Here is a 112,574-nt window from a genome sequence, read left to right as displayed (position 1 = left end):
AGGCAATAAGTAGTGTAAAAAAACTTTATTAGGAGTAATTGAACAATTCAATAGTAGTTGGACACATAATATGGTTTCACATCAGGTGTGTGAAACGAAGAACATGCGTAAAATGACGCATGTTCTTCGTACGACGTCGAAAGCTTGAATGGGGAAGCCCCAATTGCTCACTTGGAGCACTAGCGAACAGCGTCACCTATCACTTTCGGGTGGCGTTTCCGGTCATGCTTTCCTATTTCCTATGTGAATATGGTTGATTTCGATGCTCTCTACCTCCCCTCAAAGTTTGTACGTGGAATTTTGAACCACCCAGTATATTTAGTTTTAGTAGCTGCATATAGTGAGAACGTCTGTTCACAGATATGTCGGAAAAAGTATCAAAACCGTCAATGCTTAAGCAGTAATAATTTCTGTGTATTTTTCATAAAAGTCAATCCAAAATGTTTCGCGGAGCCCTAGAATTTCAGTTGTGGAGCCTTTGGGCTCCACAGACCCCGCTTTGGGAAACGCTGCCAAAGACGTCGCATACATATATATAACCCTCCAAAAATCCATTCAGAATAAATTTATTGGTGAAGTTTTTCTAAGCTTTAGCATGAAAATAATTTTTTTTTTTTTTTTTTTTTTTTTTTTGGCATAGTTGATACGAGTTGGTATTATAGCTGAATATGCGGACGTTTATCTCCCAACTAATTCCACTGTTGTCGATTTTGTATTTTATTAATGGAAGTCAATAGCTCAGTGCTAATATTTTCGGTAGTTCATTTCTTCAAACCTGATGATGCAACACTAATTTTCCAAAGTATTATTTAAATCATATGTGACGCACAAGTTCTCATAAACATAACTTATCCATCAGTGTTTTTATTCCTGTTTGCTAGCGCCAATAAAGCCACCTTTCATGATGTTTGGTCTCTAGAGTGGGTTTCCTGACTAAGAATAAATAAATTATTAAACAAAAAAAAAAAATCCTTTGCCCAACCCACGGTATAAATCTAAAGGTTTACTAATAACCACAAAAAAAAAAAAAAAAAAGACATTTGGTTTAACTGGTGCTTGCTTCTTTCGTGTTGATATTCTCTAGAGACTTCAGCACTACTAGTCTTCAGAGGGACAAGTTTAAGGAAGATGAATCGTTTTTGATAAGTCTTAATCTTATTTAAAATTTGGTTATCGCCATGCGAAAAATGCAAAGGAAATAAACGAACGCGCTCCGTAAGTTACCAAACAGCGTAACGAAAACAATCCCGTGCGCTGTGACTCAGTGATTAGAGCCCAAAGTGAAATGCGATAGCAAGCAATAGAAATTTCGCTCTTATTTTATTTTGTTTACTTTCTTTTGCCATCTTTTTTGTTACATATTTTCGTTCGTTTTCAGCGAAAACAAAATTCCTCTAACCTTCGAAAATAAAATAACCTTTATAGACAATGAAATGTTTGTATACCTTATTAGTTATATCCAGTGGACGCCTAAAAATGAATAAGCAAAGATATTCTTGAATCCACAATTATATTCTTTTTTTTTCCTCTGGAACTTTCTCGCATTAATTTTTTTCTTCAAACACTTGTTCTTGCTAACCTTTCCTCTCCAGTTCTGTTTTAAGTGAATACCATCTAAGATTAGTTCTGTTTACCTATTCCTGAATATTAATAATTTACTTCCTATTATTTTAATCTTAATGTTTTAACACGATTTTATCATTGATGCTATCTGCTCACTCCCCTAATTTTCCTCGGAAACACATCTGTGGCGTATAAGCTTTGATGAGCTGCTTTATTTTGAACCCAACTCTTGGATAAGTTCCATAAGTTTTTTTTTTTTTGTTTGTTTGTTTTTGTTTTTTTGGCTAATTTGAGCCTGCGTAGTTCGATTACTTCCAGTAGTCCTTTGATCAAGTCTCGTCTATGGTGAAAAGAACTTTTATCAGGTTTTTTCAGTTAGAGATGAGTTAGCTGGTCTCATATGGAGGTAGAGTTTTTCTTCTGAAAACTCGGTTTTTTTTTTTCACTCAAAACAGGCAAACTGGCGCTTTGCACACATATCTACAAACAAAATACTCTCCTTTAGGCGGGTGCAGCAAAAAAGTGGCATGCCAGCTTCACTAACTGCCTAAAATCCTTAATTAGGGGACCAAACCCCGTCTAAGACAAACGACAGATGAATGTTGGATGAGGTTAATTCATCAAGAGAAAAAAAAGCTTACTATTTCCTCTTTTCAGATTAGATGGAATGCAACTCTTTTTCAGAATACGTTAAATAAAATATAAATGAGACTGCATATGATACATCCTTGTCTTGCACGTGATTTAAATTACACACCTACCTTTTTGGAAAGCCTTCACTCCTAATTAATTGTCAATTTACAATTCAATTACAACTTTATTCATATATTAATGTGCATACATTCTATTTAGGCTTCATTGATTTGTTATATGCCTCAAGATCAACGAAATGCATATATTATGCATTTCTCTACCACTTGTTCATCCATTTCTCCCTTCAACTGTTTTCTTAGCATATTTGCATAAATATTTCCTGAAACACTTAAGTTGGTAGCTCAGTGGAAGTGGCGTTTACTTCTTCAGGGCTTGACCCCCAAAGAGTGACCTAGGTTCAATTCCAATCACTGACTAGAATCGAGCATTTTCTAAGGCTTCCTTCAATCAGTTCCCGACTTAGTCGATCTTTTCCACAGGCAAATAGTTTTTTTTTTCTATCGCAAAATCAGGTTTTTGCGATAGAAAAAAAAAATTATTACAAACAATAACATTGTGTTATTGTCTGGTTAGAGACCACAAGATAGTGATCATGTGGTAGCTATCATGTGATGTGATGTGATGCTGCTTACAATCAGTGATAGTCTTGGGTTAGCTATCTCTGTTTGGCTGCCAGTGGAGATTCAGCTGCCCAAGCAATCTATAAAAGCTAGGACTAAAATGGCCTCACTTACTCCCTATAAGGGAGTTAAAGTGTTAGCTGATATTTTTTAATTTCCATTTTCATAAATGAAATACAATGAGATGAGACCATTGCATGGCGTACGATGAGAACACCTGGCCGAATATCTGAAATTCGATCTTCTGATCAAGCTCTTTGGATTATGCATGGAAGTCACTGAAAGCCATATTAATGTGCTTCAGCATTTTAGATTGAATATCTTTACTCTACATTAGTCCGTGCGGTTAGCCTAGTGGCTTCGTACTTCGCAACCATATGCCTGCGGAAGGAGTGTCCCAGATTCGATTCTACTCGGAGACATGAGGAACTTGAGGATCTTCCTCAGATCAGCCCTACTGCCTGCACCCAAGACCGGCCAAGTTAGCCAGTCTTGGGCGCGGGCAGTAGGGATTTTTCTGCCAGTTTATATCCACCCCCCCAGCAGAAACTAGGCGAAAGGTAGGTTGGGAGTGGTACTAGCAAAGTCTCATCTAAGTAATACGCAGACCCTGCAAATGAAGCGGGAATAACACGTAGTGAAAGAAGAATCTTTACCCTAGATAAATTATTTTGAATACTTAGTTCAAAGTATTGAAATTAATTAAACCAGACTTTCAGAAATCATCGCTAATGGCTGTGCCGGATAATGGCTGCTCACTTATTTTCAAAAGTTAGTTAATCCTTTGAGTAGGAAAGCTGTATATACATTATCATCACAACTGTTAATTTTAAGGAAAGAACAACGTCTGTTATATTAACTAAATAACTTTAATTAATACTTCCAATATTTCATATTGTTACATTACCATCTTCAGGGAACATAAAAATTAATGAAATGTGCCCGCAGGCATTAATACTGAGCAAAAATCGCTGAAGAAAACAACTGAAGTCAGTCCTGGAGTCCTAAAGGGTGTCACCTAGTGGGCCAAATTGGGTATTAATCTTGACTGTTTGGGCTGATGTTCTAAGAATGCAAGCCTCCCATGTTTGGGGGTAGTCTCATGCATTCAAATTTATTGAGGTTTGGGAAATTTTTTAAATCTGAGACTGATTCTAAGAATAATCTCTCATATTTAAACTTGCTGTGGTGTAGTAAGGAAGCTTTCTTCCAACGTGTTTTATGGCAGGTGTCCAAGGCATGGTCAGTAAGTCCTGAGTGGCTATAACGGTGGAAACGGATATAATTCTTATGTTCAGATATCCTGATATTAGCAGTCCTGCCTGTTTGGCCATTGTAAGACATTACAACTACAAGGGACCTGGTAAACTCCAGGTAGGTCTAAAGGAAGTGGCTGGTCCTTGGGAGAGCGGATAAGAGATGCCAATTTTTGATATGGTTTGTAACAAGTTGTCAAGTCATAATTCATTGGTGAATAAGGAATAGTGATAGATTTAGAATCGTCCCTGTTGTGGAGGGGGGTTAGGGATAACTGGTTTTAATATTTTTGGGAGGTTGTATCCATTGGCTACAAAGGTGTTAAGAATATGAATAAGTTCAGTAATAAGGGCATTGTTATCTGAACTGATTATATTTGCCCTGTTATATAGGGTTTTTATAATCCCATATTGTTGGGAGGGGAGATGATGTGAACATCAGAGTATCTAGGAAAGGGAAACTGTTATTGTTTTCTTTTTCTAAGGTAAACAGGATCCTGGAGTGTTGATTGTTTAGGTGTGAAAGGAAGGTTTCGAGTGTGTCTAGGCCATGCGGCCAAATAGCGAACACATCATCTACATAGCATAGCCAAACAATAGGTTTAAGTGGCACCGAGTTTAAGGCTTTTTCTTCGAAGGTCTCCATAAAGAAGTTGGCCAGAGGTGGGGAGAGTGAGAACCCATGGCAGTCCCTTCTATTTGTTTGTAGAATTTTCTTTGCCAAACGAAATAGCCTGAGTTCATGGTGAACTGAAATAGGGCTGAGATAGCGGGAGGAAATTTGCATTGGATGAGGTCCAAAGTATCTTTGAGTGGGACATTGGTGAATAAGGAGGTGACGTCAAAGCTGACCATTAAGTCAGTGTGTTGGAGTGAGAGGTTTTCTATACTGGCTTTAAAGTGGGCTGAAGTTTTGATGTGTGAAGGTGTGTTGCCATTATATTGTGTGAGCACTTTGGCTAGTTTGGTTTCAGGCATCAAGGGAATCAATGCCATCCACAATGGGACGTAATGGCACATTCTGTTTATGGATTTTTGGAAGTCCATATATTCTGGGGGGGGGTCTAGAGTTAAAGGTTTTAGTTTATTAATAATTTCCACAGGCCAAAAAGTAACGTTCTTAAGGAGCCTATGGAGTGTTCTGATTTGGGAGCTGGTAGGATCATATTCTACAGGGAGGTAAGTAGACCTATCTAATAGCAAGGAGGAAAGCTTACCTGTGTAGTCGGTTTTGTTTAGAACTACAGTGGCATTTCCCTTATCTGCTTTAGTAATTATTATTTTACTGTTATTTTTTAATTCCTGTAGAGCTTTGAATTCTTCTTTAGAAAGATTGCATTTTGGAGGTTTAGCTTTAGTGAGAAAACACTGGCTGCATCTAGTCTGATATTGTTGGCCATATGGTTATGAAGGTTCCGGATATTACTTTCTAAATGAATCATTATTTCTTCAGAAGGGATTTTTTTCGGTGATATAGCGAAGCTGTGGCCTAGGGAGAGCGCGCTGATAGCTTCAGGCATCAAGGTTAGGACTGAAGCTATCAGCGCGCTCTCCCTAGGCCACAGCTTCGCTATATCACCGAAAAAAAATCTCTTCTGAAGAAATAATGATTAAATTAGATAGTAATCTCCGGAACCTTCATAACCATATGGCCAACAATATCAGACTAGATGCAGCCAGTGTTTTCTCACTAAAGCTAAACCTCCAAAATGCAAATCTTTCTAAAGAAGAATTCAAAGCTCTACAGGAATTAAAAAATAACAGTAAAATAATAATTACTAAAGCCGATAAGGGAAATGCCACTGTAGTTCTAAACAAAACCGACTACACAGGTAAGCTTTCCTCCTTGCTATTAGATAGGTCTACTTACCTCCCTGTAGAATATGATCCTACCAGCTCCCAAATCAGAACACTCCATAGGCTCCTTAAGAACGTTACTTTTTGGCCTGTGGAAATTATTAATAAACTAAAACCTTTAACTCTAGACCCCCCCCCCCAGAATATATGGACTTCCAAAAATCCATAAACAGAATGTGCCATTACGTCCCATTGTGGATGGCATTGATTCCCCCCCACACAAACTAGCCAAAGTGCTCACACAATATAATGGCAACACACCTTCACACATCAAAACTTCAGCCCACTTTATTTAAAGCCAGTATAGAAAACCTCTCACTCCAACACACTGACTTAATGGTCAATTTTGATGTCAACTCCTTATTCACCAATGTCCCATTCAAAGATACTTTGGACCTCATCCAATGCAAATTTCCTCCCGCTATCTCAGCCCTATTTCAGTTCACCATGAACTCAGGCTATTTCGTTTGGCAAAGAAAATTCTACAAACAAATAGAAGGGACTGCCATGGGTTCTCACTCTCCCCACCTCTGGCCAACTTCTTTATGGAGACCTTCGAAGAAAAAGCCTTAAACTCGGACCCATTTAAACCTATTGTTTGGCTACGCTATGTAGATGATGTGTTCGCTATTTGGCCGCATGGCCTAGACACACTCGAAACTTTCTTTTCACACCTAAACAATCAACACCCCAGCATCCTGTTTAACTTAGAAAAAGAAAACAATAACAGTCTCCCTTTCCTAGATACTCTGATAACACTCCAGCCTAATGGATAGCTGGCTTTCTCAGTTTACAGAAAACCTACGCATACAGGTAGATATATTCACTAGCGTTCACATGATCCCTCCCAACAATATGGGATTATGAAAATCTTATATAACAGGGCAAATTTAATCAGTTCAGATAACAGTCCCCTTACTACTGAATTTATTCATATTCTTAACACCTTTGTAGCCAATGGTTGCAACCCCAAAAAAATATTAAAGCCAGTTAACCCCAATCCCCCTTCCACAAGAAGGACTACTCTAAATCTGTCACTATTCCTTATATTTGTGGTACTTCTTATATTCTGAAAAGTTAACAAAAATCTTTAAAAAATATTACTTGACAACTTGTTACAAACCATATCAAAAATTGGCATCTCTTATCTGCTCTCCCAAGGACCAGCCACTTCCTTTAGACCTACCTGGAGTTTACCAGGTCCCTTGTAGTTGTAATCTGTCTTACAATGGCCAAACAGGCAGGACTGCTAATATCAGGATATCTGAACATAAGAATTATATCTGTTTCCACCGTAATAGCCACTCAGGACTTGCTGACCATGCCTTTGACACCTGCCATAGAATACGTTTGGAAGAAAGCTTCCTTACTACACTGCAGCAAGTTTAAATATGAGAGATTACTCTTAGAATCAGTCTCGGCCTTAAAAACTCCCCAAATCTCAATAAATTTGGATACATGAGACTACCCCGAATATAAAAGGCTTGCATTCTTAAATCAGCCAAGGTTAATACCCAATTTGGCCCACTAGGTGGCACCCTTTAGGACTGACTTCAGTTGTTTTCTTCAGCGATTTTTGCTCAGTATTAATGCCTGCGTGCACATTTCATTAATTTTTATGTTCCCTGAAGATGGTCATGTAACAATAACGAAATATTGGGAGTATTAATTAAAGTTATTTAGTTAATATAATAATATATATCGTTCTTTCCTTAAAATTAACAGTTATGTATCACCAACGTATAAAGCTTATCTACAAGAACATTATCATCCTTCTGTCCTAAAATAGTATATACATCTAAATATGTTCATTTATTAGCTATAAAATAGCTAAATTTATATCGGTTTTTGAAGGGAAGCATTACAGTCTCTTAGTAGCACTCCCATTTTTTCCCCATGGATTTACATCATAGAAAGTGAAATATGCATTTTTAAGTCAACACTAAAATTATTGAGGCTAAAACAGTTCTGCATATTCCCTTTAGGGTATTAAAGTTTTAGAGAATTTATTATTTTTAAATGTTATCCTTTTATTAATGTCCTTGCTTCCATGCTACTAGATCAAGAATGCTGTTATGGGTTCAATTCTAGGAAAGTTGACTAGAACGTTTTCATCCGATTCCCAAGTTAGCCGAAATTTCAGATTAGACTCCAGTTTTTAATCTCACTAGCAGCATAGATAAACTGATTATATAGATTTCACATACACACAATAATACCAGTTATTGTTTAGGAGCACAAAATGCTGGAAGTTATTTATTATACTCTCCCAAAGTATTTAAATAGCTGGTAGCCTTGAACTCAAACTACTAGTAACGAGTAAGGATCGGGTGGCTGCTAAATTTCAAAAGTTATCTATAGAATTCAACCAACTCCATTTGATGAATAAAGAAAATTCAAAATTTATCAATTAATATGAATGGTCAATATCAAATAAATTTATTTTGAATGTTTGGACAAATTCAAAAATATTCCACAGAGATATTCAAAAATATGTTTTACGTATTTTAAAATTTAACTCTACAATCTAAATTTTAAGTTTCTTTTAATTATTCCAAGCCCCATGCAACAATGCTTACACAGTCACACCCGAACAAGAGTAGTCTGGCACTATAACATTGTCAAATGGGACTGCCTCCGAGACTACTATGCTTCATTCCCATGGTTGGACTATTGTTTGCAGTCTTCCAATCCAACATATGCACCCAACATATCACCAAAGTAATCCTTACTGGCATGATAACATACATTCCCCACACCACTCTGAACTATCGTCCGCTATCCGAGCCTCGATTCTCCAAAAGATGTGCCAAGGCTGTACTAATGAAAAACCAGGCATACCACAACTGGCTCAAATTAAGAAGTCTATCCTCCTTCAGTGCCTATACTGAAGCCCGAAACATATGCAAAAAATCATCAATGAGTCCTAAACATAATTTGAACGGGCAAAAAGCAGGAAACTTGCAGCCTTTCTTAGCGGCAGCCATGCCTTTTGGTCTCTTACCAAAGCAATTGTTCGCAACTTTTGCCCTAACTACTCCCACCTACTGTCGGTGCCAGGTTATTTTTCTCCCTAGGCAAAGTTTACAAGTGCGCCTTTTATTTCACAAGTGCGCCCATTATTTCATAAACTAAAATGTTTCTAATTGGCATTAAACAAAATAAAATTGTCTTTCAGGTTAAATTAATACGTAAATTAATAGGGCTTTTTTATTTTATTTTTTATTTAATTTGAAAATTCTCTGTTATAATTAATTTACAAACAAAAAGTTATAAAATAGCAAAATTTAATATTTTAAAATGTTAGCGTTTTAAAATATTTATCTTAACTGAATTTTAAATAGCGGTGAGTTCAAATCATTTAGGTAAGGAACAAAAAAGAACCAAGAGTTGAATAGTAAAATAGTGTGATGTGTGAGGGATAAGGAAAAAGAATCGATACCTAAATCATATATCGCTATTTAATTTTGATATTTTAGTAAAGCATAGCTTGAAGTTTTGCACCCCTTCATGGCTTGCACCCTAGGCGGTTTCCTGGTTTGCCTAAATGGTAGCGCTGGCCCTGCTCCCACCCCTATCATACCCAGATGGCTCAATTGCAACATCACCCACAGAAAAAGCTAATCTCCTGGCTTCACACTTTGCCTGCAATGCACGCATAACCGACAATGGCAAATGCTCCCAGTCATTCCAACTGCCCAACATGCAATGCCCCTTGTATCCTTTTGCCAGAAAGAGATCACAAACCTGTTGTCAAAATTACACACAAAAAAAGCCCCTGGCCCTGATGGCATTCCTCCAATTGTCCTGAAGGTCTGTGCAGCAGAACTGACTCCTATCCTATGCCGTCTGTATACACTTTCTTACTCCACTGGTGTATATATATATATATATATATATATATACATATCCCAAAGCCTTGAAATTGGCCTATATTCAACCCATTCCCAAAAAGGGAGACAAATCGCAGCCATCTAACTACCGCCCTATCTCACTCACCTCAATCCTATCTAAACTGATGGAGAAAACCATCATTTCACAACTACTACTCTACCTTGAAGTACCAGCTATTAAGTGACCACCAGTACGGATTCCGCCGATGCTGATCAACAGGTGACATGTTCTCATATATCACCCATCTCTGGACATATACCATGGAAAAATCTGGCGAATCCCAAGTAGTTGCACTCGATACCTCTAAAGCCTTTGACCGAGTCTGGCGCAAACTTCCATCATTTGGACTATCTCGGGACTTCTGCAGATGGATTACCAGCTTCCTGTCTGGACGCACACTATGTGTAATGATAGATGGCTCCCTATCCCCCCACTATCCAACTAATGCTGAGTCCCACAAGGTTCAGTTCTGTCACCGACCCTCTTCCTCCTATACATCAATGACCTACTTCAGTTGACCTCCAACCCAATACACAGTTTTGCAGATAACAGCACATTGCACTCCTCTTTTATTTGAAAAACTTTACCCTACACAACTCACTTCAACCCACAGAACATCAACCACAACTTTCCTTAACGCAGACCTCCAAAACATCCTCCCATGGAGCTCAGATAACCTCGTCGATTTCAATGCCAGTAAAACCCATTTCTGTCTTATTTTCCACAAAAAAGAACCATTTTCCCCCAGTATTATTTTTGATAACACTCAAATCCCCAGACAGGATGAAATTTCTCTTCTCGGAATTACCTTGACATCAGGCCTCTCCTGGCATAAACGCATCACAACCATTGCATCCTCAGCTTCCAAAAAACTAGTCTTTCTCTTTCGCTCAAGACGTCACTTCACTTCAAAACAGCTGTTAATCTTATACAAATTGCAAATCCGCCCAGCTATTGAATACTGTTCTCACATGTTCTCACTTTAGGAGTGGGACTCGTAAAAGCTCCCTCAAAATGCTTGACTCAATACAGAGGAGAGCAATTACACTGATAAATGATCCATCTCTTACCGACTCACTCCCCCCACTTTCACATAGACGTTTAGTCTCTGAAATTTGTATATTCTACAAATATTTTCATGGAAAATGCTCATCTGAAACAACATCAATAATTCCCCCACTCTGTGTTAAATCCATTGGAACACGTACAGCCACCTCCCAACATCCCTTCACAGTACACCTTGAAACCCACAGAACAGTTTCTTTTCCTCCTCCTTCATCCCTGCCTGCTGTACTGTGGAACAGTCTTCCCCTGAGGTATTTCCCAAGGAATACAATATACAGGCTTTCAAATCGAATGTTAACAAGTTCCTTCTTCCCCAACCCACTACCCAAATACGGTACTAAAGTACTATAAGTTGACCAGCCAACAAAAAAAAAAGCGACCTCCAGTGTGTAAGGGATATCATTAAGAATATCATGCTTAATAAGAATGCACATCCATTTCAATTCCATCCTATTTATTCTTCGAACTCTAGGGATACATTCCGATATTGTACCATAGATGAATTTTTAAATACTTCCCATGCACTGCCGATATCTTTTCCATCTAACAAGCAATACCAGAACCTAGTATACTCCTCAGGTGGTCATAATTTTCTGCTTTGTAGTTCAGTATGGAAACTTTTCTACATGGAATATCCATTCATTTAGACACTTTCCACGTCAATACAGCATGATTGTGACCAACCGAAACAAAGATTGAGAACAAAGATCTTCTGTTGATATATTTGTTCTGAAAAATGGAATAAATAATTAAAATAAAATAAATAAAACATGCTTTCGTAATTAAAATGAAAAGCCAAACGGCTAGTTTTCTGGCAACTTAATAGAAATTAAGCGGATAAAAATCCTATGTTGTTATATAGCCAGTAAATGAAACTCAAGATCGAGAACTACGATCTATATGAGTTTCAATGCCGAAAAACTATCGGCGAAGGCAATTCGAAGCAAAGGTGGAGCAAGCTCCCTCACTATTCTTGATATTCTCTCATAATGTAAAACACAGCTCCTAGGAGATGTAATACTGTCATTACATTATAAGGAGAGGTCACTACCCAGACCGGTTTCAACCTTTTTTGAGGTCTCATCAGTGAGTAGGTAGACCTGGAAGATATCAAAGCTTAGTGAAAAGAACTTACATACCTTCACTATACAAATGCCATAAAGGTGTGTTTATATTTTGTAATTACAATGAAAAGCCAAACGGCTTTTTATTTTAATTACAAAATATAAACACACCTTTATGGCATTTGTATAGTGAAGGTATGTAAGTTCTTTTCACTAAGCTTTGATATCTTAGACAAGCCTAAAACAGTAAACCTGGAGGTGACTGGTGTGGAGGTACATACCTTCAATGCTGGGAGTCTCAAGATCTATGCTGCATATAACCCTCCAAGCATTCCTCTGCTGACAACAGATCTAGACTCCGTACTTGGTCCAAATGACTCCATAATAATAGCAGGAGACTTCAACTCAAAACACACATCTTGGTACAGCTCATCTACTAACACCAAAGGCCACACACTTTTCAACTATGCAATGCTCAACTCTGTTGTAGTCGCCGGCCCTGCTGAGCCCACCCATTTCAGCCCTTCGGGTGGCTCGGATGTGCTGGACATTGTCATTTTTAAAAATTTAAGATACCAATTCAAATTGGAATCAGTCAACGAATTATCTTCTGACCACAGTCCCATAGTGCTCAATCTAGGTTCATCAGATCAATTCTCTTCTCTGCACACATTCATACCATGGGACAAGTTAGCCAAGGTTCTTCCCGATCATATTGGTCCGGTACCCAATATCAGTAAAAAAGGAAGAGATTGACACAGCAATAAATAACTTAACCATACAGAATAATTCCCCATATTATAATAATAATAACCATAATAACAGAATAATAACCATACAGAATAATAAATAACTTAACCATACAGAATAACCATAATTCAGAAAGCAATTGAATCAGTCAGACAATCAACTGTCTTCAACCCAACTAACCGTATCCCTGAAGAAATCATGGACCTAATCAGAGCCATAAATAGAGCCAGGAAGAGATACCACAATACCAGAGCCCCACAAGATAAAAAAGTATTGAACAATCTAAACAGGCAGGTCCGAGAAGCTCTTCAAAAACACAGAAACCATCAATGGGAAACCAAATTGGCTAACATCAATACTGAAGATCATTCTGTATGGAAATTCTTAAGAGCAATCCGCACCAAAAAGCAACTCATACCCCCTATCCAAACCAAGAAAGGGACAGTTCACAAAGATGAAGAGAAAGCCGAAGCACTAGTAGATAACCTAGAATCTAAGTGCAACCCATCGTATACTAATTTAAATATCAACTTTATGTACAAGATTCATCGTCATATTAGGTCAACCTTAAGACAGAACATTGTCAACTCAGAACATATCACTCCTACAAATCCAACAGAAATGATAAATATCATCTCCCATCTAAACAATAGAAAAGCTCCAGGACCGGATGGCATAACTAACAGAATAGTAAAACTACTTCCAAGAAAGGCCATAGTCCATCTCGTCAACATTACAAATGCTATCTTTAGATTCTAGCATTTCCCTTCTACATGGAAAACAGCCACAATCATACCACTGAAGAAGCCAGGAAAAAATGCTCACCTTCCTGAAAGCTACAGACCCATAAGCATATTATCCAGCCTCGGAAAGGTAACAGAGAAAGTGATCCTCTCAAGATTCCAAGCAGAAACAGATACGTTAGGAATTTTGCCTAATGAACAGTTCGGCTTCCGTAGGGCCCATAGTACAGCCCAACAAGTGCACTGGCTGGTAGAAATCATTACTAAAGGTTTCAGCTGGAAACTCAATACAGCTGCCATCTTCATCGACGCAGAGAAGGCGTTTGATAAAGTATGGCATGAAGGTCTTCTCTACAAACTGATAAAATTTAATTTCCCAGTCAGACTAATAAAGGTAATACATTCTTATCTGAAAGACAGATACATGCAGGTCAGGGTAGGCGAAACGGTTTCGACCAGACGCAGGATCTCGGCAGGCGTACCTCAAGGATCTCTTCTGGCACCTCTACTGTTTTCAATCTATGTAGCAGACATCCCTCTGAACCCAAGAACAACATTCACTGCATTATATGCTGATGATACTGCACTGATGTCAAGATCACTGAGCCCAAAACTGGCAACTAAAAGACTACAAAATAGCATACACACTTTAGAAAAGTGGATGGCAGACTGGAGGATCCAAGTTAACTCCCAGAAAAGCTCAGCCATACTGTTTACTAGAAAGAAAATCCATACCATGGATTATATTTATTTATTGGGAGTAAAGATTCCATGGCAGACTGAAGTTAAATATCTTGGAGTGATTCTTGATAGTAAACTCCTATTCAGCAAACATATTAGTTACATTTCCTCAAAGACATCCAACGTCTTAGCACAGCTCTACCCTATGATCAACAGACAAAGTAAACTGGACATGCAAACAAAATTAACAATTTACAAGATGGTAATTAGACCGGTTATCACTTACGCATCCCCAGCTTGAAGCCACACCGCAAATTCTAATATTCTAAAACTTCAAAGATTACAGAATAAGTGCCTGAGGATGATTCTGGATGTCCCCTGGTTCATAAGAAACACCCAGATCCATAGAGAAGTTAATATCCCTTATATCTCTTCCTTTCTCATAAATCTAGCTGAGAAGTTCTTTACCAAGACAAGTAACCATCCAAACCCGTTAATCAAGGAAGCCTCGGAATATAATGAAGAAGAAATCTACAAATTTAAAAGACCAAAATCTATTTTAAGTTCAGTTGAACGCAACTAACTTCACTGCCCTCAATGGGCGAGTATATAGCTCACAAACACTCCATTCAAAGTTCTTCCATTACAAGACAAAGGGGAATATGAAAAGCAATTTTGCTTAACCCATCTAGCCAAAAATGTTAATGTTAAATGTCTTTGATATCTTCCAGGTCTACCTACTCACTGATGAGACCTCAAAAAATGTTGAAACCGATCTGGGTAGTGACCTCTCCTTATAATGTAATGACAGTATTACATCTCCTAGGAGCTGTGTTTTACATTGAGAGAATATCAAGAATAGTGAGGGAGCTTGCTCCACCTTTGCTTCGAATTGCCTTCGCCGATAGTTTTTCGGCATTGAAACTCATATAGATCGTAGTTCTCGATCTTGAGTTTCATTTACTGGCTATATAACAACATAGGATTTTTATCCGCTTAATAAATATGCTTTCATTGTATACAATATGACATGTTTGGGAGGAAAATAGTTGATGGGGTTTTACCTTAAAGAAAAAAAACAACAACATGAACACTAAATTAGATTAATACAAGATTGTAAAACTAGAAAATGGAAAATTTGTTGGCAATATTTTTGTAATAATTGAATACAGATATTTATGTAGTTAATTATCGTCTGCTTCACGCTGTCCATTGATAGTGTAGGAAAATGACATCATATAGCCACATAAATCCTATGACTTTCCATTTGGAAACAGGAAACGGAAATTCGTTGTCTCTTTATTTTATTTATTTTTATCATTTCTAGAGTCATATCACAAGTGTTTATCCAGTTTTTCACAATGGTTCTAAAGATTAATATTTATAACTCTGTCTGGTTGCCGGTCGTTTTATATATGACCGATTGCCGTAGTGCATTTACCGACTTTGAGGATTATGCACATCAGCAGATTTTAAAGTTCATGTGCGCTTGTTACGGCTGCGGGTTTTGGAAAACATGACCAAGGATAAGCAGGAACAAATTCAAGAGGAGAAAACTGTATTTATGGGTAATATTTTAGATTTATTATTTTCATACTGGCGTATTTTATATTAAAAATGTTAAAATTACAAATAATAATAATGCATTTATAAATTTTGCTCTATTTGTTTGCTCTTAATGTTTTAAGTGTATTTCTACTACCATTTGCATTATTTAAAATAACTAATTTACAGTCTTTAGCTATTAGTATTAAACACTGATTTATAGAATTTTAAATTCTAAAATATAGTGGTAATGATGTTTACAATTTTCAAAACTTGTTGCGGATTTCATAGGGAAAATGCTTAAATGTTATAAATTCTACCGATTTCTGAAGGGAAAAACAGAAATCTGAAGAAAATTTTTCGTGCTGTACTGTATACAGGACAAAGTTTTAAATTAATAACGAAACTTTATCTATCTTCTACATAAATTATCTTACATTTATGAAAAGAAATTTACAATGAACACTGGCATATCTTTTTAATGCCCAGTTGTATAGAAAGTCGTTTTCAGTCCACCTTTTCAGAATCAGTAAAAGTCCTATCGCAACTATGATTCGTATTAGTGAGAAGTCTGCGTTGGTTATTATTTGGGAATACATATAGTTCTGAACAGCTATTTATCTTTATTTCTGAGCAATTGGATACTAAGCTTTCTATCGATGAACTTTGAGAAATAGTTTTATTAACTCTTTCTAAATCGTTTGATCAGAGCTGTAAAGCCATCGTCAATATGTTCCATTTATGTACTAATATGCTATCCTTAATAAATAGAATTTCGTATGTAGTATACTATTTGATTTATTGTATTAATATTATATATTATACACTCAATAGACAAAATATTAGGGATAGGGGTGATAGGAAGTTGACACTGGCATCGCTCGTGCAGCGTGAAACGTACCCAAAGCGAACTCAAATGGTAAAATAGACAGACATCGGGGCTTCTCAACAGTCTATCGCAATCGACGAACATGGGTAAATGTGGTGATCTTAGAGACTTTGATCGTGGACGTGTCAAGGGTCTACCGCGAGTATATAATCAATGGATGTACCAGCACCCAGCAAGCAAGTGATGGCCGACCACATGGCATTAATAGCCGGGGTCGACGAAGACTGTCCAGGCTTGTATACATATTAACCGCAGGGCAACGTTGGCACAAATCACATCCAGTTTCACTGCTGGAGGTCCAAGCAACGTCAGCGAGCAAAAGGTACAGCATATAGTTCGCCCACCATTTGTAGGTCTCTGCTTCGCGTCTTGCCAAAAATAGTCGATTCATGCTGAAGGGGAGAAAGAAATGAAGGACGTCCGAATTGGTCGCCAACACGCGAAATCACGTGCTTTATAGGTAAAATTTTCCAACTGTTATACAAGCAACATAGTTAACTACAATAATCATAGAAGAGAAGTTAATTTTCCGACCAGTAATAATAAACAACTCATCCCACAATACGGACAGATTACCCTATTATCGGAATGGATTCTCCTTTTTCTGACATGCGCAGAAGTGTCGAAGGATCTCTAATCGGTGGGCGAACTATACCCTACATAACATGGGCTACTGGAGCTGAATTGTGTACCACTGTTGACAACTCGTCATCGGTGTCGCGGCCATCAAAACTGGACTTCTTGGGTTGGACCAGACTCGTGTGGTCTGATCAATCCCGTTATCAGCTGTATCAAGCTGACGGCAGGGTATGTGTGGTATCGACAGTATGAAGCCATGGCCCCGTCGTGGCAGGTTGGCTCTATTCAAGGAGGTGGTGGCTCCATGATGGTTTGGGGAGCCTTCTCATTTGACAAATTCGGTCCCTTAATGTGGCTGGAGAGGTCCTTAAATGCTGTAAGCTACCAGAATGCGCTGACTGATCATCTACATATTTTCATGGCCTTCGCACATCCTGCAGCTGATGGTCTGTTTCAGCAGGAATCTACCGCATCGCTAGGCCGCAACCACCCAGGCATGACCCTACTTGGTTATTTCGTGGAAAACAGTAAACTTGGCTACGCCATGATACTTTCTGTTATATTATAATAATAATATAGGAATACATGGAGAACACACTCTAAACAGAAATGGTAAAAAATTGATTGACTTTGTAGTTTATAATAACCTAAAAATAATGAATTCCTTCTATAAACATAAAGACATACATAAATATACTTGGGCAGCAAGAGGATAGAAATCAATATTAGATTACTTCATATGAAAAGACATCAAAATTTTCACTAGATGTTAGAGTTCACAGAGGATATGAAATAAGCAGTGACCACTTCCTTGTTAAAATAAAATTAAGATTACCACCTAAATGGCTACAAGTAACAAGAACAGAAAGAAAAATTGAAACATTCAATAGTCTTGTTTATAAAACTAGACTATTGAATAACACAAATGTACAATGGCTATATGAACAAAGAATTAACAGTATCTAGATAAAATAAAACAAAATGAAGAAATAGAAATAGAATGGCTTAATATAAAAATGATACTAAATGCAGCAGCAAATGAAAACTTAGGAAAGACGAAAAAATTCAATAAAAGAAAAAAACTGAAGATCTGGGATGATACAATCAAAGAAATAATCAAAAAGAAAAAAAAAGCCTATCACAAATGGTTAAGCAATAAAAGATTAGAAGATGAAATAGAATATAAAAGAATAAGAGCCATAGCTAAAGAAGAATTCAGAAAAAGACATAGAGAATCATGGAATAAATTTGTTTCTAATTTAGAACATGATTTATATAAAATAAGACCCAATGTATATAAGATTTTGAAACACCTAAATGCAGATACCAAAGAAAACATAAAATTAAACACTGAATTAAAATTAGAAGAATTTCTAAATTACTACACAGAACTGTGGACAGACAAATATTTTAAAAAAGACAACTGGCAAACAATTAACGAAAATGAAAAGGAAATAACTGAAGAAGAATTAGAAATCAGCCTGAAAGAAACAAGAAACGGAAAATCACCTGGAGAAGATAAGCTAGGTTCAGAACTATATAAATACGCAGGAACAAGATTCAAAGGAAGACTCTTATTATTTTTAAATAAAATTTACTCAACTGGTATCCCCCCAATAGAATGGAAAAAAAGCAATTGTGATTCCTATCTTTAAGAAAGATAATAGAGATGACCCTAAAAACTATAGAGGTATCAGTATACTAAATTCATGTTACAAAATATATAGCAGAATCTTAAATAACAAACTAATGAAATATTCTGAAAACTTTATTCTAGAGGTACAAAATGGATTTAGAAAAGGACGATCATGTATAGACCCAGCCATCTGCCTAAAATTAATAATAGAGAAAAGAAGAGAATATAATTTAGAAACACATATTGCATTTATTGACTTTGAAAAAGCATTTGACAACGTTAAAAGAAACATATTATTTAACATATTAAAAGAAAGACAAATACCAAATAATATCCTAAAAGCTGTCACAAGCATATATGAAAATAATCAAATACAAATAAGATTACATCACGAGCTATATATATCACGAGCTTCATATACAAGAGAGATAAACCAAGGGGTCCGAGAGGGATGTCCCCTCTCAGCAACTCTTTTTAATATCTACTTAAATGAAATAATAATAAAACGGAGTAAAAATTTACATCAAGGAATTAAACTTTCACCTACAGTTAACTTAAACACTTTCCTCTTTGCAGACGACCAAATAATAATTACAAATTCTGAAGATAACTTACAGAAAGCTATTTTAAATCTAAATGAGATATCCAAAGATTATGGTATGATAATATCAACGGAAAAATCAAAAACTATGGCCTTTAAAGGACAAGACCCATCAAGAACTAAAATAGTAATAGATAACAAGATCTTAGAACAGGTGAATTCATTTAACTACCTAGGATGTATGATCACTTATGAAAATGAAAAAGATATAAACATAAAAATTGCAAAATATTTAAAAATAACAGGTGTAATAAACTCTATATTTAAACCAAACCTAGTTCAAAAACAAACCAGGCTAAAAGTATACAATACATTAGCCCTACCGGTCTTAATGTATGGAAGCGAAATCTGGACAATAAAACAAAAAGACAAACAAAGATTAACAACAGCAGAAATGAAGTTTATGAGAAAAACTGCAAAGTATACCCTATTTGATCACAAAAGAAACGAAGATATTATGAAAGAATTAAACCAAGAACCAGTAATTGAAAAAATTAAAAAATATAAACATAAATGGATGGAACACGTTCAAAGAATGAAAACAGAAAGATTACCAAAACAAGCCTTAAAGTACAAGCCATTAGGGAAAAGAAAACCAGGACGTCCTCTTAAACGATTCAACGATGACTTCTAAGGCTGGAACAGGCCATAGTAGGCCTAAATCATTGATACGTATGATGATGATGATGATATTTTCTGTTCATGTTCGAAACCTTTTTTTTTTTTTTTTCCTTCTGATTTTTCATAGGTGAATTCTAAGCTGAATACTAGAGCGATCACAATTGCTAATAAACCGAAATTCTAAACTTAATAAATAACATCAACTCTGATTTTATTTTTTGAACTTTTTCGGAGAAGTAACTTAGCTGCTAATAAACATCTTATTCTACTACATTTAATTATACAGTATAATAAATACAACTTTGAACTGTGTTAACATATCCAAAGAAGAATCAAGTTACTGTTTCTCAAGCTTTCATATACTAAAGGAACAATCACTTCTAAATGGATCGCAATGCATTAAATGTCCATCCGAGTTATATTTGTTACATTATAAAATATTATATGTTTTATCTCTGTGTAGCTCAGTGGATGTGGCGTTTGCACACCGCCGCACGAAGGAAGTCTTGGTTTCGAGTCTAGTCGGCAACTAGAGGAAATTTTTCTAAGCCTTTTTTCGACCGGTTCCCGAGTTAGTCGATCTTTGGCACGGGCAAGCAGGTTTTTCTCCCCGGAAACTCGGTTTTTCGTCCTGTAAACTCAAGAAAATCGACCGTAGAACCCACATTATTTCAGACATTAAATATATTTGTGTTAGGGTTAGGGACCACGAAATGGCGGCACATTTGAGCCGTCTCTCTTCACTGCGTATCGCTTAATTAGTGATAGCCTTGGGCCATCTGTCTCCGATTGGGTACCAGTGGAGATTGAACTGCCCACTCAGTCTCCAAAAGTTAGATAGGGCTAAATGGCCTCGCCTACTCCCGTATACGGGAATAAAAAGGCGTTAGCTGATTTTTTTTATCTCAAATTAATAATTAATTAAAAAATTTTTAATTTTTAATTAATTATTAATTTTTAATTAATTATTAATAATTAATTAAAAATTTTTAATTAATTATTAATTTTTAAGAAAGGAAAATTAAGCATTTTCCTTTCTTAAAAAATTTAGGAAATAAATCATTTAATATATAAAATATGTGTTAATTAATATTATTTTAGATAATAACAGATAAAGAAAGAAGATATTACAAGACGATTTGAAAGAATATTTTTGTCAATTTTGTTAAGACGGACTCAGAGATACTTATTTCCTGATGATTTTTGTATATATAAAATAGAAATGTCTTTATTATCATTATACATTGTCATCATTATCATAAAGAGAGTGGGAGTGGGGAAATTGGTTCTATTGGAATATAAGTGGTTCCAAGACGGAGATGTGCTAGATTTTGCAAAGATCTTTTGACAGGATACCGCATGGAATTCTGATACGTAAATTACAGTAAATGGATATAAATATGAGGTCGTTGATGTAGATAAGAGAGTGGTAGATTGAAAGATACTAGACCCTACTTTATTCAGGAGTAAAGTCCCAGAGAAGTCCTAGTGGCGTGCCAAAGGATTCTTTACCTGGGTCACTACAGTTTAATTTGTACATATGCAGTTGGTTGCAGATGATGCAAGATTAGATAGAGCAATAATCAATAACAATGTTTAAATTTTGTCCGATGATTTAAATAAGCTGTGTCTGGCCAAAGGAGAACGGATGTCAGTTCAATGTAGCAAAGTGCAAGGTTATGCATTTTCGGGTGAAAACATCACCTGATATGCTTCACATTGATGGAGTTGTACTAAAGGAAATTGATGAAGCCAGGGATCTGGAAGGTGTTGGTAGATAGGGACTTGAAGTTTAGAGGACATATGCAAAAGTGTCCAAAACACACATAGGATTGCCTGGTTATTGAAGAACACCATGACATGCCGAGATAAGCAGGTTCTCTATAAAGCTTTGATGAGGCATCAAACATATTTCTGCATAGATCTGATCACATGGGTTTCTTGGGGATGTGGATGAGGTGGAACAGATTCAGAGGGGGGGGGACCAAAATTGTGATAGGTCTGTTGAATGCTCCATATTAACAGACAGAGAGAGAGAGAGAGAGAGAGATGCAGGGTTTGAAGATCTGTGGAATTCAGAGGCTGGTTGATAAGCGGATAAGGGCGAGTATGACAGAGACATAAATTTCATAGAGGTTGATTGATACGGAGGAAATTCTTCGGTACATGACTAGGGGTGATCTTAGAAATTAAATAAGGTGTAGTTAGCAATGGCGTGAAAATTAGATTGTTTACTTTGAGAACGGTGAATGAGTGGAATACTGTGCGACCACAGATGCGAGATCCCTTGACATTTATGCGCGTGGAAGAAAAAGACGAATCTATTCCGATATTAGGGTAATCAATGCGTTTCGTAGGATGAGTGTTTATTATTACACGTCGAAAAATTAGCTTTTCTTTTATGAAAATTCTAAAGTGATAACCATTTTGGTTGAACAACAGTTGGAAAAGTTTATGTATAAAGCACGTGATTTTGCATGTTGGTGACGAATTCGTACATCGCCTTTTCCCTTTCTCCCCTTCAACATGAACTGACCCTTCTTGGCACATTGCCAGCCAAGGATCTCGGATCTGTGGTCAAACAGTAGACTGCCAGAATCAGTTGTGATCGCTTTGTCGGAGAAAGTAAAATATGGGAGATATTGTGCAGGTGTTGATAGTTAATGTTGATGATGCTGACTTCCTTCGATCAGGCTAAGGACTCTATGGACAATATAATAGTAATAGTAATAATAATATGCTAAATAGAATTGTTTTAAGCAATTCAACACTCTGAATATCATTTTTAATAAGTTTTTTCTAATATTAAAAGTTAGTCAGTCGCGCTGTAATATTATCTATTTCAGGTTTTTATTTTATTATTGTTATTATTATAAGTTCAGGCCGAATGCTTGAGAGTAGCGACAAACTGTGCTACTAATGAAAAGTTTGTTTCGTTCATACGTAAGAGGAACCTATTTATTATTGCCATGGAGACGTATGGACATATCATATGTCACAAAGCAACAAATGCAACTACTTTATTATTTAAAGGCTTCTTTCAATTTTCTCCAATCTTACATCTCCTCCGTCCTCACCCACTTGTTTCCTGCTGTTTCTGTAATGTCATTCTCCACCTTATCTTCTGTCTTCCTCCGTCTCTCTTTCTCACAATCCAAACTGTAGTAAGGACTGCTTATCTGCCGTTTTTCAATCTTCAATTCTAGCCACGTAACTAGTCCACTTCCGTTTTCGATGTTTGGCTTTGTGAATAACATGAACAATTTTTGGGTTCAGGCTGCCTGCATTTTTTTATCTCCTGTGATTTTTAATTCCCAAAATACTTCTTTACAATACTGTTTAGAATGTTCTAAGTTTTTTATTTTATTTTTTTAATTATTTTATTTTTTTTATAAGGACCAAGTTTGGGCACAGCATGCTAATTTAGGGCAATAGAGTGGAATCTAAAAGCTTCATTTTAAGAGGAATGAGTGCTTTGGTTACCATGGCCCGTGTTTTTAGGTTTCTTGTCGAAGGATATTATTTTTTCCCAGATAGGCATAATCAGGTACGTATTCAATGTTGATACCATTTAGCAAGATGGGAATTTTTGAGTTTTTAGTTCTGAATTCTGTTCTTCTAGCATTATCAGAGGCAATTTAAAAGTACACACTCAGTGAAGAATACAAACTAAAATGATCTGGATAACAAAGAAGTCACGTGTATGGAGAACGACAGTAGCGCTCTTCGTGGTGATTCCTGTTGTTAATGCTGATGGGTAGATAGGGCAGTGCGCCGAGATCTATTTAAAATCGTTTGGTTGTACAGTATTATTCGATTCATTTATCATTGCTTAGTTTCTTTCCTAAGATATTGATACCTCTTCAGAATACAGGCTATCAAAGATGGACGGACTGTACCACGAAGAATGAACTTATAAAGGCGTTATGTATACAGTTGACCTTTGAAGAACGCGAGTTTGAACTGCGCGAGTCCACTTATACGTGATTTTTTTTTTTTTTTTGAATAAATATATTGGAAAATGTTTTTGGAGATTTGCGACAACGGAAAAAAAAATCGCAGTCAAAGCCTAGAAATATCGAAAAAATTAAGAAAAAGTAGGTATGTCATGAAAGCATGAAATATATATAGCTACTAGTCTATTTTATCATTGAGTACCATAAATTATACACAAATCTATTATAAAAAGTTAAAATTTATCAAAACGTGCGCACACAAGCACCGTACATGGACATTTGCAGTTGAGAGAAATGTAAACAACGCAAAGATGCAGTATTAAATCAAAACTGCATAAAATTAACTGTTATTAATTAGTTATTGGTTAAGTTAATTAATTAGCATGAAATACAAATTTTATAACGATTCGTTCATTAGTGTATAGGCTAGGCTAGCGCGAAACAATTGTATCGATTGCACTAGACTACCATAAAGCAATCATATGCTGCTGCTTCGTTATCAATGCATGAATCGTTGTACCTGTAAATATGAATTTCTTTTTCACATTATCTTTTCATGTTTGATGTCTAATGTTAGTAATACGTATAACATGTACAGTGTTTTGTATCATGTAAGACAATATAGATGTAGGTACTGACAGACATACGATTCATATTGTAAACAGACGACGTAAACTTACGGTATCGATAAATACAGTACAGCATTGGCGCACCCAGGAAGGGGGCCAAAGGGCCCTGGCTGCCCCCAAAAGAAAAAGGGGGGAAAAGACTAGAAAAATTTCCAAAATCTTTTCCTAATTAAATTTTTTAAATTTATTTATGTTGTGTCGTGTCTTCTATTTCTATACTACTTATGAATTAGCGGTGACACAGGGTGGGAGTACCCTATAGCTCTCGGGAATCGCGGTCGTTGTGAATGCAAGGCGAACGAAGTAGTGCTCGGGCGATACTTCGTTTGCCCGAGCCGGGCCAGACATCACGGGTATCATGTATTGGCGATCACTGAAGATGATCAGTCATAGGTCGTATGCAATACGTAGTGTGTGTATTCTCAAATCATCTACTCAACTCCCCCCCCCCACAAGATTCAATTTTGAGTATTCGGCCCCCCTCGAAGATTAAATCCTGGGTGCGCCACTAATTACAGTACTATAAATGTATTTTCTCTTCCTTATGATTTTCTTTAAGAACGTTTTATTTTCTCTAGCTTACTTTATTGTAAGAATGGAGTATATAATACTGTACATAGCAACATATACTTCCGGTCAACAGTAGGCTATTAGTAGTTAAGTTTTTGGGGAGTCGAACGTAATAAGCGGGTTTTCGAACAACACGGGAAAGGGCAACGTCCCTAAACCCCGCGTTGTTCAAGGGTCAACTGTGGTTAGAAGTAATTTGCTTGTCGATTTTTTGTGTTATTATGATTAGCATTGTAACATGTTCAGAAAATTTTGATACAGAACTAAAACCGGTTTGAAAACAACAGGGTTTATTTTCATAATACAAAAAAAAAAAAAAAAAGAAAGAAATATAGACAATACTTTTCACCACATAAATCTGCTAGCAGAGTCATTAAAAATGAAGATATTCGGAAGGAACTTGACATTGTTAGCGTTCTTGAATTCTATATTTTGCCACCTTCCTGATATTATCTTTTCTTGTTTCTGGTATTTTTTTTTTCTCTCTCTCTTTTTGGTAACCACGATAATTGGCAATAAAGAGTAGCAATCACATGCATTCCTAAGCACAATGATGTCACCGCGGTAGATACGTAATAAAATGAATAATCACTTTACTAACTATGGTGGTTATTATTTTTATTCTATAGTCAGGAGGAAGTTTACGTGGTATTACGTAATATTCACCTCCTGTGGACAAAGAATTCAGTATATAGTAAATGATAATATAAATATCCTAAATCTACTAATTATAATTAAATAAGTAAAAAGTTATTTTCACATATTATTAATAAAATAAGTTATTTATATATATTAATAAAATTTCATTATTCATAATAAACTTAAAAATATTAAAATATCTGAATTTTCTTATTGAAATCGGATCATAGCTACATCTACAACAGATGTACAGCAGTATATCTGTTGTCTTATACTGCGTTATATAGTAGTAGTATTTTTTCTGTATTCTATTATTACTTGTATTACTATTATACTTATGTTGCCTCACTATTGTATTCTTTCTTTCAGGCGTTATTCCCGCTTCCTATGCAGGGTCCACGTGTTATACAGTATTTATATTATCACTTGTACTATTTTTTAACTACCTTTAAAAAAATATGGCAACGATGACATTGAGGTGATAATGCATGTTTGACTACAAAGGGATTCTGGTGGTATTGCTGTTATCTGCAATTTTCCCCGATAGCTTTTTTTTTTTTTTTTTAATTTATTTTTTTCCCGCTGACCTCCTGAAACCTGTCAAGGTTTGCAGTTGAAGGCTGGCTGGGATCATTGTCGTTTTGAGGAGCGGTGCAGTTGATTATATTGTACATCAGTTCAGTAGGTTTGTATTCCGCGTCTAACAGACTGAATAAATGTCAAGTAAGAAAACAACGTAATGTTCGGTTGGTCTCTTGACTCATCTGGGTCCAGACGCAATGATGTTTGTCATTGTCTTTTGTCTACATTCATAGAACTACATAAACACTCTTCCAGGAACTTCCCGCAAGGAAAAAAAATAATAATAATAGCTTTTTAGTCCTTATAAGGACTGACTTAAAGGGGCGAAGCAAGAATGCTTTTCATATTCCCCGTTATCTGTAGAGGACAGTGTATGGATAAGGTGTTATTGAGCTATAAAAGCTCTGATCATGGCAGGAGGGTAACAGCAATAGCCGAGCCTCAGTTAGAACTTCATTGGCTACAGCATTGTCATCCATTACCCTCCAAGGGTATTAATCCATTCAACCTTCGCCTAACTGATAACTGATAACTGATGTGGCATGATGGATATCAGTCCCATGGACTCCGATCCCTTCGTCGCTATGAAATAGTCTTGTATTAAAGATTAGCGAGCACCTGGCTCACCCTATTTAGGCTGTACGGAGGCACCTGAACCGATAAGCAGAGCTGCTTTCGGGCGCCTTATGTTTCCACCTATCGTGTTCGTCATAGTTAGATGACTCTTGAATGAGTTGATTTGGATGAACAGCTGCTTTGGCAAAATAAGCAGCAGCACTGTTATGGAGGAATGTTGGAATATCTGGAATATCGGCATCACGGTGTAAGAGAGCATTTCTGACAAACCACGGAGCGTTGAAAATCATACGGAGGCATTTGTTTTGAATAACTTGTAGCTTTTTGATTTTGGTGGGGTAAGTGTGACCCCATGCCGGTGATCCATAAGTTAACGATGGTCTGATAATTGTTTTGTAGATCCGTAGTTTGTTTTCAGTGCTGACTTGACTTCTTCGATTGAGGAGAGAATAGAGTTGCACAATTGCAGAGTTTGCTTTTTTGCATGCATAAACTATGTGAGAGTTAAAGTTTAAATGGTTATCAAGTTGAATGCCTAGATATTTGGTGCTAAGTTCTCCATGAGACAAGCATCTCAAAATGAGATGCTTGTCTTCTTGTGAAGAGAATGGCAGTGCTTTTATCGGCATTTACAGATATTCTCCATTTTCTGAACCTGTCCTCCAAATTTGTTGCTGCAGTTTGCAAGCGCTGCGTAGCTATATATGGCCTGAGAGATCTGCTAAGAATTGCCATATCATCCGCATAACTAGCTATAGTGGTTAGTGATGTGCTAGGAACATCAGAAACAAAGATGTTAAAAAGCAACGGTGAGAGCAGTGAGCCTTGAGGGACACCAGCAGTGATTTTATTCAATAAGGATCGAATTCCACGCAACTTGACCTGGATTTTACGGTCTTGTAGAAAGGAGTCAATAATTTTAGTAAGGTAAAGAGGGATGTTGGCTGAAATTAATTTATAGATGAGACCTTTGTGCCACACCTTATCAAATGCTTTTGCAACATCTAAAAAGATAGCTCCTGTGTGCTGTTTCACTTTAAAGCCTGTAGTGATGAATTCAGTCAGTCTGTGAATTTGCTGTGTAGTGCTATGTCCGGTACGGAAACCAAATTGTTCTTTCGGAATTATGTTATTTTTATTCACTTCCTCAATAAGTAGGTTGAGAATGACTCTTTCTGCGATTTTTCCTAGGCATGTTAAAAGACTGATAGGTCTATAGTTCTGTGGCATTTGAGGTGCCTTACCAGGCTTGAATATAAGGAATATATCAGCTTGTTTCCATCTTGAGGGGAAATAATTTAATCTCAGCATTGCATTAATAAGGGCTACTAAATGCATGACAGCTTTGTGTGGGAGGGCCTTAATTGTTTTGTTGGTAATTTCATCCGGACCAAGGGCTTTTTTGTTTTTAAGCTTCCTAATGATTGAATAGACCTCTTTAGGCGAGGTGGGACAGATATTTTCATGGCTACAAGGTTGCCGAAGCGCAGAGCGTACTCGACGGTGTATTTTCTCTATGAAGACCAGATTCGCATGCGCGTAATTAGGACGGCACTGAAGTTGGAGAGCGTCAGCGAAAGCTTCTGCTTTTTCATTATCTCTGTAAACAAGACCTCTTTCTCCGTGAATGGGCTGGATGTTAGAGCGATCCGTATGGAATGAGAGCTTTAGTCAACTTCCACAGAGAATTATCTTCAGTTTTGAGAGAACAGAGTTTTCTTTCTCATTGCTGGTTCCGGTGATCTTTTAATGCATAACGGACTAGGTTGGACGCTCTATTTAGTTCCCGACGGTCTTGCGGAGATAGCGTGTTGTGATAGCGGCATCTGAGTCTATTTTTGTTCCTGATCAGAACAAGGATTTCTTCAGGAAGTAAGTTTACTTGAGCTGGGGTGGAAATAGAACAAGCTGCGGATAAGTCAGAGTGTATTTTACATTCAAGATTGCTGACCGCCACGTCAATTTCTTCACGGGAAGAGATAGTAGGTACTGAGTCTATGATAGTGTTCATTTTAGCCTTGAATTTTGCAAAATTAGTGTGGGATTGGCTAGGAATGAGCTCAGGCTCCCCTCCTAAACTTAAAAGTACTGGATTGTGATCTGAGCTAAGTTCGTCAACCACTTGAAGTTGGAATTGATGAGAAATGTTGTTAAATATAGCAATATCCAAAACATCAGGTCTGCTGATCGCTCCATAATGTGTTGGCTCGATCGGGCCTGCAATAACAATATTTCTCTTCAAGGCACAATTGTAGAGGATCATTCCATTGTTGTTAAAGCTTTTGCTGTTCCATAAAGGATGCTTGGAATTGAGATCTCCTGCTACAATTATTGCTTCAGTAGTGTTTAGTAGCTGAGAGAGATCGGAGGGGAGATGTGGTTTGCCAGGGGGTTGTATACAGAATAAATCTTTAAGCTGCCTGCATTGGCGGTATGAATTTCTATGCCTGTCTCCTCGAGGTTAGATGTATTAGTCTTCTTAATCTCATTGTAGCGGATGTTTCTTCTGACAAAGATGGCAGTGCCTCCACCTCTAGCATTGCGTCTGTCATTTCTAAGTAACGAGTAGTTTCTGAGTTTGGGATTATCGCAGGGACATAGGTGAGTCTCGTTAATCAGGAGAATATCAATTTGTAAATGATCTGTAAGTTCCTGTAGTTCCAAAAGTTTGTTGTTGAGACCATTTGCATTCCAGAATACTATCTGCATAGAATTTTATGTTGAGGCCAGATTAGTCATTAATCATAGAGAAAATGACCTGAGTATTCCTAAGGAATTTGTTGGTGTCGGCCTGCCTTGGATTTGTTTTGCTAAAGGCCATTAACATCTCCCCTAGTGAGGCAGCGAGAATTGCTGAGGAGTTTTGACTGCTAGTTGCAGGGAGTACCTGGGTGTTACGCGAGGAAACCACCGAAGCATAAGATTTATCTGGCATAACTACCCGCGCTTTGATTTCAGGCGTAGATCTCATGATACTTTCCTGAATGGATGGGACTGACTCCTGTCTAGACTTTTGGAGGTTGGATGGATGTAGAGAACAACCCTTGTAATTCGCAGGATGTGGGCCGCTGCAGTTTGCACATTTAGCAGGTATGGTCTTTGGCTTGATGCAAGCATGCGAGAGATGGTTGCCACCGCACTTTACACACTTGTAATCTGCTCTGCATAGCATTTGCGCATGCCCATATTTTTGGCAGAGATGGCATTGACCAGCCAATGCCTCTCTTCTCAGTGGCTCAGACCTGATCACCAAGTTGCAGACTATTCTGCGATCGTAGATTTCTCTCTGATCTTTACTGATCTCCACTAAGACCAGAGGCATGGGACGCTTGTCTGCTCGATACATGCGAGAGATCTTGATCGGCTCCAAGCTTTGTGATCTGAGGTCAGTAGCTATCTCTTCTGATGTTATGTTTTCTACCAATCCTCTGATAACTACCTTAAGGTTTTTTTCACTTTTCAGTTGGTATGTGTGATATGGTAATTTCTGTTCATCCATAAGTCTGGTGGCTGGCAGTAGTCCGTTGTTCCTTCGGGCTGTATGCGGACTCCATCATTTGTGTTTTTGGCTGATGAGAACTTGATGTTATTGTTCTTCATCGTTTGTGCAAGTGACGACCATTTTTCTTTAGATCTCAGGATTACTGGTGGAATCCTCTCTTTGGGCTGTGTCAGTATATCTGTCTCTGTTTCTTCCACCAGATAGCGCTGATGTGTCCATTTGATATACTATTTCAGGCTCTGCTGCTGCTGGTGAACTCTTCTTACGCTTTTTTCTGCTGACAACCTGATAATCTGCAGAGGTATCTGAGTCCATTAGGGGCTGGTCATTAACCGGCGACATAATCTCTCTGGTGTTATCTTGAGAAGTGCTGGGGAGAGGGTCAGGGGATTGACAGTCCTCTGTATCCACCTCTTCTACTTGTTGGATTGCCACCTTACCTGGCCATTTCCTTTGTAGAAGGCCTCCAATATGCTTAAAGACAGCCAAAAGCTGTTTGAAATCAAGCTCGTCGTATGGAGAGCCCATAGTTTGGCTTGAGAGAAACTAGCAGTTTCCTGGGTAATCCTGTAGACTGAGAGTCTACTAGCTAATCCCGTAGACAGCTTAGAATAAGTGTCTAAGTAGTAGGGGAGCCTCTTCTGACCAAATGCTTCCGGTGGGCGTGGCTTTTCCCAGAGGGTATATGTGTCAATGGCTTCAGCTCCTAGTAGGGGTGGAGGTTCTGACCAAATGCATCCGGTGGGTGTGGCTTCCTGACGTCATTGTGAGTGACATCATGAGTTTGGAATGTTTGGAATTTCCCTGGGAGGATATGTGGTCATTGGCTTCAGTTCTTGTGTTTTGATTTGTTTGTAAATAAATGTCGTCAGTTGTAAATAAGTGACGTTGTTGTTTTGAATGGAAAAGGGAGATATATTAGAGATAAGGATTCGTGTTGTGATTGGTGGGACAGTTTAAACCAAATGCTTCCAGTGTTCGTGGGTTCATGGGTGTGGAATGTTTGTAGTAGGGGTGACGGTTCTGACCAAATGCTTCCGGTGGGCGTGGCTTCCTGACGTCATTGTGAGTGACGTCATGAGTTTGGAATGTTAGGAATTTCCCTGTGGGCAACTGTGTGAATGGCTTCAGTTCTTGTGTTTTGGTTCGCATATGGAATTGTGGGGGATTTTTTTTGGTTCACCTATGGAATTATGGGTGATGATAGAGATAAGGATTCGTGTTGTGATTGGTGGGACACTTTAAACCAAATGCTTCCGGTGTGCGTGGCTTCCTGAGTCAGGAATTTCCCTGTGGGCATATGTGTCACTGGCTTCAGTTCTTGTGTTTTGGTTCGCGTATGGAATTATGGGTGATGGTAGAGATAAGGAATCGTGTCGTGGATGTGTGTTGTTTTCAGATGTAGATAAGTGATGTCATTTGTTATTTGTAAATAATTGTCGTCATTTGTTAGTTGTAAATAAGTGACGTTATTGTTTTGAATGGAAAGGGAAATATATGTGTGTATAGTAATCGTGTTGTCATTGGTGGACACTTCTGACCAGATGAAGATCAAGATAAGATAAGGAATCGTGACGTGAAAGTTTGTTGTTATTGAGTTTGGAATTTCGCTGGGGCCCTAGTCTGTCGGGGACATCACGTGGTGTGATGGGTGATATTTAGAGATAAGAATCGTGACGTATTATGTCTCTGTGTGGTATTTTGGTTTGGCTATGGAATTGTGGGCTATGTTTTGAGATAAGATATCTTTGAATTTTCCCAGGGTGGCACACATCCGTCATTGTCATCTATGGGAATTCTTAGAGTATGTCGTGATGGCGGGTGTGATTAGATTTTTCTGAATAATTAATTATATACTGGTGTCACTCAAACATACGTTTTTTTTTATTATTTTATTTTATATAGATATTTGTACTAATTTTCCAATACATTTGGGGTATTTGTTTCCTGTTAAAGGGTGGGAATTCTTAGAGTAAGTCGTGATGGCGGCAGTTAGTGGTTAAGTAATCGTGTCGTGATTGGTGGGACACTTCTGACAAGATCAAGATCAAGATAACATTAGGATTTGTGACGTGAATGTTTGTTGTTATTGAGTTTGGAATGATAATTTAATTTAACTATATTCTATGTCACACAAACATACAGTTTTTTTTTCTTCTGTAGATGGTTGTACTAATTTTCCAATACATTTTGGGTATTTCTTTCCTGTTAAAGTGTGGGAATTCTTAGAGAAAGTCGTGATGGCTCTCGTGTTTCGAGTTTTTCTGAATAATTAATTATATACTTAAAGTACCTGTCCTTAAACACACACACACACACACACACACATTAGACATAAAAAATCGCTAATGTGTCCATGTTGATACTCTAATATATACCCTATGATTATTCTTATGGAAAAAAAACTATTCAGTATTAGAATTACGCTTACCAAACAACATGCGATCAGTTATGTTTAAGTTAAAAAGTACTTACAGCTTTCCAGATGACTCTTCTAAATACGAATATTCCAAAATAGTTCAATTTTATATCCACAACACAACACAAAAACCACAAAGAATGAAATTTCTGTAAATACTGTAACCTGAACTAGTTACTTCGTCCTTTAGATTACAGACCGTAGATGCTGGGGTTTCATCATTTGCAATATTCCCGAGCGAGCGGTTTTCTTCAAAGGGGATGACATGAGTCACATCCGTAAATTGGGGTATTGTTCAAAAGGTAGCATTTCCTCAAGTTTGGATATTTCTCAAATAATTACATATGACTAAGGACTTAGTATCAAGATGTTTGAATAACACATATCCTAAAATTATTCATTGTTCGTTACCGTCGGAATTCATTGGTGTTGTAAATTAACGCTTATACATTTAATTTTAATTTAGAGTACTATCCGATTGGTTGTCTGTATTAATTCTCTCCCACTGTTGTCCAAATTTGGTGGGAAAGTCAATGCGCCGTTTTGTTTAGAGTAAGTGTTATTTCCGGTTTCGAATTCCGATTGCTGTTAGAGTATGGAATTCAGACAAGTGAAATTTTTTTTTTTTTTTCAATTGATTCGTTATTTTCTGTATTTTACTTTTACAGGTCATATTCTAACAGAATAATTCAGCAGAATTAATAAATATATAAAGTATATGAGAATTTATTTTCCAACACTGTATATTTCTCATTAAGTCTTACCTTTAAGGTATCTATCTTATCCGGTCGCCTTTTGTTGTACGTAGGTGAGAAATCGTGTGTTTTGTTTCGAACTCTTGGTTTCCGTTGGGAAATTACCAATATAACTATTAATTTTACCTTCGATTCCTTGTGCTCTTAACCTATTTCTGTAAGTAGAATTTATTTGTGAATTATTTTCCCACACTGTTAGTTTTCATTCATTAACCTTGTTTGTAGATAACGAACAAATAAGACTTTTAATTCAATGAATCAAAAAAAAAATTCTCTGGTTACTTTGTGGCATGAAATTTCACAAGGAAAAAAAAATGTTATTGTCCTTCTTAAATTTGTATAACACATCTACGACACCCAATTTGTTCATTTAATTTACACATTTTATTGAACGAAATATTATTTACAAATTGTATTTACTGAATCTAACAATACAGAAAATAAATAAATTGAAAAATACATCAAAGGTTCTTCCATGGTTGTGGAATTGCCATCGTATGGTTTTGACAATGTGACTCTTTGCCATCGTATGGTTTTGACAATGTGACTCTCATCTGAAAGTTAATTTTCATTTGGCGTTTGTTTGTTGGGAATTTATTACTGTAGTAGTAAAATTAAGGGTTGCATATTTATATTTTCGAATCCAATACGTATACTTCAGAGAATCATTAAAAGCACAGAATCTTTCGTTATGTTTCCAAAAGCATTTAAAAGTACACATTATGTTTTCACGTTTTGGGCATCCAATTTCATTTAAATCAAGAACAGGCCTCCCTATTAACTTCGTTAATGTTTTTGATTTTTCTCTTCCTTTGGCAAGTAATATATGATATTTGCATGTTGATTCTATCATCCAATCTCTTAGTTTGTCCAAAGCTAGTGAACCAATTTCCCACTTCAGCTGATGGTTATATTTTATTAACCAAGAATTCTGTTTTTTAACTCTTTCAGGTAATTCTTTCCAACTACAAGGTGATTTTGTCACTGCATATCTTACACTAATTCCATCAGAAATACAAATTTCTTTAGGAAATAAATTTGAACTCTTATTCAACAAAATTGTACATCGATTATCCCAATGATAACTGAAAGTTCGTATTTTTCACCCACTGTCGATTTTTCATAATCGTTTTCCTTCATTCTTCTTCTTCTTAGATTACTTCATATGGCACCACAAATAAATAGTTATTTGTTATTTCACTGATTATTAGCTCTGATCGTATACTTTATGGTAACATTCGTTTACAAAATTCTAAACAATTAGAACTTTTCACAAAGAAACTTTCAAAGAATTTGTGGCTCACCCATTATTTTTGCATTACCAAACACAAATCACAAAACAGCAGCTGCAGTGGATGAACGATTACCTTAAGTCCAAAGTCACTTGACTCTATGGTATTTTCTTATAGTACTGTTTACACTTACCATCCCCTACCCTGACCGTTCCTTCAAAAATGAACCTTTTGCGCAGATGACTCAACGACATGTTTTCACATGCTGTTGGATATACTGTTGGTGTGTTTTTATCTTACTTTGTGTAGGGAAAGGTAAAATTTGTATATGTGTTATCTGTAGAGTACAAACATTTTCTCTATGCCAAACTTTAAAGAAGTGTTAAAGTCACGTTTTGTTGGTTTAATTAGGTGCTTCTCTCTCTCTCTTTCTCTCTCTCTCTCTCTCTCTCTCTGTAAAAATAACCAAATTCTAACAGTTCGGATTTTCGATTATGTGAACGATTTGTTTTCAGATAACTCAAATAATATCAATAGGTAGCATTAGACAATTTCTAAAATAATCAATACATGGATTTTCGTTTTCAACACTTTTTTTTCCCTGTCCTGGCATTAATTTCACAGTTGTGATTTTTTTAAATAATTAAACAGAATTGCATTAAGATATAAAGTTGTGGATTTAAATATCAAGATCTAATCAGAATAACTGAGTAAAACTTCACTGTGGAAAAACACAACAACAAAAACACACATCTTCGTTCATTTAAGTTTACAAATGCACATTTTTTTTGCTGAAATACTATTTACAAGTATATTCACTGAGAAAAATTCGAAACATGTAATTACCTAAAAATATTTCACAATATTTAGTTTAGACTCTTAACATTTTCCAAAGAGTTCAATGAATAAAATTTTTGTTACTCACTGTTTCTTGGTTACATTACATCAAAATAGCTGGTCACGCAAAAGAATTTTTAAATCAGATACCATGGTAACCACACTTCCATACGTTTGATATTGTGTCAGTCTGGAAATGACACCATGCCACACCAAACATTCTGTGTATTCTTTTGTCAGTAAATATACACAAACAGTTTTTGTAAAATGTTCGTAAATGTCCCAAAATAAAGAATCTTTATCGAATTGGATAAAATCTTGAAAGTCTAATTTTACCATTGATGAATTTAAATGTTGAGCGATAATTTTTCCCATTATACGGACAGATGGTAATTCAGTTTCCAAAAATAGTAAATGATTATCAATGTCGTACATTTTTGTTGAAAATCTCTCAGCTTCTTCACAACTAATAGAAAAAACCTTACTTACATCAGCTCCCGTATCATCAAGTATTAGTTCCCCATCTTGGCATTTCAGAATATAACAATCACCGAGGTCCATTTCGTAGTCAACTCTTCTTTGCAGGTAGCCGAGGATATCCCTACACTGTATCGGACAGTGTAGGGATGAGGTGTTATTAAGCTATTAAAGCTCTGATCATGGCAGGAGGGTAACATCAATAGCCAAGCATCGGTTAGAGCTTCATTGGCTACAGCACTGCCATCCATTACCCTCCAAGGGTATTAATCAGCACATCTCACGACTTAACCTTCGCCTATATGTATGCATATTTTATATATAGACTTATATTTTTAATAAAAATTGGTGTATTTATTTGTTCCTAATTATCTTTTAAAATTTATTTTATTTCCGAATTATTTTAATTTTTAATGACTACTCTAATAATTAAATATTTTATTATATAAGCAATTTATTTATTTCTAATTTTTATAAAATATAAAATTATTTTATTGTTTATTGCTTTCATTATTTAAGCAGTTTTTTTATTTACTTTTACTGTTAGTATGATTATTGATGTGTTTTTTTTTTTTTTTTTTTACTGCGCAACATCGACCTTATCTGTATTATCGCATTAAATAAAATTGGTTCTGTAAAATAAACAGTATACAATTCTGCCTCTTTATTTACAGCAAGCTTAATGTTTGTTGACTGATGAAGCTGTGATTAAAATTAATATTCTCATATTTACTCTGCTCATCTGTTGTTCTTTTTTCCCTTCTCCTTCAGGATGTCTTCCAACACGATTCGTTCTCACAATGCTCAGTTTCTGTGTTATGTTTACAGTCTATGCTCACCGAGGGATAATGAGCGTAGCTATGGTGGCGATGGTGAACCACACTGCGATAGAAATAACTCAAGAAATCAATGAAACAACAGAGACATCATGTCCCGACTATGCTATAGAAAAAAACATTACCTACAGTTACAGAGACGTAAGTCTTTAAGGCTAAATATGTGTGAAAATATTGAAATTGTTTAGTCATTTGTATAATTAAATATATATCCATAGTGTGACATTCACATTTATGAAGCTCGATTTTCGTCACCTGGTGGTCTTTAATGAAAACCAAACAGTTGTTCCGGCCAGGGAAACGTTAATGAAAAGGCCTAATAATGTGGAGTTAACTGTGTCTATAATAGTATTGAGTCTTGAGTAAATTATAAAACAAATATTAAGTTCTTGTCTAGTATAAGTTACTTTATAAGCAAGTAAAAATCTTATTACAATATTTAAATAATATTTCTGTAATTCGAATCTTTCGACGATACAATATTTCTTTACAAAACTTTTTTTTGTAAATTTTTGCATCCGAACGCAGTCACAGAGTCTGCTTGTAATCTATTCATTTGCTATTTCATCTCTCTCTCTCTCTCTCTCTCTCTCCTGGCTTCTGTTTCACCTATGTTGTACCATTGATATGCTGTTTAAGCTAAAATGTTTCCCTTCAGAACAAAAAGATAATTTAATTTTATGACTGTCAACAGTCTCTTATTACCGCTCTCAGTTCACATTTAGACAAATGCTTATGTTCAAGGACAGAATTCTAAATCACCCCATTTATGAAAGATAATATATATACACTGTATATGTATTCCTGAGCTTCTACTCGGTTGTTATGGTACATTTTAAAAAATAGATATTTAATGACTTTAAACCGAGATAAAAAATTAAGTTTTAATGAAAATGATACAACTAGTTTCAGCTTTTTACAGCCTTCTTTAGGTATCCACTAAAGGTAAAACACAATAATAAAAATTGAAGTTACAAAAAACTGAGAATTACTGGCAAAAATGCAATACATAATTGAATTGTATTTTTTAAGTTGTTCTATTCAACACGCCATTGTTCATAGCGTGCGTGCTTGTGAGTTGTCGTGAACGCGTCAGTATTGAACAATAAATATATATATATATATATATATATACATTTCAAAAAATAGATTTAATGACTCCAAGACCGAGATAACATATAAAGATTTTAATGATAAATACTACTAGTTTCGGCATATAGCAGCCTTCTTCAGGTATTTATAAAGGAAAGGAATACTAATAAACATTGAATTATTTAAATAAACAAACTGGAAATTACAGGTATAAATTGCCTCACATAATCGATACATAAAAACGTTGTATTTTTCAAGTTGTTCCAACTGGCGTGCCATTGTTTGTTGCAATTGTGCGTGCAAGTTCACGTGAACGCCAATATTGAATAACTGCAGCATGGCTATCTGGGATGTTATAACTTAAATTATTATTTAAGTGGACCGGGTTCAGTAGGATTTCCCGTGATTCTACGATTTTTCTTTCAAACTCATCTTCACAGCGAAAAATATTTTCTGATCTATTCCAGCATACAGAGTGGCTTTGTTGGTCATCATTAGGATTATTTGAAAAAAGAACATGACTGGATAAAGCAGTTGCATGAGATCTTTTGTATGAGATGTCTCTCTTATGCTCTTCTATGCGTTGTTCAATAGATTTGTTAGTTTGACCAAAGTATGGGATATTGCAATCACACCACAATTTATATACTCCAGGGTACTTAAGGTTGTGATGAGTAGGTTTTGGATGGCTGATTAGAGAGCGGATTTTTGGAAGTGTGGTGAAGAAGGTCCTGATATTATATTTTTTAAGGACTTTAGCTATTTTCTTAGAGACTGTGCTAATGTATGGAATAGAGATGCTACCTTTAAAATTAATAGTCTCTGTTGTGCACTGCTTAGGAGGGTTCAGAAGAAGTTTCTTAATTGTTTTTTCAGAGTATCCATTTTGTTTAAAAATAAGAGTGAGGTGATTCATTTCTTTTTGTAGTTCATCTTGTTCATTTAAGAGAGAACGTGCTCTGTGTCCTAAGGTAGATATAATTCCAAGTTTTTGTGGTGGAAAATGATGAGAAAGATTATGCAGATATCTATTGGTATGCGTAGGTTTTCTGTACATAGAGATTTTTAATCTTTCAGAGTATCGTGTAAGCATAACATCCAAAAAAGGTAAAGAGTTATTATTTTCTATATCAGCAGTAAATTTTATATTAGGATGTTGGATGTTTAGATGACGAAGAAAATCTGTGAGAGCTGTGTGCCCGTGATTCCAAATAATGAATATATCATCAACATATCTTTTCCAAACTTTTGGTTTAAATGAGAAGGAAGATATGGCTTTCTTTTCAAAGTCTTCAAGGAAGATGTTAGCTAGCACAGGGGACAAAGGGTTGCCCATTGCCAGGCCTTGTTTTTGTTGGTAAATGGAGTCCTTATATCTGTATGCTGGAATAGATCAGAAAATATTTTTCGCTGTGAAGATGAGTTTGAAAGAAAAATCGTAGAATCACGGGAAATCCTACTGAACCCGGTCCACTTAAATAATAATTTAAGTTATAACATCCCAGATAGCCATGCTGCAGTTATTCAATATTGGCGTTCACGTGAACTTGCACGCACAATTGCAACAAACAATGGCACGCCAGTTGGAACAACTTGAAAAATACAACGTTTTTATGTATCGATTATGTGAGGCAATTTATACCTGTAATTTCCAGTTTGTTTATTTAAATAATTCAATGTTTATTAGTATTCCTTTCCTTTATAAATACCTGAAGAAGGCTGCTATATGCCGAAACTAGTAGTATTTATCATTAAAATCTTTATATGTTATCTCGGTCTTGGAGTCATTAAATCTATTTTTTGAAATGTATAACAACCGAGTAAAAACTAATCGCCACATATATATATACAGTATATATATATATATGACTCTCCCAACAATGCAACAAATGAAAGAACAGCTTCAAATACAACTACAACGTTTTAATGCTAATTATGTATAAAGACTGTCTATGATGTTCATAGTCTTTTAACCCTCAATGTTTAGTGTTTTTTCTTTTATAATGTCACCTGAAGAAGGCTATTACAGGCCGAAACTAGTAGTGTGTTTATATTAAAACCTTTTTAATTAAATCTCGGTTCTAGTCATTCAATTTTTTTCATAAAACAATATATATACAGGGTGTTCGGGATAAATTTGACATATTTATAATTAATTATATTTTTCCGTAAGTTACATGTATTAACACACACTTCTCTTCATTTAAAAGTTTGGACCCTTCTTCATTCATATACAAGATGTCAGAAAGGATGGATAGCTGGAACCCACCTGAATCATGGAAGAGAATAACTTGTATCATGATGATTCGTGCCCGCCATCAAAATAAGGATATTACGACTGCTGCCCAATGCTCCCTGAATACAGTAAAAACAATCAGGCATGAACTAGAGACTTGCAATGGTGACTACGAGGATGTAGCAAGAAGAAAGATCCCTAGCAGACGATCTGATTGCGTTCGTACAGCAGAATTCCTCGCAAATCTGCAGGAACAGGTGTTGAAGAACCCTGGCATTGGAATTCGGGCTTTGTTCGTGGAGTTGCTAACTGTAGTCAAACCCTGGATAACAAGGGTAGCCAATGGTAGGCCGTATGTATGGCAGCAGGATTCGGCCCCTTGCCACACCTCTGGGAAAAGTCAAAAATGGTTGTCTGAAAATTTCTACGACTTCACCAGTCCAAATGTTTGGCCTCCAAACTCCCCAGACCTTAATCCCATGGATTATTTTGTATGGGGCGCAGTTGAAAAAGACACCAATCGCACTTCCAGTAATACAAAAGCCCAGTTAATGGATAAAATTAAAACAGTTTTTGCGGCCCTTCCCAGGGAGGCTGTAGCATCAGCTTGTTCGAGGTTCCGAAGCAGAATTGAAGCTGTGATCGATGCTAATGGTGGTTATTTTGAGTAAATCTTGTTGATAGTATTGTAATTAACTCTGCCTGTAATGTTTTTTTGTCAATTCATTAAATTTAATAGATACAAAGAAGATTTTCTTTTTCCTTACGAAACTGTCAAATTTATCCCGAACACCCTGTATATATATATATATATATATATATATATATGTAGAAAGTATTTTTACCTTGGGTATAAATATGTTAAAGATACCAAGTAATTTTAAACCTGGTTTTACTCCATTTCCCAAGTAAGCAAACAGACTAAAAGTCAAGTTTGCGCCTGCAATTGATGCAAGTCTAACTGATCCCACAGGTAGTGCAGGACCAGGGCAACTCGTGGCAAAGGTGGAACAAGCTCCGATCACTAATCTTAATATTTACCCTTAAAGCCTAGCTCCCACTGACGAGACCTCAATAAAGGTCGAAACCGGTCTGGGTAGTGGCCCCTTGCCTTTAATACAAAACATCATACATCCCCTTCTTGGAGATGTGTTTTGGCATTAAGGGTAAATATTAAGATTAGTGATCGGAGCTTGTTCCACCTTTGCCACGAGTTGCCCTGGTCCTGCACTACCTGTGGGATCAGTTAGACTTGCATCAATTGCAGGCGCAAACTTGACTTTTAGTCTGTTTGCTTACTTATGAAATGGAGTAAAACCAGGTTTAAAATTACTTGGTATCTTTAACATATACAGTATATATATATATATATATATATATATATATATATATATATATATATATATATATATATATATATATATATATATATATATATATATATATATATATATATATATATATATATATATATATAGATAGATAGATAGATAGATAGATAGATATAAATATATATAGATATATATTTTTTAAAATATATATATATATATTTTAAAAAATTATTATATATATATATATATATATGAAAGAATGATCATTTACTCGGTTAACATACATATTTTTATAAAGAATTGAATGACTAGAACCGAGATTTAAGTAAAAAGGTTTTAATATAAAAACAGGACTAGTTTCGGCTTGTAACAGCCTTCATCAGGTGACATTATAAAAGAAAGAAAAAAGAAAAAACAATAAAACATTGAAGCTTAAATAAACTATGAACATCATAGAGAGTCTCTACACATAATTGACATTAAATCGTTGTGGTTATATTTAAAGCTGTTCTTTCGTTTGTTTCATTGTTGGGAGAGTGCGTGCTTCCAACATCACGTGAACGCCAGTATATGATGATTACAGCTGAATGACAATCTGGGAGATTGTAGCTCAAGTTATTATAGCCGACATCAAAGTATTAAGTTTACTGCCGAGCTTGAAACGGATAATTCCTTGCCTTTTCTTGATGTCAAACTGACTCGCTCTTCTGGTAAACTCAAAATATCGATATATATATAGAAAGCTCACACACATACCAACAGATATCTGCATAGTCAGTCCCATCACTTCCCTCCTCATAAGCTTGGATTAATTTACACCTTGGGACATAGAGCCCCATCTCTTCTTGATGACCCAAATGAACTTCTTACAGAAATAAACCATCTCAAAACTTCTTTCGAAGTTAATGGATATTCCAAGAGAATCATTGAAAGATTCCTTCTTAATCCTCCTAGACATCACTCAGAAGAAACAAATAGATTCAAAAGCAATATATCTATTCCTTACATAAGTACAGTTTCACATAAATTAGCAAAAGTTCTAAGAAAATACAATATCAGAACCTTGTTCACTCCACTTCCAAAGATCCGTTTCTTAATTAGCCACCCAAAACTTTGTCATCATCAAATCAAATACTCTGGTGTATATAAAATATTGTGTGATTGTGATATTCCTTATTTTTGGCAAACAGACAAATCTGTCGAATTGCATATGGAAGAACAACATGAGGGGCATTACTTACAAGAGTCAGTGAGCCAATGCATTATCAAATCATATTCTTTTCTCGGCTAATCCAATGATGAAAACCAAAGTCACAAAGTCTGCTGGGAAAAATCTACTAACATCTTCCGTTGCCGTGACGAACTAGAGAGAAAAATCGTGGAATCTGGAGAAATCATCTTCAATCCTGTTCATCTAAATAATAACTTAAGCTACAACCTCCCAGATAGTCATTCAGCTGTAATCATGTACTGGCGTTCACGAGATGCTACTAGCACGCACTTTCCCAACAATACAACTAACGATTTAATGTCAATTATGTATAAAGACTCTCTATGATGTTCTCAGTTTACTTAAGCTTCAGTGTTTTAGTGTTTTTTTTTCTTTCTTTTACAATGTCACCTGATGAAGGCACAAGCCGAAACTAGTCGTGTTTTTATATTAAAACCTTTTTACTTAAATCTCGATTTTAGTCATTCAATTCTTTATATATATATACAGGGTGTTCGGGATAAATTTGACAGTTTCGTAAGGAAAAAGAAAATCTTCTTTGTATCTATTAAATTTAATGAATTGACAAAAAAACATTACAGGCAGAGTTAATTACAATACTATCAACAAGATTTACTCAAAATAACCACCATTAGCATCGATCACAGCTTCAATTCTGCTTCGGAACCTCGAACAAGCTGATGCTACAGTCTCCCTGGGAAGGGCCGCAAAAACTGTTTTAATTTTATCCATTAACTGGGCTTTTGTATTACTGGAAGTGCGATTGGTGTCTTTTTCAACTGCGCCCCATACAAAATAATCCATGGGGTTAAGGTCTGGGGAGTTTGGAGGCCAAACATTTGGACTGGTGAAGTCGTAGAAATTTTCAGACAACCATTTTTGACTTTTCCCAGAGGTGTGGCAAGGGGCCGAATCCTGCTGCCATACATACGGCCTACCATTGGCTACCCTTGTTATCCAGGGCTTGACTACAGTTAGCAACTCCACGAACAAAGCCCGAATTCCAATGCCAGGGTTCTTCAACACCTGTTCCTGCAGATTTGCGAGGAATTCTGCTGTACGAACGCAATCAGATCGTCTGCTAGGGATCTTTCTTCTTGCTACATCCTCGTAGTCACCATTGCAAGTCTCTAGTTCATGCCTGATTGTTTTTACTGTATTCAGGGAGCATTGGGAAGCAGTCGTAATATCCTTATTTTGATGGCGGGTACGAATCATCATGATACAAGTTATTCTCTTCCATGATTCAGGTGGGTTCCAGCTATCCATCCTTTCTGACATCTTGTATATGAATGAAGAAGGGTCCAAACTTTTAAATGAAGAGAAGTGTGTGTTAATACATGTAACTTACGGAAAAATATAATTAATTATAAATATGTCAAATTTATCCCGAACACCCTGTATATATATATATATATATATATATATATTTATTTATTTATTTATCTATTTATTTATTTTTCTTTTTTTCCTACCAATCAGCTCATTAGAAGCCATTTGTATTCGAAAATATTTTCTTTTTGAAGTGATTTTATTCGTAGCATTGACAATGGCTCCAAATAACTAAACATTCTTTTAAATAACATCCATATTTTAAATTATCTCATCTTAGTTTACAAATACACATTTTTATTGCCATTTTACCCAATGCTTTGATTGCAACAGCTCTGCTTATAACAGAGGAACTTCCTATGCTCCAAATGATACCAAAACTGAGTGATCTGCACATGACGTTAAATCGCCAATCCAAAAATGGATGTATGTATTATAACAAGAAGAATTTAATACATACATACATACATACATACCTACATACATCTTCAAGGTCCACTCTTCCTAATTGGCCTGTGGGGGAAAAAGTTGGAAGAGGAACTTCCAATGGTCACGATTTTCTGCCACCAAGCTCAGGTGTTCTGGTGGGATTCCCAAACGTGTCCACCCAAGGTTTTAGATATAATCTATCCAACGAGTTCTTGACCTTCCACGTGGCCTCCTACCCTCTGGCTTCGCAAAGCAGGTCTGCTGAGGGAGCCTCTCTTGTGGCATTCTGACCAGGTGCCCGTACCAGCGTAACTGTGATCTCTCAACACGGAGAAGCAGCGGTTGCGTATTGAGGGTTTCCCGAATTACAGATCTTCTGACTCTGTCGAGTTTTGTCAGCCCCGCAACCCCTCGAAGGAACCTCATTTCAGCCACTTGGATTCGTCTCCGCATTCTTTCGGTCATTACCCAACTCTCATGACCATAGGTGAGGATGGTGATATAGACTGTATTGAAGACAGCCAGCTTTGCCTTCTGGCTTAACTCCTGCTTCAATACTACCGAACGGCCAAGCTCCCGCAATATTGAGCTTGCTAAGCCAATTCGAGTATCTAACTCTACGTCCCATTTTCCATCATTCGTGAATATGGACCCAAGGTATTTAAACTTCTCCACCTGTCTCATTGGGACTCCACTTACATGTAGAGTGCACTGGGATGGTTGTCTTGAGACCACAAATGTTTCAGTTTTTTCCACACTGATCTTCATTCCGGCGTCTGCACAAATAGCTACAAACCTATCCAGGGTCCGCTGGAGGTCATCTGTGGAAGAGCTAAGCAGAACTAGGTCATCTGCAAAAAACAGACGTCCAATGCTACATTTTCCAATTCTGACACACTCACTGCCTCGGCTGTGCCTATCAATTCAGTCCATAAATATTATGAAAAGGAGGGGTGACAGAACACACCCTTGGCGGGGGCCAACGGAGACTGTGAAAGGTTCAGACTTTGTGCTGTTTACCCTGACACAAAACTCTAGGCATTCATACAGGGGCTTGATGGCAGCTAATAGTTGACCATCCACTCCGTACTCCTGTACTACTTGCCAAAGCTTATCCCGAGGAACCCGGTCATATGCCTTCTCCAAGTCCACAAAACATGTGTAGACATTCTTAGCATATTCCCAAGATTTCTCAAAGACTTGCCTTAAAGTGAAGATTTGGTCAGTTGTGCTTCTACCAGGACGAAAGCCACATTGTTCTTCCTGGAACTTTGACTCAACTATGCTCCTGCGCCGTCTTTCAAAGCACTCAGCATACACTTTCCCAGGCAGGCTGAGCAGAGAGATTCCACGATAGTTACTGCAATCCTTCTGGTCTCCCTTCTTAAAGACTGGTATTATTATGCCTGTCTGCCATTGCTTTGGTGCTCCCCCAGATATCCAAGCAGCCTGACACACTCGAGTCAGCTAGAGAACAGCGTCTCGATTTAAGGCTTTTAGCATTTCGGGCCGAATTTCATCATCGCCAGCAGCCTTGCCCGATTTTAGCGATTTTATTGCTAAAAGGACCTGTTCTGCTGTGAGACTAGTCTTTGCCCCGATCTGCACCTCTTGGATGTTCACAACTGCTGGGCCACCCGGGATAAGAAGGCTCTCAAAGTATTCCCTCCATCTGTTGAGGATATCCTTCTCGGTTGTTAAAAGTGCACCATTAGACGCCTTAATTGTCCTTGCTGTGCACGATTTCCTCCCTCGAATGCGGCGGATGGTCTGTCAGAATTCTTTGTTTGCATTTGCATAGGATGAGTTCTACTCTTTCTCCAAAGGATTCCCAAACCTTCTGCTTTGCTGTCTTTACTGCCTTAGCAGCAGCTTTTCGTGCCTCAGCATACGGCAAACGCATCTCAGGTGACCTGACTCTAAGCCATGTTAGGTAGGACTCCTTTTTTGCCCGGACAGTTTTTCGGACTTCTTGGTTCCACCAAGGTGTCCTTTTCTCACTTCCCGTTGCCACGCCGAGCCGCTTTCTGCCACACTATGAGAGTGCAGAGGCAGTGACAGCTGTTCTGAACAGCTTCCACTCCTCCTCAACATCTGCAGTATGCTTGGGAATCTCTTTGAACCTGGAGGAAATGTCATCTGCAAAATTCTTCCTCACAGCCTCATTTTCCAATATCTCCCATTTCACGCGGTATAGCTGCTTAGGCCTACCAGCGTTGGTGGTAGCATCTGGTTTCTTAAGCCGTAGAGTGCACACAACAAATTGGTGGTCAGTTGACAATTCTGCCCGCTTCTCACACGAACGTCCAACACTGAGGAAAATAGGTCTGCTGAGACTATAAAGAAGTCAATCAGAGACCTTTGTTGTAGTGTATCCCTGTACCAGGTATGCTTATGGACTTCTCGGTGCTGGAAGAAGGTATTCATTATGGACAAGCTGTTAGTACAGCAGAAGTCCAATAATTTCAACCCTTTCGCGTTAAGGTCAGGGGAAACCGTTCCTCCCAGCCACACCCCTCCATGTCTGGTCATCTGTTCCAACATGTGCATTGAAGTCGCCCATTAGCAGGACTGATTCCATGTCTGCCACCCTGTCAAAAGCAGCATCCACTTCCTCTAGGAAGGCAGAGTATTCTGACTCCAGATTAGGTGCATAGGCTTGCACCACAGCCAAATCATGGTTTTTCATCTGAAGCCTTAACACACATACCCGTCCCCCCAATGGGATCCACTCAGCAACACAGTCTGACAGCTGTTGGCTTGTGAGTATCCCCACACCCGCCTGAGCAGACATTGTCGGGCTCACACCAGAGTAGTAGAGCTTCCACCCCTTATCCAGGTCGACAGTTCCAGAGCCCCCCCCCCTCTTGGTTGAAGAAAGCCCGACTAAGTCTAGCCGGTAGCGCTTGGCTTCCTCGACCAGTTCCAACTCCTTCCCTGTCAGAGAGAAGATGTTCCAGTTGCCTAAAGCCATAGTCTGGTGTCGTTGCCATTTCCGTCCTTTTGCAGAACCATTTCTTTGCGCTGCCCCTAAACACCTCCCCAAACGGGTAGCGGGCCCATTGATGGAGTTTCCTCTAGCAGAGTGCTGAGGAGTGGTGTCTAAGGAGACTATTAATTTAATTAATATTATATAATATTATTTAATATTATATAATATTAAATAATAATGTAGATTTCAGGAGTAACAAACATAATAAAATATGTTTTATCCATTAATTTAGTTAAATTTTCTAAATTTTAAGTAAATTAATTAATAGAACATATTTTATTAATTATATTAAGAAAGAATAACCAGAGTAGAATGATTTTGAAGAATGCAGATGGTATGGAAGTGATTGAAGCAGACTAATGGGAATTTAATAGGATTGATGTAGACTAGTTGAATTATTGAATAATCATTTTGCAAGAGCGTATCGGCAAGATGATGATATCACAATAATAGAAAGAAAGAAGTAAAAATAGTTCCATTGCATAAAGGTGGATTTAAGATCCTAATTATAGAATAATTTGCATTTCAGGAGTGGTAGTCAAAGTATTGGAGAAGTCGGTTAAAGACAAAATCCAGGAAGAGGTGGATGGGAATCGTATATTAGCTTTGTGAAGGGTAGGTCATGCTTGTAACTTATTCACTTTCTATAATAAGGTGACAGCTGAGTTGGATTAAGGTAATGGCGACATGGTCATCAGTTGGACGTCCCTATGGCGTTTGATAGGATAACGCATGAACTCCCGATACATAAGTTACATCAAATAGGTATGGATATGAAGATGGTGATGTGGATAAGAGAGGTGTTGATGGAGAGATATCAGACAGTAGTTTATGCAAGTGCACAGTCCTGTGTACTTGCATAAAGGCCTGTGACTAGTGACTTGTCACACGGCTTCTCCTACTTGGACCACTACTGTTAAATTTGTTCATTAAGTTACTTAAGTATAAAGAGCTAATAAACTTCATTTCGGCAATGAAAACATTACTTAAATTAAGGGGATATTAAATCCCACATAGTTTTAAAACCGAATAAGAAACTCAAAGATTGGAATCCGAGAGTTTCTTGCCGAATATAGTAAACTATAAAGTATCGGCGAACACTTAGCGTGAGCTAATGCAAGTGACCCTAGTACGTAGTACAATACCGGACGACTCGTTGCAAAGGTGGTGAAGTTCTGATCGCTATTCTTAGGTATTTTCCATAATGCGAAAACACATTTCCTAGGAAATGTATGCTGTTATTACATTATGGAAGGAGGTCACTACCCAGACCGTTTTCAGCCATTTTTGAGGCTTCATCAGTGAGTAGCTAGACCTAATACCAAAGTGTATAGCGAAACGAACTTATGTACTCTGCGAACGAGTTTTCCAAACAGGTGCAACCATTAAGTTACTTAAGTATAAAGAGTTGGTTATTATTTATTTGTTTTTTTTTGCTGTGTTGGGAAGCTACGAAATCTATGATTGAGAAATTCGCACGCACGCACGCACACACACACACACACACACACACACACACACACACACACACACACACACACACACACACACACACACACACACACACACACACACACACACACACACACACACACACACACACACACACACACACACACACAATAACGTGGAATGTATTGATGCGTCGAAATGGAAGTCTGAACGAATATATTGTGTTTCATTAAGTTTGTATAGTATTTTGGGTGTGTGTTTCTTGTTCGTAATATGTCCTTAGAGCACTTTTCAGGCTATTGTAGTTTGTAAGGTTTCTGTGTTCGAAAGTTAATTTGTTTATCATGTCTGGGATGTAGAAGTTTCGCATAGAAGTTTATAATAATAATAATAATAATAATTTTTTTTTTAAACATTTTATTATGTTTCAGTATAAATTACATACAATAATAATATTTACAATATTTACAATAAGGTTTATACAGAATTTTTGAATTTAGAATATAATAATAATAATAATTTTTTTTAAAATTTTTTTTTTTATAAACGACTTATTTGTTTTTACAATGAAAATGATAAGGTTTATTATCACACAGAATATCTGCACACACACAATGAAAAACATATTATCTTTTCTGTACAGTACGAAAATTCGATATACAAAATGCAGAGTACATTTTATAAATAAGAATATACATTTTTTTAAACTAACTTTATATGGATTGGCACCAATGTGCACACAATTCACGATACAATGCAGTAATGCAGCATACACACACAATTCAATAATAATAATAATAATTTTTTTTTCTTTTACATTTTATTATGTCTCAGTATAAGTTACATACAATAATAATATTTACAGTACTTACAATAAGGATTATACAGAATTTTTTTTTTTTTTTTTTTTTATGTCTCAGATGAATTACATACATAGTTGCTGTAGTAATTATATGTATATAATATTTATGACGCATTACAAGTGTGTATAACAGATACTTGCAAGTTAGTAATTTTCTTCCTCGAAGCTTAGCAGAGCTTATCTGAGGAAGATAATAGATGACAGAGGGTGGTGGTTTCATGGTTGTGTTCCTATAGTGGTCACAAGCCAGGTGTTGATTTTACTGTTTGTTGGTACGTGCTTGAAAGACTTCGTGTGCTATTACAGTTTAACTTTTTTTTGTGTGTGCAAATAGGGTTGGATTTAGACATGGTGTGTTTGTTTCTTTGTGTTCTTGTAGTGGTAGTTTTTTGAGAGGGGGGGGTTGTCGTAGGTTTGTGTGTGTGTGTATGTGCGGTGGGGGAGAGAGAAACAGGAATTGCTCTAATTTTCATTCTCGCTATAATATTTATATAGTGCCTGTTTCAGCTCTCTGTATGTTCCTAGGTTTCTGTTGTCGAACGGCAGTTTGTTTATCATGTCAGGTACGTAGAAGTTTCGGGTGGCTTTGCCGTTCTGATTGTTGTACTTATATGTTATGTAGTTTGTTGACTGTGGTCTTGTTATTTGATATGTTGTTCTGGTTACTCTATATGTTGGGCTGTAGTAGTGTTTTAACATGACTGTGTAGTGGCGTAAGTGTTTCACCTTAAATATTTTGTGTTTTGTCCATGCTTCCTGCATAAGAGTGGGTTGTTCCCAGAATATCAGTTTTATCATTTTATCTTGCAACCATTGTAGCGTGTTAAGTCTGTAGTCTGCGCAGAATGCGTATGATGTGATTGCATATCTTAAAATGTTTTCACATAATGCTTTATAGATTAGTATTTTTATGTGGGTTGGGGCAATGTCTTTTAATCTGTATAGTTTGCTTGCTATTGTCCTAAGCTTGGTATGTAGGTAGTTTGTATGGCTATTCCAACTTTGATCTGCATCGAAGTGAAGTCCAAGGTAGCGTGTTGTTTTCACCTGTGTGATGGTTGTGATTTTAGGTTCTGCACTTTGTGTATAGGAGGATGAATGTTTGATAGTGAGATATTTAGTTTCTATGGGCAGGGTTTGGGGATTTTTGAATATCATTAACTTTGTTTTTCCAGGGTTTATATATATGCCGTTTTTGGTTAACCAGTTAGTGATTTGATTGATGTCGTGTTGCATATTTTTGTAAACGATTTTTGCAGTGTTGTGAATGGATACTATGGCAGTGTCGTCTGCATACTGGAAGATTTTACTTTTTAGGGGGAGTTGGCTTATGTCGTGTGTGTATATGTTAAATAGAATGGAGATAGGACAGCTCCTTGCAGTACTCCACAGGTTACATGTACCTCTTTGCTGTGTGCTGATCCTATACGTGTGATGTGCTTTCTGTTTTTCGTGTATGCTTTAAAGTACTGGAGTAGACGACCTCCAATTCCGATATGGGTAAGTTTCGTTAACAAGGTTTTATGTGTTAGTGTGTCAAATGCTTTTGTTAGGTCAATGAATACCACTAATGTTATTCTGTTTTTATCCAATGCAGCGTTTATTAGATCTGTGAAATCTTCCAGGAGTGTTGCTGTTCCTTTATTTTTTTGAAAGCCATATTGTGTTTTGGGTATGATTTGAAATTTTTCAACGTATGTGGAGAGTTTCTGATGTACAATGCGCTCCATGATTTGGTTGATTACAGGCAGCGTGGCGATAGGTCTGTAATTACTTATTATGTTTCTTTTTCCCTGTTTGTGTATGGGTGTGATTAATGCAGTCTTCAGTGTTTCAGGTATGTGTCCCGTTTCGAAGATATTATTTAACAGTTTTTGTATAACTGGAAGTAGGTCGGTTGAGTGTTTCTTGATGTCTTTTGGTCTGATTCCGTCTATCCCCGGTCCTTTGTTAGGATAAAATAATATTATTATTTTATCCTAACAAATTATTATTATCCTAATTATCCTAACAAATATTATTATTATTATTATTATTATTATTATTATTATTATTATTATTATTATTATTATTATTATTATTATTATTATTATTATTATTAAGATCTTCCAATACGCAGACGATACAGCTATAATATCCATCCATAATAAAGCAAGCATAGCCCAAACAAATATGCAGCATGACATAAATCTGCTCATAGACTGGCTCACAAAACTCCATACACCTAAACTCAGAAAAGACAAAATTAATGATGTTCAGAAATCCACTGACTCGACCAGTCGATAACAAATATATAACCATCCAACATCCACTTTCCAACATAAAAAGCACACAGAGCAGCAAAACCACTACAATCACTCAGGTTGAAACAATACGATACCTTGCAATTTACGTCGATGCAGATATGAACTGGAATAGCCACATAAACCACCTACACAACAAACTCCGAACAATAACTGGCAAACTCTACAGGCTAAAAGACATACGCCTAAAAACACTAATATACAAAGCACTATGCCAAAATATACTAAGATACGCTATAACAACGTATGCTTTCTGTGCACCCTACAAATTAAATAGATTAATGTCGCTACAGTACAAAATGACAAAACTGATCTTTTGGGAACAAAGAGAAAATCACACGACCTTATAAACGTTGCAATGTCAGAACACAAAATACTGACAGCAAAACATTTATGTCACTATGCAGCTTTGCTAAAACATTATTTCGATGCCAACTACAGGACAGTTAGAAATACATACCGTATAACAAGACCCCAGACAACTAATTATATCACATATAAATACAATAATCACTACGGAAAGGCCACGCGAAACTTTTACATCCCAGACATGATAAACAAATTACCTTTTGAATACAGAAACCTTAGAAACTACAATAGCCTGAAAAGAGCTCTAAGGACATACTACGAACAAGAAGCACGCACCCAAAATACCATACAAACTTAATGAAACACAATATATTCGTTCAGGCTTCCAGTTCAGCGACGGATCAATACATTCCAAGTTATCGTATGTGTGTGCATGGCGTGCGCGAATTTCACAAGCAACGGCTGCAGTGGAAATCAAACCTATTAAACATAGGTTAGATTTCGTAACTTCCCAACACAGCAAACAAACCAATAAATAATAACTAACTGATGTCATCCTTAGATAAGCTTACAAATAAACTTCGAGGATGAAAGCTGAGAAATTACATCTCATTCAAGATAAAAAATAAAAATAAATAAATAAAAATTATTAAGTTGTTTTCAGTTGATGTAAAATTGGTTAGCGCAGTAATCAATAAAGATGATGTCGATACTGTACAGGATGATTTAAATAGTCTGTCAGTTTGGGTGAAGGAGAGGATGCCAATTTAATGTGATAAAGTGTAAGGTTATGCATTTTGGAGTGAAATGATTACCAGCTGTGTACCATATTAATGGGACTGTGCTCCGGGAACTTGATGGAGCCAGAGATTTGGGGGTGTTGATGGATAAGGAGTTGAAATTCAGAAGACATATTGCAAAAGTGGCTAAAACAGTTCATAGGATTACCTGGTTATTTAGGAACACCTTGACATGCAGAGATGAGAATGTTGCTATTCCTTTTTGTAAGGCCTCATCTGGATTACTGTGCACAGATCTGATCGCTTGGGTTTCTTGGAGGTGTGGATGAGGTGGAGAGATTCAGAGGCGAGTAACTAAAATGGTGGCAGAACTGCAGTGGCGAATGCAGGTCTTGAAATTCACGCTTGCTCTTGTTATCATTCAGGGAGTGAGAGGTGTGACTGATGTCTGATTAGCCGAATAATGAATTACTGACCATTTAATACTATATATTTAGAAATTTATGTACATTTAAGCATACAAATACATTTATTTTACAAATGATATTCTATCTTTTTCAATTGAGCTACTTGAATACAAATTCTACCCTACAGTTCTTCTTTATGAACTGGTCAATAACATCGTCATAAAAAGTTGGTTGTAACTTAATTTTCCCAAGCAACACGCACACTTGTAAAGGCTGGCTGAAGCTCACTGGCTAGAGCTACTTTCACTGCGTATGGCCTGTGTTTAAGAAGACGTGAAGGGAGCGGAAATGGCTATGCGGGCGCATGAAATCATAGTGCTGCTGCGAGGACCTGGAAGCTCCTACAACCGAGCAAGCCAAGGTAGCTTTGACTAGACGAGCAAGCATCGGCCATCGATACACAACGCAAAGCTCAATTATTGCCGCGCAAGCTTAAGACGTCTTCTGTCTACAAAAATAAAAGCCTAAATGGAATACTTATAAATGCATGCATTTATTAAGAAATAAATATTACTTCTTTCTCAAGTAATGAGCTTGCGCAGCAAGCATAGCAAGCATGGAAAATTCGCCCCTGCAGGACTGTGTGATGCTCCATATGAGGAGAGATTGAAGATTTGCGGGTTATAGAAGTTGGTTGATCGGCGATTAAGGGGGAGGAGGATATGATAGAGATATATAAGTTGCATAAGGAGGATTTATAGGATTGATGTAGACGAAATATTTCCGTACATGAATAATGTGAGGAAAACTAGAGGTTATCCATGTAAATTGAGTAAGAGTGTGGTTAGCAAGGGAGTGAGGACCATTTTTTTTTTTTTCGTGGGGAGTGGTGAATGAGTGGAATGCATTACCAGTATGCTTTATCGGTGAAAGATTTTAAGACAAAATATGACAGAGTAGAGGTATTCATAATTGCTGATTAATGTTTTGGAAATGGATCACCCGCGATGAGCCCGACTCCCTGGAGATGTCTGTATGTAATTATTATTATTATTATTATTACAGTATTTCAAATTAATTGTTTACTAATCGATAAAATCAACGGTTGTCAGATATGAACGCTTATCATCATTCCAAATCTCAAAACGAGAATATAGAAACTGGCACACACACACACACACACACACACACACACACACACACACACACACACACACACACACACACACACACACACACACACACACACACACACACACACACACACACACACACACACACACACACACACAATGATGTCACATACGACGTCATTCGTATGACGTAAAAATATGACACATCAGGATGAGTGTTTTTTTAAACTTTTATAAATTCATAAAGAAAAAACAAGATTTTTCAAAAGCGTGTAAATCCATATACTATTCATACAGCCAACAGTAACTAAGGAGGAGATAAAAATTTCTTTGTTATAAAAATAATAATAAATAAATAAATAAAATAAAATAAGTTTTGTTTGTGTAAGAAGAATGTATTGTGACAGATAGGGGGGTTCCATATTTCGATGTTAACTTATTGTACTTGCTTTTATTATGTGGAAGAGCAGTAAGCACTACAAGATAAAAAAAAATGGTAATATTTTTTCTTTTTTTTTTTAATTTTAGTTATTTTCTGCACGCTATGCTGGCTGAAGCTAGATGCAATATGTGCGACAAATTATTTATTTAATAACTTATTTACCGTAAATTACATGTATAATTACTACATTTCATCTCATCTCATCTATGATTTAAAAAAAAAAAAGCTTTCTTAGGATTTGTCATAAACCCAAACTCGCATCACTGTTATGGGAAATAACTTGCATGGTTCTGATTTATACAATAGAGTTATAGGAATGGACACGGACATTTTCATGAGCACATTACACGACTAGCTAGTAGTACGTGTATGACGTAAACTTTGTGAAGAAATTGTGATTTATTTATTATGGTATTAAGTCTCAATCGCCAGTGTGATAAAGTTGTCTACTTCGAGATTACACGTTCATTAGGATTTAAGTTAAGCAACTTCTAAAGCTTTTTGTTAGGGTCTTCGAGATACAGCAAGGTTACTGATGATGATGTCATGGAAAAATAGGTTTGTTTCGCTTCTAGTCGACGTGACGTTTATACTTAAGATTCTAAAAATAGAGTTGTTTCGATAACAGGTTGGTAAGTGTTGCAAAAATATTATATTTCTATAACATTGCTAAATGCGTACTTTCTAAATTATTTTGATCAATTTAGGCGGTACTGTGTAATCACAAAATACGTTACTTTTGTCATCAAATCCAAAATGTTGTTAATACACCATATTATTTCTTATATAAGAATGATTATATAGGGGTGTGTCTGTTTAACGCATTATATTATATATTATATTAGGAGGAGAGAATCGACCGTGAGATGCGGTGATTAATACCCTTGGAGGGTAATGGATGGCAATGCTGTAGCCAATGAAGTTCTAACTGAGATTCGGCTATTGCTGTTACCTTCCTGCCATGATCAGAGCTTTAATTGCTCAATAACACCTTATCCCTATACATGATCAGAGCTTTAATAGCTCAATAACACCTTATCCCTATATATACTATCCTCGACAGATAACGGGGAATATGAAAAGCATTCTTGCTTCGCCCCTTTAAGCCAGTCCTTTTGAGGACTTCGAGCCCATTATTAGTGAAGCGTTGATTTTTGTGCTAGCACGAGTTCCTGTATGAGTTTGAGAAAAATGTGATTTATGGAGGTTTTTTTTTTTGTTTAGTTAATTTACTAGTGGTAAATAGTCTTTGCTACTAAAAACAAAAGGTTTTATTTATATATTGAAGAACGGTTACGCAAGTAAGTCGATTAAATTTACAACAAGGGCGATACGTTAAGTCTACTGCCACTACTTGTTGTTTTATATACTTGATAAGCAACTGCTATATATCCAGACTCTGCTCCACGGAACAGAGTCTGGATCCGGCCATGGATACGCCATTTGAAGAACTTAATTTCAAAGAACTTTTGGCAATATTCAAACATGTAGGTAATCTACTCCACACCAAGTTGGCCAGGAAAAGTCGTAATTCACCAGATAAAAGAAGTTAATACAGATGACCATCAACTCTCAGAACTTCCCTCTAGCATTCCTCAAGACAGCGCCAGCGAACTAGCAACAACAGCTGATGATTATCCCCTCACAGACCATAGTGATTACCAGGAGGTCCGCGCAAGCAAGAAGCGCAAAACTGCAGCTTCTGAACCACCCAAAGCGGATGCAATGGAAGAAGACGGTCCTGTTACAGACTCTCCTGCCTCCACTAGACAAAAGATACCTCCGATTATTCTCCGTGAGAAGCAGATATGGATGTCACTGAGGACTGCGATGTCCAATCTCCAGATCTCATATAGCCATGCGAAGAATGTCGCAGATGGTATCAAAATTCAACCCAGGACAGTGTTGGATTATCGAAGGCTAACAGGTGAATTAAATGCCAGAGGCATCCAGTACCATACCTATTCACTCGGATCGGAGAAAAACCTCAAGATGGTGTTCAGAGGTGTATCTGAGGATGTATTCACAGAAGACGTGGCTGTGGAAGTGCACCAACAGGACTTACCACCCATTAAGGTCAGTAGAATGACCAAAAAAGACAAGACTCCAATGCCACTGGTACTAGTAGAGATCAGTCCAACTTATAAACACATATACAACCTGACGTCCATCTGTGGGCTGAAAATCATCCTAGCAGTGACACAGATGTCAGAAGTTTGGCCACGCCCAGAAAATGTGCAAGGCTGAATTTAAATATTTAAAATGTGGAGACAGCCACCCAGCAAATACATGCACTAAGCCAAAAGCTACCCCGATTAAATATGCCAACTGTGGCGGTCCTCACACTGCCAACTACAGAGGATGCACTCATAATCCTAGAAATAGAAAATCAGAGGTAGAAACATACTCTTTCTCATTCAGCAGATCTGCATCAGAGATTACTGACTCACAGCCTCTCAAAGATCATCATAAAGGTTTAGAAGCCCATCAGATGAAGCCAGAGGTTCTAAAAAGAACAACTCAGCAACCACAGACAAGAACATATGCGGAAGTAGCTCGTCCCAAACAGACATTCTGTCATCATGGCCGGCGACTTTAACTCTAAGCATCCTGACTGGAACAGTCGTTCTGTCAACAAAAATGGACAAATACTAGCGAACTACTCAGGATTCAACAATGTGGTTGTGACAGACCCCACCGAGCCTACCCAGCATAACACATACGGTCGGGCTGATGTTTTGGACATAGCTATCCTACAAAATGTAAGACTACGGTACAGTATAATGACGCTCAATAATCTATCATCCGATCACAATCCCATTCTATTAAAGCTGAGAAACCAAGACAATTTGTTCCCCCCCCCCGCATTCATTCATACCCTGGGACAAGCTATCCAAGGTACTTCCAAAATATATTGGTCTTATGCGATAATAAAATCAACAGATGAAATTGAAATAGCTGTAAAGGATCTAACTAAACAAATTAACACAGCCGTTGCAGCAGTTACTACTTCCACAACTACCCGCAGACCAAATCACTTGCCGGAGGACATCATGAACTTGATCAGAGAGAAGAACACGGCAAGAAAGAGATATCACAACACCCGAACACCTCAAGATAAACGAATCTTGAATAGATTCAACTCCGCAGTAAGAGATGACCTCACAGTGCATAGAAGTCAACTTTGGGAGGAAAAATTGACTTCTATCTCTCCTGATAACCACTCCATATGGAATCTAATCAGAAAGATCAAGAACAAAAACAAACTTCTTCCGCCTCTCCGAACAGATGTTGGCCTCATCCATACTGATGCAGATAAAGCCGAGGCAATAGCAAGAAATCTAGAGAGCCAATGTGAACCCTCTTACGACCACATCGACTTCAATCACATATACAAAATCCACCGACACGTCAGATCTACGCTCAAATCTTCTATCACATACTCTAGCCAAATTGCACCCACATCACCTGCAAAAATATACGACATAATCAGAAAGTTAAAAACCAAAAGGCTCCTAGACCTGATGAAATCACCAATAAGGTGATAAAACTATTACCCCGAACAGCTATTGTGCATCTGACTAACATAATAAACTCCATCTTACGCTGCAAATATTTTCCTTCCCACTGGAAGTTAGCAGATATAATCCCAATCCATAAACTTGGAAAAGACCCGCGATTACCTCAAAGTTAGAGACCAATTAGCCTCATCTCAAACCTGGGCAAAATCGCCGAGAAAGTTATTCTCACCAGACTCCAAGAATTAGTGCACAGGCTAAATATTTTTCCTGAGGAGCAGTTTGGGTTCCGCCAATCTCACAGTACCACACAACAGATACATAGATTGGTGGAATATGTTAACACAGGATTTAATTGGCGTCAATACACTGGGCTGTTTTCCTGGACATAGCCAGTGCATTTGACAAAGTTTGGCATTATGGCTTACTACACAAAATGATTTCTTTTGGTATACCATTGGAAATGGTTCAACTGATCAGGTTATACCTGTACAATAGGCGCATGCAAGTTAAATTAAATGGCGCACTCTCAATACAAAAGTGCATCCTGGCTGGAGTCCCATAAGGATCTCTACTGGCACCGACTCTATTTTCCATATATACTGTATGTGTGATATCGCGCACAACCCACTGTCATCATCTATCAAGGCCCTATATGCAGATGATACTGCGATATTGGCCAGATCTTCAAAACCGCATCTAGCAATCAAGAAACTGCAGGAAAATCTACTGCTAACCGAACAATATTTCGTCAAATGGCAACTCCAAGTAAATCCTCAAAAGAACGTAGCAGTGCTATTCGCCAACGCTTCCTACTGGAGACATCCTCTTATTTAACACAAAAATGTAATGGCTTACTGAGATCAAATATCTTGGCGTACTGATGGACAAAAAACTGACTTTCAGCTCCCATGTCAAGACTATCTGTCTAAAGACATCAAAAATCATTGCGGAGCTCTATCCTTTAATCAATAGGAACAATAAATTGAGCATCAGAATCAAGTTACTTATATATAAAATGATGATTCGTCCTATACTCACCTATGCTTCTCCGGCCTGTAGCCATACCGTCAATACCAATATACTCAAACTACAACGTGTGCAAAATAAATGTCTCACAACGATCCTCAACGCACCATGGGTTGTACGTACTGTGCAACTTCACCGGGACACAAATGTCCCTTATATCTGTACCTTCATGCAGACTACAGCAGCTACGTTCTTCTCAAAAGCATCCGTTCACCCTAACAAACTAATTCAACTAGCGTCAAATTACGACGCAACAGATTATTTTAAGCATAAAAGACCGAAAGCTATCTTAAATTGTAACCCCAATGAATAATCCTCAGGCCTACTCAGAGCAAGCAACAGGCTCACAAATCTTTTCCCACTCATAGTTTTCCTCATCAGATAGCGGGAATATGAAAAGCATCTGCTTCACCCTTTAGATCAGCAATGTTAAAAAAAGCGCATATGAGCTTCACCTAGTTTTCAAGATGGCCAGGTATGTGTCATCTCATAAGAGAGAGTGAAATAACCGCGTTCGATCAGGTTGTTTTTATTATCAGAGGTGTTTCTCACATTGCACTGGCTACCACCCAACTCGAATCCTACTTTCTCTCTCTCTTTCTCTGCACGAAAAGTGCATGAGGTCAAAGAGCTGTGTAGGCCCCACCTGATTTCTTAGGAAAGTAGGAATTTTGAGTTGAGGCCAAGTGAAAACACGGAATTACAACCTGTAGTTAATGCGTTTTTTAACTCTTTTATGCGGTTTTTACTAGCAGACAGATTTTTGGGTCTGTAGGATTTTCCTTACAGGTAGGTCTTCTGATCTACGGGATTTCATAAGTGGACTCTCGGGACTACAATATTAGTCGCGATTCAACGCTCTTCTTTCCAATAATCATGAATGAAATTGACCCTGATGCTCTTATAGAGACACTTGATCTATAAGAGCATCAGACTCTTATAGATAGAAAGCTGGCATTGAGTTTGTTGAAAAAACAATTGACAACATTCAAACTTGAGTGGCCTGGCTTCCTAAATTTATATTCCATGACAGCAGACGATGAGAAGAGTGAAGATACCACTCCAGTGGAGGAGAAGTTAGATTTGGTCGTTTCCATTCCCACAGTTCGTGGAGAAACTCATGTACGCAAGAAGCGTAAAACAACAACTACAGAACCGCACAGGGTTGACGGGATGGAAGAAGATGGTCCTATTTCTGACTCCTCTACCTCTCCTAAAGAGAAGGTACCTCCGATTATCTTCGTGAAAAACACAGATGGAGTCTATAAGGTCCACTATGGTAGATCTGCAAATAACATACGCAGGAGTCAAAAATGAGGATGATGGCATAAAGATCCAGCCCCAACAGTGGCAGATTACCGCAGATTACCAAAACAATGGACGATCGGGATATGCAATACGACACTTTATCCTTCAGCTATGAGAAATGTGGTGCTTCGAGGTATGTTAGAAGACATCACCACAGAGGAGATAGCAGCAGATCCTGTTTCCAAGATTTACCACCAGTTAAAGTCAGCAGAATGCTAAGAGCTGACAAGAGACGAATGACACCAGTCCTTGTAGACATCCATAATTCCTACAAAAACATTTATGATGTAACTTCAATCTGTGGGGTCAGGATCACTCCTGAACCTTTAAGGGAAAAGGCTTTAGAAGTACGTACATGGTCAAAAGCTATGTAAAGCCGAATATAAGTGCTTAAAATGTGATGAAGGCCACCCAACTAACACCTGCACCAACCCGGGCTAAATGTGCAAACTGCAGTGGCCCACACCTAAACAGTTACAGAGGATGTATTTACTATTATTATTATTATTATTATTATTATTATTATTATTATTATTATTACGGGCGACTCCAGGAGTCCTTAGACTCATCGAGGGAGGCCCTAAACATGTCCACACAACTATACGACATTCTCACAGTATATATCATACCTCCCTCCCACAAAAGACTCTGGCAGCTTATTCCACTCATTTACCACTCTAAAAGTAAAGAACCCAGCTCTAACACCCTTGATAACCATACTCTTGCCCAGCTTCCATAGGTGTCCTCTAGTTCTCCCACCACGAGTCCTGATCTCAAAAATATCCTTTGAATTAATCCTATAGAAACCCTTTAGCAATTTGAATGTCTCAATCATATCTCCCCTTTTCTGCCTATCAACTAATTTCTGCAACCCACAAATCTTCAACCTGTTCTCATAAGGTTCATTCCATAGACCTGCTATCATCTTAGTCACTCGCCTTTGGATCCTCTCCACCTCCTCCCCATCAAGAAGGAACCGAGGTGACCAAATCTGGGCACAGTAATCGAGATGAGGTCTTATCAAGGCTCGGTACAGAGGTACAATAACTTGCTTGTCTCTGCTCGTCAAGGTATTTTTCAACAACCAAGTGAGTTGATGAGCTGATTTAGCTACTTTTGCAATGTGCCCCCTAAACTTCATCTCCCTATCCACCAACACTCCCAATTTCCTGGCCTCATCAATCTCCTGGAATACAGTTCCACCAATGTGGTATACTGCTGCTAATCTTTTCACCCCAAAATGCATAACCTTACATTTTGTCAGATTAAATCGACATGCATTCTCCTTAGCCCAGAACTCCAATCTATCCAAATCGATCTGCAAGATTTTGACATCTTCTGCATTCACTATCGCCTACCTAACTTGGCATCATCAGCGAACAAATGAACTGTTCCCCTTAGATCCTTCCCAATATCGTTAATGAACAAATTAAACAGCAGTGGTCCAAGAACAGAGCCCTGAGGCACACCCCTAGTCACAGCCCGTCTTTTGGACTCTACTCCTGAATAAACTACTCTCTGATATCTCTCCATCATCCACCCACCTATCCATCTCACCAATCCTATATCCATTCCCATATGTTGTGGTTTACGGATTAGAATTCCATGTGGTATCCTGTCAAATGCGTTAGCCAGGTCCCGCTGTATCACTGTAAACCCATTAAACTTATCCAGTTCAGCCGTCACTATGTTATAAAACTTGAACAAGTTACTGAGGCGTGATCTACCCTTCACAAAGCCATGCTGTCCCCCGTACAGTATCTCATTTTCATAAATCCATTCCTGTATTTTTCCCTTGACTACTTTCTCCAAAACCTTGACAACGACTCCTGATATGCTGATCGGTCGATAATTTGCAACAGTAGTCTTGGATCCTCCTTTATGCAGTGGAACTATTTTCCCCTCTTTCTACACCATCGGGACTAAACCAGACCCGAGACTCAGATCAAACAACATGGTCAAGGGCACTGATAATTCTTTAGCCGCTTCACGTAAGACCCGTGCCGGTATACCATCCAATCCCACAGATGTATTCACATTAAGGTTCTGTAATAGACTATTCACCTTCACTTCGTTCATCACAATTCCCGTATAAACTAATGGTTCCCTCATTTTTTCAATGTCACCACCTGGATAATATACCCTTGTGCTCGCTCACTAACTCCACTATATCGACTGATTCCGTGACCTTCTTACATGATCATCATTCCTTAAAATCATTTTGCCGTGTACAGTTTTTTTATTTTTTTTGCTTGCAGCATATCGAAAACTCTGTTTTGGATTCTCTTTAGCTTGCATAGCTAGTTTCCTTTCATAATCCGCTTTTGCTTTTTTTTAGCACACTCGTTACTCTTCTGGACTGCACTTTATACCGTTCGTGTGCCTGCAGGTCACTTCTTTCTTTAAATTCCCTCCACAGTTGTTTCTTATTTTGCAGCACAAGCTTAATGGTGTTATTCATCCATTTAACCCCTACTTGTTTTACTATTCGGACCCTAGGTATACAATCAGCTATAACCTCCTGTAAATGCTCCTTGACTGCTTCCCATGCTCTATCGACATTCAGCCCTTGCAGTTGTGCATGCCATGACACTGATCCAAGCAATCTCCTAAGCTTGTCATACTTGCCAGCACGGTAATTCCACATATACCCTGTCTTAATCGAAAATTCCACACCTTTAGCCAGGTCAAGACCTTATGATCACTCTCGCCAATATGTGGCAACATGGTCATATTCATTACAGTCAAATTCTCAGATGCTATTACCAGGTCAAGCACTCTCACACCCCTAGTATTTTCAATTACATGCTGTCTCAAATAATTATCCCTTAATAACTGAATAAAATCCATTTCCTTCCTCACATGTATCCTCTCCTCATTCCAATCAATGTTACCATAGTTGAAACTCCCATAATAATTACCCTCCTTCCACTCATTTCATCAATTTGTTTATGCATACTATCTCCACCATCTATTCCATCACCTGGTCTATAGCAGCACCCAAACTGTATATTTTGTTCTGCCAGTCTAAATCATTTACTATCCGAAAAATAAAAGGACAGATTCTAACAAACAGTCTACCTCTTTCTCTGGCATGCGGACATCAGAAGCTTTGGTTCCCTAAAAAAAGATAACACAAGATCAGGATCAATCATAATCACATTCAAACCTAACAGGAATCATTACAGCTTCTCTTGCAAATATGCTTCAAGACTTAGTAAATCCAACCCTTCATTAAATTCTACAAAACGATTCCAGTATGAAACTAGTCCATTCTAATTGCGCTCACTGATGATCAGAAATAGATTTCTCTCTGATTTTCTACAGATTATAGCTTGGAATGTCAACGGCCTAACAAATAAAACCTTAGAACTCCTAGAATTCACTCAGAGATATCACCCAGATATTATTCTAATTAATGAAATCCATTTAAGACCTGCAGCTAACCATAAACTGAAAGGATATGAGCTCCACAGAAACGACAGGCTTGACTACAGAGGCGGTGGCACGGCCATTATTAAAAATTACGTTAGTCACCATGCATTAACCAACCTTGCAACCACTAATCATGAGATCACAGGTATTGAAATTCGCATCAACACAGATGGAATACTTAAAACCTATGCTGCCTACAACTGACCGACAAGGACTCTGCTATTTTCTGATTTGGATGCCGTCCTTGACGTTAGAGAGCCCATTATTATAGCAGGAGATCTCAACTCTAAACATTCATCTTGGAACAGCAGATCTATCAACAAAAATGTCCACATCCTTTTCAGTTATACAGTATCTAGCTATGCTGTTGTGACAGGTCCCACCGAACCAAGTCATTACAGTCCAACTGGCACTGCTGACATCCTAGCAATCATTACAGATGAGTTACAATTATTGTTATTCTACAGAATATTAAACATCAACACAGCCTCAAAACACTGAATGAATTATCATCAGATCATAACTCCATTCAACTCCAGCTAGAAAAACAAGAACTGTCCCCCCCCCCCTCACACACACTCTTTCATAACATGGGAGAAATTATCTAAATTACTTCCGGAATACATTTGCCCTGTTCCCTGTATAAGAACTAAGGAAGAAGTTGAAATAACAATAAAAATCTCACAAGCCAGAACAATGCAGCTCTGACAGCAGTCACCAAAACTACCCTCAAGCCCAATCGTCTTCCGGAAGACATCATGAACTTAATAAGAAAGAAAAACAAAGCAAGGAAAAGATATCATAATACACGTGCTCCTCAGGATAAAAAAAATCCTCATCAAACTGAAAAACCTAGTCAGAGATGCTCTCAAAAAATCATAGAAACCAACTATGGGAAAATTAGTTAACATCTATCATCCCTGATGATCATTCCATCTGGAAGCTCTTGAGAAATCTCAGAAACAAGAGGAAATCTCTTCCCCTTCTCCAATCAGACTTGGGCCTTGTGCATACGGACGCAGAAACTATAGTAAGGAATTTAGAAAAGCAATGTAGACCAGTATATGAAAACATAAACATCACTGGCATGTCAGATGCACAGTTCCTGCTTGATCAAGCCTACTTCACCAGCGGAAATAATCGCCATAATAAAGAACATTAAGAATAAATAAGCCCCTGGTCCTGATGGCATTACAAACAAAGTTATAAAGCTATTGCCCCACAGAGCTGTTGTGCATCTTACTAACATAATTAACGCAACAATTAGATTATAATATTTTCCTTCCTCTTGGAAAATAGCAGACATAGTCCCAGTACATAAAACGGGCAAAGATCCACATTTACCCAAAATTATTATTCCGTTAGCCTGCTTTCAAATCTAGGGAAAATTACTGAAAAAAATCATCCTCTCCAGGATACAGTGGACAAATTAAAAATCATCCCATAGGAACAATTTGGATTTCGCCAATATCGTAGCACCATCCAACAAATACATAGACTGATTGAGTATATCACCACTGGATTTAATTGGAAACAACACACTTGAGCTGTATTCCTAGACATCGCAAAGGCGTTTGACAAAATCTGACAAAACTATGGACTGTTATACAAACTTATTATTGCTAACGTTCTGCTGAAAATAGTACTGCTTATGGAGTCATATCTCATGGACGGATTAATGCAGGTCAAAATAAATGGTACAATTTCAACCTAACACTCTATTTTAGCGGGGGTTCCACAAGGATTCTTACTTGCCCGATTCTGTTTTCAATCTATGTGGCAGATATTCCGCATAACCCAATGTCATCCATCTTGGCCCTTTATGCAGATGACACAGCTGTATTAGCTAGATCACTTCATCCACACCTCTAACCAAAAAAAATCTATGAAAACCCTCTAAAACTAGAACAGTGGTTTGCCGACTGGCGATTACAAGTTAACCATCAGAAGAGTATAGCTGTGCTCTTCACTAGAAGATTAGCATCTCCCAAAGGGGACATCATTGTCCCCTTTGAACTGATAATGTTGATGATGTTGAGCTGTCTACATCTTTTTAAGAAGGTGAGATGGTTTACCATTCTCGCTTTTTTACATTTAAGTTTTTCAAAAGAACGTACCTTATGCTCTGTATAACCTTATGCTATGTTAAACCATCTAACCTTCTTAAAAAGATGTACACAGTTCAACATCATTCCCAAGGTTTTAACTATTAAAGAGCAAATACAATCAAAAAGAGCGAAACGTATTTACTTTAAGGCATCTTTGTCTTTACTCCGTGAAAGAATTCAACACGTTAGATTTGTAGTTAACAAGATAGACCTAAGATGCTTAGAACTTTTTGAAGACATCTCTAGCAGCATATATAGCAACGTTTAGAATATTCTTGACCGCATGGTTCAAAATAGTTTTGACAAGGTTTTTCTAACTAGTAAAAAATCTGAAATTAAAAAATTCGATAGACTTTATGAAAGAAAATCCAACTCAAGACCGAGTCTCCCAGATGAAAAAGTTATTTTCAATCTTTTAGAGTACACATTATCAAAACCAGAAGCCGACATACTAAAGAAAGGTTTCAACTTCACTCCAGATCACATTCCAAAGATTGATTTTATCAATCAACATCGAAAAGTCGCTTTCTTCATTCCCGGAAACAGTAGCAAATGATATCCGATTAAAAAGCACTATCATCCTTTCAACTTCAAAACCACCAAAACTTAATATAACTCCTCCTGAGAAGCGAGCCCCTGGCAAACCTAAAGAAGAACAAAGCAGGGTATCGTTACCTGTATTTAAAAATCGACAGAAGGTAACTAAGGCTGATTCTGAAAATTGTTTTTAAATCGACACTTTTATAGCAATTTCGACGATTGAAATATGGATCTAAACAATCACAAAGAAAGACGTTTTTCCGCATAGCATTCTTGTGTCTGATTTTTTTTTTTTTATAACAAATGAACTTAAAGCAGGTTTTGCTTATATGGTGTCATACTTATTTATTAACATTTTTACATAAAATTTTGTATTATTATTTCAAGTTTAGCCACTAAATATTATCCGATCGATATTAAAACTGAGAAAACAGGATTTTTTTTAAAAATATTCTGAATGCCAAATCGTCGTTATGCTTATAACGATGAGCTAAACATAAATACCCACAAAATTCTTTTGCTATTTATTTATTTTTATGTGGTATACGAAATCAGGAAGACGATGTTGAATAAGCATTCTCAAGTACAATCTATTGTTACTATGTTATTTTTTTTAATACAAATTAGCATAATAATTCTTTCTTACTGTTCTGTTTGACTTATTTTTGAATGCCCACATGATATAGTATGGGCCTGCGCATAATAATAATTGCATATTTATTAGAATTCTTTGCTTCTTCATCAAGCAAGTGAAGGATTTTAATGATTTTTATTTATATTTTTAAATCCTTTTTTCTTTCTTCACGTCATTTAGGGAACTTATCCGTGGAGTGCATCAACTCAAGGTTCCATTCTTGGAGCGATATTCTATGGATACAGTTTGACCCAGATAGCAGGAGGATGGTTGGCTCAAACAATAGGTGCAAAGCGATTGTGTGCCACTTGCTTGTTGGCTTCCTCCATCCTTACCTTGCTAACTCCGTTAGCTGCTTCAGTAGGGTTGGTGTCAATAATCTTGGTCAGAGTAATTCTTGGCATGCTGCAAGTAAGTGTTCTATTTTACAAAGCAATTCTTATAGCATTTCGTCGAATGCCGAAAATGGACGAAACTTTAATAATATGCAAAACCTGGAATAGTTATCGGAACGTGCAAAGAAAGTTTAAAGGTTATTTTAAATCATACAAGTATTTCTCTAGCATTTTTTGTTTTTTAATTATTGATTTATAATCAATTTTTAATTATACTTTTTCAGCACTTCTAAAATTTGTCGTAAACTTTCGTGATAACTTTTCAGAGAAAGTTAAACTAAATATTTCTTGATCACTAAGCTTTAAATCCAAATAGAAAACGGCTTAAATTATAAACAATAGGAATTACTATTACTGGGAAATGTTATGCAATCAGCTAGCAGAAACAAACAAAATTCTCACAAAATAATTTAACGATAACTGACAATTGACATTAATGTCTTTAGGGGTGAAGCAAGAAGCTTTTCATATTCCCCGTTATCTATTACGGCTACAGAGAGGGAAAATTTTATGAGCAGGTTGCTCGCCCTGGATGGGCATGGAGACTCTTGCCAAGATATGATCTAACAAGCTGTACCATTTTCAGTGAGATACCGGCTGAGATAAGTTTATGTAACAATCCGAAGTGCCCTATTTTGTCAAATGCTTTGGTCAGATCAAGAAAAATAGCTCTAGTGTATTGACGCCAGTTGTAGCTGGTGGTAATATATTCAACTATTCTGAGGATTTGCTGGGTAGTACTATGGTGTTGCCGAAAACCGAATTGCTCTTTAGGAAGGATGTTTAGTTCATTTACTGAAGCTTGAAGTTGTGAGAGGATGACCTTCTCTGCAATCTTACCCAAGTTAGAGATAAAGCTGATAGGACGATAATTGTAAGGCAGGTACGGGTCCTTGCATGGCTTATGAATTGGGATTAAATCAGCCTATTTCCGGTGGAAGGAAAATAGTGAAACCTTAAGATTGCATTTATTATTATGGTCAGGTGTACTACAGCTTTTCGGGGCAGCAGCTTGATCACCATATTCGTGATGCCGTCCGACTAGGAGCTTTTTTTGTTCCTTAATTTTTTTATAATATCATATATAGCAGGTGATGTGGAAGTTTTAATGAGTGTCTGGCCTGTCTGTAAATTTTATACAAGCCTGTCTGTAAATATACTTCACCAGGCTGCTCTATACTCTTCCACACAAACACTTCCATGGACACTGTTCGTCCGAGATGGCATTCATGATTCTCCCTTTGTCTTCTAAATCTTTTGAAATACATTTATCATCTAATCAGTATTCCTTGATAGTTCAACTGCAAACTCACAGAACAATCTCTTCTTCATCTTCGTTCATTCCGAAACCTCGATTGCCTAGTGTATCGACGCTACTTTCGGGTGGAAAAGAATCCCCAGTTCGAATCTTGCCTAAGATAATAAGAACGTTTATAAAGGATTTTTTACCTAAAGGTGAATTATTTGCTCGAAAATACCGATAGCACGTTATTTCCTCCAGTCAAACCAACCAAAAAATCAAACGTATGCTCCAGTTGTGTTCCAGTCGCGCCTAGCAGTTAATGTTTAATATGGCTTGTCCGTGGTGAGCATTATTCCCGAAAATGAGGATGTGCAGGTGACTTTTGCAACACAGTGTACTTCGAGTACCGAATGCTGGTTTTCAAAAGTACTTCAAAATTTGAGTACCTTGTTTCATTATGCTATGTAAACCAATAAATATTTACTGAAAGTACGTTTTTAATCCAGTTCTGGTTTTATTTTACATTTATTTGTATTCATTTCTTATTAATCTGTGGTCACTTACCTTCTCTATTGGAAAATGTAACATTACTTCTAAGTAATGTTACATTTTCCAATAGAGAAGGTAAGTGTTCCAGTAGAGAAGGTAATGGTTTTCTTCAAGAAAACCATTCTCTTCACTTTCTTGAAGATTTTTAGTAACGAGGTGTGGCCGTAGAGATCTGGCTAATAATGCTGTATCATCCGCATGATGGATGACATTGGTTTATGCGCAATGTCTGACATGTATATAGAAAATAGCATTGGAGCCAGCAGGGATCCCTGCGGTACTCCTGCCAAGATATGGCGTTGGGATGAGGTAGTACCATTGATCTTGACTTGCATGCTTCTGTTCTGTAAATATAATCTAACTAGATGTACTATTTTCAGTGAGAAACCGGCTGGGACAAGTTTATGTAGCAATCCGAAGTGCCCTATTTTGTCAAATGCTTTGGATAGATCAAGAAAATAGCTCTAGTGTATTGATCACCAGTTGTAGCTGGTGGTATTATATTCAATTATTCTGAGGATTTGCTCTGTAGTACTATGGTGTTGCCGAAAACCGAATTGCTCTTTAGGAAGGATGTTTAGTTCATTTACTGAGTTTTGAAGTAGTGAGAGGATGACCTTCTCTGCAATCTTACCCAAGTTAGAGATGAGGCTGATAGGACGATAATTGTGAGGCAGGTGCGGGTCCTTGCCTGGCTTATGAATAGGGATTAAATCAGACTGTTTCCAGGTGGAAGGAAAACAGTGAAACCTTAAGATTGCATTTATTATTATGGTCAGGTGCACTACAGCTTTTCGAGGCAGCAGCTTGATCACCCTATTTGAGATGCCATCTGGACCAGGAGCTTTTTTGTTCTCTAAATTTTTATAATATCATATATTTAAGCAGGTAATGTGGGTGCAAGATGTCAGCACCGGCATCAGGAAGTTTTAATGAGTGTCTGACCTCATTAAAACTGTATAAAATTCACCTGTCTGTGAATTTTATACAAGTGATCGAAGTCTAAGTTTCATATGAAGTTTGCACTGCTCTTCTAAATTTTTTGCTATGGCTTCTGCCCTGTCTACATCTGTGTGAACAAGGTTCCAGTCAGAAAGTATAGGGGGAGGCATCTGCCTTTGTTTCTGATATTTCTCAGTAGTTCCCAGATAGAATGATCAGTAGGTGAGATAGAGGCTAATGTTTCTTCCCATAATTGCTCTCTGTGAGATTTGAGTGCATCTCTCTCTGCCGCATTTAGTTTATTAAGAACTGTTTTGTCTTGTGGCAGGCTGGTGTTGTGAAATCTTTTATTACTCTGTTTTTTCTCTTAGCAAGTTCATAATGTCTTCGGGAAGACCACTAGGCTTGGGGACAGATTTGTGGGAGGTGCTGCTATTATAGTGGAGTTAATTTGTTGGGTGAGACTTGTGAAAACGGTTTCGACATCTTCTTTAGAATTTATATGAGGAACAGGTCCAACATAATCCCAAAGTACTTTTGACAATGTTTCCCACGATATAAATGAGTGAGAGGGAAAAGACAGGTATTCTTGTTTTCCCAGCTGTAGCAGAATTGGGTTATGATCAGATGACAACTCGTTCAATGATTTTAGGCTGTACTGAAGTTTGGGGACAGATTATATATAATATAACAGATCTTGAAGGATAGTTATATCCAGGATGTCAGCAATGCCGAACGTACTAAGATGAGTTGGTTCGGTGGGGCCAGCCCCGACAGCATAGTTTGATGCTATGTAGTTGGAGAGCATTCAGCCATTCTTTTTGGTGGTTCTACAATTCCAGGCAGCGTGCTTGGAGTTTAAGTCTCCAGCAATAATGATGGACTCTCTGATGTCTAAGATGGCATTTAAATCAGAATGCAGTAGAGTTTTTAAGGATGGGTTCTAAGCTGAGTAGATTTTCAGTCTGCCAACCGAGCTGGTGAATACTTCCACTCCTGTGACCTCAAAGTTAGTGGTTGGAGGGTTGTTTACAGAATGGTGTTTGAATTTGATATAATTTTTAATGAAGATGGCAATGCCGCCGTCTCTATAGTTTAACCTGTCGGGTCTGTATAGGAGATAACCCCTTATTTTAGGGCTGTCCGAGGGTCTTAGATGTGCTTCACTTATTAGAATAACATCTGGTTGATATCCATGGGTAAAATCTTCGAGCTCCAGAATTTTGTTTCTGAGGCCATTTTCATTCCATGCAACTATCTGATGAGAGGCAGGAATTAGTTTGTTTCTATTCCTCTATAAGTGCTGTGAGGAAGGCCTCTGTTTCGCGTAGGAATCTTTTAGTGGAGGTTGCTGAAGGATTTGACAGGGTGAAATCTTGTAGCATGTGCTAGAGAGGCCATAATAACAGCTGTCAGGTTTGTAGGTGCTGTTGGTTGATTCTGTTCTGGTGTTGCCTTGTTTGTACGGGCCACATCTGCATAGCTTCTTGTTTGCCTTTGGCACCCTTTATATTTGAAGGCCGATCCTCCAGCTGTGGTGCAGGGGCCTCTGGTATTCTTGTACTAGAGGAGAAGGAGGAGGACTGTTTAGCTATCTCCAAGGAGGACTGTTTAGCTATCTGTTTTTCGGGTGTGCTGAGTACATCACTTGTAGTTGGCAGGATGAGGGCCACCGCAGTTGGCACATTTAGCCGAGGTGGTTTTCGGCTTTGTACAGATATTGATTGGGTGGCTATCCCCACATTTCAGATTTTTAAACTCAGCTTTACACAGTTTCTGGGCTTGGCCAAACTTTTGGCACCCGTGGCACTGCCCAGAAGATCCCATTTTCCGTAGTGGCTCTAGTGTAATGATGAGCTCTCAAATTGATTTTAAGTTGTAAATATTTTTGTAAATTTTGTGGATCTCTACCAGGATTAACGGCATGGGAGTCTTGTTGGATCTATACATTCTGCTGACCTTAATAGGTGGGAGATCCTGTAAGTTAAGATCAGGAGCTGTCTCTTCTGGATCAATGTCTTCACAAACGCCACGGACGACCACTTTAATTTTTTTTCTTTCTGAACTGAGTGAGAAGGTATGGTGCTGAATACCTCTGACGTCCATTTCCTTTGTTAATTTTCGGTAATCTGTCACCGTGGCGGGTTGTATCTTGATACCCTCATCCATATTTTTGGCCTTTGTGTAATCAATTTGTAAACTGGACATTGTAGATCTTAGAGCTGACTATCTGTGTTTTTCTCTTAGTATGATCGGAGGCACCTTTTCTTTGGAAGCAGTGGAGGTCGATACTGGACCGTCTTTTTCCATTTCTTTATCTTTGGGTGGAAGTAGAGATCACCGATTCCAACTGTTGCTCTTTTATCGGCGTCATCGCATGTGAATAGGCGATGACGCCGATCAATGTGATGTGTCAGAAGCTGACGAAAAAAAAACAAAAACTAAAACCGCTTACCTTGCAGTTGTAGTCTGGCCGAGACTTCTGCAAAACTGCGAATTTTTTTGGATAAAAGTACTGGCATAAAATGCCGAAATCTTCTTCAACAAGTATCAGTAAACGTCTTCACAATTCACAAGTCAAATGACTCGACTCTCATGAATTTGTTAGATAATCGAGAAAGAGTTAGTTAACTGACAATCTCAATCAAAACTCGCGATGACTGATTTTAATTCTCTTCAAATATTAATTTTAAATATATATTTAGATAAATGGTGTAATTAAGAAATAACAAAATTTTCTTTGTATTTTAATTAAAACTTTAAAAATTCATTTTATATTGTAATGCTTGTTAAGTATTCATTTATAAAATATTTAAGTTTTTCAAAAATATTAGAAATTTATAAATATACAAAAAGAAAATTATATAGAAAATTAATGCAAACATTCATACTATATTGTTAGGTTTCATTTTGCATATGATTTCATGAAGGAAGCATCTCCTAATATCGCCTGGTACGATCGATTGCAAACTTTGATCATGTAAAACAATGGCGCTCGGACTTCAGCATGAATAATAATAATAATAATAAAAGAACCTCAGTGTCATACATTGGCAATCTTATTTATTACTAGATATAATGATCCGCCCAGTTAAAAATGCACTTCTAAATTTAATTTTACAAAAAAAAAAAAAAAAAAGATAATCCTTATATGCATAGGTTTTTATGAAATGGAATACGCAAGCCTGTTGGTGTAGCCTAACAACCACTTAGCAGAATAATACTCCCCCGGAACCACAACTAAAGTCTCATTTTCAACGTGACAAAGAATTATGTGCAAACTGTAATATTTACATTTTACATAGATGTAAATTTACATATTTCTATATACAGTATAAAACCATGTTTAAAATTGCTTGGTATCTTTAACATATATATATATATATATATATATATATATAACAAGGAGAACCGGCCTACCAGTCCGGAACTCGGGGTTGGGCGCCGTAGGTGTCAGGGGGCGGAGCCCCTCCTAGGATGTAAATAATCCTTTTTGTTGCCTATCTTCCTATGTATATTTTATCAAGTTGAAAAAAAAAATAAAAAATATATATATATTAGGATAACCAAGCAATTTTATATGCTTGGTTATTTTAACTCCTAATCCCAAGTATACAAACAATTAAGTTTGCGCCTGAAACAAAGTTCAAGTCTAAAGATGGTACAACACCAGGGCAACTCATTGTAAAGGTGGGTAAAGCTCTGATCACTATTCTTAGTATTCCCACCATATATTCCCACCATATATATATATATATATATATATATATATGGTGGGAATTATTTATTCCCACCATATATTTATTTATTTATTTATATATATATATATATATATATGGTGGGAATAAATGAACCCACCCATAATGCATTGCAGTATACATCTTCTAGTGAGATGTGCTTTACATTATGGGAAAATACTAAGAATAGTGATCAGAGCTTTACCCACCTTTACAATGAGTTGCCCTGGTGTTGTACCATCTTTAGACTTGAACTTTGTTTCAGGCGCAAACTTAATTGTTTGTATACTTGGGATTAGGAGTTAAAATAACCAAGCATATAAAATTGCTTGGTTATCCTAATATATATATATATTTTTTATTTTTTTTTTTCAACTTGATAAAATATACATAGGAAGATAGGCAACACAAAGGATTATTTACATCCTAGGAGGGGCTCCGCCCCCTGACACCTACGGCGCCCAACCCCGAGTTCCGGACTGGTAGGCCGGTTCTCCTTGAATTCTGATGACTCGAAAGGGGGATTCCTCGAGGGGAGGAACCCCCCCCCGAGTTCCGGACTGGTAGGCCGGTTCTCCTTGAATTCTGATGACTCGAATTTTGAAGACTCGACAATCAGGGTAGCCCCTGAGTTTCAAAACGTTTCAAATAACTTGGCAAAAAAACGTGACACAAAAAACGTTACAAAAAAAGCTTATCATTTTATATTATAGAGTAGCTTATAAGAATATATATTACAGTGGGAAAAAAAAGGATTTTCGTTTTAGATAAACAATTGAAAGGAGGCAAAGGATGCATCAGTGGTAGACAGGAATTGTCTTTTTAGTTATAGTCAATATTACATTACAGTTCAATGTCACTTTTAATTATTTTTCAGATGAAGTGTTTCGTCGTCGGCAATCCAGAACAGAGTACCAGTTGGATTCCGTTTCTCTGTGAATTTTGCGGCTGTTCTTGTTTCTTTGTAGTAATCAAGTTCCAGTAAAGTCTGCTTTGTAATTTTCGACGTAGGCTACGCATGAGGGTTTGTTCCGATTCAGTGATGGATGGGTGCTGGTTATTTCTTGTGTGTTTTAGGTAGAAACTGTAGATGACGGCCTTAGCGCAGATGAAGAGGAAATTGCATATTCTGCGTCTGTTCTCTTCTGTATGGACTAAACTCAATGGCTGTGTGCGCGGAGGCAGTATTAAGAGCATAGGTGATCATCGCTTTTTTAGCAGGACAGGTTAGATATGTGTGTTCCAAGGTACCTGAAACTTCATAGAATGGACACAGATCCGTTTCTCTAAGTTGAAATTTGTAGAGCTTAGAAGGGGTTGGCAAGATGTTATGCCATAGTCTCCACTGTATGTCGGAATCTGGTTTGGCACACTTCGATTTATATGGAAGATCCCACTGAAAACTGAGTGGCATATGCAGCATTGTAGATGAGAGGGTTAAGGATGAATATACGAAGGGCGAAGTTGGAGACACTGACATCAGGTGGTGGTATATTTTCTTGTAGTTGGAGGGAAGCATTGGAAGTGAGGCTTCAAGTGATACAAGATCGGCTCGGCGAAGTTTTATTAACTCATTTTATTGACAAATCCGAATGAAATAATAAAAAAAAATGACATCTCGTAATAACACTTCTGACGTGAGAACGTATTATAAAGTCTCACTTTTTTTTTTTTTAATTCAGGTGTAAAAAATCAAATATTTTGTCCCAAAAGCAATGTTGTCCTTATTGATTTCGGCGTCAGGGTGCGTTGTTTTCATTTATGGCTGAAGAAGGTAAGCGATGAGACCAATATATTACGTCTGTTATTATATCAAAATCGGAAGTGTTTATCTCGGTTATTTATTTTATGTAGATGATGTCATTCTCTTAAATAAGTGCGTACACGTTCTTAGACCACCTGAATACATTGAATAACGTCACAATCATGGCATGAATCAGCAACAAAGAAACCGAAAACTATGAAAATAGGGCAGGGACATAGAAAATTAAATACGGAAGTAGACAATACAATGAGTAAAGCTGGTATTAGGGAAAGTCAACTGAATAAATTTATATGGAATAAGAGAGAAATTAGTCAAAACATTAAAGTAGCTGTATATAAGACAGTGAGTTAAAATGCATTTTAGCATTTTAACTTACTTATTTAGAAAGAAAACAGTGGATGAGAACTGCATACCACAGATATGAGAGTTTGGTAAAGAATTTGTGGAGTAAATAGATGGCATCAATGGCAGAATCATATTCAAGTTGAGAAAACGGAAGCACGTGATAATCTTGTTAGCATCCAGAATATGTTTTGCTCGGATTTTAGATGTTTCTGCGTTCTGAAATGGGTTTGTTCTTCATCGTAGAATTTCGTACTGCAGAGTAATTGGAATGCATACGAAATATCTAATGTTTTAAATATGATTAACTTTACGAATCGTTGTATAAGTCCTACTTTTGAAAGTTGTAACTTACTTTGGTTGTTCTCTACGCACGAACTAATGAAAGTTACAACTTTCAGGATTATGATCATGCAAGATGAGAATTTAAAAGAAAAAAAGTTGACTTTGCGTATTGTATTTCACAACTTAAAAATTGCAAGTGATGAAACAATTTGTCATTTTTTTTGTCTGATAAGTGTTCACCTATTGTATATCAACATATACGCTGCTTGGAAAGAAGTCAATGGACACCCTCACGTCTCCTACCAGAGTGAATAACACCAACTATGAAATTCGAAGGTGGGGTGGTGGTGTATCATGCCATGTAACAAGTCACGTGTTTGTAGCATGTATAAATTGCAGGAATATGATACTCCCAAATCAGTGAACTATATCCGGTTGAAATGGCTGCGAGAAGGGAACTGGCAGAGTTTGAAACAGTCATTACGATAAGATGCCATGTTCCAGGCCTATCCGTTCGGCAAATTGTTTGACAAATTGTCAAATTGCAGTTGACTCCGTGCCTTTCCATACTGAGATGGAAGGGCACGGAGTCAACTGCAATTGCAGCCTGCAGTGGACGACCTACCACACTCACTGAACGTTACCATAAGGTTCTACGAAGGATGATATGTAATAACTGCCATTCGTCTGCCGACACGTTGAATACGGAGATCGACTGGAACACGAGTCTAAACAAAAACATTCTGAACCGAGACTCACAGCATGCGTTTCCATGGTAGGACCGCAATATGCAAGCCCCAGATTATCCGAACCAACATGCGTCGTCTTCAGTGGTAGCGTGGACAGTGGGACGTCGAAGCTTTGAAAGCTGCGCTATGGAGTGATGAATCACGCTGCGCCCTTTACTTAGCATATGGACGGATGTACGGATATTGGGAGGAGGCCCGGTGAAGGTCTGTTATCAGAGTGCGTAACCCCAACTATGAAATTCGGAGGTGGCGGTGCGATGGTATGGTCTTGCTTTTTCTGGTTTAGCCTCGGACCTCTGTTTGTGGTGTCGCGAACATTGAACACCGAGGCCAATGCTTCCTACTTTGTGGTTTTTCTATGGAACTGTCCTCTGTCTCTTTCAACAACAATGCACCTTGTCATAAGGCTGCTGCTGTAACTGAGTGGTTTCTGAACATGAACATCGCAACATTTTATTGGTCTCTACAGAACCCTGATCTCAACCCTATTGAACATCTTTGGGATGAAGTGGAGCGACGGGGGAGGTCAATGGACGTCCGTCCCATAAGAGTTCAGGATTTCATTACATGCCTACAGGAGGAATTGCCCCAAATTCCCATTGATCGCTATTGTAAGCTTGTGGAAAATATTCCCTGGAAAATTGCTTCACTCATGGCAGCAAAAGGAGGTCCTACATCTTTTAAAGGTAGTCTCCATGGCCTGTTTGCTCCTCACACTATGGTGTCCGTTGACTTGTTTCCAAGGAATGTTACATACGTTCATGAAAAATCGTATAATATAATATACATAAGTTTAGATTAGTCTCATTCAGAAAAGCAATTGTGTTTCTTATGTATTTCGACAATTGACATTTATGTCTTTAGGGGTGAAGCAAGGTGCTTTTCATATTCCCCGCTATCTGTTGTGGTTACAGTGAGGGTAAAATTTACGAGCAGTTTGCTCGCCCTGAATGGGCATGGAGATTATGCATCGCTATAGGAGGCTAATATAGCTTTTGGTCTTCTATATTTGAATATGTCTGTTGCTTCGTATGCTGCAGGTTGTTGAACCAAATCGTTGGGGTGTGTGGACGTCTTTAGGAAAAAGTTGGATGCTAAGAATTGTGGAAAAGAGAAAATATAAGGAATATTTGTATCTCTATGAAGTTGATTGTTTCTAACATACCGGGGCGTTCAGAATCATTCTCAAAAAGGACGCAGGACATATATGGCGCAGAGGGTGAAGCTTGACGCTTTTCATATTTCCTGTTGTCTGTTTCGGGAGCAGTGATGGGAGAGGTTTGTGAGCTATTTTAGCCGCCCTGAGTGGGCAGAAGTGGTTATTCGTCGTTGAGTGTTAGGATGGCTTTCGGTCTTTTATGTTTCCAGTGGTCATTACCGTCATAGTTTCCGGCTTTTTGTATCAGTTGGTTTGGATGCGTAGATGTCTTCATAAAGAATTTCTCTGCTAGGGAGCGTAGTAATGGAGAGATGTGGGGGATATTTATGTCCCGGTGGATCTGGGCATTCCTGATGAACCACGGGACGTCCAGAATCATTGGCAGGCATTTGTTCTGTAGTCTTTGTAGCTTGAGGCTTGTGGTTGGCGAGATCTGGCTAGAATAGCCGTGTCATCTGCATAAAGGGCGATGGTGGATGTAAGAGGATTTTGAGGGATGTCTGCCATATACATGTTGAACAGGATCGGGGCTAGCAGTGATTCTTGAGGAACTCCAGCGAAGATTTTCCGTTGGGTTCAGACTGTTTCATTGATTTTGACTTGGATCCTCCTGTTGGAGAGATATGATTTGATCAGGTGTATCATGTTTAGTGGAAGGTTAGCGATAAATTTGTAGAGGAGGCATTGGTGCCAGATCTTATCGAAGGCCTTTGAGATGTCTAGGAAGAGAGCTCAGTGTGTTGATTCCAATTAAATCCTGTAGTGATGTATTCTACCAGTCTATGGATTTGATGGGTGGTGCTGTGATTTTGACGGAAGCCAAATTGTTATTCTGGAATGATATTTAGTTGGTTTACATGATCTTGGAGTCTGATGAGGATGATTTTCTCAGCTATTTTCCCTAAATTGGATAGCAGGCTGATGGGACGGTAATTTTCAGGTAGGTGTGGGTCTTTGCCTGGTTTGTGAATTGGGATGATATCAGCTATTTTCCGTGACTGGGGGAAGTGCTGCCATTTGAGGATGGAGTTTATGATATTTGCCAGATGTGCTATGGCTTTGCGTGGTAGTGCCTTGATGTCTTGGTTAGTGATGCCATCAGGACCTGGGGCTTTCTTGATCTTGAGATGGTTGATGGTGCCGATTATATCGGTAGGTGAGGTAGGCATTATAGGACTTGGATTGACATTGGGACGATTTACTGTGAACCTGACTTTACGATGGATCTTGTATACGTGGCTGATGTTTAGGTTCTCATATGAAGGACTGCATTGTTTCTCTAGGTTTCTTGCTATGGCTTCGGCTTTGTCAGCATCTGTGTATGCAAGGTGCTGTTCTGCTTGCAGAGGGGAGGGGGAGGGATTTGCGCTTGTTCCTGAGGTTGTTTAGGAATTTCCATATAGAATAATCTGCTGTTGAGATGGAGGTGAGCTTGTTGTCCCATTGTTGGTTCCTGTGGTTCTGAAGAGCTTCTCGGACAAATTTGTTTAATCTGTTGAGGGCTGTTTTGTCCTGGGGAGCACGAGTGTTGTGATATCTTTTTCGTTGTCTTTTTTTTTCCATTATTAAGTCCATGATTTCTTCCGGGAGACGATTTTGTTTGTGGGTAATCGTGGACAGTGTGGCTGTTGTTAGGGCTTTATTGATTTGATTGGTGAGGTTCTTTATTGCTGTGTCTATTTCTTACTTGGCTCTTATACGGGGAACTGGACCAGTGTGTTCTGGTAGCACTATCTTAAGTTTCTCCCAGATGATGGAGGTTTGGGGGGGGGGGAGGTGACTGATCTTTGTTCCCTAAGTGAAGTAGGATTGGGTTGTGGTCTGATGATAATTCGTTCAGTGCTTGAGTGCTGTGCTGGTATTTGATGTTGTGTAGAATGGCGATGTCTAGGATGTCGGCTGTGCCAGTTGGGCTGTGGTGGGTTGATTCAGTGGGTCCTGTTACGACAGCGTTGCTTAATCCTGTGTAGCTGAAGAGGATACGGCCATTTTTATTTGTGGTTCTGCTGTTCGAGGAGGGATGTTTGGAGTTTAAGTCCCCAGCAACGATGATGGATTCATTTGTGCCTAGTACAGCATCCAAGTCTGAAAATAGTAGAGTCTTAGCAGTGGAGTTGTAGGCGGCGGCATAGATTTTAAGCCTTCCAGTTGAATTTGTGGACTTCGACACCAGTGAGTTCTAGGTTGGAGGGTGGGAGGGGGTTAGTATTTCATTGTGCCTGATGCAGTTCCTGATAAGTATGGCTGTACCACCACCTCTGTAGTCCAGTCGGTCATTTCTATATAGTGTGTAGCCTCTCAGTTTTGGATTGTCATCAGGTCTTAGATGAGTTTCATTAATTAGGATGACGTCAGGGTTGTATCTGTGAGAGAATTCTTGAAGCTCCAGTGTCTTGTTTTTTAGGCCATTGGTGTTCCAAGCGGCGATCTGTAGTGAGTCTGGGAGTAATCTAGTTTTATTCATTAACAAACATTGATAATATGGTTTGAGTTTCTTTTAGAAATCTTTTTGCGGAGCTTGGTGAAGGGTTTGACTTACTGAAGTCTTGAAGAATGTTTGCCAATGAGGCTGTGATGACTGCTGTCATGTTTGGAAGAATTTGATCCTGCTGGATATCTTTGGATGAGCGGGATACTTTGGCGTATGTCCTGCTTCGACGGTGGCTTTCCAGACTGTTGGTATTTTCCATTTGTGAGAGCTGGTATTTTGTTGTCTTTTGTTGGATGTCAGGCAACTGGGGAGCCGTCAACTCTGGTGCCTGTGGGCAGGGTTGAGAGATTGGTTTCCTTTTGTTGTCTGTTTTATTCTTAGGGTAGTGACTGCAGCCTCTGTAGTTTGCCGGGTGGGGGCCCCACAGTTCGCGCATTTGGCTGGTGAGGTCCTGGGTTTTGAGCAGGTTGCTGTGGGGTGGTTTTGCCCACATTTGAGGCATTTGTAGTCTGCTCTGCAGAGTTTCTGTGTGTGTCCGTACTTCTGACATCTGTAGCACTGGCCTGACGAGGCTCTTTTTCTTAGTGGTTCTGTTGTGATTTTCAGACCACAGATCGTTGTCAAGTTGTATATGTTCTTGTGTGTGTTGTGTATCTCAACGAGTACTAGGGGTTTTGGACTCTTGTCAGCCCGTAGCTGCTAACCTTGACAGGTGGGAGATCGTGGAGGTCTTCAGTAATTTCATCTGTGCAGATGTTTACTGTTACTCCCCTGAGTTCAACTTTTAGGTTTTTCTCTGACTTCAGTGAGTAAGTATGATATTTAATATTTGACTCGTCCATGGTTTTTGTGAGGAGTCGGTAGTCGCCTACTGTGGTAGGCTGGATTTTAACTCCGTCGTCTACGTTTTTTGTCCATGAATAGGCAATTTGGTGGTTTTGCATAATAGGCCTAAGGGCGGTCCAACGTTCTTTTTCCCGTAGGACAATTGGAGGAACTTTTTCGTTGTTGGGTATGGGGAGGTCAGTGTTGGGGGTATCTTCTTCCATCCCCTCGTTTATCTGAGTCTCCGCTGTTTTACGTTTTCTCCGTGAATGGGTTTCTGTATCATGTTTTGGAGTGGAAGCAGAGATTATCAGGTTCATCTTCCCATCTTCCCCTGATGTTGAGTTGTCCCCTTCTGTGGAGTCGTCTGTCGCTGAATATAGGTTTAGAAACCCTGGCCACTCTACCTCAAATTTCTTCAACAGTTTTTTTTGAGGAGATCGAGCGCCAGCTTCTTATCCAACGATTGAATAAAGTCATCGGGACTTAAACTGGTCATGTTTAAAATATTCAAATATATGCTTACCTGAGCTGGATCTCAAGGACTTCCGTATAGCGTATAAACACAAAATACAACACACTAAAGGACTATCGTGAGACCGCAATCACGAATTAACAATTCCGCTTATATCAATAATCTGAATCAACACTCCGTATTATTCATAACTATCAAAATCACTGATCATATAAATAAACACTTGGCAACCGCCATCACGCCAATAATAATAATAATAATCTCATTCTCAAACACGCAAGACGCAAGACGTTGCTGACTATAAGGGCGAAGCAAAATGCTTTTTTATTTCCTGCTATCTGATAAGGATTACTGTGTGAGGAAAAGTTTATGAGCTAAGAGCTCTGCCTGAGTGGGTGCGATTCAGAGATCTTCATTTGGAAGTAGGATGGCCTTCGGTCTCCTATATTTTGAGAAGTCTGTTTCATCATAATTTGCTGCTTGTTGCACTAATTCATTTGGATGTGAAGAGGACACTGAGAAGAACTTCACTGCTGAAGACTGCAGGAAAGAATAGATGTAGGGGATATTTGTATCCCGGTGAAGTTGGACATTTCTGACGTACCATGGTGCGTTTAATATCATGCGGAGACATTTGTTTTGCACTTTCTGTAGTTTGAGGATATTTGTACTTGAGGTGTGACTCCAGGCTGGGGATGCGTAAGTGATAATGGGTCGAATCAACAGTTGATAAAGGAGCAGTTTTATTTTGGTATCCAGCTTGCTATTCCTATTGATAAGAGGGTAAAGCTGTGCAATGACTCTTGATGCTTTTGAACATGAGGCTTTTATATGTGAACTGAAAGTTAGTTTTCTGTCCAGCAGTACACCCAGATATTTGGCTTCTGCTTTCCAGGGAATCTTGGTATTAAATAGGAAGATATCATCTTTGGGGAGTATTGAGTTTTTAGTGAAGAGCATGGCAATACTCTTCTGAGGGTTTACTTGCAGTCTCCATTCCGAGAACCAGTGCTCTAATCTCTGCAGATTTTCTTGCAGTTTCTTGGTGACAAGGTGAGGTTTAATAGATCTGGTTAGTATAGCTGTGTCGTCTGCGTATAGGGCAATGATGGATGACATTGGATTGTGCGGAATGTCCGCCATGTAAATCGTGAAAAGTATCGGTGCCAGAAGGGACCCTTGAGGAACTCCTGCCAAGATGCGTCGTTGGGTAGATAATATATCATTTAGTTTGACTTGCATTCGTCTGTCACTAAGAAATGACTTTATAATTTGAACTAGATCTGATGGAATGCCAGCTAAAATCAACTTGTATAGTAGTCCAAAGTGCCATAACTTGTCAAACGCCTTCTCTAAATCAAGAAAAACTGCCCCGGTGTATTGACGCCAATTATAACTTGTGATAATGAATTCTATTAGTCTCTGAATTTGTTGGGTGGTACTGTGAAATTGGCGAAAACCAAACTGTTCTGATCATTCTCAAACACTTTCTTATGTATTTTAGTTAAACTCTGGTATAATTATAAAATATTGGTGTAGCAAGAGAAAATCCTTTTGTGAAAGGTAATAAAATTTTAAAAAGAGATTATATTATTATTTTCTTTTATTATTTAAAATACAATACTGTATATAATTTCTATAGTAATTAAAAATAATTCTTAAAGTGAAGAGTTGTAGAATTCGATTGGCTTGAAATAGAGCAATGTTTCTCAATCTTTCTTTAATAACCTTCCCCCTAAAGGACTTCTTTTGGTGTATTTTTTTTTTTTACAAATCTCGACCTATAAATTCCTTTGTAGGGTTTACTGAGCGTCTTATCACCATGTTTTAATTTTGAATTCAAATAGCAACGAGGAAGTCGCTATATTAAAAGTACGCTGTACATGGCTAGCGATTTTCTCGTGTGTTGGACGACGTTTATCAAACATGGTAATAAAAAATAGCAATATAGCGATGTTATAATTTTAACTGACCTCGAATAGCACAAGTAGATGACATTTTTTAAATTGACTTTTATGTTTCTTGTAGTTAAGCTCCTCAAGATCTGAAACAATAAATTTTTACAGGGTTTGTTTTATCCCAGCATTTATACTCTCTTCGGACACTGGGTACCCGTGAAAGAAAGAGGGACCATTTTATCTCTGTGCACCACCGGAGCCCACTGTGGAACGGTAATCACCATGTTTCTTACAGGATTCTTGTGTGAGCATGGATTTGCTGGTGGTTGGCCTTCAGCCTTTTATGTTTTTGGTAAGACCGATGTTTTAGTTGAGCATGCATGCTTTTCTTTGTAATTTTAACTGAAAATTTTCGCCCTTCCTTTTATAAGTGTCATATAAGTATAATAAATAATCCATTTCATATTTTTATTGCTTAAATTATATATGAAATAGATCCTTAAACATTCAATACAGAACAGAATATTATTGAAAGCTCTGTGTATTCCATCGATGTATTATACCCTTCGTTTTTGTTGTATCCGAAATATTTATTGTTTGTTTTAAACACAAATTGATGTAATTTTTCATCTGTAGGTGCTGTAGGATGCGTTGTGTTTGTGTTGTGGTTGCTGTTGGTTCACACGTATCCTGATCAACATCCTCGTATTACAAAGAAAGAGCTAGTCTACATCAAAAGCAATCTTCCACCCCTCTCTAACAAAAAAGTGCGTTTATTATAAATATTATGTCTTGATTTTTTCTACTTTTATTATTATTTTTAAAAAATTTTCTTCTTATTTTTTAGTTTATTGCAGAATAATTATAATCTGTTAATTCATAAGCATAACTATTTATAATCTCGAAGTTCATAAGTTGAGGTATTTATATTAGTTTATAAATTGGAAGTTTAATTATAAGATATACAGCCTCTGTCAAAAAAGAAACCGAACTTTTCGAAAATAGAAGAAACTATTGGCGCCACCTGTTTTATCTTTTTGTTGTCGAAAGCTGCAACCTTCATTAGTGTTGTGTCAACCGTTTATGACATTTGTTTCATTAGAAGCCGAGTTATAGTGCCAAGAGTGACAGTGTTTTTGGCGAATGGTCGGTCGTCACGATATTCATGCCATACGCGACGAATTCTCGCTATCAATCGCTTCAAAACTTCGAGATAAAACTCACCATTGACCTTTGGCCACGTGGAACGAATTCTTTGTGGATAATGCCCTTGGAATCGTAAAAACAAATCAGCATTGTCTTTACTTTTGACTTCTCCAAGCGACTTTTTTTTTTCGAATGCGAATGATCTCCACTGAGCACTCTGGCGCTTTGTTTCGGGTTCATAATCAAAACACCACGTTTCGTCACCAGCAACGATATTTTCAAGGAAGTTTGAGTCCTTATAAACGGTTTTAATGAAGTCCTTGCAGTGTTCAATTCGATACATTTTTTGGTCGTCGGTCAATTTGTGAGGAAGAAACCGCGAATTCAATTTACGAAGGCCCAAACTCTCGGTCAAAATGTTGTGCACAATTGATTTTGGAATCCCCAATTCATCTTCAATCAATCTCACGGACGATTTGGGATTTTCTTTGATGAAATCACGCACTTTTTTGATGTTAACTTCGCTCGGTCCAGGTTTTGAACGGCCCGGTTTTTCGTCTTCCTCAAGCGTCTCCCGACCACTTTGAAATCGCTTAAACCACTCGTAAACTTGAGTACGGGATAAGCATTCATCACCGTATGCTTTTTGAAGCATTTGATGCGTTTCGGTAAAACTTTTACCAAGTTTAACACAAAAGTCAATCGCAGCTCTCTGTTTGAAACTCATTATCCGACTGTTCGTCAAAGCACTCTGTCTTGGCACTATAACTCGGCTTTTAATGAGACAAATGTCATAAACAGCTGACACAGCACTAATGAAGGTTGGCGCTTTCGACTACAAAAAGATACAAAAGGTGGCGCCATTAGTGTCTTCTATTTTCGAGTTCGGTTTCTTTTTGGATAGAGGGTGTAATTTGATTTATAAGCTATAATTCCATGCGTTCAACTATTCATATAAGTTGCGCTTTTATGCTTTATGTTTTATGTAAACTGTAAGTTTACATAAAAATAGGCCTAGGAACCCTAGTGGGCTCTTTGAATTCATGATTGATTTTTCGACATCAGACTATCAAGATTTCTGGGCCAAAAATTTCTAGGCACCTTTTGATCCAACATGTTAGCCTCCTGGGTTTTTCCTGTACATATCTGGGCAGTATGGAATCCCAACACTCCCATCTTCTGCTGGTGAGGTTGATTACAAGTCACAGATAATGCAATCTTTGACAAATATGTATAGATAGACCACTGATATCCATCTGTTTTTGAAGTTCCTAACTTCTTCTTCTTCGAGTAAGAACAGTTGTTTAAGAGTACTCTAGTATTTAACTGATCGGTATAAGAAATCATTGCTTAGTGTGCATTCTTATATCCTTGAAAATGATGAAAATAGCGAAAAGTATTAGATATAGGAGTCATGCCTGTTTCTTTTCATAATTAAAAAGTCATTTTAATAGAGATTTTCCTTCCAAATGCATATTCAACTTTTAATCATCCCTTTTTATGTGTGTGTGTATTTACAGAAACCACCCGTACCATATTACAAGATATTTACTTCTGTTCCTGTTTGGGCAGTGGCTTTTGTGAGATTTTCTTGTTCTTGGGGACTTTATACTTTGCTTATGAAACTTCCAATGTATTTAGAAGTCGTACTACATTTTCCTATAGAAAAGGTAAGGGAGAAAAAATTGTATTTAGAAAGATTTTGACCATTTTTAAGTTGTCACCGGTTGTTTAATACAATCATCCTCAGATTTTACATATTACAGATTTTATTTTTATTCCAAATATATCACATGAACATATCGTTAATATTCGCTACCTTTACATTCTTTTTCCTCATTCAGCATTATAATACACTCGAGCCACGGTAAAACGCACGCGCGCACACATACATGAACGAAGAAACACACACACACACACAATGATTTTTTTATTTATTTCCGAACACGTTAATACTACTACTAATAATCCTAATAATAACAAACAGATACTCAACCACGCATTCGGGATTGATAACATTTACAGATCAGCTCATGGCAACCGATGATGATTTTGAAGACTTTAGGTTCGAGATTAAACAAAGACAAGTGCTGCCATCTCGTGTTCCTAAACTCTAGACTGGTATAACTGTCTGAAATAGTGCGAGTTCTAATACTGAATTGCGGGTTCAAAAACAGTTTTCGATAAAAAAAATATATATATATTCATGCGACAAAAATTCAGCCAGACAAGCCCTTCCCACATTTATAATGTGGTCAGAGCATTCCTAAGCAGGTAGCTGCCCAATTATTTGATTTGGAAAGAAAATATTTCCTGGACGCCATGTTCTTCTTCCATGTTCTTCCTTGTAAGGAGAATTAATTGCTTCTAAATTTTTTCATCTTTTTTTTTTTTTTTTTGGTTCAAATCAAGTGTTTCGTCGATACCACCGACGTCGAAAAATTTAAAGAAAAATAATACTAAAACGATTTTGGGAACATTCATCGTGATGTGTACTGAATTATAGACGAGAAACACATCGAATTTAACCAAACTGTTTAAATTTCTCCTTCCAGTAGTATGACAGGAGAGAGGCAATGTTGTTTTTTAAGAAGAGATTGCCTTGAAGGTAAAAATATACCATTGAAGGACTTTACATTATCTGAAATATTCATTAGATGCTAGCTTACTGGTGTCATTGTAGAAAGTTTTTTTCGTTTTAATTATAGTATAACTTAGGCAATGTAATTTACTGCTATCATTTTTCTATCATGTTTATTTCCTTATTAAGTAAAAGTTTTAAAAGGCAGGCATGGCATCGACGGGTTATGTTGTTAGCTAGTTTATGATACTAAAATCATCCTACTTTATGGTCAAAATGATCGAGTTTGTAACACTTTGAATCTTACTTTTAAAGTTACACGCTGATCAGCATTCATATTTATGAATTTAGGGACACAAAACACAGGAGTTGAAAAGATTATTTTACGGATGAATAATAAAATAATAACTTGACGTTTCGACCCCTGTATCGAGGTCATCATCAGAAGGATATACGTGTATAAGAACCAAGCTACATGCTGTTGCACTCCATACAGGTAAATGATATCGACGTTGTTAATTAATCTTTTTTCTTAGCCTGCCCTCTAGTGATTAAATAAAATAAAATAAATAAAAACTACAATAAACTCTGCTAAAGTCCTTACGTACTGGGATTCTTCTGGAATTATATAGTTCATATTGTTATATTACGATTATCTTCTGTATTGAGATTTTTCTTTGTGGTTTGACTTTGAATCTTAGATGCGAAAGTTCAAAGGGAAAAAAAAAGTTGAGATGTTCCCCATAAACTAATATTGCATTATTTATAAATTTATAAATAATGTTCCCTTAAACTTAACTAAAATAAACTAAAACATGACCGGGATTGGACTGAAGCATCATGAGTTGTGCTACTAAATGGGCACGGAATTTAAGAAGCACATAAGTTGGAAAAAAACATCACCATGTGAGCTGTTTTTATTCGATAGTTGAAAGCTTTTAGTGGAAGATCAAAGTCTTAGGGAGCAGCATAAGAATTATCGTTTCTTTCATGTCGTAGCCGCCCTACCCGTGAGAAATGGGAAATGCATCTTCTTGATACCTTTTCCTAGTTGGTAGCAAGTTATCACAAATGCGGCATCTGTTGGATTCAATGCTCTTTGTGTTTCGCCACAATGTACAAAGTTTTACAGTTGAGCCTGTCAGGAGACAATTTCTCAACCAGCTTATCTAAGAAACAATAGTTCTTACACTGCTCCCTAAGACTTTGATCTTCGACTAAAATACGCTATGGATATTCATAAATTACACGGACATTATGTGGATTTTTCCAGTTACCATATGTTTGAGGAACAGTTATTCCATTGGACCTGTGATTTTATTGACCGATTTTAGCTAACACCCATCATTCTTCGTATTTTTTTAAAATTTCATTTTGCAGTGTGTCTACATACATTAAAAACATCGAATCTAATCCTACCAGTTAACAAAATGTTACTATCGGACTCTAGAGTTTCTCTTGTTTCCTTACTAGAACGGTATGGTGAATGCTGTGGTGTATATAGTGCACAGTGCATGTACAGTGACTGCAGGTTGGTTTTCCGATGTGGTTATCAATCGAAAATATCTTTCTGTTACTGCTACTAGAAAGATATTCGAAGCCATAGGTGAGTAGAAATAAATAAATAAATAAATAACATTCTCTGATTCTTTCATTATTGCGCTAACATGCATTGAATTGTATAATATACAATAATACTGTGGATAATAATAATAATAATAAAGATGACAAGATATATTTAAAAAAGATACTACTAGTTTACTAGTTTCGTTACATGAACATCCTCAGGTATCACAATCAAAGAAGTATATAAAAAATTACAGAGACTTCAAATTGTACTAACAGAACAAGTATAAAAAACAGTAGCGTGTTTGAAAAAAATGCAAGTATGAGTTCCAAACAAACGAATACTACGCGCTGTCGCGAGTGCGCCAGTACTGAACAGAAGCAACGTGTGCGTCAGAGAGATTGTAACTCAGGCTGTTGTTGATATGAGAGGAATCTAGAGAAATTTCCCTAGATTCAACAATCTTTCTTTCGAGTTCATCGTAGCACACATGATTGTTAGCAGTTTGAGTCCAGTTTACAATGTGCTGGCTGCCTTCGTCTGAGTTAGCTGAAAAGAGAACGTCGCTAGAGAGAGCGCTAGCTCTAGTCCTGTTATAGGAGATATCTCTACGGTGTTCATCCAAACGTAGAAGGGTGGATTTGGCAGTCTGCCCATAGTATGGCTTTCCGCAATCACACAAAATCTTGTACACGCCTGGAAACTGAGTAGGAAGATGTTTCTGTTTATGTTTGCTAAGTAATGAACGAAGTTTTGGAAGCGTAGTGAAGCACGTTTTGAAGTTGAATTTCTTGAGAATCTTGGCCAGTTTTGGTGAAAGAGAGCTGATGTAAGGCAAGGAGATGAAGGCTCTTGGGGAAGAGGGATCTTCAGAAGTAGTTGAGTGCCTGGGGGAAAGAAATTTGTCAATTTTCTTTGGAGAGAAACCATTGTTAATAAACGTTTTTTTAAGAAAAAGTTCAGGTCATTGACACCGTCTTCCCAGATGAGGAAAATATCATCAATATAGCGGTACCAGACTTTTGGTTTAAAGTGAAAGGAGTTAATAGCTTTTTCTTCAAAATCGGTGAGAAATATATCCGCAAGAATCGGAGAGAGTGGGCTGCCCATAGACAGACCTGAGTTTTGTAAGCAGATCTTGTTATCATATTTGAAGTATCCTGACTTTATGCAATGGGAGAGAAGAGCAAAGAGTTTTTTTCATAATTTGTTCTTGAGAAGATCGAGGACTTCTTGAGCAGGTACATTTGTAAAGAGAGAAACAATATCAAAACTGGCCATTAAATCTGTTTTTTAAAGTTTGATGTCCTTGATTTTAGAAACAAAATCTGCAGAGTTTTTAATATGTGAAGAGGAAATTCCAGAAAGATTTCTTAGAAAACTCGCTAGAAATTTGGAGAGATTATAAGTGGGAGAGTGTATGCCCTCAACTATAGGTCTGAGTAGGCAGTTATTTTTGTGAATCTTAGGGAGACCATACAGTCGAGGTATCAAGGGATGAAGTGACCTAAGAGAAAGCCGAATGTTTCTTTGTAACTCTAAGGTAGTTTTTAATAAATTATTAGTTCTATTGTGTAGTTCCATCGTAGGGTCATTAGCAATTTCTGAGTAGGTATCACTATTTAAAAGTTCCAAGATTTTATTATGGTAATCAGACTTGTTTAAGATGAGAGTTGCATTCCCTTTGTCTACCGGAAGGATAACTATGTTACTATTATCTTTTAAGGACTTGATAGCTTTCCTTTCAGAGTAAGAAATGTTGTCGGGTTGAGGTCTAGCTTTATTTATAGAGAAAATTGCTTCCATACGGAGGAGGTTAGCGTTTTCAGATAGGAAGAGTCATTTTGACTCTTCCTATCTAAAAAAAGTTGTCATCAATAAGTCTTCCCATCAATTATCTTTGGCAGAAGAAACCATACTTGCTAAAGGTCTCAACTTTGTCACTGCTCCTACATCCATCCCTAGAGAACATCTCTTAACAAAGATAGAAAAGGCAGCTTCTTTATTACCAAACAAAGACGCTAACCTCCTCCGTATGGAAGCAATTTTCTCTATAAATAAAGCTAGACCTCCACCTGACAACATTTCTTACTCTGAAAGGAAAGCTATCAAGTCCTTAAAAGATAATAGGAACATAGTTATCCTTCCGGCAGACAAATGGAATGCAACTGTTTTTGCATTCCCTTTGTCTGCAACGATTTTGAAGAAAAAGCTATTAACTCCTTTCACTTTAAACCAAAAGTCTGGTACCGCTATATTGATGATATTTTCCTCATCTGGGAAGACGGTGTCAATAACCTCTATTTATTTTTAGACCACCTAAACAAGTGCCATGAAAAAATCTCTTTCACCTTCGAACTGGAATCAGATGATTGCCTTCCCTTTTTAGACCTCAAACTTACCAGATGTGCTGAGAGCATTAAAATCTCAATTTTTAGAAAGCCTACTCATACTGACAGATACCTTCATGCTTCCTCCCATCACTATCCCCCACAAAAATGTGGTATTATTTCCACTTTAGCCCACCGAGCCAAATCATTACTTACAGAAGAAACAGAAATTGAAAATGAACTCCGTTTTCTTAAAAAAACGTTTATTAACAATGGTTTCTCTCCAAAGAAAATTGACAAATTTCTTTCCCCCAGGCACTCAACTACTTCTGAAGATCCCTCTTCCCCAAGAGCCTTCATCTCCTTGCCTTACATCAGCTCTCTTTCACCAAAACTGGCCAAGATTCTCAAGAAATTCAACTTCAAAACATGCTTCACTACGCTTCCAAAACTTCGTTCATTACTTAGCAAACATAAACAGAAACATCTTCCTACTCAGTTTCCAGGAGTGTACAAGATTTTGTGTGATTGCGGAAAGCCATATTATGGGCAGACTGCCAAATCCACCCTTCTACGTTTGGATGAACACCGTAGAGATATCTCCTATAACAGGACTAGATCTAGCGCTCTCTCTAGCCACGTTCTCTTTTCAGCTAACTCAGACGAAGGCCGCCAGCACATTGCAAACTGGACTCAAACTGCTAACATCCATGTGTGTTACGATGAACTCGAAAGAAAGATTGTTGAATCTAGGGAAATTTCTCTAGATTCCTCTCATATCAACAACAGCCTGAGTTACAATCTCTCTGACGCACACGTTGCTTCTGTTCAGTACTGGCGCACTCGCGACAGCGCGTAGTATTCGTTTGTTTGGAACTCATACTTGCATTTTTTTCAAATACGCTACTGTTTTTTATACTTGTTCTGTTAGTACAATTTGAAGTCTCTGTAATTTTTTATATACTTCTTTGATTGTGATACCTGAGGATGTTCATGTAACGAAACTAGTAAACTAGTAGTATCTTTTTTAAATATATCTTGTCATCTTTTCTCTCGGTAATAGTCATTAAACCTTTTTTTATAATATTCCAACCGAGTAAAAATGAATTTTGAAAAAAAAAAAAAAAAAAAAATATATATATATATATATATATATATATTAATTATCCATAGCTAAATCAGTTATCGTAAATCCTCCTTTATATTTACGGAACTATCATGTTCAAAATATTACTTACTTGTATTAGTAAAAAACGATAGGTGGCGTTGCTGATATTTTGTATTTACGGAACTTTCTATCATGTTCAAAACAGAACTTTCTAGTAAAGGAAATTTAAAAACGATAGGTGGCGTTGCTGTGTAAGTGATAGGAATATCGCTAGAATGTTAATCTAGTTCGTATTCTGTTTTGCAAGTCTGTGTTTGTTTGTGTCCAATTTTCAGTGCTGCATTATACTATCAAGAGATTGTGTAAAGAGTTTAGACATATTTTATTATATATCAATGGAAGTGGGAAGTTCTATTATGGTGGAAAACGGGTGATAAAACATTACAATTTATCAAAAAATGAGTGTTATGAACTTAGTCTGTAAAAAAATCCTTATGCGATCACCAAAACATGGACATCATTTTCGAAATCGGCACAACAAATTCGGAAATACTAAATTATTCGAATGTAAACTCCATTTACCAAGTTTCGATTTGTGCACTTGTATTTTTAAAACAATCACCCTATTTTAATGTACATTACCTTGCAAAGCGGCCTTAAAGGCCTGTAAGTAGCTAATGATGATGATGATATCTCGCACCAAGTTATTAAAATGATTTAAAATGACCTAATACAAATTTCCCAAGTATTTAGACATTGGTAACGTTGTCTAAAAGAAAACATGCTATTAGAAATATGACCAGAAAATTGTGGATCAGTTTCATTTCGAGCATAGGTTATTATTATCCATAAAACCTATGTTTATTATGGAAATTAAAATATTCAACATGCATAAACAAAAAATAGTCAAAGTTCATAAACTTTCCACACTATATTTGAAAAGCCTTCATGCATATTTCAGTTGGGACGTTAGATATTTATCAAGTAACTGCAAGCATTCTTTAGGTTCCATAGGTAAAGACGATTGTTCTTTCTAGTCATGATCACTATTTTGGACGGGAGTTTAGAAAAGTTTCTCTCTTTGGGAATTATCCCTGAATCTCGTGTGCGAATATCTTCATATGCGGGATGAAATGGTGCATGCACCCATGAGCCAAATCATTATAACCATCCAGCCTGTTCCCGTCCAACCAGACTGCACGCTCGGTGGAAAACAAGTCGGTCATGGCGGTATCACGGTATGGGGATTGTTTTCATGGATATCACTAGGTCCTCTCATCCTTACTGAACATGTCTTCACGGCAAATTATTACCTGGGGCTGTGTCGGACCAGGTATTGCCCTACATGGTGACAATGTGTGTGGCCAGATGGACTCTTCCATCAAGTCAGTGCCCAATGTCACAAGACTCACAGTTCAAGCTAGTTCGAAGATCATATCGAAGCATTTTGTGAGCTCCCCTCTCAGCCTAATTCTACTGATTTGAACCCCATTGGAAATCTGTGGGACCATGTGGAACTCAGCATCTTTTCCATCGATGGAAAAATCCAGTACCTCGCCAAGTCGTTGATTTCCGTAACGTTAGTCTGTCTAGTTGGATAGAATGCTTAAAGACATTACTGTGGTAGTTTAGTGGAGTCAATGCATTGAAGGGTGCAAGCGGTTACTCGACCAAGGGGATACAACACGCTACTAGGTAGGTTTAGCAATTTTGTTAAAATACTTCCCATTCTATAATTTTGTCACTAATATAATATAGTTGTTTATTTCTGTTGAACTGCATAGAGGTGAAGGAAAGTGATTTTTCGTAATACATTGCAGGTCTGTTGGGACCAGCAATATGTTTCATAGCAGTTCCATTTGCGGGATGTAACAGTACTTTGGTTGTAGTTATTGTCATTGCAGCAATGATATTTTTTGCTTTTGTTGCGGGAGGAGACTTTCCTATTGTTGTGGACATGGCCCCCGAGTTCCCAGGTTAGTTTCATTTCTCTTTCTATTTTGTACGTTGACGTTAAATATTTTAAAATATTTTACCATTGCATTACGGATAACTTCACTCTTATCCTTAATGCAATTTCTTTTCATGTTATGAAGGACAGTGTAGTTACTTAATTGTTCTTTGTTTTACTGATGCACTTTAGGGGCGCTCTTTGGAATTGTCAATGGCTTAGGAGGACCAGCATCATTTTTGGCCCCTCTCATTGCAGGCGTAATTTTGGACCGTGGGGTAAGTAAATTATACGGGATTCGATATTTTCCAAAAGGTTTGAACTTTATATATATTGAGAATTTGGTGAAGGATATTCAGTGTACTGCATTTCATATTGTCAACTTTTTTTTAATCTTTACTTTAGCCATCCAACATGTTCTTGTGGAGTTTAGTGTTTTATGTGGCTAGTGGAATATATATAATTGCAACTGTAGTATTCTCAATATTTTCATCAGCGGAAATCCAGCCTTGGGGTGTGGCAGTAGAAGATCCTCCAAAAGAAAACACAGTGGAAAAATCTCGCCTGTGATCTACTCCGAACTTACGAACAGATGCCGGTAGCTGAAGATTTTCACTCGTACTGCTTGCCATAGTTACCATTCTCTAGCACAAGGAAAATCAACCGGAAGTCGTTCAGTGTTGAAGTAGCCTATCTGACGCAGTCGAAGCAATATTCAGAATATTTGGTGGTTAAAAAAAAAAAGTATCTTCCCTACAAGATACTGCTTTATTGCATTTCTATCATGTGTGTCTGTATTAATATCGGCATTAAAAATTCCTAAATTTTTTATACCAATCTTTACACACACACACACACACACACACACACACACACACACACACACACACACACACACACACACACACACACACACACACACACACACACACACACACACACACACACACACACACACACACACACACAGAATGGTTAGTTTGACCGAGGGTTACGAATGGGTTTTTATTTGGCAGAATGTGAGTATTTATGGAAAACTTTTCAAAATTGGAAGGTTTAACAACTATAAAAACGTTTGTAGAAAACAACGAGTTTGTCCTTATTTGTAGGAACTGAGACACTTTGTGTCCCCGTAAACAAGAACAAATTCGTGTCCATGTGAGAGAGAGAAAGAGCATGAAAAAATCACGTAGAACAATTCTGTAAAGTTTTGTTTCACTCAGATTATATATTGTATTGTATATATTGCACTCAAATTGCATGTACGAAATTATATATTACAATCACTCGATAGGCTGGATTGAATTCAGTCGTTGCTTATAAGATTTTTAAATTAAAATTTTGAAATTAAAAAAAAAATAAATTTTCATTAACATAATTATTATATTAATACTGTATTATATTACTTAAATTAGATGAACATTTCCTAAATTTAACGAATAAAGAAAGAATATTACTATATTTTTTCCATGAGACCAGTGTATTGTCTGTTATTTGCCTGCTTTGAGAAATGAAAGAAAAGGAGTTTTCTTGAAGGGTAACTCCCTCAAGAAAACTCCATCCCGGTATGAGACCATGGATGAAAGTTTTTTTTTTCCTCTCTCCTGGTAATAATATTACATAGCTTAAGTTAAGGGGATAATAAATCCCTCATTATTTTAAAGCCGGATACGAAACTCGGAGATTGAAATCTAAGAGTTTCATGCCGAAGAACTATCGGCGAGTCCAAGCGTAAGTCAACACCTGGGTAGTACAACACTAGGGCAACTCGTGTCAAAGGTGGGGCAAGCTCCGTCGCTATCCTTAATATTTTCTCATAATGTAAAACGCAGCTCCTAGGAGATGTATTACTGTTTTACATTATGGGGAGAGGTCACTACCCAGACCGGTTTCAACCTTTTTTGAGGTCTCATCAGTGAGTAGGTAGACCTGGAATACGAAGGTTTAAGTGAACCGAACTTACATATACCCCTACTAACGAATTGCCAGACCGGTGTACCCATATGTTATTATTACTACGATAAAGAGCCAAGAGGCTATTTTTTTTTTGTATATTATTTATTATGTATATTATGTATAGAGAGCCAATGCTAGGGGTTCCTCCCAGAGTATTTTATTATTTTTCTTTTTTTTCAAATTACTGAATATTTGAAACTCTTAGATTTCGATAGATTTTGATCTCCGAGTTTCGTATCCGGCTTTAAAATAATGAGGGATTTATTATCCCCTTAACTTAATTTACGCCGCCGGAAAAATAGCCTCTTGGCTCTTTATCGTAATATAACATTGCATTTCTTTGAAAGGTCTTTCCGAACGATGCCCGATACCGCTTGTCACAGAGCTACTAAAACCGAAACCTATCATTGACAGCTTTAAATAATAGTTGCATCTGTTTAAATATATCCAAAATATATCAATATTCCATTCTACCATCTCCAATGAAACTCATGCTGAACAAACGCATTCGTACAATGCAAATTTACATCTCTGTATTCTCTCAATGTATTGTAAAAAACATAATGTTTAATATTACTTTGAAATGAAAGATCACAGCGACCACAAGCAAAATCAAAATCATCAAATTCACGACTCACCTTCATTGTACATGAAAAGTTTTATTATTATAAATTTAAAAAATACGGAAAAGGCCTAAATTCGATTTTCGACGTGACGAGAGGAATCTTTATATGGGTTTTTCAATTGAAGGTGAGTTGGTTGATCTCATACGGAGGTAGCAGGTTTTTTCTCTAGGAAACTCTAGAGACTTTTTCACCCCACATATAGACAAATCGGCCTTGAGTACACACGCAATTTACAGACAAAAATATTGGTGGTGGTGGGCAGTAGGCGGCGTTGGTGTAGTTGGTGAATTAAGTGGTGGAGACAGAGAGCAGTAGAGTAGGTGCTCTCCCTCGATGAGTCCTTGGGCTCCTTGAAGGTGTCACGTAATAATAATAATAAAATGGAAATGACAGCAGTTCTTACTTCGGTATACATGTACAGATGATTGGATTTTGTGCAATATAAAACATGTCACGCTAAACCTATTGCGCGTATTCTTCTGGCCAGCTTATCTGTTTTGAGGGAGGAAAATCCGAGTTTTTTTCAAGTAAATCGGTTAACTCACCATTTGATTGAAAACACCTGATAAAGTTCCTCACCTCATAGACAGCATTCGAAACCGGACCTTTCTACGAAAGGGTTGGTCTAAATCTACTGAATTACACACACACACACATATTATTATTATTATATCTACAGACATCAAATAGTCACCTTAGGGGATGCGACAGAAGAGTGGACAGCTACCTGCATTAATTGCCCCAAATCCCTAATTAGTAAATTCGAGGGATGGAATTCAATGATGTTTACGTTTTTTGGAACATTATTAAAGCTATGGATATAAATGAGCGGAATGATCATTCTATGCAGAAATATTTAAGGTTACGTATTTCATATCTGTAATTAACTAACAGATTAAATGCTACTAATAAAGCCTTGCCGTGCAAACAACTCCCAGTTATATTTTCATCAAATACTGTACATGATTGCACACGAATATAAAGCTAATAAAATAATTATGCAATTGCTTTTAATGGGAAGCTTTACCTTAAAATCTATTGACCTTTTAATACTGCTGTAATTACTTATTAAATTTATTTACTGATATGAGTCAACAGAATAAGGGAGATTTATTTTTTTGAAAACGATAAAAGTTTGTGGAACTACTGCTACTGACATTCCCAAAGAGAACACACACACACACACACCATCAACGAGTGATTTAAGTATGGATGTAACTGCTCTATCTGAAAGTTCAGAGGGATATGCACCACTCAAGCTCATGTTTCTCATTAATAGTGATGCATTTAGGAAGTGAATATTTTTATTAGATTCGTTGTTTCTTGAACACTTGTGTTACTTTATGCAAGACATGATTTCTTGATTAAAATATCTGGACTTGAACAATTCATTGTCATAATTTTTTTCCCATAATTTTTATGAAAATTTTCATAGGTGTTCCGCGAAAAAGAAATACACTGCTTGGAAAGAAGTCAACGGACACCACAAGTGTGAGGAACACATAATCATGGTGCCCATCTTAATAAGATGTAGGGGCTCCTTTCTCAGCAATCCTAAGGGGAATACTTTCCACAAGCACACGATAGTGATCAGTGGGAGTTTTGGACTATTCTTCCTGTATTCGTGTAAGGAGGTCCTTATGGGACTGATGTTCCTTTGACCTCATCCGACGCTCCAGTTCATCATCACACAGATGTTCAATAGGGTTGAGATCAGGCCTCTGTGGGAGACCAGCCAAGTGTGGTGATGTTCATGTCCGCAAAAAACAAGTAGTTACTGCAACAGCCATAGGACTATGACTATCTTTCTGAAAGAGGCAATGGGCAGTTCCGTAGAAACACCACAAAGTAGGCAACATTGCACTGTACAGAATGTTCAGATACCTCAGAGTTCAATGTTCGTGGCATCACAAACCGAGGTTCGAATCCAAACCAAGAAAAAATAGGACATATCATCACACCCTCTGAATTTCATACTTGGTGTTAGGTACTCCAGTAAGAGACGTTCACGGGGAATCCGCCACACCCGTCCATCTGCTCGGTAGAGGGTTTAGTGTCATTCATCGCTCCATGACACAGCTTTCGAAGCTTCGAAGTCCCACTATACACTCTCCTTGCACACTGAACGACGTTGCATGTCAGGTCGGGTAATGTGAAACTTTTATATCGCGGTCCTACCATCGAAACCTATAATGTGAGCCTCGGTTCTCAATGTTTTTGTGCATATTCGTGTTCCAGTCGATGCTCGAAACTGGGCATTCAACGTGTCGGTCGCGAATGGCAGTTTTTACATTTTATCCTTCATAGCACCTACTGTCAAATTCGGTGAGTGTGGTTGTCGTCCACTGCGGGTAGCATTTACAGTTGACTCCCTGCGCTTCCATCTCAGTATGGTATCACTGAGTGTTGACATGGGATGACCCACTTCGTCAAAACTTTTCCCGAATAGATAGGCCTGCAACCTGGCTTTCTATCACAACTCCTCTTTTAAACAGGAGCTGAAAACTCCGTCAGTTCACTCCTCGCAGCCATTTCACCCGGACACCGTTTCATTGACTTAGAAGCATCATATTCTTCCAATTTACACCGGCTACAAACACGTGATTCGTTACATGGCAAGATCCACTTTGCCCATGAGGTGGGGGGGAGGGTGTTGTCCGTTGAATTCTTTCTAAGCAGTGTAAGTCTTTCAATTCCTTTTCTGTTGTTTAATAAATTACGACTTTGTATCCAAAGTTGTAATTTATTGCATTTTTGAATACTTTGCTTGCATCTCGTGATGATTATCGGTTCAGTTTTACACCTTACTATTGTTTGATTATCTTTCAAATATTTTAATTAGTTTCAATATTTTCTTCCTTTTCCCAATTTTTGAAATTCTCGTTATCTTACCTTCGAATGACTTTTTTCTCTTTCGCTGTTTGTATCCGAATGGAAATTTTATTCAAGGTCTTGAATTCTTTTTTTTTCCCCATGAACTTGATATTTAATCGCCGAGATAGTTTTGACGTATTCATATATAAATCCTCTTCTATCCGTACAATGACTGCTGAATGATCCTTCACAGAAATGCGAAGCATCACTATCTAAATCCTACGTAATGTCCTGGAAAAACTGTTGGACGTACACAGTAATAGTGATGTAGTTCTCATGATCCCTTTTACAACAGCAATAAAATTTAGAACCTTCCTCCCCACCATGCGTTTTGATTTGTTTTAATTTCTGAAATGAACTTCTTAGATAAAGATGATTAGGATATTAAAGGTTCTAATAAAAGTTCTTTAACCAAAGTTGTTTCTGAGCTTTCAGCAAACAACATAGGGTACATTCGGCATTGGCATTGTAAAAACAGATTCAGAGTTCATTGATTTCAGTGTGAGATGACTTGATGAAAAGTGGAGTTAATGAAACAGCAAAACAGTAGCTTTAATTATATATTTAGTTTGCGCCTGAAGTACTTTCAGGACTGGGGCAACTCGTGGTAAAGGTGGTATAAGTTCTCATCACTTGCCTTAGTATCCCATAATGCAAAGCACATATCCTTGTGGATATATATAGGTGGTGCTATACATTAAGGGAAGGGTCACTGCCCAGACTGGTTTCCCTGTATTAAGTGCGGGGTTACCTCTCCAAAAACTCGTGATGAGACCCCCGCCCCCCCAGATCATCCAACAATGAGTGACCCAAAGGATCAAAACTCAGCGTTGTTCCCTTCAGTAACAGGCTCATCCTGTCACTGAGAAGGATTCTCAGCGTTGGCTCTACCCAGCGGCAGGCTCACACCACCACCGCGCAGAACCGCTCATATTTCATCTGAGGGGTAACAGCAATAGCCGAGCCTCAGTTAGAACATCATTGGCTACAGCATTGCTATCCATCACCCAAGCTTCCAACCTGTTTCGATCCTTAGGAGTTCATCAGTGGGAGCCAGACCCACAGGTGGTGATACTGTTAACTGCTAACTTAAATGGCGAGATGGACGTCAATCCCTTGGATTTTTATCCCTTCATCGCTAGATTGTGATTATTGATAGTGAGAAATTTTTGAGCGCGTGACTTGCCCGAATTAGGGCTATGTAGAATCGTTTGAAGCGATGATCAAAGCTGCCTTCGGGGCGTTTGTGTCTCCATCTGTCGTTTTCATCATAATTTGATGCATCACGAATGAGTTGGTTGGGATGGAGTGATGCCTGGGCGAAGTACTTGGCAGCAGTCTGGTTGAGATATACGAAGGTAAGTCTGGCATGTTTCCATCTTGGTGGAGGAGAGCATTCCTAACAAATCACGGGATAGTAGTGGTATTAAGGTTGAAGTAATGGAAGTCATATTTACCTATACGAGTTGCCAAAGGGTGTCACACCCTATTACTAAAATTCTCTGGATTAGAAATAAGTTTATGGAAGTTTTTTTTCACTTGGCTATGTCTAATTATATAGTGCATTTGGTTTTATCTTTTATCCAATTGTAAGCAAACAAAGTTTGCACCTGAAGCACTTTCAGGTGCAAACTTTGTTTGCTTACACTTGGATAAAGGATAAAAACAAATGTATAATTTGTAGCATAGCCAACTTCCATAAAGTAGCTTTTAATTTAGATCTAATTTATTTAACCTTTTCTTTGTTTAATTTACATGTGGCTTAAAGGTCTATTCGTCGACACTTTTTATATTTTTTCATTTCTACTCGAGGTGATTTTTTGATACTTCGAGAAGTTGATCTATATTATCTCTCCCTTCCTGACCGAACTTCGTTATCTTCATCAGTAAGAGAAGCGGGAGAGAGAGAGAGAGAGAGGAGAGAGAGAGAGAGAGAGAGAGAGAGAGAGACTAATTTTGGAGTAATCTTACCCATATATCTTTGATTATGCAGTCAGTGTCGCTGTCTAAATCTCCTAAACAATTTTTAACAAGGATTCGCATTCTCGGTTTGAAAAAAGTGCACACAAAACCTGTTTCCATTTCTTTTTAAAAATTAAGATTTCAATTAAAATTGAAATCTTAATTTTTTTAAAAAAAATGCAGTTATCTAACAGGAAACCACATGGAATAACTAACTGAACTTTCCTTCTCGGCTGCAGGTGATCTGCTGATTATAACTGAGCTATCTGTGCTGTTGAAAGTCCGCACGCCTTTAATTTCCAGCAAATTTCACCCATTGCGAATTGGCTGAGGAATGTGCTGCTTGGTCTCCGCTCACCATTCGTCGTTAAAAATTCATGCAGATGCTTCTTCGCCTGATTCACGTTTGTAATCACATTATTCTTTTTCCATATAGGACTAGTCAAGGCGTGTTTCGACGGCCATGTTTGCCTTATCGGATGTATATTCATGCTATGAGTGCTTTCATATTTGGAGCAGTTCATTGATGATGATTTCAAATACACTGGTGTTCAAAACCTACAGACAAACATTATTTCTGAAGATTACAGTCTCAAATTCAAACGAATCAGTTTGTGGCAATTTGTATAACTGCCGATTTCGTGTAGAAAGCGGGTATGCATTCTAATTTTCTAATCGCGCGCAAAAGGGTCACGTGGTAGCACTCAACAGGATAAGAGATAAAAAGGCTGCACTAAGCGAATTGTGTTTGAATAAAGCACTTTTAGTGAAGGAATAAAGTTGCAAACTTGGATGTCTTGTAATGTCTCAAAGACATCATCTTGATGGTTTCACGTGGAGAAGAATTACTGGAAAGCTTGAAAGAGGCCGCAGAATTACCGATATTGCCACAGTTTAGAATCGCACATAGCGTTGTATCCAGGCTCTGGGCAGCATTTCATACAAATTGAACGTGTTCCAGACGTTTGCTAAGAGATCGCTCTTGCTCTAACATGGAGCATAAAGACAGATTTTTGGTTATAACAGCAAAACATAATCGATGCACCACCTTGCAAGTCGGCTCAGGTACGCGGATATCTCGACAAACTGTGGCAAGACATCTGCGACAAGTAGGCCTATACGCCAGAAGGCCTGTAGTCTGCGTCGCTTTATACACAGCCCAAATAGAGTACATTTTCAGTGGTGTTGTATCCATAAAAATTGAGCAAGACACAAATGGCCTAATGTACTCTTCACAGATGAGAGTCGTTTTAGTCTTTTCTCCGATTGTAGACGACACTTGATCTGACTTGATCGTAATTTCCCTCTAGGAAACAAACAAGACCTTATTCTTATTCTAAAAGAGGAGTGGGCCAATTTTCCTTAAGCACTCCTGAATCATTTGGTGCTGTGTGTTGTGAGAGCTGCATTGCAGTTCAGGGTGAAAATATTTCATACTGAAATGTCTTTCGGCATACTTTTCTGTAAATACTGACATTAATTCTTTATCTACATCCTCAGGAAATTTGTAACTTTTGCCAAAAACGTATTGAAATTTAATTTGTACGTTTATAACACATTTTTTGTGTAATATAATTTATTATTATGCTGGCAATAAATTGCTGTCCACATTTGGCTGTAGTCATGAAAAATGTTTCATAAATAGGTTAAAATGTAGATCGTCCTTAGCTTTTGCACATCAGTGTAAATAACTGATATAAATAATAAATAAATGAGCTTGCTTCAAATAAATAACTGCTCAAAAAGTATTTCTTCTTGACGCATAGATTCCCTTGCTTATTAGTGAAATCAGAAAAATTTGGTGAGTGGAAAATATTCCAACTGCGGTAGGAGGTCAGCAGATTGCTTCAACAATTTGCAAATCTTTGTTGAATTCCATTTTGGCTGCAAATATTCCAAGCGTACGTATTTTTCTAACCGTTTTTTAAATTAATAAAAAAAGCAAAATAATTAAAATATGATATTTATTTCAAATGATATAAATTTTTTTTACCGGTGTCTTTAAATTTATTAAAAATCTTTAAAATTCTAAAAATAAAAACTTTTTTCGGAAGGTTTTTCAGAACATTATTTAAATGCCATATTATTTTATGTGAATTGCTTTATTTTTATAAGTTATTCCATCCGCGTTGTCTTATTGAAGAGAATGCCTTAAAATAACAATCGTGTCACATCATCTGTAATATGTAGTTTTCATGTTAATTTTACATTTCGCAATGTCGATATTTATTTGAGAAAAGTGCAAATCATGTCACTGCGTGCGAAACAGTGGAAAATCAACTCAACAAAGACATTGTATTGGGATGGACGAACCAACGCTAAGTGTCGAAACAGAATAAAATAAATAGTTGGCTTGGTTAAGAAGTGGACAATACCGTATATACATTATACGTGGATTTTTGTGACAACGATACCTTGCTTACTGGAGAGAGTCTGAGGTGGCTTGAAAACGTTCCATGCTAGGTCTCAAGAGCAGGGCTTCCAAACTATGTAAAATAAATAAAATAATTTAAAAAATTAATAATTCCAGCCTTGTGACACGGAATGTTCTTGGGAAGTGTCCAGATCCATCAGGCCCTATAAAGATCCGAATATTCTCATGTTAAAACTGAAATAAATTTATATAAATTTTTTATTGGTGTCTTTAAATTTCTTAAAAATATTAAAAAGTACTAAAAATAAAATCTTTTTTTATAAGATTTTTCTAAACATTATTTAAATACCATATTATTTTATATGAATTGCTTTATTTTTATAAGTTATTCCATCCGCGTTGTCTTATTGAAGAGAATGCCTTAAAATAACTATCGTGTCACATCATCTGTAATATGTACTTTTCACGTTAATTTTACATTTCGCAATGTTGATATTTATTTGAGAAAAGTGCAAATCATGTCACTGCGTGGGAAACAGTGGAAAATCCACTCAACAATGACATTCTATTTGGGGGGACGAACCAACGTCAAGTGTCGAAACAGAATAAAATAAATAGTTGGCTTGGTTAAGAAATGGACAATACCGTATATACATTATACGTGGATTTTTGTGAGACGATACCTTGCTTACTGGAGAGAATCTATGTAAAATAAATAAAATAATTTAAAAAATTAATAATTCCAGCCTTGTGACACAGAATGTTCTTGGGAAGTGTCCAGATCCATCAGTCCTTATAAGGACTGGCTTAAAGGGGCGAAGCAAGAATGCTTTTCATCTTCCCCGTTATCTGCAGAGGACAGTGTAGGGATAAGGTGTTATTGAGCTATTAAAGCTCTGATCATGGCAGGAGGGTAACAGCAATAGCCGAACCTCAGTTAGAACTTCACTGGCTACAGCATTGCCATCCATTACCCTCCAAGGGTATTGGATTGAATGAATCATTCACCGCATCTCACGGTCGATTGATTCCATGTTTAGTCCATCCCAGATCCATCAGGCCCTATAAAGATCCGAATATTCTCATGTTAAAACTGAAATTTATTGGTGTCTTTAAATTTCTTAAAAATCTTAAAAATACTAAAAATAAAATCTTTTTTTATAAGATTTTTCTAAACATTATTTAAATACCATATTATTTTATATAAATTGCTTTATTTTTTAAGTTATTCCATCCGCGTTGTCTTATTGAAGAGAATACCTTAAAATAACAATCATGTCACGTCACCTCTAATATTTACGTTTCGTGAATGAATTTTATTTGAGAAAAGCAGAGATTCCCTTTTAATTAAAATTTATATTTAATATTATGACATTGATAGGGACTTCTAAAAGATATTTAAAATGTAAACTTTGAATTAAAATTTTTAAAAACAATATTTAGCGTGATAAATTTCAAGGGAAAATAAACATCGAGATTTTAGATTTGGAGGAGTGAACCAGACGAAAATGATTAAGAATGACTTAATTAAGAATTTTCCGGTTATTACAATAATTGTAAATCCTGAATTATTACAATAAATACAGCATTGAGTTTTTAACTTTCATACTAAAAATAACTCATTTCAGAATTTATAAAATGACCTATTAAGAAATGCCTTATTAAAATTATTTAAAAATTCTATGTATTCAAAATGTCGTAATTAGTTTTTTATAAGTAATAACAACAACGATACCGATATGATGGATGAAGCGAACCTCTTTTCATATTCCTCTTTATCTGTGTAAGAAATCGTGCTGGTAGGAATGGTTTGTGAACTTTAAGCTTGCCATTTGACGATAGTGCGATTAAATAATCTCAGAGGATAGTAGAATTGCCTTAGATCTTTTGTGCTTGTAGTGATCAAATCCATTGTACTCAGCGGCTTGTTTGGTCCGTTGATTTGGGTTCATGGCTACATTTGAACTTTATTGCTAGTGTTTGTAGAAAAGAAGATTATATGGGATGTTGGTATCACGATGAATCTGATTCTTTTTGGTGAACCATGGAGCATCTAGTATCATCCGTAATCATTTGTATTCGTTCTAGACTCAATAAGTTAGATTTGGAAGAATGGCTCCAAGCTGGCGAGGCATAAGTGATTATGGGACATTTCACCATCTGATAAAGTAATACAGTAGTTTGTTAATTGTATTTAGTTTGGTACGACGGTTAATCGTGGGATAAAGTTGAGCGATAGCTTTGGATGCTTTCGTACGGATGAGTTTGATGTGACTGCTCAATCGTAGTCCTAATTGTATCCCAAGATGTTTGGTTTCTGTTTGCCATGGGATTTTAGCATTAAAGAGTGGATATATCCTTTGAGGAATGTTAGCATTCTGGTGAAGAGTATGGCTGTTTTTTTTTTTTTTTTTTTGAGGATTTACTTGAAGCCTCCAATCAGAGAACCATTTCTCCAGTGTGACAATACTGTCTCTTAGTCTTCTGGTTACCAGGTAAGGACGGAGAGATCTAGTTAACATTGCAGTATTGTTTGCGTATAAAGTTGTGAGGGTCGCCAAGCGATTTTGTGGGATATCTGCTACATAGACCGAGAATAAAAGCGAGCCAGCAAGGAACCATGTGCAACTCCAACTAAAATATTGCGTTTGGTAGTTCCACTGATCTCCACCTGCATTGTGCTGTCACTGAGGTATGGTTTAATTAGACGTATTAAATTTTGGTGTATTTGTTTGGATGCGTTTGTAAAGAAGACCTTGTTGTGCCAGATTTTGTCAAAACCTTTGCAATGTCCAGGAACAGCACCAGTGTGCATTTCCAGTTATATCCTGTAGTAATATATTCAACAAGTCGATGGATTTACTGAACTGTGCAGTGGACTTGTTCATTTAGAATGATGTTTAATTTATTGAACAGACTGTTGATTCTTGCAGTCTGGACTGGATGATTTTTTTCAGCAATTTTTCCTAGATAGTAAACTGATTTCCTGGATAGTAAGCTGATGGGTCGGTAGTTTTGAAGAAACTGTGGGTCTTTACCAGGTTTGTGTATCGGAATAATGTTGGCAAATTTTCCATGTTACAGGAAATAAAAATTTTGGATTGCTTTAAGGTGCGTCTGACATATTGGTGAACCTTCTAGATGAAGTTCATCTACAAGTACAGTGTATATTTTCATATGCTGGACTGCGCTGCTTTTCCAGATTGCTGACGAGAGCTTCGGCGTTTTTCGTATCTGTATATACAATACCGTGCTCAGCCTGCATGGGGGAGGGAGGTTTACGTTTTTTACGAAGAGTTTTCAAAAATTTTCCGAATTGAGTGATCTTCAGAACTGAGAAATCTCAACTTTTTTCCCATTCTTGATTTCTGTGGTTTCTGAGAGCTTCTCTAACTAGATTGTTCATTTTGTTAAGGATATTTCGATCCTGTGGGGCCCGTGTATTGTGAGATCTTTTCCTGGCTTTGTTCTTTTCACTGATTCTTCTTCTTCTTATCCGTCTGGTGACGGGTTGCGTCCACTTTGTACAATTTGTCTCCAAATGGTTCTACTTTTACTCTTCTGTAACATACTAATGAAGTTGGGGAATTCGGCTCTTTCTTTTAAGGATATGAGCCAACTTTTCCTTCCTTCCTGGGACGCTGTTTTCCTGTTCCTGTTTTTTACTGATCAGATTCATAATATTATCCAAGAGACGGTTGGGCTTATTAGTAGTTTTGATGACTGCTGCTAAAGCTTTGCTAATTTGATTTGTGAGATTGGCTATTGCTTCGTCTATCTTCTCCTTTTTTTTTTTTTTGTATGGTGGGTACTGGGCCAATGTGTTCGGAGAATACTTTGGAATACTCAAGCTATGTATGAATGAGGAGAAGGGTAGAATTGTTCTTGAGTGCCTAATTTAACGGTTTGACACAACTCATTAATCGTTTACAGCTGATACTAATATTGCGTAAGATAGCAATATTTTGAACATCCGGACTGCCCAAAGGACCATGATGAGCAGGTTCTGTAGGATCTGCTACTGCAACCTGATTGGACCTCATGTAGTTGTTCAATATACGATCGTTTCTATTGGGCATTTTGCTATACCATGCTGAATGCTTGGCATTTAAATTCCCTGAAATCATGGTGGAATTTATGATACCTAAGATGGCATCTAAATCCCCCATCAGTAAAGTTACTCGGTGAGTTGTAGGCTACATTACCTCTAGGTTTTTGGTTTGGGGTTGGTTATGGCATGATGTTCAAGGTAGGTTTTTTAATATAGATGGCAGTACCACCACTACTTCTGGAATCGAGTGTATCATTTCTATGCAGAGTGTATCCTCGTAATTTGGGATTGTTTGCTGGTCGAAGATGAGTCTCACTGATTACAATTACATCTTGGTTGTACCTGAGTGCGAATTCTTGCAGTTCAAGGAATTTATTGATGAGGCCGTTGGCATTCCAAGCGCGATCAGGAGAGAGTTTGGTAGAATTTTGTTTCTATTCATTACTAAGTGCAGTTAGAATAGAGTGGGTCTCTTGCAGAAATATTTTTTGTAGAAAACAGTGATGGGCTGAATTTACTAAAACCTTTTAGCATGGTAACCAGTGAAGCAGTTATACCTGCAGTTAGGTTGAGATTTATTATTTCATGGCGTGTCGATATTTTGGAACGCACTGCATCAGCGTAAGTTTTGTTCGGTGTTAGCTTTCTTTCCTGATTTATAGAGTTTGTTTGAGTCGGAGGATGATCAGTATGACTGACAAGGGTGGACGAATTGGAGAAAGGTTGTGTATCTCTTCCTGTCCAGCGATTTTTTGGATAGAAATTGCATCCTTCGTAGTTTGGCAGGATGTGGCCCACCGCAATTGGTGCATTTGGCAAGTATGGTTCTAGGTTTGGAACACGAGTTAGTTCGGTGATTTGTCACCATATTTCAGACATCTATAGTTTTTGGCATCTATGGCATTGCTCATCTAAGAGATTCAGTAGTAATTCTGAGACCGCAGATTGACGTTAATTCGTTTTTGAGTGTTGTTAATTTCCATCAACACAAGTGGCATTGGCTTTTTTCCGTTCTGTACATCCGACTCACCTTTATTGGAGTCAAACCATGATTGATAAGATCTGTTGCGATCTCTTCTGAGGTGATATCCCCAGTGACTCCTCTATGTACAACCTTCAATTTTCTTTCATTAATTTGGGCAGACGTGTGGTATTATGATTATTTCTATTATTACGTGACACTTCCAGGGAGTCCAATGGCTCATCGAGGAAGGACACTGCGCTGCAACTCTCCCTCTCCACCACTCAATCCGCCAACTACAACGAACCATCATCATCTACACAACCACTAGTATTTTCAGAGACAATCACAAACATCTATGCCCACGGCGGGATTCGAACCTGCAGCCTTTTGGTTGGAGAGCAGATACGCTAACCACTCGGCCAACCAGGCCGCCAATATATTATTTATTTATATATTATATTATATATTTATATTATATAAATTATTATAAGTTTAATTAATTGATGGTAATCGCTAAATGTGGTAGGCTGAATTTTTATACCTTCCTCTGTTTTTTTTTTTCCAGGAGTAGGCAACCTTTTGATCCTTAATGATTTGTGTGACCGAAGTCCAATTTGTTTGTCCCGACTGGAGGAACCTATTCAATTTTACACGCCACATCCTTTATAGGAGATTCATCCTCTAGGTGTGCAGACCATTAAATTTATATTTTCATCCTCTGTACCAGCATCGTCACGTTCAGGGTCATTTGCCAATGAATATAGATTTAAATATCTCGGCCACTCCACCTCAAACTTCTTCAACAGCTTCTTAAAAAGGTCAAGCCCTTGATTTCGGTCTAAATTTTTGATTAAGTCGTCCGAGTTTATGTTTTCCATAAGAAATGCGAATGAATTCTTACCTGTTAATCAGCTATTGATGTTCATAAACACAAAAGTAAAGATCGAATAGGATCATTACTATAAACAAATGGTATGACTCCGAGGTTATACAGTATAACGTTCACATTCATAGTCAAAACTCAATACCTCACAATATCATCACTCAAAATCACTACAGAAATCACAATGCAATTTTGATCGGCAAAAATCATTGCACACATCGCTGAAATTTAATTTAATGCAAAAAAATTTCTATCGAACTTAAAACTTTATATTATATATACATAAATACATCTTCAAGGCCCACCTTTCCTAATTGGGTTGTGGGGGCAACAGCTGCAAGAGGAACTTCCAATGGTCATGATCCTCTGCCAACAAGTTCGGGTGTTCTGGTGGGATTCCCAAACGTGTCCACCCAAGGTTTTGGATATAATCTATCCAGCGAGTCCTTGGCCTTCCACGTGGCCTCCCACCCTCTGGCTTGGCAAAGAGGGCCTGCTGAGGGAGCCTCTCTTGTGGCATTCTGACCAGGTGCCCGTACCTACGTAACTGTGATCTCTCAACACGGAGAAGTAGCGGTTGAGTATTGAGGGTTTCCCGAATTGTAGCGCTTCTGACTCTGTCAAGACTTGTCAGCCCCGCAACCCCTCGAAGGAACCTCATTTCAGCAGCTTGGATTCGAGTCCGCATTCTTTCGGTCATTACCCAACTCTCATGACCATAGGTGAGGATGGGGACATAGACTGTATTGAAGACAGCCAACTTTGCCTTCTGGCTTAACTCTCGCTTCAATACTACCGAACGGCCAAGCTCCCGCAATATTGAGCTTGCTAAGCCAATTCGAGTCTACGTCCCATTTTCCATCATTCGTAAATATGGACCCAAGGTATATTCAAACTTCTCCACTTGCCTCATTGGGACTCCACTTACATTTAGAGTGCACTAGGATGGTTGTCTTGAGACCACAAATGTTTCAGTTTTGGCCACACTGATCTTCATTCCGGCATCTGCACAAACAGCTACAAACCAAAGCAGACGTCCAATGCTACATTTTCCAATTCTGACCCACTCACTGCCTCGGCTGTGCCTATCAATCCACTCCATAAATATTATGAAAAGGAGGGGTGACAGAACACACCCTTGGCGGAGGCCAACGGAGACTGTGAAAGGCTCAGACTTTGTGCTGTTTACCCTGACACAAAACTCTGGGTATTCATACAGGAACTTGATGGCAGCTAATAGTTGTCCATACTCCTGTACTACTTGCCAAAGCTTATCACGAGGAACCCGGTCATATGCCTTCTCCAAGTCCACAAAACATGTGTAGACATTCTTGGCATATTCCCAAGATTTCTCAAAGACTTGCCTTAAAGTGAAGATTTGGTCAGTTGTGCTTCTACCAGGACGAAAGCCACATTGTTCTTCCCGGAACTTTGACTCAACTATGCTCCTGCACCGTCTTTCCAAGCACTTAGCATACACTTTCCCAGGCAGGCTGAGCAGAGAGATGTCACGAT

General features: G+C 37.4%; 1 protein-coding gene across 1 annotated transcript; it reads left to right on the top strand.

Moving 5' to 3' along the window:
* Positions 1 to 15,619: 15,619 nt before the first annotated feature.
* Positions 15,620 to 96,170, top strand: LOC150106861 (sialin-like). The gene is made up of 10 exons (XM_090392770.1): positions 15,620 to 15,715; positions 36,964 to 37,169; positions 68,072 to 68,302; positions 84,855 to 85,038; positions 85,323 to 85,453; positions 87,353 to 87,502; positions 89,887 to 90,019; positions 95,239 to 95,394; positions 95,562 to 95,647; positions 95,775 to 96,170. The coding sequence occupies exons 1-10, from the start codon at positions 15,664 to 15,666 to the stop codon at positions 95,937 to 95,939; spliced, it is 1,494 nt and encodes a 497-aa protein (XP_090248896.1). The 5' UTR covers positions 15,620 to 15,663; the 3' UTR covers positions 95,940 to 96,170.
* Positions 96,171 to 112,574: the final 16,404 nt, after the last annotated feature.

Source organism: Typopeltis vanoorti, chromosome 5 (genome assembly GCF_054136105.1).
Source record: "Typopeltis vanoorti isolate ZY-2024b chromosome 5, IOZ_Tvanoo_1.0, whole genome shotgun sequence".
In the NCBI taxonomy this organism is placed as follows: Eukaryota; Metazoa; Arthropoda; class Arachnida; order Uropygi; family Thelyphonidae; genus Typopeltis; species Typopeltis vanoorti.
This window is presented reverse-complemented; position numbering and strand designations above follow the sequence as displayed.

What these genes read in the sequence shown, in the direction of transcription:
- LOC150106861 (XM_090392770.1), top strand. Translation starts at nt 15,664, where the DNA reads ATGACCAAGGATAAGCAGGAACAAATTCAAGAGGAGAAAACTGTATTT. An exon ending in TAATTCTTGGCATGCTGCAA is followed by an intron (nt 68,303 to 84,854) that starts GTAAGTGTTCTA and finishes AAATTTTTACAG; the next exon opens with GGTTTGTTTTATCCCAGCAT. An exon ending in TTCAGCCTTTTATGTTTTTG is followed by an intron (nt 85,039 to 85,322) that starts GTAAGACCGATG and finishes TTTCATCTGTAG; the next exon opens with GTGCTGTAGGATGCGTTGTG.